Source organism: the organism of the source record quoted next, unplaced genomic scaffold (assembly GCF_019419815.1).
Source record: "Pyrus x bretschneideri cultivar Hongxiangsu unplaced genomic scaffold, Pyrus_bretschneideri_v1 Contig16, whole genome shotgun sequence".
In the NCBI taxonomy this organism is placed as follows: Eukaryota; Viridiplantae; Streptophyta; class Magnoliopsida; order Rosales; family Rosaceae; genus Pyrus; species Pyrus x bretschneideri.
The window spans coordinates 5,190,765-5,334,322 of record NW_025999457.1 but is presented as its reverse complement, the minus strand read 5'-3'; the positions used below and the strand labels follow the sequence as shown (position 1 = coordinate 5,334,322).

Here is a 143,558-nt window from a genome sequence, read left to right as displayed (position 1 = left end):
AAATTAAAGTAAGGAAACGTAAGTAATGATAGTTAATTAAACTAGTGTCTAGTTGGGCTTGTCACCGATGATTATCCCCGAAAATAAATAGTTCGGGAGTAGGGCGTTACAGCTTATGCATTTTATGCCATATTATATATATGTATATAATTGAAAATGTTATGACATGGTTGAGTATTAGATTGCATCATGGTATATCCATATGTATATTACCTGCACATAATTATTGTGAATGCTTTGAAGTGCAAAGGTGAACGCAGGACAACCAGGTAAGTTCAGGTGAGTTTATGGTATTAGTTGAATCGATGGAGTTATAGCATGACTACATTTATGTGTTAGGCAACTCTAACACTGTCGTACTGGTTGCCCATGAGTTGTACATGTTATATTGAGATACATTGAGAGCTCATAAACCTGCCCCCCCCAGTGTTAGTGTTCCTGCCAGTGGCCAGGGCACAGTTCTTCACGTGATGTTCACCTCCCACACCTTACGCTTACCTTGGACTCAAGGTAGGTGCACATGCCTGTTGTACAGACTACTATAGGTGGTTTCAACTCGTAGGTAACCCGCTATTATTTGCACAGTCTTCACGTGATTGTAGTACTTGAGCGTACTTATTTACACCTAGTCCTGTCGTACAGACCACTAGAGGTGGTTCCGACTCGTGTGCAAGGATGTTTGATGAGCTATAGATTAAGTCGTACAAGTCACTATAGGTGACTCCCGACTTATATGTTAGCATTGATTGATGAGTTATGGATAAGTCGTATAGGTCACTATAGGTGACTCCCGACTTATATGCTAGCATTGATTGATGAGATATGGATAAGTCGTATATGTCACTAAAGGTGACTCTCGACTTATATGCTAGTATTGATTGATGAGATATGGGTGCAGTCGTACAAGGCACCATAGATGTTTCAGATTTGCGTGCTAGTATGGGTTATTAAGCACCTGATTAACTATATTGCTAATGAGATGATAAGTAGTGGTATATTTCTGGATTTACTGTGTGTATACATTTGATTTCATACTTCTACGTAGTATGATTTTTTGGAAATTATACAGGTATTATGGCGAGGGGTTACTGCATTTGGTAATTGAAATTAGTTTGAAAAGTTTTGTTTCACTCACTCCAGATTCTAGTAGCAGAGTTTCGAATCGACGAGGATTCGTGGCACTTTTCAGTACATATGTCTTCTTATGATGGTATTACCTTATTGTACTATACCTATGCTCTGTATCATGCATGAAATGGGTCCAGACCCGCTCACCGCGCACTCGTGTTCTTAGGCACTTTAGATTTTAATTTATTCACATTTTCTACATTATCACACTTTATGGCTTCGTCACCTTTCAGGTGTCGGCTAACACGGCTTGATTCGGGGTCCTAGTGGACATTCCGGGTCGGGGTGTGTCAACCCACATCATGCCACAGTCCTCATAACTTATAATAATTACTAAATTATCAAACCACATTTACTATTGGTTAGATAGATACTAACATAATAATTACAATCATTGGTAAACCATCCACCATCATTGGCTATACATAGCCGTAACTACGATTCTTTCTCAAAATTTCTAGCCACATTCATTGGCAAAATAATATCAACCTTAAGTCATAAGTCTTGTTGGCTAAATAAATATTAAAATTTCAACCAACCATTAAAATTGACAAATCAAATTCCAAAATTCCAACCAAAATTATTGGAATTTCCAATCACATCACTAGGTAATGGAAAGAAGAATACCAAGTGATCACAAATGAACCGAATTATGAGTCATTGATCAAATTTGACTCAAATTATTTTCATATCAACTCTTATATGCTTACTTTTGCTCAAAAAAAAAAAAAAAAAAAATTTGGCATTCCTTTAGTTTTGTTTTTAGAGCATACCTATGTCATATTTTACTACACAAGGAACGAGATCATAGGTATCAATGTGAACGTTGTGAAAACAATTTTTGAATCAAGAATAGCTATCATGGTAGCAGTTATTCTCTTTCTTACAAAAACTTTAGTCAACATGCCACATTCAACCAATTATTTTTGAATCGCCGTTTTGATGGTAAGACGAGCATCGATATTAAGATCATTTATTGGCTGAGTTGTGCAACAACAATTTTTATAAACTTTCACATACTCCAACACAATGAATAAGATGGTAATAATTCAACCAATTTGTTTCCAATTTCTCACCAAAACAGATTATGCAATCAGTTCATTATCAATTTAAAGGTAGTCTCAGTCATAGAACTAACTTGTCTCACACTGACAAAGTCACATGCCAAATTTCTAGCCATGACTAACGTGGCTAACAAAATATCAGAATTTCACACCATAATATGTTAATGGCAAACCAAACCAATCAAGTTTATAATTATCAACTTTTCCCGTCAATTCTTTTCATCAGACGAAGAAACTCAGTTTGGCAAGCATTTATATTAAACGAACTCAAAAATTTCATTCCATAATTTCATTCATATCCACCCACCATTCTCATTATAATGGCAAACCATAATCACAATTTATAATTTCATTCCCCTTCAACAAATCACCATATCTTCCATAAATATTAACATTTCCAACCACATTTATCGTTGGCCATAACATTTTAAAATTTCGATCCACACTTTTCATTGATAGAACAATGATTTCACCATCATTTTCTTTTATTTCAATCAGTAACTAATAGGTTGGAAAAGATTGTAATATACCTGGCCAATACACATCACACTTTCTTTTTCTTCTTCTTCTTCCTTTTTATTTTATTTTTATTTTTATTTTTTTCACATCTACGGGCCTTTTCCACCCAATTTCACATTCACGGGCCTTTTTCGCCCAATCTCACATATCCACCCTTATATTCACGGGCATTTTTGCCCAATTCACATATCCACCCTTATATCCACGGGCCCTTTTGCCCAATTCAATTTCTCAAGTGCCAGGTATAATACAAATTCTCCATCTACTTATCACCACCTCACAATCACCTTAACATTCAACATTTTCATAATGCATAGCCTAATATCGATTCAATTCAAGATTAATCCAAAACTTTAATCAAATGCTCATCTTCGAAGCTATAAAATGAATACAATTTTAAAAATTTCCTATTCCCATTCAATTCAATTCAAAGCATCGTAATTCACAATATATGCATTCCACATAATTTTCATCATACTCGTAGAACTTATGAAATAATGCAATATAAATGCAAGTCACAATTCCCATTAACGAAACTTTCATATTTACCAAGGAAATTGCACCACAATCATAATACAATTTATATATGTATTTCACATATAAAACATGAATGCCACTCTATTCCTAAAAATATGAATTAATGCAACCACAATGCATGTCATAATTCACACCAATAAGACTCAAGAATAGTGCATCTCGTAGAATATGATCATTTACTCTGATACCATTTTGTCACGCCCTGGGCTCGAAGATATTAATTTCAGGAAATGATATTGGTGACGGCCCAAAAACTTTGTTTTATTTCGCAGAATTTTAAATCATGATTTTTTATTTAAATTCCATAACTCCCTCTCAATAAACATAAACATAATTAATTTAATCTTACTTGTTTTATGCTGCATCTAACATCTCGTTAGACTACCTACGTATCCTAAATAGGGATCAAGCCATTCGTAGTTCACATTTCCAAAATTCAAACCAAATCCGAATATATTCATTTAATCCAACATATACCACAATCGTATTAATATTTAAACCTCAACAGTTAGGTCTCAAAAGCATATATAGAATAACGAAATTCGCATAAAAACACAATGTCGGCTCCCTGGCCGTGCGCTGCCGCAGGTAGCGGTCCGCCGCCCCGGCTCACCGGAAAATTCAATTATTTCTAAAAATTCTCAAAAATTACAAAAATAAAGATCTCAAAGAGTAGAGCAAACTTTATACCTGAGGCCAAGTCCAATTTAGCCTGTAAAGGCTCCAATTTGTCTCGAACCCGCCATAAACCTTATAAACGGGTGGCCTCAAAACGTCACCTCCGGTGCTCCGCCGCCACTACCATTGTTTGGGCTTTGTTTCAGACCTCAAGGGGAGTCTAATGGTGGTGGAGATGGATGTAGTTTGCTTCAGATTTAGTTGATTCGAACACACACCCGCCATACCCCACCGTGCGGTTTCTCCTAATTTAAAGTCCAAATCCCTATATTTTTGGGATGTAATAGGAAAAGGGAAGGGCGTGGAGGGGTTTCCAAGTGGTTGTTTGATGTAATTCACCCAAAAAAGGGGTGAAAACCAGTCGGAAACATGTATAGGCGCTGATCGGGTCGGGTCACCAATACCCGGGTCCCAATCCTCCGTTTCTCTTTTCTCTCTTTTCTCCTCCCGATTCTCTCTCCCCATTGGTCACCCTCCTTGGTCCGTCCTCCTCTTTCCATTTTCCCCCCTTTTCTTTTCCAACCGACTTCCTCTCTTCCCTTGTCAGCCACTCCCATGGCATATTTCCACCACAACACCCCAAAATCTAGAATTTTCCAAATCATGGTTAAATGACTATTTTGCCCTTACTTTTGTTCGCTTCTATTTTATTCATTATAATTTCGTTTGATGAACGGTTTTCGACTGCACACTTATAGAATCTAATTCTATCAACTTATGCTAAGAAATACGACAAGATATATGAGAATAAAATACGTCCTCCTATATCTACGTTATACCACTAGGGCATTTTTTTCCTTTTCCCACGTATCGATAAAATTTACGATGTAAATTATAATAATTTACAAAAATAAAACTTTAAAATTCCCAATTCTATTTTCATAACCATAAATCGATTTATTTTCGATTTTCTCCACATATTCATAATTATATTATCTAATTCATATCTTTAAATTTTTCAGGATATTACAGCTAACGTGGCTGCTAAATTTGTCCTACGTGGTAAATTTTTTTTTAATGAATTTAAAATATTAAAATATTAATCCTATTTATAAAATTAAAATTAAAAAAAAAAACCCCATCAAACCCATAAACCTATCCCCCCCCCCCCCCGACCCACTCCCTCTCCTCCACCCCACCCCATCCCACCTTTTCCCTCTCCTCCACTCTCTTCACCTCTCTTCCCTTCTCTCTCCCCAGAGACCCACCAACCCATCCATACCTGTTCGTCTGTCACCTTCCTGAAGGAAGATTTGTGAAAAACATGTTCATTTAAGCAACATCAATAGCATGCAATTAACAATTAAAGGCGGAATCATGCTTGTATGCACTTAAAACAAAACATTTACCCATGAAATTCAAAGCCTAGTAGATAGGTGAACCAAGACTCAACTCAAAACAAAGTGAGTTGAGAAATCAATACCTTTGTAGATTCCTCTTTGCATAAGCAAAGGCTAATCACCCAAAGAGAGGGCCTTCATTCCTTGCATCTTAGATCCATGGATTTGGATGGATGAAAAAGTTTCTCCAAGTTCCCAAAATTGAGAACCTCTAATGATTCATCACCAAGGCATAATGAAGAAGAAATGAGTGACCTTGGAGGAGTTTGATTGCTAGATGATCCCTCCAAGGTGGCCTAAATTTTAGAGAGAAAGGAGAGCTTGTGTTCTCATCCTTTCCCCAAAAATTACCATATGTAAATTTTAGGCTATAAAGTCCTTTATATAGTCCCTTCAAATAAGTGACCTAATGGACCAAAAGCCCTATTCTTCTAACATGGCAAGCCTATAGGGTTTATTGGGCTTTCAAGCCCTTTGTTTATTCAAGTTGTCATACAACTTGAGTTAATGGGCTTGACATTCAAATCTCATTGGGCCTTGCGGCCCAAAACTAACCCGAGGTCTTTAACGAACTTATTCGTTTGATTAATTAACAAATTAATTAATCCTAGCCTTAGATAAATAATTAAACCATTTAATTATTCTTACTCATCTCCGTTGTTTCTTCAAACTCTACCTTACTCGGTGAACGATCCATTAGGTTCCTTTTAGCGAGGCAGTGGGCGATTAAAACTCTTTCTAATCGATTGTGAATTGAAACTTACTTTCAATTCTCCCGTTAGTGATAATACACTTTTAGGGCTTTCACAAACCATGGTTAACGCCTAGCAGCATGTCATGGTTACCCAAGCTAATCAGAAGAGGTGGAGAACCTATTCAGTTTTAGGATTACAAATGCAATACGGTCTTTCTCTAATACAATACTCTTGACCACATTGTTTGGTTTGATAGTTTATTCATGTCTACTATCCAATGTGAGTCTTGTGCTTATATGATTACATTGAATGTGATTTGGAACACATTCCTAAATCTCATTCATACTTTGGCCAAAGATTCAAAATCATATCATAGAGTATTCTCCCTCAAACAGTTTGAAGGTTAGAGATCCCTTGTTGCGCATTCACTTGCCTCCATGGCTAAGTGGCTTAACCCCAACGATGCCATGGACACCCTCATGATGGAGTGACTTTGACATAATCAAAGATTAAGGACCTAACCACAAGACAACTGTGATGCCTCAGGTCAAAAGACTAATTTGCATTATCCCAACCATGAGTTCTCATGTGACATGAATATGAGAACTCTTCGTTGATCGTGTTCAGTGAACTCATTCTCTATTGAGCACCTACGTACTTGTCTTGATGTCACACACACCAATGACTCGAGACTAGTCACTCTTCCTGAGAGAAGACATAGCACGTACTGATCTTAACGGACTGTCAATGCCCAATTGGCAATCCTATGATCAGGAACGTTTAGGATGTGTCTATGAAAGAATGGTCTCATGAATCTAACTTCTTTAGATCGCATTCTCCCAATCACATATTCCTTGGACTTATCGTTTAAGCATATAACATTTATATGAGACGGCTCAAACAATAATGTTTGCCCTTAATATTAAACTAGATTAGTTTAACATGTGAAATGTCCATAAAGTATCATCATATGATTGGTTTTAGGGCACATTTCCAACAATCTCCCACTTGCACTAGAGCCAATCAGCTTAGTCATCAGTGATGATACCTCTTCTATAGTCATTTCATAAATGGCTGAGTAGTAGGCCTAGACAATGGATATCTATATGTTATCCATAGAAGCAACCTTGAGAATAACGACGTCACCATTATACATGATTCTCAATCATGTGGTTCAATCTCTCATTTGAGTTTGGACCTTGATGAGACCTTGATTCCCTGGCTTGAGCTATCGCCCCATTAGTGTCATACACTTTCTGGTTGGAACCGAATGGAGAGTTCATAAATGAACTTTCCCATCCAAACAACAATGTTGTAAGCTTCTATATGGCAATATATTTTGCATACATGATGGAACACATTAAAGTCATTACTTTTAACGTTTCCACCCAAATATCTCTTTAGTCATAATAAAGAGATATCTCATTATCACTTCATTCATAATGAAGAGATATTCTATGATGGATTAGATTCATAATCTAATACATTTACGCTTCCATTACGTTACTCTAATTCTTCCTCATTCTTGAGGAATCCATCCTTAATATTTCTTAAATACCTAAGGATTCACTTGACAGTTGCCATGGTTCTGATCCTGGGCTGGCACTGATATCATCTTGTACCGTTTTAGGTACAACTTATATCAATGTTTTCATACAATATGAAATACATAAATCACCTTTCTGCGTATGCATAAAGGATTCTATTTACGCATTATTTCTTTGGGAGTCAAAGGGTACATTCCCTTTGAGAAGAACAACTTCCTAGTCTCACTAGAATTGTCATTCTAATTGAAGTTTATCATCATATGAGAAACTTCCTAGCATCTCTTGTCTATTTTAGGGATTGATATAATCCAATTATATCTTGAAATCTATCATTATAGATTTCCATCCCATGTATATAGACTATGTCTCCCATATACATTCTATCATTATAGAATGTTTAAAGTCATAACTTTAACGATGAAGAATTCCTTTCATTTTCAAAAGTAATATATATCATGTATATATATTCAAATTTAGGAATATGATCAACTCCCACTAATCTTTTGTAAACCTTGTAAACAAAATATTCATTTACATCTTTATGAGAAATCAAACAATTGATCTTTTCTCATAAGACGCTTATAGCTCCCACTAGCTTGCTAAGATCCATGATGGATGGATCTCTACAACTAACCTGTCTTGTGATTTATAGTTTTAGACATATATTATCAAGACTATCTTAATAATGGTTTCGGAAACCCATATTATGTCCAAACCATTCAACTGAGACGGTTTATAAATCCTTCTGGACTACCTTGGAGCTTGTGGTATAGGAACTAGGTTGTCTTAGAAGTATATATCACATATATATGGGTAATTGATAATGTCCAACGAACTAAATCTTATTTATGTTCATTCTTCTCCTAATGGAGAAATTCATTATATTACGATGCTACTTTCCTTGATATTTTTCAAGGAAATTAATCTAAAGTGTTACTTTTTCCTTGGATCAAATCTAAGGAGGTAAATACTTTAGACGTCTTACTCATCTACTTACATTTCTTGAATTCTTTGAAACCTTTTGCAAAGTATTCGGACTTGTGTTTATTCAAAATAAACTATAGTCCAACCGAGAGTGATCTTCGGTGAATGTCATACAACATGAGTAGTATTATGTTGTGGACAAGTGCCACTAACATCTAAGTGAATTAACCTCAACAACTTTGTGATTCTTTCTTCTTTCCAAAAGAATAAAGATTCGAACATTTCGCCTCTATACAATTTTAACAAGAAGGTATTGGATCTGGATCTAACGATCCAAAGCATCCATCTATGACCAACTCGTAACTTATGTTTTAGAGGTATCACAACTCAGTTGGGATTAGTCACTACCTTGCAACCTTTTGGGTTTTAAGCATCGTCGTATTCTAAACAGTTAAACTACCACATCATCTCTACTATATAGACAACCAATTAAATTACAATAATCTAATTATTGATTAATAAAGAACAATGTTTTGTCAAACAAAACATTTATCCATCTCTACTATGGTGACGGATTTAAGTTCCTTAAAATTGGAATGTAAAGACAATCTTTAGTATTTTCCAATTTCTTTGGTAGTTCATATGAGGAAGTAAGTACAATCCGCTTTCGCAGAGATCTATATTTTATTCACTTTCCGAATGTGAAGTACTTTCTCTTCTCTCATTAATCTTCTACTTTTTATTAGCACACTTTTACAACAATTGTAAAACATAGTTACTAATACGGAATCAAGCATTCAAGTAGAAGAACCAACTGTTTTGAACTATTTCAAGAACATATTACAACACCTTCGAGAGGTGTGTTCTTGACACTTGCAAGACATTTCTTGCAAATACCCCTTCCAATGTCCATCCTTTCATAAAGGAAGTTTGTTCCCTTGGAGTTATTTTGCCTTCTTCATTTGACTTCCCTTTTGACTACAATAGTCATGGTCCCTAAACTCCCACTATCTCTCTTGAAACTTATTTCAAATGTGTTATACACATCAAACGATTTGGAGAGCGTGCGGTTATTGTTCACTATATAGTTTACAATAAACTTAGTGAACCATTAGGATAGGGACACAAAGGTGAAGTCCTTGCCTAGTTTCCGTCTCGTTAAGTGGTTTAACACTTCAACACTCAATGATTCAAAATCATCATAAGTCCATATAAATGGACTATTTTTGTCAACCAACCATTATGTTCTAAACATAATAACAAACTTTCAAGAGTTGTTCAAGGCAACTCTCATTTCTTCATACAACAATTTGTAAGTGAAGAATCATGGCACATAAAGTGTCCATGCCCTTGTGCTTACTTCTCAAGTTCCTTGTTCGTGTAACAAAGAAACAAGCACTAAAGTTTGTGTTGATTAAGGGTTGTTCAAAGCAACTCTTATTTCTTCATACAACAATTTGTATTTGAAGAATTATGACATTAAAAGTGTTGTCCTTCTCATGTTAGACTTATCTAACATATTCTTCCAATGATAATTATCAATAGGAAGATTGTGAGGATGAGACTACTTAGTTACATCTACAAGCCATTAAAGACAATCTATGGGATTGTAGAACTAAGTCCGGAAATTAAAGCATTCGGTTTTTCTTTGTCAAGTTTTGGATAGCGTTTGCAAATATATTGGTAAACAAATACATAACGTATATAAATTGATTGATTTTAAGCCATTTGATTCGGGTCTTTAAATCAAATAGCACCACCCACTATTTTTGGCAAATTCCATATCCCTCATCGGAATTCGAGAGTTTTATTGAACTCTTAGCGGGGTATGGGAGACTCACCATTACCAAGCCCACCTCACGATGATACGATGTTGGTTAGCAAAAATAATGATGAGAGAGTAACGCTTTACTCATTTACAACGTTTGTAATTACCCATCTTGTTTGGCCTCTAGAGAATGTTGCCTCACGATGATACGATGTTGGCACTATTGCACTTAGTTAAGTTATTCCCACCATGCTTAGTTCATGAAGGGGTTCAAGAATAGCCTCACAATGATATGATGTTGACCATCCTCGTTGCCTACACTCACCTCATCATATGCGTATAGACTCCTCCTGAATGTAAGCATGCACTTTGTACTCCCCCATGATAGGGTGAAGCCGGTGTACAAGTCACAAACGATTGGAGCCTACCACGGTGGAAGGCCACGAAGAGATATTCAAAGCATCTCTCGCTTATCAACTTAATATTGATTTGGTTGAGGGTTTTTAGGTCTCATCACATATAAACATACATTTTAATCCAATTAAAACATTTTGGTCCTATTACAACTATTGGTCCATTTGATTGATTTAGTTGTATATAATACTCCCACTAAGCTTTTAAAATGGTTTTTAAAGCAAGAGTATATGATACTACTAACATAAGGTTTGCATTCATTGATGGACTATATAGTTGCCTTAGGGCCTTAGGATGACTATGAACCTTTGATTCGATTCAACACGAGCCTAGTGTTGAATCTCGGTCTAGGGATGGAGATTGATTTTAGTTACGCGTTTAATCACATTAAGGCGTGTTGTCTTAGGGCGTTGGACCCAACTACTCCAATTTCATGCATATCGAATAAAACAAGAAAGGAGTACTTCAAAGTAAATAAGAGCTTATGCTCTTTTACAACAATTGATCAAATCAAATTACTTTAAAGTAAAGAAGAGCTTATGCTCTTTTACAACAATTGATCATATCAAATTACAACCAAAATTTAATCTACACATTCCCATGGTTCAAACAAATTTGAAACGGCCTTTCACATAGCTCAATTATAGTAGGCTTAGGTTCATAATCACCCTTTCTTTAATTAATTAACGCTTTAACTAATTAAACTTGAATGCAACATTTTCATTTGGTTTTTGTATCCATAGAATTGATTTAAATGGAGCTAAATGAAATGAAAATCCAATTCTCATTTAAAGAGACAAAACAATTTTGTTCTCTACCTAATTTGGGCTAAAATGCTATGACCTCAACTTTTGGGCCATTTTGCAAAACTTAAACTTTTGGGGTCACTTTGTAAAAACACAAAAGTCCACTACTTCATGTAATTACAACTAGAACCCAAAAAATTTCCACAAAAGCTAAAACTTCATTAAAGGAGCAAAACAATTTGTCCTTTTAGTGATTTTGGACCTGTACGTAAAAACGTAAACTTTTGGGTCAAAGTACAAATACACAAAAGTATCAAAACTTTATGTAATTGCATAAAAGCCCCACAAAGACCCTAATTGAGTAGGGTGGCCGGCCACTTGAAACAAAGTGTATAAAAATTTCAAAGTTTTTTGTAAGTGGGGTGTGTGTAATGGAATAAATCATTACACACCAACCCACTAAAATTTCTTTAATTTTTCAAAATAAATATCTAATATATTTAAACATAAGAAATATTTCAAAACAAAAACTTTATGAAATAAATCAAAACTTTGAATCAAAACACCAAACCTTTTGTTCTTGGCAAGAACATATCAAGAACAATGAAGAACATCCATGAAAACCCATAAGAGCTCCATGAACATTCTTCACCCAAAAACATACCAAAACCACTCAAACTTAAGGGAAATAACATACAACCATACTAGGGTACATAGAGGTTCCAAAAGTCACTTTAAAACACTTTTAACAAGTCAAACAAGAACCCAAAAATCCACCCTTTGGATTTGGCCGAATTTCCCCAAAAACATGGCACCAAATTTTAGCTCCAAAATTCATGCTCATATGAACTACATCTACAACATTTGAGATGGCAAATTTTCTAACAAAATTTACATTCAAAGAAGCAAGAATAAAGCTTGTAACAATTACAACATTCAAATCACAAACTATGAACTACAAAACCCAAAAGGATTCACCAACTACTAGACTTAGGCTCTGATACCACTTGAAGGAAGATTTGTGAAAAACATGTTCATTTAAGCAACATCAATAGCATGCAATTAACAATTAAAGGCGGAATCATGCTTGTATGCACTTAAAACAAAACATTTACCCATGAAATTCAAAGCCTAGTAGATAGGTGAACCAAGACTCAACTCAAAACAAAGTGAGTTGAGAAATCAATACCTTTGTAGATTCCTCTTTGCATAAGCAAAGGCTAATCACCCAAAGAGAGGGCCTTCATTCCTTGCATCTTAGATCCATGGATTTGGATGGATGAAAAAGTTTCTCCAAGTTCCCAAAATTGAGAACCTCTAATGATTCATCACCAAGGCATAATGAAGAAGAAATGAGTGACCTTGGAGGAGTTTGATTGCTAGATGATCCCTCCAAGGTGGCCTAAATTTTAGAGAGAAAGGAGAGCTTGTGTTCTCATCCTTTCCCCAAAAATTACCATATGTAAATTTTAGGCTATAAAGTCCTTTATATAGTCCCTTCAAATAAGTGACCTAATGGACCAAAAGCCCTATTCTTCTAACATGGCAAGCCTATAGGGTTTATTGGGCTTTCAAGCCCTTTGTTTATTCAAGTTGTCATACAACTTGAGTTAATGGGCTTGACATTCAAATCCCATTGGGCCTTGCGACCCAAAACTAACCCGAGGTCTTTAACGAACTTATTCGTTTGATTAATTAACATATTAATTAATCCTAGCCTTAGATAAATAATTAAACCATTTAATTATTCTTACTCATCTCCGTTGTTTCTTCAAACTCTACCTTACTCGTTGAACGATCCATTAGGTTCCTTTTAGCGAGGCAGTGGGCGATTAAAACTCTTTCTAATCGATTGTGAATTGAAACTTACTTTCAATTCTCCCGTTAGTGATAATACACTTTTAGGGCTTCCACAAACCATGGTTGATGCCTAGCAGCATGTCATGGTTACCTAAGCTAATCAGAAGAGGTGGAGAACCTATTCAGTTTTAGGATTACAAATGCAATACGGTCTTTCTCTAATACAATACTCTTGACCACATTGTTTGGTTTGATAGTTTATTCATGTCTACTATCCAATGTGAGTCTTGTGATTATATGATTACATTGAATGTGATTTGGAACACATTCCTAAATCTCATTCATACTTTGGCCAAAGATTCAAAATCATATCATAGAGTATTCTCCCTCAAACAGTTTGAAGGTTAGAGATCCCTTGTTGCGCATTCACTTGCCTCCATGGCTAAGTGGCTTAACCCCAACGATGCCATGGACACCCTCATGATGGAGTGACTTTGACATAATCAAAGATTAAGGACCTAACCACAAGACAACTGTGATGCCTCAGGTCAAAAGACTAATTTGCATTATCCCAACCATGAGTTCTCATGTGACATGAATATGAGAACTCTTCGTTGATCGTGTTCAGTGAACTCATTCTCTATTGAGCACCTACGTACTTGTCTTGATGTCACACACACCAATGACTCGAGACTAGTCACTCTCCCTGAGAGAAGACATAGCACGTACTGATCTTAACGGACTGTCAATGCCCAATTGGCAATCCTATGATCAGGAACGTTTAGGATGTGTCTATGAAAGAATGGTCTCATGAATCTAACTTCTTTAGATCGCATTCTCCCAATCACATATTCCTTGGACTTATCGTTTAAGCATATAACATTTATATGAAACGGCTCAAACAATAATGTTTGCCCTTAATATTAAACTAGATTAGTTTAACATGTGAAATGTCCATAAAGTATCATCATATGATTGGTTTTAGGGCACATTTCCAACACTTCCTTCCCCCAATAACCCAGAAACCATCCTCGTTTGTCGAAGTTCGATGTTGAACAAGAACAATAGGAGGAGACAATGCGATTGAGGGACTCGTAGAAGCACTCGTTGTCTTAGTCTTCTTCCTCTCCGGCTCTGCTCATTGTTTACGGGTGTGGAAGTGTGCGAGTTTCGGGTTGTGAATTAGATCCGATTATGGAATGAGAGAATGAGAGAATGAGAGAGTGTGGGGGAACGAAGCCCCATTGGGTTGAGGTGAAAGATAAGAGGTCGGGGGGGGGGGGGGGGGAGGTTGTGGGGGAGGTGGGGGTGGGGCGAGATGGGGTGGGGTGGGGTGGAGGAGAGGGAGTGGGTCGGGAGGGGGGGAGGGGGGGAATGGTTTCTGGGTTTGATTGGGGGTTTTTTTATTTTTTTAATTTATTTTATAAATAGGCTAAATATTTTAATATTTTAAATGCATAAAAAAATATTTTTGCAACGTGGCATAAATTTGGTAGCCACATCAGCATAAATATGGATCCCATATTTGCCGTCACATTATCACTTAACGATTTATTTAACAGATTTTCTAACGGATGTATGAAATTGAAATAAAATGATAAGTAAATGTATGAAATTGAAATGTTTTAAAGATGTTGTAAGGAATTGAAATCGACTCCAAACCTGAGGAGGTAAAATGTAATTTACCCAATAATTTATTTCAACTAAGGGTATTTTAGTAATTATATTAATTACCACTATGATTTAAGTGAATTAGTAAATAGTTTATATGGAATCCATTCCGATTCCGAAAGGTTTTAATAAACAACTCTAACACGAATCCGATTCTGACTCTTCTCCATTCAAGTACTCCTCAACAATTCAATCCCCCTCAAATCAATTCCTCCCACTTTGATCATTGATTAGTAAATGAGCCAACTTCTGATGAGATGCAACAGAAATGAAATTCTGCAAGGGCCTGAGGAAGATCATTAAACTGTAAGTATGTAACGATAATGGCTAAAAAACATTAGGTTTATTAATTAATTTTCCCCTGAAATTATTATTTAGTCTCATTTTAGCCATAACTGTAAGATCCCACATCGCCTAGGGGAGTGATCCTTATATGTATATTCCCATCCCTACCTAGCACGAGGCCTTTTGGGATCTCACTGGCTTCGGGTTCTGTAGGAACTTCGAAGTTAAGCGAGAAGGGGGCTAGAGCAATCCCATGATGGGTGACCCACTGGGAAGTTGCTCGTGAGTTCCCAAAAACAAAACCCTGAGGGAATGGTAAGCCCAAAGCGGACAATATCGTGCTACGATGGTAGAGCGGGCCCTGGATGTGATCCGCCCCGGGTCGGGATGTGACAATAACCCTGGTTTTAACTCACTTTGCCCCCTAAACTGACATTTTCACCTCATTTAGTCATAGTCACCCTTTTCGTTCATTTCGTCATATAGACACTAAAGTAAAGGGTAATATGGACGTTTCATTTTTACCACAACTCTTTGCCTCCAATCTTGCCAGCTAAAACGATCCTAATTCTATTTTTGACAACTCAAACTAAAATTTTGACTTTAAGTTACAATAAACTTTTTACAAGAAGAGTAATTGTTGATTGAACTCAAGGACTAGATTCGCAAGCCTAAATTCATTTCTCCTCTTTCACTTAACCCTAATTTGTTTCCCCAATGTTTTTCGCTACAATTCACGCGCAGCCTAGTAAATATAGGGTGATCACCCAAAATTTCCATGTAAGTACCGCATTGCTAGGCATGGGGTTTATCTTCGCCCATGTAAGAAACGAAATGTCCATATTACCTTTTAATTTAACGTCTATTAGAAGGAGTGGAGGAAAATGGGTGAATTGGGACTAAATGAGATGAAAATGGCAATTTTAGCAGGTAAATATATCAGTGTTCTAAAAATCGGCCTAGGCACTGGGCGTCGTTGTGCTGATGCGATTCGGTCCAAATCGTTAGGCAAAATCGAGGACCTGTAAGTCACTCGCCTAGGTGCTCCTAGACGGCCTAAGCGGTCTAGGCGGCGGTTTAGGCGGAGGAGTGAAAGGATTTTGGGAAGAAAGTTGAAATAAAACCTAGAATTGAAAACACTATCGCCGCTTCAACTCCCTCTCTTTGCACCATGACCTCCTTTCTCTCGCCGTCGTGACTCCCTTTCTCTCTACACTCCATCGAAGAAAGGGAATTACAAAGCAAAAGAGAAGAAGAGGAAATGGAAAAGAAAAAGAAGATGAGTAATCGGAGGAGAAGAAGAATAGAAAAAGGAAAAAAAATCCAAAGTCATAATGCTTTCCGCTTTCCAAGGAAGAAGAGGAAGGGAAAAACCAAAAAAATAATGTTGTGTGCTCTCCAAGGTGTAAAATGGCACACCGTTTTGAGAATCCTGCCTGACGTGAGAAGGTGGGGTGAAAGGGAGGGGTCACACCTGACACGTGTCAATTTTTATAAAGTAGGGACACACCTTATCAAGCTGATTTTTGTTTTTTTTGTTTGTTTGTTTTTTTTTTTTTTTGTTTTTTTTTTTTTTTTTTCACAAAACAAGCCTTTGATTTTAAAATTTTAAACAACCACAACCCACTACGTGGGGTTTTTATTTTTTATTTTTTTAAATTAAATACTAATCATTTAAAATGTCTTGACTTATTATTTTATGCCTATGAATTAAATTAATTTAAATTACTAATCATTCAAAACGTATAAAGTTATTATTTTATTGTTATGATTTAAGTTAATTTATATAATATATAATAAATATACTTAAAACCACTTAGTCCACCTAGGCGCCCGTCCAGCCGCCTAGGCGCTAGGCCTCAATCCGCCGCCCGACTAACGCCTAGCGTTTTTTAGAACCTTGAAAAATATATTAATAAGCCTAAAAGAATGACCAAAATCATCGTGCAAATATAATGTTTGTAATTTCCAACTCTCACAAGTGAGATAGAATTTTCTACACGAGGATGTGTTACAGAGAGATTTTATTTCTATTAAACTACATGAAGAAGAGAAAGAGAGTTTGAACTTGAAATGTATTGATTTGAAGTAAATTAGATATTATTTTACAATGTCAATGTGAAGGGGATATAAAAAAGAAGCAACAGAAAAAGAAAAAAAAAAGTTGTGTGGTAGCTTCCAGTATCTCTGTTCACCAAGTAGGTCATTCCCAAAATTCTTGTGAGCTTTTCGGAGCAGCTTCCAATATCTCAATGCACCAAGTGGTCCTTCTCATAATATTCTTGTGAGCTTAATACATAAGCTTTTCCGATAATCTCTCATCTCATGCACACAACTCGATCAACTCCCATGTCTCAAGAAAAAAGCAGCTTCCCTAAAAATAAAATTAATATTCCCTCTTCATCATTCCACACACACACACACACACACATATAGGTCATCGAAAAGAAAATAGATCATGTAAAAGAAAGTTCAAACTTTAAATTGATATGCCTGTAAACCAACCAATCAAAACACCCCAATTAAATTAATAAAAATTGAAAAGAGGATGTTTAGTCATCGTCAAGTTTCAAAGCCATTTTCTGGAGCCTTCCTTCTTAGTTCTTAAGCAGTACCTTTCACTCTTATTACAACAAATATATTCTCGATCCTTCTTTTCATCATGCAAATATTATATATATGAGTGCCAGAACCATATATAAATCCCATATCTATATAAACTTGTGAAATATATGCAGTTGTGTTTCTCTCTGGTGTTTCACTGATCGATCATTGTCTTGTGTTGGAGATGAATGAGCCTAAGTATGGTTACCCGTATCAACCTCCTCAAGGTACGTATGAACGTATTCTACTTGTTATTTTATTCTTATCTGATTACCAAACAATATATCATATGTGCAGTGCAGGGCTTCTTTTAATCTTTTGCTTAATTCATAATTCTGATCTATTCTTTAATCTATATGGATAATGATTACTGGTTTTGTCGTTCGTTGATCGATCCTTCTTTGCTGGTCATGATCATATTATTTGCTCTGTGTTTGTTTACAATCTAAAGCATATATTTAGGTTTCGATCTGATCTGTATTTTATATCAAATAATTTGCTGCATCCCCATGGATTAACCATCTCTAAATTATTTTCATCTTTTTGATATTGTGCTAGGAATGCTTGGACTTCTTCTAATTATATATGATTTGATGATAAAATAATTAATTAGGAGATCGAGATCATGATGTAGTTTATTGGGAATTGATAGCATTTAGGAGCTAGATTATTGATTAACATAGTTTTTACTTGTAAATCGATGTCAGGGCCTTATCAAGGACCTCCTGTGATGGCTCCTCCACAATATAATGCTGCTCCACCACCAAAAAGAGAACCAGGTTTCCTTGAAGGATGGTATTAACTTTATTCTTGATTTATTCCATATTTTTTCTGCCACGCTAACTTTTATTTCTTTCCTTTTCTCCTTGTTACTTTTAGCAAAATTTATTTTAATTCAACAACGTCCTTTATGGACTCGTTTGAAAATATTTATAAAATAGTTTAAAGCATATTTTTAGAGTTAATTCTTAATAAAAATGCAAGTGCTTTTGAAATTAAAATATTTTTTTTTTTTAAAGCACTTTCAGCTATTCCAAAAGCACTCTGAACAAGTCATATGTTTATATAAATGTATGTATTATGTAATCACATGAGGATGCATGTATGAATAAGGGATGTGGTAGTTTCTCTCTAATATACTTCTTATGCAGTTAATAATTAATTTGTTCTTGCACTAATTATGCAGCCTTGCAGCGTTGTGTTGCTGTTGTCTCTTGGATGAGTGTTGCTGCGACCCCTCCATTATATTTGTTACCTGATAATGTTATCATCTTTTGGAACAAATTGAAAGGACAGTTTGTGTTTCATGTATTTAAATACACACAAATTTGTACTGACCATCAAAACATATACCTGTATCTTTATAAATATATGTTTCAGTACCACTACATATATTTATGTTTGTATGAATAGAGTAAGTTGAGGTTTTATCATAACATCAATTGGTGATAAAAGGAGTACCTCTTCTCCTTATAAGCATCAGGAGCCTTCCCAAACAGGAAAGCCCCTATCAGAACTGAGGGTCACTCTGGACCCTGTAACCCACAAACTTGACCCGATCGATTCTCCCTCATCCGTCCTCTATTTGGGGTGATCTTGGTTTCTATGGCAAGCCTCGACGAGTGCATCATTCTAGTAGTGTCAATTTCGTTGAGGAGCCACCGGATTTTAAGAAAATACGTTGAGAAGGCAACAACACATTTTGACTTTCTTCGTCGTTTTTTCTAGTGTTTCCGGCAACTATTTCCATCGAGTGAGGTATGAAACTTTATCTACTCTTCATTATATACATGTTGGTATTCTTTGGGTTGGTCTTGTGTCCATAGTATTGGGTTCTAAACCCTTGAAATTCCAGTTTTGGCAACTGCGCTTGGTCAGTTTCCGGCCACAATTAGTTGTGGGCCCAATTATGAAATTTGATTCCCTTGTCGAGCTTTAGCTACCCCATAAGTTGTACCATTTTCGTTAAGGTCGAAAAATTAAGTTTACAAAACCTTCCACCATGGTTACCAACATATATGGCAGTGCATGGGGACCGTTCACGAGTGTTATCTAAATGCTAAAGACCTTCTAGTGACCTGTGAACTTGTGTTTAGCTTGATTTTCCAAGACAAACTTTTGGTGAGTTCACAAGATAACTAACAATCAAGAAATCAATATTCATACAATCATCATCATCATAAGTCATAAGACTTTGTAGTAAATCTAAAAGGTTGTTTAACTCATAAAATGTAACTAAAATTCATATTTATGTAGGTATGTTTAATATTTGCTAAAGAAAACATTTCTGAAAATATTCATACATGTAAAGTCCGTACCTAGACCGAAACACACCTCCAGCTAGCTTTCCCTTAAGGAGTTTTGTCTTTGTCAATCTAGTAAAGTTCGTACCTAGACCGAAACACAATAATGTCATGTCCCGAACTCCATACACTACACAACATTTAATTTTATTTAACATTATGGCTGCATCTACTTTTGAGTTAGACTGCTTACATACTATGTGAATGGATCAAGCTAATCGTAGTTCACTATCATAACAGAAATTCAATGTATGCTACATTTTTGAATATCCATACTTAGTAGAAATGAAGGTTTCACCGAAATAAGAAATACAGTGACGATGGGCAAAATCTGACTGCTAGGCTCTATTGGGTTTCTAGTGATGCTAATATTGATATTCGAGAATGATTCGCAGCATGTTGACCAAAAGTCAACAATCAGTCAAAGCAGTCAACGCTACGATCAACAACTATATGTATTCTAATCGAGAAGATCTGCACGTCGTTTTTTTATCTGTAAATTCTCAAAGGCATTGTGTTACATACACAACCACATACTATAATTCCATAACGATCTAATGGTCAGATCTTCGCCTATCCCACAATCGAGTGGCGGTCCAAAACGCATACACTTACATATATTTAGTGTAACGACTCGTCCTGAATTTTACAAATCGAAATGGCAATTTTATAATTTCACTTTGGTTAGGAGATATTTTGAAATGGTTGCTTTTTAGATCTTGTTTGGTGTGCCATGTGAGGCACACTTTCCTTTTTGGTCCCCCGGCCCCACTTTCTCTCATTCTCTCCATTCTCACCTTCCCCTGTACAACTCTCAAACCTCTCCCTCTCACTTTTCTCTCTCATTTCCTTCACCCCAAGCTCTCTCATCTACAAACTTTCCCTCTCCTCTCTGAGCCTCACTCACATGACAACAAACCTAATCAATGGATGAGGAAACCTCAAAAACCCCAAAATAGTCATTGTGGAACCCCTCCAGTGACGGAGTCACTGTTCATTATCTTCCCCTGACGAACTCCGACGTGTTTTGTGGTTTTTCCGACATGGTAAGCTTCTAGAACCTTCGCAATGTGTTTTAAGGTTAGCTCGAAGCTTGTATTAATGTTGTACATACTTGTTAAATGCAGAAATAACTTGAAGTGAGCTTTTCCTAGATTCCGGCAAGATCCTAAAACTTCCATGCCATTTTCCAGCCAACTTTGGCCACCATACGGCTCCAAATTGGTACGAATCTTTTCTTTTCATCCTAAGCTTCTTTTTGGCTTTTGAATCATTGCAAATGGTGTAGACATGTGCTCGAATGGAACTCAGAAGTGTTGCCCAGTTTCCGGCCGAACCCACGGCCTGAAATCGGGTTAACTGACCCGTTACCCTTAAACCCAGATCCAAACCCAAGTTACTACACGGCCACCCTAGGCCTTCAGCCTACTAAACCAAGCCCAAACCCAAACCTTTAAACTAAGCCTATACACAAAACCCAGATTCGACCCGACCCGACCAGTTCCTAGGTTCCAGGTCAGTGCGTCGCGCGTGGGTACCTATCATGGCACGCGAATGGAGCATACGCGCTTCCGTTGGAAGGTACTATGCTTCACCATCGTGGACGGCGGCGCCGGCGACTTTCTGGCTACCTTTCTGGCGACTTAACTTAGAGCGTGGTGTCGTGTGTGTGGGGGTACCCGAGGTCCCTCTTAAGGTTTTTCGATGTCCTGAATCCATTTACGACGTCCGTTTTCTCAAATTCAATTGTTATAGTACAATTTTATTAATTGGTCCCTTTATGTGCTTAGGTGCATTTGTTAGTGGCATTTTTGTCTTCTCTAGTTTGCACGGCTCTTCGACAACAGAGTAAAGTAAGTGGACCCCTTCCAAAATGCATGATTTTATTACTAGAAATACATACATGAAAAACATGATTTTTTTACTAAGTTTTATGAAATGTTTATGAAGAAATTGGATTTACACTTTATGAAATATCATGCTTTATCGGATTTACGTCCTTTGAAAGATTTATGATTATATACTTATGACCATGGTTTATGATGATGATTTTGCTCCTATAATTTATAATATGATGTTTGAGCTATTGAGCTCTGATGAGATATATTTTGGAAATATAATGTTTATGATTTTCTGTGCTTATATATGCATATGGGCAAATGATACATGGCTTCAATCAGGTGATGTAAGGCCTACGGGTGAATGGTACTTATATATGGCTTCGGTCGGATGATGTAGGGCATTCGAGCAAATGAAGATTTATATATGCCTACAGGCAGAAGATGAAGAGCCTTCGGGCGAATGAAGTTATATATATATATATGCCTTTGTGATACTACTACTAAGCACTATATATATGATATATGATATATGTTTTATGAAGGTTTTATGGCATGCTGGGGTTTTCAGAAAACCTATTACTTATTAAGTTATATGAGTTTTCTAAACTGGTTAATACGTTGAAGAATAACTATTTTAGTATTCCATATATATATATATATATATATAACTTGGTCCACTCATGTTTTGTTTTGCGCCCCCTCAAGACTTAGAATCGAGGCGTATAATCCTAGCATCAAGGCACTCTCGCATCAGTATCTTTGAGTCATCTCGGTGTAAGATCATTTCCTTTGTTCGTATATTTGTATAATATTCCTTCTTAAATGTTCTAGATTAGTTGTATACTCTGAACACGTTCCATAATTGCATTCTCATTATAGTTAAATTTACAAGTTTTATTTATGTTCGTTCTTTCTTCATAGTTCTCATGCATGTTAGTATGCCTTCGTCACCTTCGAATGTCGGTCAGCACATGCCTACCCTGATATTTGGTAGATATTGGGGTCGGGCATGTCATTTAGAGTATTGTACCAGTATACGGCCGTATGACGTAACTCACACGTGTATGATGATATTATTCAACTTGTCCATATTACGAACATGTCATTCTACTTACACAAGTATGATAATGATGATGATGATTGTATGAATATTGATTTATCGATTGTTATTTATGTTGAGATATGCATACACTTACACATATTTAGAGTATTGTACCAGTATATGGCCGTAAGACGCAACTCACACGTATATGATGATATTATTCAGCTTGTCCATATTACAAACATGTCATTCTACTTACACGAGTATGATAATACTATTGAACTTGTCCATACTACAGACATAACATTCAGCTTACATATGTATGATCCATAGCACGGACATGACATTCAACTTGCACATATATGATTCATATTTAGCTTGTCCGTACCACGAACATGACATTCAACTTACACATGCATGATTTATATTTAGCTTGACCATACTACAAATATGACATTCAGCTTATTGTTGTGTTCCTTTCAAGTGCAAATATAAGGATAGTATAATGGCACAAGTAAGGGTGTCAAACCACAGGGACTGATTAGAACTATACGAATTACTAGCTTTATGTGAACCCTCACTAACAATGAAAATGAAAACTGCATTTAGATTTTTGTTTTGGAATCTAAAGTAACTTACAATGCAATAAAAGATAAAGATGAATGATAGATTGATTCAGAAACGATGAGAACGGAACTAGGGATACTGATTTCACCATTACAAGCCAATTCCATGAAATTTAAGTCAAAACGCATTGAACTCTCCAATTTGCAACTAGGGTTCGTTTTACTTATTTATGATCATCTATTTGATGTGTGGTTGTGATCAAGTACTCCTAATCTGCAACCTAGTTGTGATGTTCAACTTAGATTACCAAATAAGAATCCATTAAGAACAATCAAAGAACCAAAGAAATCACATGGCAGGATGGATGCATAGCAGTTTCTTCATTCATTCACATTTCCACCAAGATTAAGCATAATGCGTACTATAACCTTGATCAAATAATTCATAAGCAGTCCTAATGGTGATCAAACATTAAGATTAACAAACAAATTATACTATAAAATCAGTGAATGAAACATGAAAACAGATTGATGAATTTGAATACTTTAACTTAAGAACATAGAATAGGCTTGCAAAGCTACATCAAATTCCCCAGCTATGAACTTAATTACACAACATGAATACATAATATATAAATATCAAGAACAACATGAGTGAAATTAAAGTTCATAGAAGAAACCCCCTTGAAGCAATTCTGATGTTAAACTTTTCCAAGAATAGTGCAGCTACGTGGTTTCTTTGGTGGCTGCAGATGGTGAATGGAGAAAGGATTTTGTTTCTGGAAGAAAGGCCAAAGAAAGAGAAGAGGGAGAGAGCTATAGGCGTCCCCAAAGGGAAACTTTTGTAAAAGTGGCTGAAACTCTCAGTTTTATAAGGTTAAAGAGGCTGTTACAGATTGACAACACATCCCAATAATTGGGCATTTAATTCCCATGTTTTTTTTTTTTTTTTGCTAATGGTCTTATAAAGAGCCATATTCATCACCATATTCAGTTTCCACTTTTAATTCTTTGTCTACATTAGCATCCTTATTCAATTCTCCACTTTTAGCACCATTTTGTTGTCCTCAACTGTGCTCCAAAATACAATTAGCTACACACCAACACAAAAGAGGGTAAAATGCAACTAGTTTAACTCAAAAATATCACAAAGGGACTAGACATGGATGGTATAAATGTATGAAATATATGAGCTATTACTTATGTGTATAATTCATGTTCAGCTTGTCCATACTACCAACATGTCATTCGTGTTACACGTATATGATTCATATTCATCTTGTCTATAATACAAACATGATATTCAGCTTACACGTGTATGCGTTATATTACAGTATATTCAACTTGTCCCTACCGTGGGCATGTCCATTCAACTTCCACTAGCTACGGCTAGTGTATGGCTACATTTTCAACTCACACTAGTTGCCGCTTGTATATGGAATTGTATGCTATACTACTAGACTTAGTGGCATAGATCTTCTTGACGTCGAGGTAATTTGTTACAGCCTTGATCAGTTCCTACTCAGTAGAACTAGTCCCTTATGTCATTTTTGTATGAACGTGTATTCCTTAATGGATGAGAAATTAAGATTCCCTAGCACCTTCATGTCTTCCCTTTTTTTTGTTGTAACCTTATGTCGTGCTTTGAACAACTTATCATGCATGTAATGGATGACATAAAATCGATTAGGTGTGGCCCTTGGGGGATGTTGTGTTGAAATAATTATAAAGTTTTCAACAAGATTTTGAATTTGGGCCTAAACCTATTTTCAAAGGAAATTTTGCCAAATTTTTAGTAGATTATTCGAAGCTATTTATTATACGTATTTGCATGCACGTTATTGTTTCAACCCCCTTCGAGTGTCGACCAACCCACTTCGATTCGGGTTTTCATCTAGTTATTTGAATCTGGTGTGTTATAAGAAATCATATTTAATGCTTAACCATGGCAAGTTGTAAGTGTTGTGTACTACCACTTAGCATTATCAAGTGGCCCCCTTACATTGGATGATGAGTGTGTAATTAAGATCTAGAAGGTTTGCAGTTTCTTGTAGGTCATAAGGGGCAACATGGGAAACCAAATAAAAACCAAAGGAAAAGTTAGTGACATACGATTTAAACGCACTCAATCAAGGCTTTGACCATGGTTTTAGACATGTTAAGTATTCAAACTCAAACAATACCCAAGTTGCATTAATTTGGTATGATTGTAAAATGGAAAATGCATTATTTGATTAGTTTTTCCATCAATTCAACTCACAAATCCAATTTCCCTACACAGACCACTTTCTTTTTGTCCAAATGCTTTTGGTACTTGCATTTTAAATTTCCAATGCAATGCAAAAATTATTCCTTTTATTTTTAGTTTTATGAATAAATACAAACATATCAATACAACCATCTTACCATAATTAACCACCAAACACATCTTTCAATTACAATTATCAAAATTAATTAATTTCACTCATTTCTCTAAACATGCAAAACATTATAATTCAACCTTACGATGATGCTTGCAAAATCATCAGAGAGTGTATTTTTGAATATTTTTTTTTGGGTAAATTACATAATATCTTCTTAGGTTTAAGGTCTATTACAACCCCATACAATATCTTTAAAACATTTCACTTTCATACCTCACGTCCTATTTTATTTCAAAGTAATACCTCCGTTAGATTTCCATCCATTGGTTTGTTAAATGCTGACGTGGCTGCCACATTTGTGCTGATGTGGCTGCCATGTGGCAAAAAAATATTTTTTTATACATTTAAAAATAATCAATTAAAGAAAAATTATTGTAAAAATTAAAGAAAAAACAAATCCCCAGAACCCATCTTCCGCCTTCCCCTCCCCCTTCCCCCCGACTCACCTTCTTCTCCTGCACCCCACCCACCTTCCCTCCCTCCCTTCTCTCTCCACAACCGATGCCCAGAAGAACTCAAACCCATAAAAATGGCGCCCTCCTCCTCAAATCCCACAAAGCCGTCAGTGCCTCACCTCCATTGGCTCCACCCCTCCATGTGTTCCCTTAATCCATCAGCAAAACCTCATCTTCCCCCTCTGTCCGTCCCCCCTCCCTTCACCACCAAAACCACATATGCACCCTAATTCCTTCACCCTTCATCCGTCCGACTTGCCTTCACCACCAAAACCACATCCACACCCTCGAAACCCTCGAAATCACACCTCGATTCTCTGCAATTCAATCTTCTCTCTATGATTCAAGCTCGTAAAAATCCTAATTTCAACTTCCCCAACTCGAAGCTTTGCTCTCTTTGCGATTCAAGCTCATAAAAACCATAATCTTCTCTCTTTGCAATTTAAGCTTGTAAAAACTCAAATTGTAGTAAACCCTCATCCGTTCTCGTACGAAGCAACTAGGGAAGCTCGGTCATCGAGCTCGAGTGCTCTGCATTGCTCAAGGCACTTAGAGGTCTATGAGTAGATTGGAGCCTTGTCGCAATAGGGTTTCGTGGGTTGGGTCGAACTCGAGCGCAACCAGCTTTAAAGGGTGGTTAAGTTCGGATAATGAAAAAGAGTCATCGAACTCGAGAAACATGGCAGGAGGTTGGGGGAGGTGAGGCAGGAGAGGTCGAGGTTGGAAGGGTTGAAAAGGAGGAGGTCGTCGAAGTTGGGATGGACGGACATGAAGGAAGAGATGGGTTAGGGGTGGGGGTGGGATGTGGGGTTACGGGAAGGATTTCTGGGAGAGAGAGTGAGTGAGAGAGAGAGAGAGAGATCGAGGTGAGACCCGCGCTGAGGGGTGCTCGGGTGGATGGGATGGATGAAGGGGTGGAGGAGATGGACGGACAGGAATGAAGATGTCACGCCTCGATCCCGACATACGTCAAGATCAATACGTGACGCCACCAAATACTCGTATATCTAACATACCCACCCTGCCTCCGGGATATGAATAAATCACCACTCAAGGTCCAAATTGCATAGTAATTTCCAAATATTTTATGGTTGCATCTAACCTCCTCGTTAGACTGCCTACGTACCCTCAATAAGGATCAAACCCTTCATAGTTCACCATTTCACTATACTCAAACATTCATCACAGAAGTTGTTATGTCCCAACAAAATATCACAATGTATATCATGCAATCCTTCAAACAAACAAACGATGAAGCACAATCATATTCTTTCGCCATACTTATCAACAAGTCTAGTCATAACCATAACAATGATATCCAACATAATAATCCCACAAGACGAATAACATTTCCACTTCATCCATCACATAAATCATCACGTTCCCACATAAAATCACAATTCATAGCGTGTAACATATTAAGGAATTAACAAGGCACAATATTATTCTCTAGAAATATTAATCAACTAAAATAATCATAATAACAATACTCATATCCAATGTCATTCCACAATCCCGTCAATTAATCAATTCGTGAATCAAGATGCACAATCTTAGCATTTAATTACGTTAATCAAGCAATGCGATAACAAAACATTTCACAAATTAACCAAGAAACTCTATATAATTCCCCACTTGAATTATGAGTAATAAACATGGTAATTCGAATTTATATTCACAATATCTATTGTGGGTAATTCCCATCCACTCGAATTTAGAATTCTAAGATCACCTTAAGGAAATGAACAAGAGCAAGGATTCCGGACCACTCAACGAAATTCAACAACATCGGGTTCCAAACCATTCAACGGAACCAAAATATCAAGCGGTTTCTCGTAATCTACCCAAACCTGTCATATGTAAAGTCAATGCCTACATTATGGGATTGGTGCATTGGCAAATCAGGCACTCATATAAGCTGCGAGACTCGGAAGAGTGACAATAATATAAGCATGTGATACAATAATAAAACCAGCCATCAATCATAATTTATAAACCTTGAATATAAATCATTCATAAGAAATCAATAACAAACTTAATGAAATCCAAGGGGGATGCAATCCCGGACCATCACTCGACGGAATTGTGGAGTAAGAGGGATTCCGGACCATCACTCAACGGAATCCAAATCAGGATACAATTCCGAACCATCGCTCAACAGAATCACGGAGTGGAGTAGAAAGGATCCCGGACCATCACTCAACGGAATCCAAACCAGGACACGATTCCGGACCATCACTCAACGGAATCATGGAGCACAATGCATAATAACCAATCAATGAAACAACACATGAATCAAGTTACTCAAGTTACAAAGACTCAACGAACGAGAATGAAATAATGACACGAGTGTTGACACATGTTTCTACACAACAAACCCCATGACAATGAGTTAACGGTCCACTACTAGCCCTCACCTTTCATTAAATCAAGCCAATCATACAAAACAAACCATATTCCCAATATGCACGTCAAATCCCACTTCATCTAACTATATCGATGGCTAAATGTAAAAATTAACAATTTATAGGAAACATTATTATAAAACCATTTCATATTCACATATATTAAAGTCACTCGCATTTCATCATATCATACCATCTATGCAAATCAACCACCTTTCGAATATGCACGTCAATCACATATCACGATCATCATCAGTACACAAGCCAAATCATGTTTAATAACATAGGTCTATGGCTAAATATATATATAATCACATTTTAATAGAAATCACATTATAAAACCAAGTCATATTCACAAATGATACTAATATAAGAAATCAAGGTAATAACCATATTACATACTCAAAAACTCTCATATGTTTCCCACAACAACATTTAATGAGGGATCGAACCGTCATTCTGAGGTAGGGTCCATGATCTTACGTCACTTGCTCCATAAGATCCAATCACTAGATTTTCACTAGTAAGTTCCTAAGGTCTTTAAACAATATCTACCATAGCATACTAAAATTTGGTGTCAATTCAATGGTAAGATCGTCAATTGTTAGAATAATCAAGTGGTAAACCTTAACGATAATATATTCAACCAACAGAATTTTCATAAATCAAATGTCACACAACGGGAAATTTGACTTTTTTCAAAAATTCTCAAATTTTACAAGAATGAAGATCTCAACAAGTAGAGTAAACTTTATACCTGCGGCCAAGGCCAATTTGGCCGGAAAACACCTTAAAATGGCCACGAATCGTCGGAACCCTAAGATGGGTGTTCTTCAATTCGACTTCCTCGGTGTTCCAACGCCCCTACAACCTGATGGCTCTTGTTCCTGGGTCCAAGGGGAGTTGACTAAGGGTGGTGGTGCATGGTGAAACTCACCAGAACAGTGGAATCACCGTCGAGCACCTCCGGTACTCCGGTGGAGTTCCCCATGATTTTGGGCCTAAAAACCCTCAAATTTGGGTAGAGGTGGTAGAGGGAGGTTATGGAGTAGTTTTTAGGTGTTGGATAGGTGAATTTCCCCTGAAAAATGGCAGAAATTGGCCGGAATTATAACCAGGTTGAAACCTGTTTTGTCGTGGGTATGGTCAACGGGAAGAGGGAGGTCCCTCCCCACCCCCCCCAACCCCCTTCTCCTCTTTTTTTTTTTTTTTTTTATTCCCCCTTTCTATTGGCTGCTGCCTATCCATTTCCCACCCCCCAAAATCTGATTTGTCCCCTCCCTCTTTTAACTAATTGGCGCCTTAACCCAAATATCTGATTGGCCTCCTTCCCACAAAGTGGGAATTAATTAATTCCTAAAATCTATAGTATCACAACTTCAAACGTCTGTAACTATACTGTTATAATCCAGACTCGTAAATAGCTTTCGCTTATGCGTTTGTGGGATCGAGCTCTATTCAGAAACGTTACTTGTAACCTCAAAAGGTCAACTAGTAAATAATAATTTTCCAAACTTCACTCTATAACTAGTTTAATTAAAATCTAAATTCAAACAATTTAAAATAAATTCTCGAGAAATAATATAAAATCTCAATAATACAAATACGTAGATTATAACAATGAAATACAGGAACGGGATTTCATAGAAGAGATGGGTCAGGGGGTTGGGGTGGGATGTGGGGTTGCAGGGAAGGATTTATGGGGTTGAGTTTTTCTGGGTTTTTTTTTTCTTTTTTTTTTTAATAGGGTTAATATTATAATATTTTTAATGTATAAAAAAATTATTATTTTTGCCACGTGGCAACCACATCAGCATTTAACAGATCAATGGATGGAAAATCTAACGGATGTATTATTTTGAAATAAAATAGTACGTGAGGTATGAAAGTGAATTGTTTTAAGGATATTGTATGAAGTCTCACCTGAAGGAATATTATGTAATTTACCCTTTATATATATATATATATATATATATATATATATATATAAGTTTACGCGCATGTTTTTAATTTTATTGTCTATTTTTCTTTTTTGGGGTGAAACACTGAAACTCTTATTGTTTTAGGTCTCGTGCTGGGATATATACCCATTTGGTAGAGTTTAAATCTTCTGTACGTATTTTGTTTGTGGCTTATGTCATTGATTAATACGTATTAAGTTTATTACAACAGAGTTAAGAAATGTTAAGAAATGTTAAATTTATGGATATGTATCAATTAATGGTAGATGCCACACAAAAAATGGGTGCGGGAGATATGAACACCTTTTCATAAACCCGTATTGTTTTCATTTACCAAAATGCCCTTGAAGAAACTAAAGGAACCTCACAAGAGATCATTGCCCCCTCATCGCATGAAGAAATTTTTATTGTGATCGGAATACGAATAATACATTATGTATTTTTATATAAGTGATGAAAAATTTTATTTTTTAAGTTATTAACTTTTTAACACACATATTATACCATTTATATAATGATATGTGATGTACTGCCTCATGTGCGGATCACACTAAAAAAATCTTTCCATTGCGTGGGTGCTTAACTTCTCGTTTACGGCAGGAACGCACAGTCACACATGACCGAGCCCAGTCCACGTCATCGGCGGTGGATCCCACGCTTCAAACTTTTCGGAAAACCCTAAATGCGCGACACATTCACGCCAAATTCACGCCAAAATCAAACTCCAAATTACAGATCCCGCCTCGAGGAAACCCTCGCCGGAAATCGACGGTCCACATTCCGCCACGTGCACTCATCTTTTCCATCCTTACCGTCCCTGCCAGTTCACAAGGTCAGTTCCGCGGGCAGCAAGGAAATCATGTTGTACCGTCGGATCAACGATCCAAGCCCAACTGACGGTCATGAAAGTGCCCTAAACGTCCTCGGGTAGATCTGGCCGCCTTTAAGAAGCGGCCCTCGTCCTCCTCTCGTTCCTCGCTCAGATTAGGGTGAAGTCCCACAACCCTAACCTCTCTCTACGCAAACCTTCATCGTCCCCCTCTCTATATCCCAATTAGTGGCGGCGCGTGTAGGTTACGTCGGGGCCGATTCATGGTGCCTGGTTCTTCATCTGCATTGAGAATCCCTAACCGGAGCCCAACTGGAACCCTACCCGAAGCTTCGAACACCGTACAGCTATGGCGTCCGCCGTCTTAGCGAACCGGAACGAACCCAATTGGCCGCAGCAACCCAGAGGTGGAGGAGCCGGAGCCGGAGGGGGATTCATGGGGAAAGTCCCCTTTTCTTCTTCAAACACTAACCGTAACCCTAACCCTAAAAAGCGACAATTCCAAGTTCATCATCCCGATTTCAACGATGAGTCACCGGCCGTCACTCAGACTGCATCAGATGACGCTTCGTCGATCAACCACCATCGGCGATCGAACACGAACGACGTAAATCTCGTTCACTCCCAATACGTCAGCTTCAACATCGCGAGCTATTCGGGAAAAGAGCTGGTTGAGCTCAAGAACCGCCTCCTCTTTGAGCTCGACCAGATTCGCGTTCTCAAGAACCGAATTGAAGCCGGCGACTTCAACCCTAAGTCGGCTCATAAGAAGCCGATCGGCAACAAGAAGGTGGCCGGGTCGAAACGGCCCTTGCCGGTCGCTCACGGCAAGGAATCGAGTTCCAATTCCAAGAGGTCGCATTTGGAAAATGGGGATTTGATGAAGAATTGCGGGCAGGTATTATTCAAGCTGATGAAGCAGAAGTATGCCTGGATCTTCAACAAACCAGTTGATGTAGTTGCGTTGGGCCTTCACGATTACTACGACATCATCAAGAAACCGATGGATCTCGGCACCGTCAAAACATATCTCGCCAAGGGTCTCTATCTAACGCCTTCTGATTTTGCAGCTGATGTGAGATTGACTTTCGAGAATGCCATGCGGTACAATCCCCAAGGCCACGAGGTCTACAATTTTGCCAATCAGCTTCGTTCGAGGTTCGAGGAGTTGTTTCAGCCTCTGATTGACAAACACGGAGATGAGTTCCGGTCCGAAAAGGGTTCTGATGAGGAATTGCAGGCGAGTTCCTGGAACCATGTTGAGCCCGAGAGGGTTTCAAGGAGGGAGACGCCTGTTCGGATAGAGAAGAAACCTGAGCCGGTTCGGCCTCCGGCAGTTCGATCGTCTCCCGTTCCAGCTCCTGTGAGCTCATCAAACCCGTCGTCAAATCCAGCATTGGCGCATTCTTCTCCTGTGAGGACGAATTCACAGTTGAAGGGGTCGGGAGTGAAGCCATTGAAGCAGCCAAAGCCAAAGGCGAAGGACCCAAACAAGAGGAATATGAGTATGGAGGAGAAGCAAAAGTTGGGAATTGGGTTGCAGAGTTTGCCTCAGGAGAAGATGGAGCAGGTTGTGCAGATTATAAGGAAGAGGAATGGGCATTTGAAGCAGGATGGGGATGAGATTGAGCTTGACATTGAGGCCGTTGATACGGAGACCCTTTGGGAGCTTGATCGGCTTGTGACGAATTGGAAGAAGATGGTTAGCAAGATTAAGCGGCAAGCATTGATGGGTAACGCCAACAGCAACAGCAATAGCAACATTGCTTCAAACAGAGGGCACCGGGTAAGGGCCTGATTGAATTTTGAAGTCGCTTTACAATGGCATTGTGTTCATACTATGATTTTTCTTGCACATTGTTTTCTTATTGAAATCGTAATCTTTGTTTTTACTGTTCTAGGAACAACCTTCTTGTGAGAAGGTTGAAGTTGCATCAACTGCAGAGCATAAGAGGTCGAAAAAGGGTGAAGCGGGAGATGAAGATGTGGACATTGGGGATGACATGCCAATGAGCAGCTTCCCACCTGTGGAGATTGAGAAAGATGTTGGTGGCCATGCTAGTAGTGATAGTTCAAGCAGCTCTGGTAGTTCGAGCAGTGGCTCCTCCTCATCAAGCGGTATAACCCAAAACTGAAATGGATTTAGATTTGGTGTAAATGAAGTTTTATTGTTTCTGAATTAGAATGAAAAAAACAAAACAAAGAGAGAATGCTTAAACGTCTTGTGGGGTGGGATGTTTGCAGATTCAGATTCTGGAAGTTCTTCAGGGAGTGACTCAGATGACGATAACGCTCAATCCTAGTCTGTGCATTCAATTGCATTGGATTGAAAGACAGACATTGAAGAGCATGCTTTCCAAGTGGGAAGGAAGCTAAGGAGCATGCTTTCCATGTGGGGAGGAGTGCTTTAACTGTTTGGGTGGATCGCTTTACTGAGGTACGGTTTGCTGAAATTGGTTGTGTGAAATTATGATATTGTTGCTGCTGCTGATGATGGTTTGTGAAACGTGAGCTGAATGAATTGTATTGTTGGCTGTGTTGATGCAAGCAGCATTGGGAGTTGACAGAATCGGAACTACTGAGCAGAAGTGAAATGTGTGAGCTACTTGTGGCGTGATGATCGGGTGGTGGTGGTTGTTGCTTGCATTGCAATTGTGGGGGATTTGGAAGTAGAAGCAGCGGGAATTGGTAGTTTTGCTTGGAGGTGTAAAAACAAAGAAATGTGTGAAGAAACATTTGTAGGTGAGAGAGAGAGGGAGAGAGAGAGAGAGGTGGTAAAAATTGTAGTGTAACAGGACTAGTAGTGGAAAGAAGAAGGAATGATGGGGGTTAGTAGTGAGAAAAGAGAGATTAGGGAGAGATTTGAAACACTTTTTGTACACAATATTTTACAGAAAGAGAGTTAGTACATAATTTTCCCCATTTACATTCTGCTCTTATTTGTTGTGCTTACTGTTTTTTCCTCCTCTCCAAACAAAGAGATTCTACCATGTAGAAGAGAGAGATTGCAACTCAAAAGTTGTTTAGAGTGCTTTATCTTATTTGAACAAGACTGAGGGTTTGACCCTTTAATCCTTCCAAATCAGATTTTTTGCAAATTGGAAAGTATATTTTAGAGTAAACAACCTGTGATGGGGGTGGTGGTGGTGAGGTAATTAAATACCAATTTAGGGGTTGCTTTGAATATAATAATATGATATGATGGAGTAAAAAGAAGTATTAATATTTGCATTTGCAGTCGAGGAGGCATGATAAGTTGCCAGACTTTCCATCTCTTTAAGCATGTGCTGCTCTTCCGTAGCCGCGCTAAATTAATAGACTAGCCGACTGTCACAAGGAATCTGGCGTTTGAAAATTTTGAGTTTTAACAATAAGGACAAAATAAGATCTAAAATGAATAGTATCAAGATTGATTTTTTTGTTAAAATGAGCAGTATCAAGAGTTTTTCTTTAAAATTCCTATATCAAAACTGAACCAAACAACATAATTAAATTACGAAATTGTTATTGACGCTTCAAAATTTTAATTTTGTCTTTTAAGCCTTTTTTTTTTTTTAATACACAGAATGAGATTTTTAAAGTATCAATAACAGTTCTAAAATGTAAGGGAGGGTAAGGTGAGTGACTTTTTGAAAACAGATTGATGTGCTTGTTGTGTAGTGCATCTGCCGCCTGCCAAAAATCAAAAGGAAAATGCCTGGCAGCTTCTACCAAAGTTGATATTCCAAATACCATATTCCCCAACAAAGTAAAATTAAAAACGGAAAAGTCGGCATGATATGATCATATGACTAGTCTACCTGTGGCTGTAAAGGCTTTGGCTTTGTTTGATACCTTAATAGTAAATATCCACGTGTCACTTGGTAGTTAACCTCAACCGCAAGAGCAACTGATCCTAGCATATCTCGAAATGAACTTTACCAAACCCAGGCAGATGAACTTGTCGGGATGATAAGATTCCCAACACATGAGAAACTCACAACACTCGTTCCACCAAGTCTTGTTGGTTCACTTTTATGCTGCTGTTGACCTCAATTTCAGGTCATTTTTTGGACTTGGGAAAACGTGTCTTCATCTGGTGTTGTATGGAATAGAGGCAAATGAATTCTAAACTTTGCGAAATGTCAAAATCATGTTTGCTTTTCAAATGGTCCCAATCTGTTTATTTCAGTCTTCAAATTCAAAAATGCAGCCCCCAAAACAGAAAATGTCATGACTCGAAACGTGACGTGCACAAAATAGACCAATCAGCTCAGCACTTCATGCAGCATACACTTGAAAACAAGATACGTTGGGGAATTCAAGTACCGCAAGGTTCTTCGGTACAAAAATAAGTGAAATCTGAGTATTCCAAGTACATAATTCTCTGCTATCGCCTAAACTCTTCCTCTCCGAAAAATCTACTCGTAAAAAGAAGTAAAAGAACTCCTAAACGAAATCACACTAAAACTTAATAAATGTTTGAACAACGGAAAGTTCTTTCAAGTTATAGTACGTACCTACCTCAAGAAAGTGATGTCGAAGAGCATCAGCTCAACCTTGTTTAAAAAGTCAAAAATAGTGACTGATGTTTCCATAGACTGCTTCCGAGTATTGTTGTTTGGGGACTGAAAGAAGCTTCCCTTAACATAAATATGAAACATAATTCGTTCATGAGCTCAGCAAGTTTCACTCATGTGCTACTGTCTTCATTTTAATAAATTGGGCACCGAGTTGCGATTCACACTTGGCATGAGCATCTGGGGATAAATTTTTAAAGAAAGACTTGGTCAGCTTAAGGGTTGTTATCATCTGAAGAATCCTGCTACAAAACTTCCGCGCTTCAGCCTGCCTCGACTGTTTTTCTGATATATTTGTCAGCAATTGTTCTATCAGACGACAGAGTTTCTCCAGATGGCTTTTCATAATATTCTTCAGCGCTTCCTGGCTACTTCCATCAGTAGAGCCCAGGGACTTCAATATTTCACTCACCAAATCAAGTGCTTCTACTCGCCGAAAATCTGACTTTGAAGTGCCACATTTCTCCAGAAGGAAGCCAAAGAGATGGTGCCCTACCCATGGCCTTCTTCTAAATATTTCTTTCAAAAATCCAGATTTGATTTGAGACTTTTTACTATTGAAATACTCTACTAGAACTCCCTGGAAAATATCAAAAACCCTCTGCAGCTCATACTCTGGAAAATTTCTTGCTTCAACGATCTTCAGAATCCAGAAAGTGGAGCTCTGTGCAAGGCTAGTCATCATTTTGTGTCGGTTCCACGAGGCTGACTGTTTCTTCTTGGACAGGTTGGTTGCGGATTTCTTTCTCTTAATTGGTTTTGAGGCCAACTTCAAATTCTTTTGCAGCAAAGATTCTAAAGTAGATAATTGCACATCTTCACCCTTCGGATAGTCCTTTGCTTTAAATATTTTCTTTTGCAGTATCCCCCATACACGCTGTCCTAGCTGTTCGCTACTTTCTGCACTGGGTGGTTCAATAAATGCCCGAGCTAAGTTTGAGTACACCAACAAAACCTGCGGCTTGCCTGTTTAATTGAGTCAACCATGCCCACAAACACAAAAGGGAAAAGTTAGAATAAAAAATGAAAAAAGTTCCAAGGGATAAATTTTTAAATGGAAGAAATATATTTTTAAATTCGTGCTTGCAAAACATGTTGTACGCCATTTTGTATCTCAGCTAATTTGAATACAACACACTTGCCTGGATTTTCATGTAGGTAAATTTCTAGCAATGAAAGAACACGAAGCTTAAACAGCATGAGTTGGTGATGGGCAGTGTCACCCCCAGCTAGATTCTTTCGCTCTTTGAAGATCTGGGTAAGGTAAGTATCCATTCGAAACATTGCATCATCATCCATTCCTCCATCGGAATCATCAGAAGCTTCAGGACTTTCTTTGCCAACTGCCTCAAAAGCATCAACAGCCTCAGAGTCAGCCTCAGAGTCATCTGGCTGCTCATCACTGTCACCGGTTTCACCTGTCTCAGCTTTATCAATTCCCTCATCTTCTTCAATGTTAAGAAAATCTTCATCATCTTCTTCATCGTCAAAAATGTCGTCACTATCAGCATCTTGATGTCTAGCAGGTTTCAAATTCTTCCTAATGACCCTCAACATCCGCAACAGACCATCATCCGTGATATCACCACAGAAGTATTTAAATACCTACAAGACAAGGACTCCAGATAATTAGTCACATAAATTTTAACTTCATTTAGGTTTTGCTTTAAACGTCCACATGTGCGCGCACAGACACATGTACATCAATCTGGTATTCTAGTTCATCAATCTGGCATGCAATAATGTAACTCCAGCATGAAATATATTACTCTAGCATCAGAAGAGATAATTCAACACCCCAACTAATCAAATTACAGAATTAGAAAGAATAATTCCAGTAAAGTATCAGTGAAGGCATATGATATCATTCAGAGATAAATTGTCCGACTGCCTAAATAAAATTCAAAACATTGTAATATCAAACAAATTCCTAACATTCCAACATAGCATATCTGTACAATCATTCAAGTATGCACAAGAGCATCCACCGCACCTGCTCAATTGCAGTTCGCATGGGAGCTGATGACTGTGGCAGCAAAGAAAGCAATGTATCCACAAGAACATCCATCACGGCAGGTGCACCATCATCATCCAAGTCCTCTTCTCCAGGGGAATCAAGAAGATCAGCAACAGGAAAAGCTTTCTTACAACATATAATAAGTTCGGAGACTGCTTCTAAGTATTCCTTTGGTCGAAGGAGCATTTGCAAAAGCAGCTGGATGAGCAAGTATCTTAGTGCATGCAACCTATTTGCATCACCACTAAGCCCACAATTCCTTTCCTGCAATTGAAGCATTCAAGAAGCTTCATGTCATGCCAAAGAACATGGAAAGGACAGTACAACCAAGAAACTGAAAGAATAAAAGAGAAATAATTAAGAAGCTTGCATCTTAAACTTGAGTTCAAAGTAGTTCTACTGAAGATGGCCTAGAAGGCAAGACTACACCATTTATAAGACCCCTGAATAAGGCATCAGTAAAATCAAACCTATCTTGAGTTGGATGAAAACAACGAGAAAAATGGCCTTTACTAGGAAATAACGCATCAGAAACACCATCCCCTAATTTTAAACCTCACTGATTTCATGTTTTATGACATATTGTAGTCATATCCAAGTTCCAACTTATTACAATCTAAAATTTGAAACCCACGTTGAGATCAAAAGTAAATCAAGTTGATCAGATGCATAATTACGTGGAGTGAGCCTCTTTCGAGAAAGTACCTCACCAATAATTACGTGGAACTGAAAACGGTAAAAGAAAGTACCTCTTTTGCGAGTGAAGTTTCCATTGCTTGCAATTTTTTCAAAGTGTTTTCTTCCCCGGTTTCCAAAGGCCGAAAATAAGAGACGGAAGGAATACTGCACAAAGTGCTAAGAAAGCGCATAAAGTATGAGCCAAGGTCAATTTGCTCTACGCAATTTGGCAAAGGGCGTGGCCCCTCTCCTTTCTGAGAGTTTGCGAACAGTAACTGAAGCTGCTCGATACATATCCTGCAAAGGGCACTTGAGGTGGCAGCTTTTGGCCACCTAAACGTCTCTTGTAATTCAAGGGATGTTACTTCAGACCCAAGGGATGCGGTGAACAATCCCTGAACTGCTAGAAACTTCAAAATTCCTTTTTGGACCCTAAACTTTGCTTCGGGATCCAGTTTCAAATTTTTCAATATACTAGGGAGGGATTCCACAATCCATGTTTTCAAAAAATCAGAATTTCCCATGGTTCCAACGGAATCCTTGTCTTCAACAGAACCTATCTCTGAATTGTCATCTGTCGTTTGACTCTGATCCGAAGGTTCCTCGGTAGCATGTTTTTCATCCAGAAACATGTTCAACAGGTTCTGAATGAACAGCATACAACCAGATTCTGTTCTGAAATCTGACATCAAATCCTTAACTGTCTTTGTTCGTGTAATGCAATCAAATTTTCCATTGCTATGTTTCTGTAAAGCCACAATGACAGAAACCCTTCTCACATCATCATCCCCAACCCAATCAGTTAAAGTTTTAAGAAAATGTTGCAGAACTTTATAGAGCCAAGAATCCTTTGTAGAAAGTACATCAATCATGCACTGAACAATTTTGTAAGACAGACTAATCGGAATAAAAGATGCAGGCAACTTTGGTAGAAGAAGAAGCAGAACATCGAAGGCCAAGTGTTTGCGGTCATGAGATGATGGTAGAAGTGATCCCTCAATGATCACCTCGCAGAAGCACTGGAAATTCTTTGCAATTTCTTCATCAGAAGAGCTAGACTTGCGATTCTTTTTAGGCCTCTTCAAGGAATTTGAAACAGAAATTGCATCTTCAGCCTGCAAAACTCTATCAGGTAAAAGCATGTTCACCAGAACAGGCCACACATTGTGAACACGAGGCTGACAAAAGGTGGATTCCTGTCATATTCCCCACAAACAAAAAAGTTCAGGAATGGTTTTGTGAAGAGTTATAGTTTCCACCATAGTGAAGTGTACATCACCCAGAAAAATATGCACACCCATACACAAATGGAACACAGCAACACAAACCCACACGCTTGGCGCACAGAAACACAAACCCACATTACCTTCAAGCAGTTAGCAAGAGAAGACAGATGGTCAGCAGAAAACAGTTTGTTGGGGCTGAATGGGACTGGTAAAAGGTTCCCAAAACTTGAACTTTCAATAAGTGTTTTTTCTCTCATTTTCAGAGCCAGAAGCAATGCATCAGGATTTCCAACTTGAATAGCTCCTTCAAACCACTCATTAAGTCCTGGGGCCTCCAGCATGTGGTTCAGCAAGGCCTCCGAGTGCAACTGCAAACAACGAATAGACAGAAGTAAATGTATTACGACATGATGATGACAAGGAAGTATGTATTCACATCCAAAAAAATCCGGTTAAAAAAAGAAAGAACATGGAGCTAAAACAAAGCAGTGGAAACAGAAGCAAGAACCCCCTATCTCTACTCATAGACAGGTTCCAGAAGCGGAAACGCACAACCCCTCAAAATGATAGCATAATGTAAGTACGAGAACCATTCACCAAAGTGTTGCATACAAAGACATATTTTCTCACTATTTCCCCACCCCTTCAACTTCGGGCTGGATTCTTTCCAAGGAACCGTGGGACTAACCATTATAGACTGCTCTTATAATATATTTGAATGAAAAATGCTTTTCTTTTCCTTCTAGTTCTATATCTTTTAACGACTTGAGCTTGACTAGAACTACAAGCATAAAAGTCCTATTAGAGGACAAAGAAAAGAGATCCACAATCAAGCTGTAAAACGTAGACTTCAAAGCATAGAACCACACCAGTTGAAACCAGCGCTGCAGCCTACTGATGTTGTCTAAAAGCTACAAAGTTAACCTTATACGCCAATGCATGATTTATAGTCAAGTACCAAAATTTAGGTACGAAATTGTCTTACAAAATTTGTACAAAGGAAGGCTGTATTTAGAACACATAATCACAGTTAATCTATCTATTGTGGATTCAGTGAAACACTGTAGAATACATTATTGAATAATGCAACTAACATATAAAATCTACAATGTGAGTGAAATAAATTTATCAGGATAGCCTTCACTAAATGAAAGCAATGATGAAAAGAAATAAAAAGACACAAGTTTACTTGCTGTTTCTGTCTTCTAAAATAATTGGATATGGACTATGACGAAACAGGACAACAATCTATAAACAGTCGCCTGTACCATAAACGACATGGCACTTGGCGAAATGCCCAAGTCCTAGAGAAATTAATCGACATGGAAAGCTTCTGCAACTCATGACCAAATCAAGGACCATTTGAATTTAATGTACATTTAACATCTAGAATAAGACAATTTAACAAAAACCCAGCCTACTGTAATACAGAGGCATAAACAATTGGAAAGCTAAGACAAGGTCGAGAATTTTGGCAAATTTTAACGCCACCTAGCCTCTGCTGATAAATAAAATTCGAATAATTGATGAAAAGTTATATGCAGATACTATATTCATGGATAGGAGCTGACAAATACTAACACAGTCCAATGACATAACATGCTAAGTTTATACAACCAGTCTTATATATTACAGCTTATTCAATGAGTTGAAAAAATACTTAATAATTAGTAAATTTCAGAACAATCATGTAGCCACCTTATATTGATTGGAACTTAATTTAGCGGCATAGATCGCTGAAATCATAATCGTTACCTGACTAGGCATAAAGATAATAAATTTTCCACATGCAAACCAATATTTCGTTTATCAGGAAACTTTACCTTCTCAATCAAGTCTACAATAACCGAAACAACAGGCTCCTGCAAGTATCGCTTTTTTGATGCAAGGGCAATGAGAAGACTAGTGAATTCCTTTATGAGAGGAGTATTTCTATCAGAAACCCACTCCTCAGCTAGTCTTCCTGATCGGGCAATAGCTCCATAGGCAAATAAGCGACCCAAAAGATGATCCCTTTGTTCCTGCAATGCAACGAGGAAGCAACTAACTAAACGTTCTAGGGAAAATACAGAAAAACTGAATCGAAGAACTCTTTGAAATATAAAGCAAGGGTTTTGCCTACCTGACCCTTCATTGATGAAGAAACCTCTAAGAAATCAACAATGAGTTTCAACAATGACTTCACCTTGATGCTGGGGATCGTACTTACTAAAATAGTTAAACCTAATGCAAACCCTTGTCTTGCACACTGGAAAAGAAATACAGTACATATAACAAAAGTTAGCCAAACAAGTTGCACTACATTAGCTTCTCAAGTTTATTTTGGCAAGATCAAACTGTTTATAAACCCAAAATACATGCATTAGTGTAAGCACAGGATATTCGAAGGTTTTCAAGTTAAAATCAGAACACACTAACTCATGCCAAATTCTCGATAAATTATATTCAACAAAATTTATTAATGTAAGTAGAATTTCAGTAAGATGTCGCGCAGAGTCTAAATTTCCATACCACAACTGACATAATCAAAATTTTCAGACTCTCAAATATAGTCTCTAACCATGAAACAGGTCAAACTGATAACTATATTATAATAATCTGCACAACTGACAGATTGAAAAGCAAATTACCCTGTATAGATTTTAACAAAAAAGCACTACAACAACCCACAAAATTGAACTCAACACATTAACATATGCTTCTCCAAAACTTTATTGCACATTGTACAGGTCAAGAAATGAATTACAAAACATCCTTTATGTACCCCAAAACCAAGCCTCTTGTATGCAATTGCAAGCTTTCAATAATGAACTTGGATGAGATTCACAATAGAAAAACAAAGATGCTTCTGGTTGCTTGTAGCGAGACATATAATGAACCTATTACCACAAAATCTAAGTTGAAGAACGACGTCTTCAAAAGAAAGAAACAGTTTACATTCGAGAGAGTATTAAATCAGATAATAAACCACAAAGGTCAAACAATGACTAATGTAAGTATACCAAAGCTCCAAAAGCTTAGATTCCTGCAAGACTAAATACTTCCAAGACTTGCGTACAAATATGTCCCACATTACACTCTTAAAAGCAACAACATTAAATCAAGGAGCATTCAATTCAGGATAGCCTAAACTTAAAACCATAATCATGACACACAAAAATTCAAAAACACGAACACCATGCAACAATCACATAACAAACAAGACAAATTAATGGGGTAAAATGAAAACCTCTCTTGATGAAGAAACACCGCGAATGAGTCTCCGCACAGCATATCTCAAGGAAGGCGCACAATCATTCAACCCATCATCCTTCTCGGCTTCCATCTTCACTCCACCTTCAACCAACTCCTTATTCTCAAGCCCATCATAAGCTCTCTGCACCGCCACCAACTCCATAGCCAAAGCCTCCGCCGCAGCTTCTCTAACAGACCCATCACCCGAAGCCAAGTCCTTAAACACAGCCACATGGAACTCCGGAAGAATCCCGCTCGTCGAAGACGAAGCGGGCACCTCAGTTGTCAATTGAACCTCCATTGTTTTAGGTTCTTTGGGTTTGGTCTCCTCAGTGTGGAGGCGCCTCACTTTGTCCAAAGCTTTTCTTTTCTTTTGTCTCTCCATGGGTTTGACGGCGGTGGTAGCGGTAGAAGAAGAAGGGGCAGAAGCTTCTGCTGTCTCCTGCTTTATTTTGCCCTTCTTCGATTTCTTCAGATTACTGAAGCCGCCGTCGTCAAAGACGGCATCAGCCGCAGCTTCCATGGAAGTGGAGCTTCTCTTTTTACTGCCCATCTGAATCAAAATTCAATCGGAGCTTAGGGTTGTGGAAATTTGGGAGGCAATGGGAGAATGAATGAAAGAGGCTGCTGAGAAGGGAAGAGCCGAAGAGAAAGAACGGTTTAGGTTTGGGGGTTTAGGTTGGACAGAAGAGGCACTGCTTCTCTAGTACGGAGGTCATTTTGTGGGGGATTAAGTGCGTGTTTAAGAAGAGCCACACGATGGATCTTGACGGCTGACGTGTTATGTTGGCTTATTTTAGATATTTTGACATAAGCGCTATTCTAAAATTTCTCACCTAAACGTTAAGCGGCTGTCCATTATTTCGATTAATTTTTAAATGTTGTTGAGAAGAATCTTACATTGATGGAATGAGAGACTTTGCATGAGCTTATAAATAAGTTGGGCTACTCCCCATATTGTCAATTAGTTTTATGGTGGAACCTCAACTTTTTTTTTCCAGATGTTTGAAAATTAAGAAAGAGCGTCTAGACCAGCCTAGGTCACGTCTTTCACTTAAACAGAAAATATATAACTTTTATTTTATATTTTATGTTTTCAATAAATTATAAGATATTTGTTCAATACTTGAATGAACACTCATTATATGCTTGTTTGTAATGTTTTCATGTTTTAATATTTTCTAATTTATATATCATTCTATTTTGTAATTTATATATTTCAATACAATTATGTCTATTTTAAGTATGGATAGACATTTATTTATATGTTATATAATAAATTTAATTAAAATAAAAAAAAATAAAAACCTGTAGAGGCCTCGCCTAGACACCTATACAAGACCGCTATCCGCCTGTTGCCGCCGACTAGCGTCTAACACCTTTTAGAACCTTGAAAATGACGGCCTAAATAGAAACAACTCAACCTAAGCCAAACTAATTCAAGACGACCCATATAATTAGTTCAACTCAAGTCAATCTTGTGTATCAAACATGGGTTTACCCATGTTAGCTGTAGTGGAAGTACTCTCTTTATGACCCAAATTTGAGTTAGAGTTCAAATCACCCTACATGTACTTTAGAGTTGTCTGAAGAACAATATCCTGAAGAAAATGTTCAAAAGTTTTCCCCAAAGGATAGATGTTTTGCAGGCCTACACGTATCTGAGTTTTCTTAAAATTTTCGTATGTATTTAAATTCGAATTTTGCATTTTGCTCGCCAGTGTCATCACTCATTGGATGCTTGTTTGTACTAGTGGACAATGTCTGCCCAAGACCGACATTTCAAGTCTTGTATCCTACCATGGAAACTCAGCTATCAATGTCATCTGGCCCAGTTGCCCCAACTGGATTTCACCACGGCAAGAAGAGGAAGAGAACTCAAAACTATCTACTAGGATAGGAACAGACGAGAGAGAGAAAAATATGAAAAGGCATGGTCAGACGCTGATGAGCACATTGAACTATCTATGTGGCTGAGAGCCTCATAGCCCAAGTACAACGATGCAATTATCAGGGGCGTGCTCTACCTCGACAAGTCAAAGATACTAGAACAGACAATAGTTCATGTTCACGACATTCGTCACTATAAACAATCATCAGTGAAGATGAACACTCAAGAATAGGGATTGATAAAAGGAAAGCCCTTTTTTCTTTGAGATAAGGTTAGTGTTCCGTGTGTATACGATAACTTTTCTATAAAAGAGAACTACATGACTCGTTTTAATAGTGGAAGGGCCTTAACCTTAACAACTACAAGAATAGAGAGCCGCTTAGGAAAGGATCATGGATTTGGGAACTCAAGCATGAATGTGCGTGTATCATGGAATATGAGCTATCTTGGAAGCCCCATTACATCGACATCAGACCACGGATACAATCCAGTCCTTTTTTGAAGATAAGAGGGAGGGGATTGAGCTAGAACTGTCTTCCAGACTAATTTTTGGTGGTCTGTATTGTATAAATTGTAATGCTAGTGAACCCTAAGCATATTTTGATCTGAAAATGGAAAAAAAAGGTGGCTTGCTCCTATTACAGAAGAAAGTCTTTCTCTAAAGTTGCAACCTAGGATCCAGCTATAACAGAAGCCAGCTTTACAAGCTACAAGTAAGCTCGAGTTGGGTTAAAGCATGGAATGTATTTGCACCATCACCATCTTCAAATAAAGTATCTTCTACGGTAGCACAATGAATAGCGCATAAGAGAGCAGCACCAACACTCCAACAACTCCCATCATATGAAATGATTTCAATGTTCAATTATGAAACCCTTGGAAAAAGAGGATGAATCAAAATATAGCTGCTACACCAAAATTGGGCGCAAAGAACCAACTAGACTGACGCTTTAGTAGCTATAGTTTCACTAGCTCTAAACAACCATGCAACACCCGGTCTCCAAGAATGGCTATATAGGTAAGGTAATCAATGCTATGATCGCTTTGAGTTTTACCATTCGAGGTGGCCCAACCCAGCATTCATTCGCAAATCCTGTGCTCAACCTTAGAAGCTAATTGGCATGTAAGCAGTGCTGTTTGTCGTACCGTTGACTTTATCTATTACTTGATTTATCTATTTTTAATTATTTGATTTATCTATCATTATGAAAAAATAAAAAACACGTCAAAACAAGGGTTTTCTTCAGGGTAATGTAGTCATTGTACACCATTTCTTTGTTGCATATGTTTCAAATTGTACTAACATGAAAAATGGTCCAGTAGCTAGCACATCCTGCTAATCATTTTGCTTCAATTTTGTCTCTTCATGAATTGCTGATTAAACTTACCCTGAAGATATTTTATCTCAAGTGAGTCTAGGCAAGTTAGGCAGGCGTCCAAGCAAATTTAGGCGCCCTTTATTATTTCTTAAACGTCTAGAAATTAATTATGGCGGTATAATGCTGGTGGGTGACACCATTAACACATCTAAAAAATCAAGTTAGGATTGTCAGTGTGAACGAAAACCAATGTCCTTTAAAATACGAGCTATTATTGACAAAAAACACATCCTATGCAAATGACCATTTACCATAGTGCAAAAAACAATAAGCCGATACACTTTGGTGTGAGATTGATCTATCATAATTCTGACTTTCTGGATCTTGCTCTTTAATCTATCCGACAATACACTAAAACTTGGCAAAATAGAGAAAACTAGAAACACACAAGATTTATATTTGTTCGGCAGAACTTTAGAAACCGTCCAATTGTGATTTCCCTAGGAAGAGAAATCATAGATCCTTTAATTAATAATAGAGTAACAATACTTTTGCAAATCCTAAAACTAATCCCTCTCTTTCTGGCAACTGTCTCTCTCTTTCCGGCGGCTATCATTGGTTTTTCTCACTTGTGTTGTTTCTGGCTTTCCAACTACTATCCTATTCTCTGATTAAGTATAGGATGCGATTTACATGCCTATTTTCCGATTAAGTTTTTTATTCTAATTGGAACAGGAAAGTACGAATTCCCAATCTAATTGTAAGGAAATTTTGGCTCTTTCCAAGTTTCATTTAGGAGAAGAATTAGTGCACCTTTAATTTCCCTAAAACAATCAATCCTATACAAAATAAGAAACTAACTTTGACGAGCCAAAATCCTAACATGATATGCACCAGCGCTCTTCTCCTAACTACTAATTGTCCAACCCACTGGCGTTATCGCATCCCTAACTCCCTCCCCTGACAACCAATTACAAAGTGCGTGAATGATCCCAACCAACTCCCCTAACAACTAATTGTTCAACCCACTAACGCTATCCTTTATTACAATCACAATCATCCTATCCACGGTCATAAAAATAAGGATAGCACGACAGACTCATTTGAATATTTTATGACAATTTCCTTTGAAGCAAGCAAAAGCGATTTTGATCCTCAAGATTTTTTTCACTAGGGCATCTGCACTGAAGCAAAACACAATGCACATTTAAACAGATTGAGCGAGCAATCTGAACCTATTTCTTTATTCAAAAAATGATGAACAGTATTTTCCCCCAAAAAAATGAAGAACAGTAATAAGCCTGGTCAAAACCAGGCATAACTAACCACCGCAGAAGAAAAATCCTCTCAATTAATAATGTACTTGCTGGAAAAGACAGGAAGTAGGCAAAATAGATTATGGCTATCCTAATACATTTTAAAACTCCCAACACTTAGATACAAAAGCCGACATAAATGAGGTTTTACGAGCACAGAAAAATTCAGGGGTGAATCAGAAATCACTTGTAAGTAAAAAGCTGAGTTACCAGCTTCAGCCACCTCACTTCTTCACTTCTTCGTAATCTGCTTCGGGAGCTTGGTCTCCTCCACCCTGTGATCCACCGGAAGATGAGTCGCCACCAGAACCCTTTGACATGTGTTCCCCAATCTTAGAAACAGCTTTGTTTGCAGCATCAAGCTTGGCCTTGATTTCGTCAGCATTGTCCTCTCCCATTGCCTTCCTCAAATCTGCTACCGCATCCTCAATTTCTTTGGCAACTTCACTTGGAACCTTGTCACGATACTCGTTCAAGCTCTTCTCAATACTGTAGATCGTTGTATCTGCACTATTTCTGAGGTCAATCAATGCTTTCCTCTCCTGATCTCTCTGAGCATGCAGCTCTGCTTCCCTGACCATCTTTTCTATCTCCTCGTCAGTAAGACCTCCAGATGAGCGGATAGTAATCTGCTGCTCTTTGTTGGTGGCCTTGTCCTTGGCAGAAACAGTGACAATACCATTGGCATCAATATCAAAGGTCACTTCGATTTGAGGCAGGCCCCTTGGTGCTGGAGGAATGCCTACAAGTTCAAACTCTCCCAACATCTTGTTGTCAGAAGCCATCTCACGCTCTCCTTGTAGCACCTTGATACCCACTTGGGTTTGGTTGTCAGCTGCAGTCGAAAACACCTGCAATAATAAAAATCAAAATTAGGAACACAAGATCCACAACAAAAGGAAAGAGTCTGATACTTTGGCAAAATGTTTAGTCAGATCAAACTCTAAGGCTAACAGAGGCAAGGTTACGATCAAGTCATATTAATTCCAATTAGAAAAGATGCAATTAACTCTAGCTAGAAGATAAAAACAAACAAAATGCTTCCCTCAAAAATTGCCCTTTGACACAACACACCTTGTCAATGTAATCTGAGATATGTTTGGCTTTAATGACTGACCTGACTCTTCTTGGTTGGAATTGTCGTGTTGCGACTAATCAGCCTGGTGAAGATTCCACCCAATGTTTCAATACCTAGTGACAGAGGAGTAACATCCAAAAGAAGCAACTCCTTCACATCCCCACGAAGGATACCACCTTGGATGGCAGCTCCCATAGCAACAGCCTCATCAGGATTCACTCCTTTGCTTGGGCTCTTTCCAAATATTTCTGTAACGACCTCTTGCACTTTGGGAACACGTGTCATCCCTCCAACAAGAAGAACCTCATCCACGTCCTTAATGGATGTATTAGCATCCTTCAAACAGTTCTTACACGGGGACTTTGTCCTCTCAATCAAGTGATTCACCAGACTTTCAAATTTGGATCTAGTTAATGTGATGTTCAGATGTTTAGCACCTGAAGAATCAGCTGTGATGAAGGGAAGGTTTATCTCGGTTTGAGATGTTGATGAAAGTTCAATCTTAGCCTTCTCAGCTGCCTCCCTAAGCCTCTGCAAGGCGAGCCTATCCTTTGCCAAATCAATACCCTCCGTCCTCTTGAATTCACTCACCAAGAAGTCCAACAAAGCATTGTCAAAGTCCTCTCCTCCCAAGAATGTGTCGCCGTTTGTTGCTTTCACCTAGATAAGAAAAAGTTGTTGACAATATTGTCCAAAATGAAGAAATATTAAAAGACATAGCTTACTAGGAAAGTAGCAAACCTCAAAAACGCCATTGGATATCTCGAGAATGGATACATCAAACGTTCCACCACCAAGATCAAACACTGCTATTAGCCCTTCCTTGTTGTTCATACCATAGGAAAGTGCAGCAGCTGTTGGCTCATTGATGATTCTCTGAACATCTAGACCTGCAATTCTGCCAGCATCCTTGGTTGCTTGTCTCTGTGCATCATTGAAATAAGCTGGAACTGTAATCACAGCTTTTGAGACACTCTTTCCAAGGTAAGCCTCCGCCGTCTCTTTCATCTTTGTTAGAACAAAGGCTCCAATTTGGCTTGGGGAGTACTGCTGTCCGTTGACTTCAACCCAAGCATCTCCATTTGGAGCCTTTACTATCTTGTATGGAACCATCTTCATTTCTTTTTGCGTTTGGGGATCATCAAAGCGTCTACCAATCAGACGCTTGGTTCCAAAAACAGTGTTTGTGGGGTTGGTAACAGCTTGACGCTTTGCTGGAGTACCAACCAATAGTTCTCCTTTCTGGTTGAAAGCAACTACTGATGGTGTGGTTCGAGCTCCTTCAGAATTCTCGATCACTTTGGGGTTCTATAACAATTTCACACTTAATGAGACATAAACCACATGCGCATAAAGCTTAAACGATAATTTGAGTCAGAACATGAACAAGAACTTCTAAACGGCCCTTACCTTTCCTTCCATCACTGCCACACATGAGTTGGTTGTACCCAAGTCAATGCCAATAACATCATTTCCAGCAGGTTTGGAACTATTCATATTACAGGATACAATTAGAAACAAAATCCAAAATACAAAAAGAATGACATAGTATCGTAATGTACAAGGGAATGCCCAAAATACCTGAAAGGTCTTGCCAAGCTTGCCCATTTTTGAGCGAGATGCGACGGCTTAGACGCGCTGTTCAACTGCAAAAACATAAATCACGTAAATAATCACCACGATTCATATCGAGCTATTATACCAAGCCTCAATTCATCTATATTAATACCCAAGCTTCCTGCTCCAACCCATTTCATCAATTAGCTCCAATTAATCAGAACAAAAAGCAAACTGCAACAAGGGAATTGCAGTGATATATGAAAGATAAAAGAAAAATAAAAAAATAAAGCTCTATCAAACGATTGTAATCTGAATTGACATAAAAAACAACAATACGCCAGCGGCGTAAATAACAGATCAGGAAAAGGTATCTATCATTACCCAATCGAACCGACAAAATAACACATCAGAAGCCCCAAAAAATTCAAATATTGAATTATAAATCTTTTACTTGTTCAATTCTATGGGATCACAACAAACAAATACTCCATAAAATCAAGAAATTCTACAACAAGCTGAAAATCTCATAACTTTCAGCCAAAAACAGATGAAACAGAGAAATGATCGCGTGGCGAGAGTGACAGGTTGGGAACTCAAAAACAAATCTCAGAAAAAGCAAAGAGACGTACGGATCGGTAGGCGCAGAGAGGAGCCGATGCGAAATCACGGCGTCGTAGCGAGCGGAGCAAGGCGGCGGTGGCCATGGCTGACTAGAGCAAAGTGAGAGAGAGAGAGACGAGGATGTCGAGAAAAGACGATAGAGGGTTTTGAGTTAGGGTTTAGGGTTTTTGTTGGGGAAAGGGTGTTGCTTTATGAGGCGGAAAAATGAGCGGAGGATGCGTATGGAAGGTTCTGGATCTATCTACTTACACGAAACGGCGCCGTCAGGGCTTTTGCCATTTGTGGTTTGTATTGGCGAGACGACGTCGGGTAAGCTGTTTGCTACGTGGCCAAGGGAGGAAGTCTGATCTGACCTTTCCTTTGATCAAGTGCCTGCCTACTTTAGTGGGAACGGGATGAAGAAGCTTTCTTGAGCTGCACGGTGCACCCCGAACTGTCCAACTAGACGTGTTTAGATTTAGTTCATTGAACTTGGTTAAAGCAGCGTGTTTTACTAATGGCTTCTAAGTTCGAATCTAATTAAATAAATTTTGTGTAATTTCTTTGAAAAATTAGAGTTCAATTATTAAATCAATCACATAAATCATGCAGATAAATATACAATTTAATACATGCACATGATAGGATCAACCAATATTAAATAAACACGATAAATGGAAACTTTGAAATACAGTTGAGACAAGAACTTGATTCCTTTCATTAAGACAATTTGTGTCCCATTACGATATTTATGCCTGTTTGCGTGAAGTCACTTAGTACTACGGTCTAGTAATATTCCTCTTCAGTTGTAAGTCAGAGATCTTAGGTTCGATTCTCGTTAAAGGCGAATTTGAACCTCATTATTGCTAGTCGTTATAATGCTAAACTCACCCTCTCCCCTTTAGTGTAGATAATATGTTTGTTAAAAAAAAAAAAAAATTGTCAATGAGAGGTCTTAGATTCGTTACGAGTTTGAACGGCATTATTATTAGGGAATCTTAATGAAACACTACTGGTATTGTTCACTTGTAGCGAAAATGACATTTTTACCTTGAAAAATCACTCATGATACTATTCACTTACACCTTTATTTTGTCATTTTTTATTAAAACTAAAGTTTTTTATGACTTTTCGTTAGTTTTTCTTTATTAAGTAATCCATTATGAGGCTAAATCAACATTTTCTTTTAATGTAGATAATATCGCTTGTTCAAAAAAAAAAAAATCCTTACCTTTCACAAGACGACATGTTCTTCTGATGGTAGCACTCTAAATCGTAAAGCTCTAGTGAATCATTTTTTTTTTCAAAGCAACGATAGTAGATTCATACATTGATTGAGAAAGAGACAATACAAGCTAAACATCTAGGGAGACAAAACATAATCCATAAGAACACCTAGAGCCATTAGTCAGAGCCTTCGTAAGAGAAAATCGAGAATGAGGTTCGTGGCTCTTCAAACCAAGACGTGAAGGAGAGACCAAAGAGAGCCTGGCTTGCTAGTTGATGAGCAACTTCATTTTTCATACCCCTCTCAAGTCTCAACTGCCAAAGCAGCCCCTTCACTAGTGGCCAAAGCTTCCATCTAAATTGGGGAAAAGACATTCTCAAAACCTGGAGATTTTGCTGCAACAAAATTGCCATCAGCATCTTGAATGGGGAAGTAGCGTTGCTTTGAGCTTTTTTGGATCCATGGACGCTCAAGAAATGAGAACTTCTATAGCTTGGAAAGGTATTCTCAGTTTCAGAAATCTTGTTCTTCAAGGTATGCATTGGATTGTGGGTAATGGTAATGGTCAATTACTATATATATAGTTTTCTTTTTCTTTTTTTTTTTTTTTTTTTTTTTTTTTTTAACAAAATACAAGTCCATAGTAAATTTTCATTTGCAAAACTTAGAGACAACTGTTATTATCACTCGGCAAAAGGTTATCATACACTCCAAACACGAAGAAAAAAAATGTAAAACATCTAAAATTTGTTGAAATTTCAGCAAGCATCATTCGAAATGAAACTGATAGCAGCTAGTTAAGTCACCAACATTCTCATCATTTGAAACTGCTAAATTCTCATTCTCATCTTTTGAAACTGCTGATTCTTTCTTTCATTTTTCCGTCGAAAAAGAGCAATTCGTAATCGAAATGAAACTGGTAAACAGCTTATTCCCCATGTCCCAAATCCTCACAACAGTTGAACGAATGTTTTGCTTATGATCATGAAGCTGTTAATCTTTTGAGTGGAAATTGTACAACACCATCTGCAGCAGTATTAAACATATGATACAAGAGACTGTACATTTACAAGCTGACCTCCAAGGTGAAAAAATGGAGGAACTGTAAATCAAGTAAAGAAACAAAACCATCCAAAGAACAGGCCGTCTCCAACGAGAAATCTCTAACTTTTCCTCTTGGTTGTCCAGATAACAGTAAGTGCACAGGCGAAATCTCCGATCTAGGGCAAAGTAAAATGATATTATTGCCCATGAACTTAGAAAGCAACACAAGATTACTAGAGCAGAATTAAGGCAATGATGACGATATGAATGTTAAAACGAAACAAGAAAGAATGCGAAACCAAGTATGAAGAAATAAAAGGACATACTGCAAATCTAGATGCTTTTCTCAAATGCGGAGGTAGCCCCTTCTTTCTTGAGCTTCAATTCCATGGGTTCTCTTTAGGTATGATTTCCTGTTGAGGGACCAGCTCCTCTTCATGGCTCTTCTCCTGTGCCAAGCAGCTATTCGGGTATACAAAACAGGAAAGCTGAAGCAGAGAAGTGCCAGAAGAAGCATAGCTACACAGAGTAACATGACATTACGGAAACCATTTTTCACCGTTGGGTCTTTTTGTTCCGTCCACGGAACTCCCCCCACATTCATGCCAAACACTGCAAGAGACACAAGGGTTTGTTGTCAAAAGCTTCTTGCTCACAATGGAACATATAAGAATGCCTCATAAAAACCTGCAAATGAAAATTTATGCTAACAAACAACTGTACCTCCAGTCACGATGGATAAAGGAAGGAATATTATAGATAGGAATGAGAGATAATACAGTTTCCTGTTTATCTGCTCAGCTTGCCAACTGTCTAGACCAGCCTGTATTGCCGTGACACGATTTGCTATAAAGCCTACATTCTCCTTTAGCCTCCTCAATCGTCCTATCAGCTCTTCAAGAGAGGTAATATCTTCACTCAAAAACCATTGCTTCGAGGAACATCTTTCTCTGACGCGAGGAAAAACTTGCTCCCCATGAGCAATCACCTGAGGTCATTAATATTAAATGCACAATCAAGAAGGTTTATCCCACATGGTCATTCCTAAAACGAAAATTTAAATCAGTTTGGAGCAACAATTTCTATCCCCCATTCACATTCTTCTGAACAATCAATGAGCATATACACTTGTCTACAAACTAGATGTTTAGGTGCTATTAGGCCCAGCCTCCAAAATGGCTGGTGGAAAAACAATCAAATATTTTAAACTCATGGAATTAGCTTAATTGAAAGAACGGAACAGCAATATACAATTAACCTCGCCCTAGTAAGCAATCCGCCAAAAGCAACCAAAATATTCCTCAGTGAATAGGGAAAAAACTTGAGCTACGCACATACATACTTTTAGAAAAAGGTAAAGCCAACAGACATAAAACAGGTGCTATTGCAGCTACAACTTCCAATTTGTCAGGTATACTACAAAGAATGGCATGGATCGGTAGGAAATACCATTCTGGCACAATATGATGTGGGGTGAGCATTGGATTAGAAGGTATATAATCGTCAGGATGCCCCAAAACAGTAGGAGCATAAAAATCCAAACAGAAGAAATTTTGCAGTGCGCTAGTTTCTTTGTTTGGGTTGTTTGCTATCATAAAGGTTGAGAAATAACCTCTCAAAATAAGCAGTAATGCTTTACTTGGTCCCTCTTTGTTCCATTCCACAAACTAAAGAAAACAATGGACTGATAAACTACCTGTAGGAGCCGCTGCAGATCTAGATGCATTTTAGGAAATCTCCTGTCATCCAGCATTTGTTTCTTTAAAGCAAGCCCACCTGTTACAAATCAGAACACGAATGCATATTATTCGATCAAAGAATGTTCTAAATATTTTAGTACTGAGCTAACTATGTACATTATTTGAAGGACATGCGTATGTACATTGTCCCAGATGCATATTATCAAAGTATACAACACTTTCTTTTGATATGTTAATTTACCAAATCTCTCGATTGAGGAAATGGTTAAGCAAGGAAAACAGAAAGAATATAAAATACATCACAAAACAAAGGATAGGATTGTTAGTCGGTGTATATGGAATTTCACCAATTCCTAATCTGCATTTATCTCTTTTAATCTTTCCGTAGTCGTTTTGTTACACATGAAGGCAAAGTCCTAATTACAAATGGGAGATAATACAATTACTCAAACATCAGCAGTTTAAAATGATGTCTAAGGAAAATATGTCTTCAAGAATTTCATGTCAGATAACTAAAAGAACAACAAAGTACGTCCCACCCGCTACTGAAGGTATACCAAATCAACTGAACTTAGAATTGCTTATGATAGAGAACAGCACTATTGATTAAAAACGCAAGGAATGAAATATGAAACTTGTAAGTTTTATAACATTTTCTGCACACTGGATGAGATATAAGAAATTGACTAGGAATTTGTTAGAAAAAACAACATATGCTGGGATGAACAATTAATAGACGGAAGGTAGCTTAAACGTAGTAGGTGAAACTCACCTTTATCCATCTGAAGCTCAACAGAATCCAACTCTATCTCAAGTTTAGTCACAACATCTTGGAGGTGGTCCACATGCGTGTCAACAATATGAACTACAAGATTTGAGACAGATTTTGGCACGGGATTATCGGCTTCCTCAGAGTGATTCATTGTCAATAAGAACTCAAGAACATGCTCCCCTATGACAATCCCGCTCTTTTCCCTCTGCTCACCTCTATGATACGAGGGACTCTCCACACTAGGAATCTCTGAGAGAAGAGATTGACCCACCGGTGAGAAACCCAATCTGGGAACACGGCCCAAAGACACAGTGATAACTGAATTCTTGGTAATTCTTGCGGCAATTCTAAATGTGAAATCACTGGAGGGAGGGCCAGGAGAGTTGACTCTGAAGACCAGAGCCCCATCAACATACCCACAAAATGGTCCATTGCTGACAAGAGAGAGAATATCCTGAAGTTTCAAAGGCGGGCAAAGAACACCAATGAGGTATTGTGCAGACTGAGAAAGCTTCTGATGTCCTTTTGGAAGTTCAGCATGGTACCAACAGAACTCATTGCCTCTACCTTCTGTAAGATCCCATTCCTTGTTGTAAAAATTTCCAAGACCGTCAAAGATATAAGCTTTCTTCCTCACCATCCCCCCAAAATGACTCTGGTAGGAATGGGGCTCCCGGAGAGGAGCCTCCGCAGAGAGCTCTCTGTTCATTTCCTCCGCCTCTCCGTTGGCGACGGCCTCCTCATCAGGTAGCTCCATAGTTGTATAGCTTTTATAATATAATCAATCTAATACTACCAATACACAGGTCTGCAATTATATCAAAGTCAAATATAAGAAGCAAAATCCTGAATCCACCTACCCACCAATCATATAAAACCTCTAACCAATCATTTTTCGGGTCCAACCAAAAGCTGCAGGCTGCATCCCAACTGCAAATCTGTACGTTGTCAATCAATACGTTTTGGTCCAAATATATTACAAACACCAAAGATGGTGGTAGTCAAATATATACAGGAAAGGAAAGGCTCTTTGGATCCAATGGAAACAGAAATCAATATTACTTATCAACTTGAACAGCCCATGTATTTCAAATCATTCCAAATCATCAGTTCCTGAAAATACACATGAAAACTATATTCAAATCATCCCCAACAATATAAACAAAAAACCCAGATCGAAAATTGGGGAAATGGATAATCTTTTTACCTCATTGGGAAGCTAGAAATCCAGCACTGCACCAAATGAGAGGCAGCAGAATCCATCAAAAAGCGGCGGAAGACAGAAAACCCAGAAAGTTTCAGAGCAGCCACACGCTATTGAACAATTCCAAACGAAGATTATGATGTATCAGCTGCATGTTTATGTACCCTTTTTGTTTTGGTCAAACTCGAGAGATGGTGGGATGGTTTGGGAGACAAAGCGGCGTTGAAAACAAGAAGGATGACACAACACACGTTCTGCACATAACGAATAGCTTTCTGGGAAAGTTCCGCCTCCAACAACTGAAAACTACCTTCAAAAGCGGCTTGAAACTTAAAAAGAAATAATGAAAAATAGTTTAAAATGTTTGAGTTTTAAAGATAAGGGTAAAATAAATGGTAAAGTGAATAGTATCCTGATTGATTTTTTTGAGTAAAAATGTGATTTTTCGTTAAGATGAATAGTACCGCGGCTTTTCGTTAAAACTTCATATATTAAACAAAACAAAAGAAGAAACAAGCCAATTTTGAAATACTGGTACAAATATTGTATTTTTGTTTTATTGTTTAGAGAATAAATTTCACTTGAAAGAGATTTTGCGTGTTCTTATAAATTACTTACTATTTCTTATATTGTCAATTGATCTTGCTGACTCAACTTTCTTTATTTTATCTATCATTTCAGCTATAATATATTGATTTTTCAAAAAAAAAAAATGATCAAATCACTTATTACTATTCTATTTATGTTGCTTAAGTAATATTTAATTATTCAGATAATTGATTACAATTCATTTGTTTGATTCAAGAGATAAACAAGGAAAGATGGATTTGTTGTTAGATTTGTGAGGTGAAAGAGTGAAAGGAGGGATTCACTAAATTACCGCCATTTTTATCTTGTTAATTAATTTCTCTTTATTTGGGTTGCCTTTTTTATCGATTGGCTGTGGACCACGTCCCCCAGTAGAGTGGCAGAGCCATAATTTTCATACGGGGCTATGATTCCGACAAAAAAAAAAAAATTATTGGATCATTTCATTAAGCATTTGGTGGACGTCTGTGTATTACTACTAACATTTGCTGAAACATATGTCGACAAATACTATAATCTGTAAAGGCTTGTCGAGGACAATTGCAGAAATTGTGGAGTAATGGTTAAGACTGCCTAGGGTTGGGCAAAGGCCAGGCCGGGCCAAAATTTGGAGGAACCTGGCCTTACCCATTTTAAAATGTAACAGGCCAGGCCGGGTAGAGGTATTTTGAGTTTAGGAACCGAACCTAACCCGGCCCGTTTCAAACAGACCGGTTCGGGAAGGGTCCACGGGTCCAACTACTCTTTTTTTTTTTTTTTTCTCGGTTTTGGGCATACTGCCACCCAGTGGCGGAGCCAGGATTTTGTAATGATGGGGTCATGATAAAATAAACTTTTCACAAGGAAGAAAACTTAATGAATTAACCTACTTATAAGTATAAATACATGTGTCACTTAATGTCACATCCCGGCCCGGGGCGCACCACTTCCCGAGCCCGCTCCACCACCGTAGTACGATATTGTCCGCTTTGGGCCCCGACCACACCCTCACGGTTTTGTTTCTGGGAACTCACACGAGAACTTCCCGATGGGTCACCCATCCTGGGAATGCTCTCGCGCTAGGTAAGGATGGGAATACACATATAAGGATCAGTCCCCTGGGCGATGTGGGATGTCACAATCCACCCCCCTTAGGGGCCCGACGTCCTCGTCAGCACACACGCGACCAGGGTTAGGCTCTGATACCAAATTGTCACATCCCGGCCCGGGGGGGACCATTCCCCGGGCCCGCTCCACCACCGTAGCACGATATTGTCCGCTTTGGGCCCCGACCACGCCCTCACGGTTTTGTTTCTGGGAACTCACACGAGAACTTCCCGATGGGTCACCCATCCTGGGAATGCTCTCGCGCGCTACTCGCTTAACTTCGGAGTTCCCATGGAACCCGAAGCCAGTGAGCTCCCAAAAGGCCTCGCGCTAGGTAAGGATGGGAATACACATATAAGGATCAGTCCCCTGGGCGATGTGGGATGTCACACTTAATACTACTGTTTAGTGCTATTCCTTTTCACTTGTAAATGAGAGTTCTTAGGTTCGAATCTCGTGAATGATGAGTTGACAACCAATTCATTCCCCCACCCTTTAGTATAAATATTTCATTGTATTAAAAAGATTACAAAATATATATAATCGATTGCCCTGAGACTTAGAAGAATGTCATAAGGCTCACATTATATGTCTTACGTTACAAATGCTCAATCATTAGATCAATTTAATCCATTGAAAAGAAAAATGATACTCCATCATTGATACTGGTATGATAATATAATCAAATTCAAAACTTAATAGAAGATAGTTGTTGAAACAATTAATGAGAGACGTAACTAAGTGAATTATGTAATGTTCTAATTAGCAAGCAAAAGATGAACATATGTAGTGCACAAACTGGTCAAACAAAGACCAGCCCACATGAATAGAAAGTAAAATTCGTATCTCCAGTCCAATGGATGAAGCCAAATTCCAAATGGATGGTATGCAAAATATCTAGCCCTACTCCACTTACAGCAGCAAATTTGGTCTTCTTTGAACAAATTATGTGGTCAAGACAACAAATTACAAGGAGGAGCACTGGGTTATTGGGGTCCTGAGCATACATTGCCCCCAGTGTAGCTTCGTTACTGCTACCACCAGTCTGCGACCCCAGTTTTCCATCGCAAAGTCCGCTGTGTAAAGGCATTAACGTCGTCTGCTTGCCACATCTCAGTGATCAACAAACCACAGATTTCCAAAACATGGGATTCATCTTCTACTTTCTCTCTCTATAAATGCAAGTAAATTATTTAACTCCCAGCTAATTTGATTTGCAACTGCAAGCCTTCTAATCTTCTGAAAAACAAAGTAATTGAATCCCTAGTTCCTAAACCCGAATTCAGTATAAAATTGAAATTAGATGCCGAGAAGAAGAGAAGTAGGAGCCTGAGACAACATCATCTTCCTCACAAATCCAAAACCTCCACCTCGCCATTACAAATTACACAAAATCAAAACAAAATCAGAAACCTAAATCAATCAAAAAGCTTATGCAAAAACCCTAAATTCCTAAATCAGAAACCCTAATTCATAAATTACCTAGGGATGCCATGATGGAGAGTTAGGAGAAGATGCCACGGTGGTGATGGTGGCTGGCTGCTGTGATGTTGACACAGTCAAGGTCAACTCAGTCACTACGGGTGGGGGTGGGGGAGAACGAACAAGTGTGGAAAGTCGATGTACTGAGATGGGAGCCTGGGCTCGAGATTGAGGTCTGAGACAAGAGAGGAAAGAAGACTCAAGGAGGAGAGATTGAGGGAAGAGACTTGGAGTGGTGTTGTCGAAGACTCGAAGTCAGGATAGAGAGAGAGGGTGAAGGGAGAGTTTGAGTGAATTGCTGTCTGGGTGATAGATAGCTAGACTGGTAAAGATTTAATTAGGCAATGAACGGTCAGGGCCAGGGACCCGTTTTCTCCAATTTTTAGAACCGGCCCACCTCATTATTTACTAGGACTCGGCCTGACCCTTCCCATTTTGTATTTATAATTTTTGGACCCACCCTGTATCCACCTCGAACTGCATGGAACCACCCCGACCTGCGGGTCCATGACCCATTTGCCCACCCCCTGACTGCCACTGCCCATGTACCTTTACAAGTGTCATTCCAAAAAAGGTCATTATACATTCATTTTGTTTTAAATATAAAAGAAATTGACAATTCCTAATAAAATACATCAATTTGTAATTTTAGACTAGCACATATTTTTAATATAATCGTTGGAGTCTTAAGTTTGTTTCACGTGCTTCTGATCGAGTGTCAAGTAAAATCGGAGACATCCGCTAAGATAAGTACCTCATATCATACACATGCATTGATATAGTTTAAGTTGTGATTTAGAATTATTTGTTTTTAATGATGCTTCAATAGGTTGCTTTGGTTATTTAAGTTTATTAAGATTCGATTTCTTCTTGGTTGTCGCAATTGCTTGGTAGATATGGTTAGTTAATTAGGCTCTATCTAATTAAAGCTTGGAGCTCATCTGGTGTGGTGTCTACCAACAAAACCTAGCACTTTCGAAATTTGAAGTAAATTTGAAGACTTTTAGTTGTTGTATATATAATATAAGAAGTAATGTTAGGGAGATCAAATTTGTAACCACATGATATGTTATCAACGTGAAATAAACACGTTAATCAACATTTAAGTAACAATCCAATCATCAACAACCACGTGTTTATAAAATTTAATTTAAAATTTTGATCTACCTATAATATAAGTGCATTTAATTGGATTTTGCAAGCGCTGCCGTATGGGTTTTGGGTCAGGTCTGTTGTCCCCAAATTAGTGTCTCCCATGTGTCTACTTTCCAACTTTTTGACATGCGTGCAACCCTACCTACAAATTATACTAAACCAAACAGCAAACCAACCTCAACTTCACACTCTTAATTTTCCTCTCTATTTCTCTGAACTTCTCAACCATCCTCAATGAGCACTCTAGAAATAGAGCAGCCCTATCCCAACACCTCCTTTGCCACCACCCCCAAGTCAACTCACTCCCTCGAACTGGACACCGAAGACGACGATGTTTCTCCGATAGAACAAGTCCGTCTTACGGTGACCAACACCGACGACCCGACCCTGCCCGTATGGACATTCCGGATGTGGTTCTTGGGCCTTGTCTCATGTGCCCTCCTCTCATTTCTCAACCAATTCTTCTCCTACAGAACTGAGCCCCTCATCATCACCCAAATCACTGTCCAAGTATCAACACTCCCTATTGGTTATTTCATGGCCAAAGTCCTCCCAACGAAAACGTTCCACGTACCCGGGTTCGGGTCCCGGACGTTTTCGTTGAATCCGGGTCCTTTTAACATAAAAGAGCACGTCCTGATTACTATTTTTGCTAATGCCGGAAGTGCTTTTGGAGCTGGCTCAGCTTATGCTGTTGGGATTGTTAACATAATCAAAGCATTTTATCACCGGAAAATCTCTCTTCTGGCTAGTTGGCTGCTTATCATCACTACCCAGGTATGATGCTTTTTTTTAATTTGATTTTTTAGGAGTACAAGTTATTTAAGTTTAGTCCCATAAAAAGTGGGTTTCGAAAGTGGTTGGCCAATAAAAAATGAGATAGTTAAATGTGCTGATCTGTCTTATTAACTGCTAGTTGGCCTGCTTGCCGTATATTTTGGTTTTGTTTATTGGTTTTTTTTATCTTTGGACCGTTTGACTGACTATCATTTTTTTTTTTTGAAGAAAAATTAATGAAAATAGTTTGAAAATTTGAGTTTTAATAATAAGAACAAAATAAAGGGTAAAATGAATAGTACTAAGATTGACTTTTTAGTGTAAAAATATAGTTTTTGGTTGAAGTAAACAGTACCAGGAGCTTTTTGTTAAAGTTTTCTTTTTTTTACTAGCGATAGTGCTAGTGAGTTAAATTGTTAGTTGTTAGAGGTGAAGAGAAATTATGAGGATCGAACCTTCACCAGGATACATATGCATGATGTTTCCGCCACTGAAGTAGAGCGTCATTTGCAATAAACATTTTGTTTTCAACTTTCGTTTTCACATATTTGAAATCTGAAAACTGAGATCTTGGTTGAAAATTATTTTCTTGAATTTTTAAAATTTGGCCTTCACATTTTGGTTTCTAGTTTACATTTTTATGAAAAGTGAAAACTGACGGTAAATTAAATAATCCGACGACTTAAGTTACTATGTGCAACTTTTGATGTCTACTAGAAAAAAAACCTATTTTAATTGGTAAGGGTGACAACAATGGCTTGCAGGTATTGGGATACGGCTGGGCTGGGCTTTTAAGGAAGTATGTTGTGGAGCCTGCCCATATGTGGTGGCCCAATACACTTGTACAGGTTTCACTTTTCCGGTATGTCCTTTTACTTACTTAAAAAAAAAAAAAAAAAAAAAAAACCGTATAGAGATCCTCTCCGGATCCCTTCTTCTAATTCATCAAATCAGGTAATCCGTGCTATTAAAATTTGATCCAATAACTGAAGCTATTATAACTTTTAAAGTAAACCCTTGTTTGTAACCTGTTGGATTAAATTTCAATAATACCATGTTACCTGATTTGGTGGATTAGAAGGAAGGGATCCGGAGAGGATCCCTTTCAAAAAAAAAAAAAAAAAAAAAAAACTTGGAGAAGTTGATTTTTTTACATATCTTTTCTTTCTTACAAAACCACCTTCTTCTTCTTATTATTTTTAATTTCGGGTTATACTGATTAAATAAATCAAACATAAACAACATAAAAGATTAAACAAAGATATGCAAACAGAATAAAAGCGTGTGTTCCCATGTTATAAAGATAAACCCAGGAGGTTTGAAGTCACTGAAGTGTTAAATTGTTAAACCATTTTGAAATTGAAACAGGACAAGTTTTTCCATTTTCCTAAATACTATAGTCTGGAGATGAAATAGTACCTTTGATTTAAAGTATTAAGGGCTCGTTTAGCAGTCTAAAATGTACAACTCGTTAATTTCAAAATATATCGTAGGAAGAAATGAAAATATTGTGTCCAAGTTGACGGTGGAAGATGAATTACTCATCAATAACACTCGCCACTTCTAATTCGTACAAAACGAAAGGATCTCAACACCTCTAACTTAGCCTCTAATTCCTACAAACTAATAAATCCCTCCCATCTACTTTCCATTCTTACTTGAACATACATACCCTTGAACCTTAAGAATTATCCAATCCAATTTAGGGATCATGTGACCCTAACCCTAAGTTTGGATGGGTGATTTCTCAAATACCAAGGGATTTAGGATAGAGAGATTTGAAACGCATTACATGATCATTACAAAGACAAACAAAGAATTTACAAATAACTTCTATCAAGTCGACACAATTATTCGCATCACTGAATAAGTATGAAAAATATGGGTATGGGTACCATTCTCAATTCTAACATCAAATATCCGCTTTCGTATATTTTCTCAAGACCTTAACAAAAATACTCATAGCCTTCACATTTCTCACATGCTTGCAATCTCAACAGACATTACTAACTAACTTCATGTACATTCGCTATCTACTTAGTAATCCACAGAACCTACACTATCTTTCTATTGAACGTCATCCATCTAAACATCCCATTGCGACATGCTAAATTCATGACAATGTAGTTTCAAAATCTTCAGTGCATAGCATCCTATGTTAGATAATCAGTTATTACTGTCAACCTCTCGGCTGATGGCTAACTACGTTTTTATATTTAACGTGCAGGGCACTGCACGAGAAAGATGAGCAACGTATGTCGCGGGCAAAGTTCTTCCTAATTACTCTAGTTTGCAGTTTTACATGGTATGCTTTCCCAGGGTATCTCTTCACAACACTCACTAACATCTCATGGGTTTGCTGGCTATTCTCAAAGTCAGTTACAGCTCAGCAGATTGGCTCGGGCATGAGAGGCCTTGGAGTAGGAGCCCTGACACTTGACTGGTCGGCAGTGGCATCCTTCTTGTTCAGCCCCCTCATCTGCCCTTTCTTTGTCATCGTTAATGTTTTTGCGGGGTATGCATTGATACTCTATTTAGTTATCCCTATGGCATACTGGGGACTGGACTCATACAGTGCACAAAAGTTCCCCATTTTTTCCTCGCACTTGTTTACGGCAGAAGGTCAAGATTACAACATAACAGCTATAGTCAATGACAAATTTCAGTTAGATATTTCAAAGTATGAGGAGCAAGGGCGGATTCACTTAAGCATGTTTTTCGCTCTCACTTATGGCTTTGGTTTTGCAACCATTGCATCCACCCTCACACATGTAGCCTTATTCTATGGAAGGTAACATAGCTCTCACAACTTTCACATGTCAAACCTTCTATATATAAGCTCTCAAATGTAAAATTTTCACATAAACTTTGCAAAAAACAAGAGAGAATATTAGCGTTTACTTAATTCGTTTTATGTTTATTGCATATTGATAGTAAGAGCGTTGTTTCTTCTGTTTGAAATGTGTTTGTAACAACGTAACACATTGTTTGATGATGTTACTTCACTTGTTTTCCTCTAGTTTTCCTAAATGTTTTATCACACACATACATATGAAAAGAAATAACATATACGACCTTTTAAATCAACTAACAAAAGCACAATTCTCCCCTATAAGATTATCATTCTGAAAGATTTAAAGTCAGTTACATTTTGATGTACCTAAATGGCAGAGAGATCCTTGATCGCTATCGTGCTTCTTACAAAGGAAAGGAAGATATCCATACAAGATTGATGAGAAGATACAAGGACATACCTAGCTGGTGGTTTTACATGTTGCTCATCATTACAGTAGCAGTTTCTCTTGTACTCTGCATCGTCTTGAATGATGAGGTTCAGATGCCATGGTGGGGACTCCTATTTGCTGGTGCCATGGCCTTTACATTCACCCTTCCTATCAGCATCATAACAGCAACAACAAACCAGGTGACTCAGACGTCTTCACTTTTTCATTTAACTTGCAGCAAAAGGATAACTTGATAGAAAGTCAAACCTATCAAGTCATCATTACAACAGCTTATCTAGAGTAGTCATGTGGGTTTTTCCATGCAAGGTGGCCTATACCGGACTTCCATGTCACATGCTCAGTAAACAAATGCATGACACAACACTTGAGTTTAGCTATATACAACTTTAAACGGCTGGTTATAAATTTATCCAGCTCAAATTAATTGGACGCATAAGTTCACACCATCACACGCCTGCATTATAATTGACAACAATTGGTACTTTTATTTTATATAAATATAACACAGGACATCATTTCAGTCCCTTTACTCTGCTGCACTCACCAATGTTCCCATCTCCATGTACAGACACCAGGGCTAAACATAATAACAGAGTACGTCATGGGAATCATATTACCGGGAAGACCAATAGCCAATGTATGCTTCAAAACCTATGGCTATATGAGCATGGCTCAGGCAGTCTCCTTCCTGAACGATTTCAAGCTTGGGCATTACATGAAGATCCCTCCAAGATCAATGTTTTTAGTTCAGGTATATTAAATTTAATGTAACAGAAACATACAAATGAAAAATCTAATGGCATAGTTGAAAACATTCTTAAAATTCTTGTGAAAAACTTGAGATTTTTTTCTAAAAGTAGTACCTCTTAACAAATACCAGGAGAGCTGAAGTAAAGAACTAAAATCTGAAATAATCTACAGGTGACATATTCCAGTTTATATTTTTACTTTGCTTTTCAGAATATATTCTGATGCATTCTTACATGTATGCCTAGTTCATAGGAACAATTCTAGCAGGAACCGTCAACCTTGCAGTAGCACATTGGTTGCTAAACTCTATCAAGAATATGTGCGTCGATGATCCTCATTCGGATAGCCCTTGGACATGCCCAAATGACCGAGTTTTCTTTGATGCATCCGTGATATGGGGTTTGGCAGGACCTAAACGTATATTTGGATCTCTTGGAAACTATGGTGCCATGAACTGGTTCTTCCTTGGAGGTGCAGTAGGACCAGTCATTGTTTGGGTACTGCACAAGGCATACCCAAAGCAACATTGGATAAGGCTGATTAATCTTCCAGTCCTTCTGGGAGCAACAGGCTTGATGCCACCAGCAACAGCATTGAACTACAATTCCTGGATCATAGTCGGAACAATTTTCAATTTTTTTGTCTTCCGTTACAGGAAGAACTGGTGGCAGAGGTACAACTATATTCTTTCAGCAGCGATGGATGCTGGGGTGGCATTCATGGCAGTTCTATTGTACCTTTCAGTAGGCATGGAGAATAAAAGTTTGACCTGGTGGGGTACAAATGGTGAACACTGTGACCTGGCTACTTGTCCAACCGCCAAGGGCATAGCAGTAGACAGTTGTCCGGTGAACTAAAGCCCATTTTCGTCACCAGTTACAAATGATTTTATTTTTAAAATTGCAGAGACAGAACGAGAAGCTATTAGAATATAATTGAATGTACAATGGATTTGTCTCCTAAGGCGATAAAGATAAATCACTGGCTTGCTATCTCTTATATGAAAGCAAAAACAATAGACATAAACAAGCTAAATTTATCCAACTCTTCTGTTGATTGGAAATCAAACTGAAAATGGCTACTTGGGAGGATTTGTAGACCCATATCTCGTTACAAGGGAAGCACCATTACTTAGAGCCCTCATAGCCATATAGAACAATCTTAATCTAAACTTAGTGTTTGAATAATTTGCAACCAATCTTTCTCATCCTCCACAATATTTGACATAGGCCACATCCAAATGCACAAGGCATTCACCACACCCCATTGGAAATAATCAACAACGGCTTGGAACATTGAACTTCAAACAGTTTACCGAAATCTATTATTTGGCTCACTGAACTGGTGAAAACTAACTACTATATAGCGAGATACATTAAAAAAAATATAATTGAACCCTGTCATCCTTATAATGGTAATGCTTGTTTGCACGGATCAAAGTTCACTTGTGCGAGTAAATTCAAAAGTGGTTGCAGGAAAATATTAAATTTCCAAGATGAAATTAAGACAGGTAGAACACCTGATTAAAATTTCTGTATTTATAGCTTAAATAGAAAGGTTAGCAAGAAGAGGTGGTCAGTAATTCAAAGAATTTTGAGGATTACCTTAACGATAGTGTTTCACATCTTGACATGTTCATCTTGAATATCCTGAAACCCACTGATTGTACTCATCCATTCTTATGATAAAAGAACTAGAACTTGGGGAGCCTCCTCCTCCAAATGCCTTCACATATCAAGTTGCATTATCAGAAATAACAACAACAACAACAATAATTAATAGTGATGATGATGACAACACTAAAACTGAATAGTTATGCAAAAAAATAAAAAATGAAAAGAAATACTGATATGTGCTCACATAAGTACTGAAGCCACACCTTTGCAACTTCAGAGGTATCCGTAGCAGTATCAGTACTCCTTAAACACATTTTCAGGTTTCTCCGTTGCATGAATATAACTGCTCCTATAGGCCTGCATCATGAATGGAAATGCTTTTGAGATATTCTGAAACTTAATCCAACGAACACTACACGGTGCAAATTCCTCCACCAAAGTTTGATTACTTATGAACTATAAATGCAGAAATGCAAACAGCAAGCAATCAGACTCAAAACCATAAATCCTATGCTACACAAAGCCTAGGCACTGAAAACCCTAAGAATACAAGTACATTGTGAGTTATACATTCACAAACACTCTTAAACCAGAAAAACAGACAAATACAAAAAAAATATCAAGGGAGCATCTTAAACTGTTTAGGCAAAGAAGTCCATAGAGAAGTGTGAATCCTACCCTACAAAAATCCACCTGTTCTTCTTGATCGTAAAAAATTCTTCGATTCCTTCCTCTCCTCACCATCCAAAAAAGAGCCGACATGAGCTCTAATACCAATATGATGTAGAACAGGACAAACTGGTTTGCTATATAGTAAATAGAATAGCTATTAGCTATACATGGCCATTTTTATAGAAATTGGTGAAACATAGAAGAATGGGAGACAAAAGGTAGAGGAGAAAAGTAAAGGACATATCAAGGCGCCAGGGCTTTCAAAATCTATCCTTTAAATTACAGAGAAAAATCAAGAGACTCGTTAAACAATAAGAGACCCTTATAAAACTTAAAAACAGATTGTCTCAAAATTAGGCTCAAATAGGCATTCACTCTTATTGGCGCTTGACATTAACTCTTTGATTGACCTTTTAACTTATTCTGTTGTTACTAATAGGCTTAGTCTTGGCATCCAAAGTGGATATTTCTTTTCTAATAAAATTGTAGCCACAACACCTATAAATGTCTTGCTTGACATTCATACTTCTCCAAACAAGATTTTGCTGGCTCATCAATTTTACAAGATTTAGGGAATCCTAAACTAAATGAACCACATTCTGACTCTGTGAAAGCCTGAACAAAAAATAGAAGCATCTTACTGAAAACCTTTATGGAATCGTTTTGGCATGAATGCAAAGATCAAGCCAGTTGTATATCCCCAGGAACCTTGCATGATTGAGGGTCACGCAATTACAAAAATAAAGGAATCTAGTAATGTGCACAGTTTGGGGGCAGATCATAAATCCAAGTCCATACAAAAACCCATAAACCAATTCCATACTTAACTGTTGACTGTAGTCACTGTACAGATAGGCATCTGCGTTAAAGTGCAGAAATAATCTTATATTAAGAGAGCAGATCCTTTAAGAAATAGAAACTGTAAAAAATTTTACCAGTTAAATTACCTAAGACCTGCAGCGGCACTTTGTACACTAAGCTGCTTGGCAATTTCATCACTTAACTCAGAATTCCCGTCAGCTCTAACTCCCTACAATAAAAATGTAGGAATAAACATCTGGTTATATACTTCCAAAGGATCAAACTAGGAAATAGAAATGGTGAGAAGAAACCATTGAGGAAGCAATAGAATAACTGCTTTTAATCCTATCATATAATATGGCATTACATAATTTCATGCCAATCATGCAAATCCTACTAAACCATTGTCGTCAATGTAAACTAATCGCGACTAAGTAGCACATAGGCAAACAGTTTGAAAGGGAGAAATCAATAGTTTACCAGACACTCCCCATAAAACCCTCTGCCCAGCCTTATTTTAAAAACCTTATCCAGTAACTTGTTTGCAGCTTTCTGGCGAGCGGAAATATAAGACATCCCCTTGGTAATTACATCCACAGCATTTATTTCCAGTAACTGCAACAAGGATGATGTTAAGAAAGTCAATAGTGACTTCAGAACTAGGCATGGTGAACTGAAAATGAAGGGAAAAGTATTCCTGGGATGGGTAGGTGCCTTGTTCAAATTTAGATTCCAAACCTGTTCATACATGTACGGATTAGTAACACAATTTAACTTGGAGCGCCATTCACCGAGTCCAATGTTAAATGCCTTAATGTCAGGCAAAGCTCCACCGACGGAGATCTCCATCCTCAATGTACTTCAGCACCATTTCTACACGATCTCTGTCCTCGGGTTCTAATAAACTTGCATCCATTCCCTAATTTCAAGAAAAGCAAAATAAAATTGAAGAATCTCAATAGACCATTTCTCGATACCAAAACTGCAAATGAAAAAGATTTACAATCCAACTTACATTAGCATATTTAATACCGGCCAGTTGAGCTGAAAAGTAGTCATACGCAGCGCTAGAGCTACTCTTTTCAAGATTCACATGAAATGTGAGGTTCTTTGGACAATCTTCCTTAGAGGGTATCTGTGGAAGTACCCTTTTTCGATGATCAAAAGCAATTACCCTAATTGAAATTTGAGAGCAACAGGTCGACAATCATAAGCAAAACAACTTGGCAACAACTACATCTCAATCATTCACACAAATGTACATGCATTTCAAAACAAATTCATCACTGGAGAATGCACAAATGGAAACCTACTCGCACGAAGCTCTCTGCGCAAGCTCGACCGCAAATCCCTCGCGGCCAAGAAAATCAACAAGATAGCACCTTTCCAGCCCTTCAGTCCGCAACTCATCAACTCTGTAAAACCAAAATTAAAAAATTAAGAACAAAAAGTTAAGGGAATGTTTGGATGCTAAGAAATATAAGAGAGAGAGAGAGAGAGAGAGAGAGAGAGAGAGATTGAACCTGAAGGGTTCGACGGAAGAGAAAGGAAGAGAGAGAAAGGGGAGGTTGAGGCGAGAGTGAAAGAGATAAGCGAATAGAGCGGAGAAAGCTCCAGAGAAAGAAGGGTAGTTGTAGAGAAGCAAGTTGGGAACTTTGTCTTGAGAGGCTTTGGCCAGGGCTTCTAACGCTGCGTCTGAACGGAAGCTCCGGGCTTGTGACAGCGGAGAAGCCGAGGCAAAGATGGTGGTTCTCCATTTTCCGACAAGGGAATGAGGCATTGACGACGCCGTTCAGGAGAGGGTCGACTTCACTTCAGCGAGAGATTGCCATGGCGGGGCCAGGCAAAGGAGGCAAAGGTATTTCCTTTATTTTCGGTCGAAACCAGGCAATTATAAATGTTTTCAAAAAGGGAGTATGCACAAAAACTTTGTTATCCTGTTTATTTTAATTAAAAATTATATTTTTATAAAAAAAAAATTAAATATAGTATTATTTATTTTATTTTTATCGTTAAAATTCAAAACTTTCAAGCTCTTTTCATTAGTTTTTCTTTTCAAGAATAACTTTTGAGCCAAAATCATCATCGTATGTCATAATTTTGACTTTGATTCACATTAAAAATATATTAATGTAAATTCTAATTATCAATCGTGAATCATTTTGATCAGTAAAATAATATATTAATATTCTCAAATATGTTTTGATCGGCGGGTAGCCGAAAACTAACTATATCTAATCATAAGCAAAACGACTTTTTATGGTAGCGGAAAAATTTGATCAATCTTCATTATGTTTTGCACAAATTGTCACCGGCCACTGTCAATTTTCAATTATGTTTTCTTGCGTGAGTTAATTATTTTTACATGTATCTACATGTATACACAACAAAATTAAAAAATTTATAATTGTTCGATAGTCGAAAAATTTAATCAACTGGTCTAAAATGTGGTAGATTGAGCGTTAATCATGTAATTATATTTTATTATAGTATTTATAGAGTTGTTTTAGTTAACGTTTCATTACACCTAAACTAAAAAAAAATGATAGTTTAGCTAAAAGTTCGTTAAAAATCAGTATTTACACTAAAAGATTCCTAATTTTATTTGCTTAAATAGCAATATCTCTTTTGTTATCATTTACACTAGTATATGCTCACACATAAAGCGTGTGAAATTTTTTACTTTTGTTTTTAAAATTAAAGAAGAGAGGAAGAGGGTGAGAGAGAACGTTGGAGTAGAGAGGGAGAGATGTTTATTTTTTTTTATTTTTAATTAGAGATGATAAAATCATTTGTAGGTGAGGTTTAAACAAGAAACAACAAAATTTTGCTTTGTGAAATTACGTTATTATCCTTAATTTTTTTGTTGTGATAGAAGACAAAAATGTCTTTTTATCATCTTTTGGTTGACAAAAAAGATTTCATTAATATGTAGTTTAAATGACACTAAATCATTGGTTGTTTTGGCCACAAGTGTGCTACGTGAAAAACTTGACGAAAATAAACGGCAATGATCAACTTAATGTGCAATAGTCAAGTTTAAAGACGATTTTAATTAATTTTCAAGGTTAAAAACTATATGATAAGTTAGTTCAGTTTAAAGATTATGGATAATGCTAGAGTGATCAAAATTTTAAACTAAATTTGCAGATCAAAATATAAACCAAATTTGTAAACTAAATAATGTGTCACAAATAGTAAATAAACACGTTAATCAATGCTTAAAAAAATATATCTCCTAACATATCCAAAGACTATTTATGATGTTAGTATAGAATAAGGATCATCTTTGGATTCTTTTTGTGAGGATTATTTGCATCCGTGTATTGTATCCGTTCATCGTACATCGTGCAATTAAAAATTATTTTAAATTAAACACATATAATATCTGATGAAAAATAATTACACAATACACAATGAACATATACGATTTACATATTTCCGAATCCTCACAGGAGGATCCGGATTCATTAGTATATGCCACATTGGCAGCCAATGCGACACTTGTACACTCAACTCGTATCCGTTAATGGGGCCCAAGTTACGTGGGCTCATGTAGTCAAATGTAATCAACAGCTCCTGAGATATTTTCTTCTCTCTCTACGCACAAGCAACGCTCCTTCTGGTTTCGTCGGAATTCGGACTCTTCGTTGCTTGTTGAACCAGATTTCATCTCCTCTCCTTAATCCGAGTTAAGCTTCTTGCTGATCACACTTTGTTTCCTGTAATCGAGGACTTCAGATCCGCAGATGTATTTTTCATGGCTTCCTTTTCACGCACAGGTGAAGACGATAAACATATGTGTGTACATGTATGTCTAATGTATATATATATATATATATAGTTATAGTTATTTATGGCGTGATGTGTATCTGAAGATGCATATCTGTGCGGCGACTGTATATCTGTAACGTGTATATACTGAAAGTATTTCCTCTGTTTGTGATGGTTTTTGATATTTATGTATCTTCTTGCATTTTCTTCCGTATATTGACAGTAGACTTTGTGGCTGGGATGATTCGGCGTAGCGGTTTTTGTTCGATCAAAGTGAGGTGGATGCATTGCATTGGATTGGATTGGATTGAAATTGGTGCAACAGGTACTGAAATTCTATTTTCTACAAAGAAATAGCACTTTTAATTGGATGCAAGTTAGTTATTTATTATATTGCCCACAGGGATTGGGGTTTAGGGTTTAGGGTTTTGGGTTTGGGCTAGTACTGAATATTAGAGTTTCTAAAGCTTTTGGTAGATATTTACTTGAACGATTGCAAAGTTTTGGGTTTGTAGGTTTTTCTGCTGTGTATTAGGAATATATGTGTGTGTGTGTGTAGGGTAATGTTTTCTTATCATATTCATGTTATGGTGCTAGAGACTAGAGTAATACGGTGACCAGCCCATTCAGATTGTAATATATGATAATGTAGTAAGGAGTTAGTACTAACATGTATAGTTTGGGACTGCTTCTGGAACGGCTAAAGGTGCTTTCTGCTAAGGACAAGCCCGTACCATTACCAACATCATTTGGCAGAAAAACTTGATAATGATTTTGGGTCATTTGAACTTGTCTTCTAGAAAAAAGTGTTTATGAGCATAAGTTCTTCCTACAAAAGCAGTCCCAAAATGACCCTTGAATGCATCCACAAGCTTGATTGGATGTACCCTTTGAGTTTCATTTTCAACTAGGCTAGTTTAATTAATTTATTTTTTTCAAAAAAAAAAAATGTTATTAATTAATCCATCTTTTGGTATAAATCAATTCTGTTCATATCGCGTAAAGCAATTGAGGGTTTTGTTTTTGAATATAAATTGGTCTGGGATTTCAGTAATCTCTATGAAGCCTTATGGATCATGGGTATCTGTTGAATCTACCCATTGAAAATTTTGTTTGTGGATCAATAGATGATTGGATGCCAAATTATCGATGCTTTGGTATGAAAGTAACTCACCAACTTCTGCACTTGGTTCAAGCAATAAGTTACAATTATGTATCTAGTCTAGTGTATTAAAAAGTAAAAGTAAGAATATGATAATTCACTTTTTATTAAAGTTTAAGATAATAGGTGTAGGTTTACATTAGACTTGGGCAAAGAAAACGAAAACCTGAAAAACCAACCAAACCAAGCCATTTTGGTTGGTTGGTTTGGTTGGTTAGCCAACCCCATCTAGGGGGAAAATGCTATGTTGTTGTTGTTGGTTTATAAAACCAAACCAGACAGAAAGAATCAGTTTAGTGTGCGGTTTTGATTTTTACAAACGTGGGTTAACCAAACCAAACCAAACCACTTATAATAAAATATAAAATAGTACATAATACATAATACATAATACATATAATATTGTATGAAGAACACACATAAATATTATATATATTAATATTTTATCAAACATCTTGGAGTTATGAGATTAGAAGTTTGAGACTTTTAGTTGAGTTATGAGATTAAGTATTTTCACGTTATGAGCTTGTAAATTTAAGTTCCAATGTTGACTATGACTTTTTTTTTTAATTGATAAGTGGACTAATTTTTTCTATTATTTACTTTGTCAATAGCTCTGAATTTTCCATTGCGTAAACATGCATGTTAAACCGCAAACTGAACCAAACCAAACCACAACATTGGTGACCTGATTACATTGGTTTTAGGCAATTGTGGTTCATTTGTGGTGAAATATAGGCAAGCTGAAGTATACAGATGTAAAGTTTACATCTGTATAAATACAATAACAGTATAAGTAAAGCACAGTATGATCATTAATATCTTATTTTCCCATATGTATGTGTGTATGTGTGCGCGCGCGCATGTGCATGTAGGTTTATCTATGGGTCTGCATACCTGATTAGCATATTAGTTAAGAAACTCAAGTTCTTAAGTACAGATTAAGTTTGGAAGAAGAGGTGTTTAGAAATAAAAACTCTTCTAAGTACTTGATTGTTTTAATATTAGGCATCTTTTCCCGTCGAAAAGCTACACCCAGTACCTCAAGTTAAGTGAAGTACTTCGCACACAAAGCAAGGAAAATGTGCTAGAACTTCCCCATCCAGACCTACCCCCCAACCTGATAAACTCTGCAATCAGTTTTTAGAATCAACAGGTCTTCAAATCGTTCATTTGAATGCTGCCGATATCCCTTCCTTTTCCAACCACCGGATAATTCAAATTGATGAAGCAACTGGATGTATAAAAGAATCTAGAACATTTAATGAATAAAATATCTCCCAGATGACTCAATTTTCTCCCAAGAACTATTTGTGTCACCTTTCTATTCTATATTGGTATTCAAAAATATCGAAACTGATCACTAATCCAACAACATAATATTCGGAGGACTTATAGCTCTAAGGTCTAAGTTTTCTTTTGTTTATCTTTTTCTTGCGTTTTTTTGCCCAGTTTGTTAACCCAAAAATAAAAAAATATTCAAAGGACTCTTCAGACCGAGCAAGGTAGCATATGTACATTTACAGCATGCAAAGTGAATTAAAAAAAGGAATGCAACATCTCATCTAAGAGACTTTGATAGAAATATTTACTCAGTTTTCAGGAAAAAATGGAGGTAGTGAAAATTGGATTGCATCCCTTCTTATCTGGAAACTCCTAGGCCACCTTTTAGAAGATTAAATAGAGAGTTTTTTTAGCACCTGTTGAATCCCAAATGTAAATAAAGATCGTTCCACACTTGTTTAGCAAATGGTGATTAAGTAAATGGGTGATTAATTTATCTTCATTACCTTTTTATACATTTAACATCAATTGGCACAAAAATTCCTCCAATATTGGGTCACCAACAACAAAGGATTATTTTGCAACTAAAGAGCTAAAATATTGATCATTGTTTCCACACAGGCAAGAATCTTGGGTTAGCTTATAGTAGATTTGCTTTTTGATTGCTGCGCACTGTTTGTTTGGTATTCAAAATTTAAATCAGTGGTTGAGCTTTATGTAATAGATTTTATAGAAGACCAGAAAATCGATTATTTTTAAGACTTGCATTTTGTGAAATCATGGTAGTGCAGGCAGCCCCCTCTTTGATTTTAGGATAACAATAAATACCAACCATGAAGCATTTTTTCTTCAAATCAGAAGTGTTAGTAGCTTGTTTGTTTTTATGCTTGCTGCTGTTCTTGTTCATTTTATCTTTTAGTCTTACCATAGAATGACAGCAGTGAGTAGTATTCCTTCTTGAAATCCTGGGCCTCTAAAAAGTGTATTGGAAGCAGGAGTAAATCTTGAGAAGAGTGTTAATACTTTTAAAGTATTGGCATGATGACCTTCTAGTTTATTAAATATGTATTGATTGCCTTCGAAGTTATTAAATATGCACTGGTTATGTTTTTTTTATCATGATTACAAATAAACCAGAAAGTTACTACTTACCACATATCAACCACAAATTGGTTTTAGAAACAGAGGATATAGTTGAAGATTTTGTAGTAAAATATCTTATTCAATCATTCAGGAGGCCTGTTTTAGACTAGCACAGTGGCTAATAATAGGAACAGTTTCAATTTGGCAAAAATTATTGAGCCAGCAATCTACTATTTGGAAGTTTCCTTTCTGGATTAAAATCACGTTGAGCAGCTTTAATGACAGTAGTGAATTGTCCTATCTGTTAGCTGTGATAGCTGAGATTGAAAAGATTGCTGCGGGAGATTTGGATCTTCCATGATTTTCAGAATTTCAGTGTAAAGGTCTTTCCTCTTATCAATTTTCACTGCAGATGCACATAATGCGCTATACGTTTTAATTTCTCTGAGTTCATCATAGAAGCCTGCAAGCACTACTAATGCAGTTAAGCCCTTACATTACGAAGATTCTAGTGGTTTGTCTCTTATTATGTGCCAAATTAATAAATCAAAGTAAATGGGTCTGCTAATGCGCTGGACATTGTGCGGACTAAATATATTAACCCATGCCTACTTGTGTTTTCTGTATCATCTGTGTGGTAGTGATATAAAATGTGAACATAGTGCACACATTCTCATTGTTGTATCTCAGATCTCCTTTAATGTGTAGAGCAATGTTATGTGGTTTTGGGTAATCTACTTCTAGTTCTGGGGAGTCCAATGTCTGAAATTCTGGCTTTCTGTCACTGCACTTTCTAATGTACTACCTTTAAGTGACAAGGGAATTTATGAATGGAACTCAGGGAAATCTTTCTTTTTCACCTTCAGAATTATAACAAACTTCATATGAGTGATCTCATGTACTGCTAATCTTTAACTCAACTACAAATTGATAAACTCTTAGAAATTATAGTTAAAATTTTTTTGTTGGTTTATAAATGTTTACTAGTTATAAAAATACTTTCATCCTGTTTATAGGACATGCCTTTTTTTCTTTCTCATCTATTCTATGTGTTACTCTGTTAGTCTGCGTATGTTGCTGACTCATAGTTTCAGCAGGTTGTTTATCTACAGTTATCAATACTTTGTTCTTAGAGGTACAAGATTTATCTGAAATAATAATTGGATTGTTAAGTACTAATTGTTCATGCAAAAGATGTTTTTCTCAATATACCTGTGAATCCTCAACAACAAGAAAAACAAAAATAAAACAATACGATAGAAGCCATATACTGGTACAAGCAGGGTAAATACAGGTTTACTCTCTAAAGGATAATAACTCGTTATCTTCTTAAATGTATCTTCCATGATATTGTTCCGTGTCTCCATATTTCTTATTTAACTATTTTTCCATCAGAATTTTGCTGCTAGAATTAATAAAAACATAATGGTCAGTTTGAAAGTCATCTAGGCATAACAATTGACAATTGTTATCTGATTGGTCACAACACATATTTAATGCAGATAAAAGTTGGTCCTGACACAATTCTCTCCCATATTGTATAAACTTACACACTGGTTGTCTAATTTTTTTACAGAAATGCGAAGTTTGTTTGACAGAACATTTCGTACCAAAGCTTTTGGTCCTTCGGTTGGATACATTTACTGTAGTATGACATTTCGCTCCTAAAAGATTGGCTTTCACTGCGGTGCAAGTTGTCTGCATTCTGCATTATGACATGGCCATCCACAACTGTGAAACAGCTTTGCTAATGCAGTTGTAATCTGTTGCACAATTTGAAGAGATGTTAATAACATAATCAAAATAGTGAGCTTTGCTTATTTTTTCTTTTTGGGGTTGGTCCATTGGAATCAATATGGTATGCTATATTACTCTTTAGTGGGGTTATATATTGCTTTTGCTGGTACTTCATTGTTCTTAGGACCAGGCCCAGGCTGAGTTTGATTCTGTGGCTGGCTTAGCTGCAGATGGATGGGTGCATGCAAATCATAATCATTACTGATGCTATATGGAGGCTGGGAACTTTTGTTTCCTCGATTCACATCCCTTGCTTCATAAACCTGAGATTAAAATATTCTGTGTTAGTGTTTGCTGGAGAGAACATCTTTGCGTTCGCATGATAAGTATAATTAACATAATGGCTTTGTGTTTTAAGCTCATTTGGTACCTATTACTTTCCCTACCCATTGCCTATCTCTATCCTTTAGATGAATTATATTATGTGTTAAATAGTAAAGTAGAGCTTAATGTGTAAATAATACCTTCTTTTGTAGTTCCTCATTCTCTTTACTTATGAGGTTTAGCTTCTTATACAGTTCTATATTTTCTTGATGTATGAAAATTTCCTGAAAATAAAGTAGAAAAACAACGGTAATATGCATCAATTTACCCCCAATAAAATGAATTAATATTAATCAACTGGGGGAAATTGAGCTAGCTCTTGGGCAACCTTCTGGTTCAGTTCTTTTATTTCATCATTAAATATCTGGTTCTGCAGAATAGAAAAAAAAAAAAAAAATGAGTGCCATGCATGTGCTATATAAAGAATGGAACATGGAATTATTAAGTGAGACTAGAATCAGGGCTTAGGCTTTTGATACCTTTTTCGTCCGGACACCTTTCAAACTCATCTCCAGCTGGCTTTCCAAATTCTGTAGATCTTTGACACTCAAACCAGAAAGTTCTTCCCCCATTAACTGCCTGCATAATTTACAGAAGGTGTGTGGGTGCACTCTAAACATTCTCACAAACTAATTCATATACACTGAATGTTACCTTGTGAAATGTTTTGTACAAAGTTGCATTTCAGTTGATTTAAAGCTTCGTCTCTTTTAAAAACCGCTTAAGGAGGAAGCATAGGGAACACCCAGATCATTTAGGTTTAGGTCAATGTGTTGTTGGGCTCCATTGTGGTCCTCAGTTTTTAAGAGTTCAGAGACATTTCCTGTTTCCTTTTGTGAAGATCTCTTGAGATTGCATCTATATTTTCTATGTTAGGGCTGAGCAGCTAGATACTAATTATTTATTAATTTATTTATTTTTTCTGGTAGATTCAGTGGACTTCTTGTCCACTGCTACTGTATTTCCTCAATTGGTGCTAATTATTTGTTCTGTTTCTTATCAATAATCAAGAAACCTCGTTTCATTAGTCTTCCTCCACATCGAAAAGGTTTTCTGGGCTGGTAGTTAGATGAACCTTAATTAGTATGATATCCTTTTGAATAAGCAACATGAAATATGCATTGTTATGTTTTGGTACTTGAATCAAATTGCTAGGCTATGTTGAAGATTCAATATAAAGCAATGGTTGTACCTGTGGCATTCTTCCAAGTACTGCAATTGTTGCCTCAAGCTTGCTGCCTCCCTTTGCCAAAACTATTTGGTATAAATTCAATAAATGTTGTCATGCATGAAATAAGAACTAACTAGATGAGCATTTATAGGAGCACTAGAAAATGTTAGCAAATGTAAAATCACACATCAGGAGTCTGAAGCATGCGTATTTTATTTTATTTTTTAATTGTATTTTATTTGTTTTGAAAATACATATCTTGGGCCTCTCCACGTATCACCAATTGGTTTTGGTTGCATGTGCTCACAATTTAAAGATTATAGGAACATTGGTGAACTACAAATTTCATCATAGTTTAGGGCACAATTTGGTGGCTTCTTTGCTGTTCTGTCTAACTCTTCCAAGAATCCGTTTCAAGGAAGTCTTGCTACCATATGGTAGTAACTCGCTTTGTTCCATTTCTATTCTTATCATAGCCAATCTGAATAAAGCAAAGGCCAATGCCCGTTGACTGGGGTTTACATGAATACATCTATACCACACGTGGTCAACTAGCCCGATGGACCATGCCAACTGAGAACATCATGGATGGTCCACTCAGATGGCGTATGGTTTGAGGTTTGTCACAAACGTGCATCTTATGCTGGTGAATATTATTATTCCTTGTTTGATCCCAAACGTGCATCATATGTCTGCTCTAAAGGTTGCATTTTCACTTATTTACTAAGCTAGTCGATGACTACTAATGGTACAAACTTGTTGAGAGCAGGTGTCTAGATCATTCTACTGATGGAACAAACAATAACATTACCGATGACTTACCTTTATTGAAATTGAAGGATGTTACTGTTGGAAATGTGCCCTAAAACCAATCATATGATGATACTTTACGGACATTTCAAACTAATGTAGTTTAAAGGGCAAAGATTATTGTTTGAGCCGTCTAATATAAATGTTATATGCTTAAACGATAAGTCCAAGGAATATGTGATTGGAAGAATGCGATCTAAAGAAGTTAGATTCATGAGACCATTCTTTCGTTGACACATCCTAAACGTTCCTGATCATAGGATTGTCAATTGGGCATTGACAGTCCGTTAAGATCAGTACGTGCTATGTCTTCTCTCAGGGAGAGTGACTAGTCTCGAGTCATTGGTGTGTGTGACATCAAGACAAGTACGTAGGTGCTCAATAGAGAATGAGTTCACTGAACACGATCAACGAAGAGTTCTCATATTCATGTCACATGAGAACTCATGGTTAGGATAATGCAAATTAGTCTTTTGACCTGAGGCATCACAGTTGTCTTGTGGTTAGGTCCTTAATCTTTGATTATGTCAACGTCACTCTATCAGGGTGTCCACGGCATCGTTGGGGTTAAGCCACTTAGCCATGGAGGCAAGTGAATGCGCAACAAGGGATCTCTAACCTTCAAACTATTTGAGGGAGAATACTCTATGATATGATTTAGAATCTCTGGCCAGAGTATGAATGAGATGTTGGAATGCGTTCCAGATCACATTCAAGGTAATCATATAAGTACAAGATTCACATTGGATAGTAGACATGAATAAACTATCAAACCAAACAATGTGGTCAAGAGTATTGTATTAGAGAAAGACCGTATTGCATTTGTAATCCTAAACTGAATAGGTTCTCCACCTCTTCTGATTAGCTTGGGTAACCATGACATGCTGCTAGGCGTCAACCATGGTTTGTGGAAGCCCTAAAAGTGTATTATCACTAACGGGAGAATTGAAAGTAAGTTTCAATTCACAATCGATTTGAAAGAGTTTGAATCGCCCACTGCCTCGCTAAAAGGAACCTAATGGATCGTACACCGTGTAAGGTAGAGATTGAAGATTCAACGGAGATGAGTAAGAATAATTAAATGGTTTAATTATTTATGGCAAGGATTAATTAATATGTTAATTAATCAAACGAATAAGTTCGTTAAAGACCTCGGGATAGTTTTGGACCTTAAGGCCCAATGGGCTTCGAACGTCAAGTCCATTGACTTAAGTTGTATGACAACTTAATGAATAATGATTCACAAAGGCCCAAATAGCCCAATAAATCCCCTTAAATTCGGCCATATAGAGGAGGGTAGTGAACTTGGCTTAATTGCAAGTTTGCCACTCCATTGTGAGGTGGTATAAAGACATCTTTATAGCCATTTCATCCTTAGGGTTTTCTAAGGGTTATTTTGGGGGAAAGGATGAGAACACAAGCTCTCTTTTCTCTCTAAAATTTCAGCCACCCTTGAGGAAAACATCTAGCAATCTTACTTCCTCAAGGTCACTCATTTCTTCTCCAATCTTACCTTGGTGTGGAGACTTAGAGGTTCTCAATTTTGGGAACTTGGAGAATCCTTTTCATCCATTCAAATCCATGGATCTAAGATGCAAGGAATGAAGGCCCTCTCTTTGGGTGATTAGCCTTTGCTTATGCAAAGAGGAATCTACAAAGGTATTGATTTCTCAACTCACTTTGTTTTGAGTTGAGTCTTGGTTCACCTATCTACTAGGCTTTGAATTTCATGGGTAAATGTTTTGTTTTAAGTGCATACAAGCATGATTCCGCCTTTAATTGTTAATTGCATGCTATTGATGTTGCTTAAATGAACATGTTTTTCACAAATTTTCCTTCAAGTGGTATCAGAGCCTAAGTCTAGTAGTTGGTGAATCCTTTTGGGTTTTGTAGTTCATAGTTTATGATTTGAATGTTGTAATTGTTACAAGCTTTATTCTTGCTTCTTTGAATGTAAATTTTGTTAGAAAATTTGCCATCTCAAATGTTGTAGATGTAGTTCATATGAGCATGAAATTGGAGCTAAAATTTGGTGCCATGTTTTTGGGGAAATTCGGCCAAATCCAAAGGGTGGAATTTTGGGTTCTTGTTTGACTTGTTAAAAGTGTTTTAAAGTGACTTTTGGAACCCCTATGTACCCTAGTATGGTTGTATGTTATTTCCCTTAAGTTTGAGTGGTTTTGGTATGTTTTTGGGTGAAGAATGTTCATGGAGCTCTTATGGGTTTTCATGAATGTTCTTCATTGTTCTTGATATGTTCTTGCCAAGAACAAAAGGTTTGGTGTTTTGATTCAAAGTTTTGATTTATTTCATAAAGTTTTTGTTTTGAAATATTTCTTATGTTTAAATATATTAGATATTTATTTTGAAAAATTAAAGAAATTTTAGTGGGTTTGGTGTGTAATGATTTATTCCATTACACACACCCCACTTACAAAAACTTTGAAATTTTTTTTTATTACTTTGCTTCAAAATCAGCCACCCTACTCAATTAGGGTCCTTGTGGGGCTTTCATGCAATTATATAAAGTTTTGATACTTTTGTGTATTTGCATTTTGACCCAAAAGTTTACGTTTTTACGTAAAGGTCCAAAATCACTAAAAGGACAAATTGTTTTGCTCCTTTAATGAAGTTTTATTTTTTGTGGAAAATTTTGGGTTCTAGTTGTAATTACATGAAGTAGTGGACTTTTGTGTTTTTACAAAGTGACCCCAAAAGTTTAAGTTTTTGCAAAATAGCCCAAAAGTTGAGGTTAATTGCACTATGGCCCAAACAAGTTGAGGTCATAGAATTTTGGCCCAAATTAGGTAGAGAACAAAATTGTTTTGTTTCTTTAAATGAGAATTGGATTTTCATTTCATTTAGCTCCATTTAAATCAATTCTATGGATACAAAAACCAAATGAAAAATGTTGCATTCTAGTTTAATTAGTTAAAGCGTTAATTAATTAAAGAAAGGGTGATTATGAACCTTAGCCTACGATAATTGAGCTATGTGAAAGGCCGTTTCAAATTTGTTTGAACCATGGGAATGTGTAGATTAAATTTTGGTTGTAATTTGATATGATCAATTGTTGTAAAAGAGCATAAGCTCTTCTTTACTTTAAAGTAATTTGATTTGATCAATTGTTGTAAAAGAGCATAAGCTCTTATTTACTTTGAAGTACTCATTTCTTGTTTTATTCGATATGCATGAAATTGGAGTAGTTGGGTCCAACGCCCAATAAGACAACACGCCTTAATGTGATTAAACGCGTAACTAAAATCAATCTCCATCCCTAGACCGAGATTCAACACTAGGCTCGTGTTGAATCGAATCAAAGGTTCATAGTCATCCTAAGGCCCTAAGGCAACTATATAGTCCATCAATGAATGCAAACCTTATGTTAGTAGTATCATATACTCTTGCTTTAAAAACCGTTTTAAAAGCTTAGTGGGAGTATTATATACAACTAAATCAATCAAATGGACCAATAGTTGTAATAGGATCAAAATGTTTTAATTAGATTAAAATGTATGTTTATATGTGATGAGACCTAAAACCCTCAACCAAATCAATATTAAGTTGATAAGCGAGAGATGCTTTGAATATCTCTTCGTGGCCTTCCACCGTGGTAGGCTTCAATCGTTTGTGACTTGTACACCGGCTTCACCCTATCATGGGGGAGTACAAAGTGCATGCTTACACTCAGGAGGAGTCTATACGCATATGATGAGGTGAGTGTAGGCAACGAGGATGGCCAATATCATATCATTGTGAGGTTATTCTTGAACCCCTTCATGAACTAAGCATGGTGGGAATAACTTAACTAAGTGCAATGGCGCCGATATCATATCATTGTGAGGCAACATTCTCTAGAGGCCAAATAAGATGGGTACTTGCATAAGATGCAAATGAGTAAGCGTACTCTCTCATTATTATTAATGCTAGCCAATATCGTATCATCGTGAGGTGGGCTTGGTAATAGTGAGCCTCCCATACCCTACTAAGAGTTTCCTCCAAAACTCTCGAATTCCGATGAGGGATATGGAATTTGCCAAAAATAGTGGGTGGTGCTATTTGATTTAAAGACCCGAATCAAATGGCTTAAAATCAATCAATTTATATTCGTTATGTATTTGTTTACCAATATATTTGCAAACGCTATCCAAAACTTGAAAAAAAAAAAATCGAACGCTTTAATTTCCGGACTTAGTTCTACAATCCCATAGATTGTCTTTAATGGCTTGTAGATGTAACTAAGTAGTCTCATCCTCACAATCTTCCTATTGATAATGTATCATTGGAAGAATATGTTAGATAAGTCTAACATGAGAAGGACAACACTTTTAATGTCATAATTCTTCAAATACAAATGTTGTATGAAGAAATAAGAGTTGCTTTGAACAACCCTTAATCAACACAAATTTTAGTGCTTGTCTCTTTGTTACACGAATAAAGAACTTGAGAAGTAAGCACAAGGGCATGGACACTTTATGTGCCATGATTCTTCACTTACAAAATGTTGTATGAAGAAATGAGAGTTGCCTTGAACAACTCTTGAGAGTTTGTTGTTATGTTTAGAACATAATGGTTGGTTGACAAAAATAGTCCATTTATATGGACTTATGATGATTTTGAATCATTGAGTGATTGAAGTGTTAAACCACTTAACGAGACGGAAACTAGGCAAGGACTTCACCTTTGTGTCCCTATCCTAATGGTTCACTAAGTTTATTGTAAACTATATAGTGAACAATAACCGCACGCTCTCCAAATCGTTTGATGTGTATAACACATTTGAAATGAGTTTCAAGAGAGATAGTGGGAGTTTAGGGACCATGACTATTGTAATCAAAAGGGAAGTCAAATGAAGAAGGCAAAATAACTCCAAGGGAACAAACTTTCTTTATGAAAGGATGGACATTGGAAGGGGTATTTGCAAGAAATGTCTTGCAAGTGTCAAGAACACACCTTTTGAAGGTGTTGTAAAATGTTCTTGAAAAGTTCACAACAGTTGGTTCTTCTACTTGAATGCATGATTCCGTATTAGTAACTATGTTTTACAATTGTTGTAAAAGTGTGCTAATAAAAAGTAGAAGATTAAATGAGAGAAGAGAAAGTACTTCACATTCCAAACGTGAATCGAATATAGATCTCTGCGAAAGCGGATTGTACTTACTTCCTCATATGAACTACCAAAGAAATTGGAAAATACTAAAAGATTGTCTTTACATTCCAATTTTAAGGAACTTAAATCCGTCACTATAGTAGAGGTGGATAAATGTTTTGTTTAACAAAACATTGTTCTTTATTAATCAATAATTAGATTATTGTAATCTAATTGGTTGTCTCTATAGTAGAGATGATGTGGTAGTTTAACTGTTTAGAATACGATGATGCTTAAAACCCAAAAGGTTACAAGGTAGTGACTAATCCCAACTGAGTTGTGATACCTCTAAAAACATAAGTTACGAGTTGGTCATAGATGGATGCTTTGGATCGTTAGATCCGGATCCAATACCTTCTTGTTAAAATTGTATAGAGGCGAAATGTTCGAATCTTTATTCTTTTGGAAAGAAGAAAGAATCACAAAGTTGTTGAGGTTAATTCACTTAGATGTTAGTGGCACTTGTCCACAACATAATACTACTCATGTTGTATGACATTCACCGAAGATCACTCTCGGTTGGACTATAGTTTATTTTGAATAAACACAAGTCCGAATACTTTGCAAAAGGTTTCAAAGAATTCAAGAAATGTAAGTAGATGAGTAAGACATCTAAAGTATTTACCTCCTTAGATTTGATCCAAGGAAAAAGTAACACTTTAGATTAATTTCCTTGAAAAATATCAAGGAAAGTAGCATCATAAGATAATGAATTTCTCCATTAGGAAGAGAATGAACATAAATAAGATTTAGTTCGTTGGACATTATCAATTACCCATATATATATGATATATACTTCTAAGACATGTTAGTTGTAAGAAGATCCATCCATCATGGATCTTAGCAAGCTAGTGGGAGCTATAAGCGTCTTATGAGAAAAGATCAATTGTTTGATTTCTCATAAAGATGTAAATGAATCTTTTGTTTACTAGGTTTACAAAAGATTAGTGGGAGTTGATCATATTCCTAAATTAGAATATATATATATACATGATATATATTAATTTTGAAAATGAAAGGAATTCTTCATCGTTAAAGTTATGACTTTAAACATTCTATAATGATAGAATGTATATGGGAGACATAGTCTATATACATGGGATGGAAATCTATAATGATAGATTTCAAGATATAATTGGATTATATCAATCCCTAAAATAGACAAGAGATGCTAGGAAGTTTCTCATATGATGATAAACTTCAATTAGAATGACAATTCTAGTGAGACTAGGAAGTTGTTCTTCTCAAAGGGAATGTACCCTTTGACTCCCAAAGAAATAAATGCGTAAATAGAATCCTTTATGCATATGCAGAAAGGTGATTTATGTATTTCATATTGTATGAAAACATTGATATAAGTCGTACCTAGAACGGTACAAGATGATATCAGTGCAAGCCCAGGATCAGAACCATGGCAACTGTCAAGTGAATCCTTAGGTATTTAAGAAATACTAAGGATGGATTCCTCAAGAATGAGGAAGAATTAGAGTAACGTAATGGAAGCGTAAATGTATTAGATTATGAATCTAATCCATCATAGAATATCTCTTCATTATGAATGAAGTGATAATGAGATATCTCTTTATTATGACTAAAGAGATATTTGGGTAGAAACGTTAAAAGTAAATGACTTTAATGTGTTCCATCATGTATGCAAAATATATTGCCATATAGAAGCTTACAACATTGTTGTTTGGATGGGAAAGTTCATTCATGAACTCTTCATTCGGTTCCAACCAGAAAGTGTATGACACTAATGGGGCGATAGCTCAAGCCAGGGAATCAAGGTCTCATCAAGGTCCGAACTCAAATGAGAGACTGAACCACATGATTGAGAATCATGTATAATGGTGACGTCGTTATTCTCAAGGTTGCTTCTATGGATAACATATAGATATCCATTGTTTAGGCCTACTACTCAGCCATTTATGAAATGAATTACAGAAGAGGTATCATCAATGATGACTAAGCTGATTGGCTCTAGTGCAAGTGGGAGATTGTTGGAAATGTGCCCTAAAACCAATCATATGATGATACTTTACGGACATTTCAAACTAATGTAGTTTAAAGGGCAAAGATTATTGTTTGAGCCGTCTAATATAAATGTTATATGCTTAAACGATAAGTCCAAGGAATATGTGATTGGAAGAATGCGATCTAAAGAAGTTAGATTCATGAGACCATTCTTTCGTTGACACATCCTAAACGTTCCTGATCATAGGATTGTCAATTGGGCATTGACAGTCCGTTAAGATCAGTACGTGCTATGTCTTCTCTCAGGGAGAGTGACTAGTCTCGAGTCATTGGTGTGTGTGACATCAAGACAAGTACGTAGGTGCTCAATAGAGAATGAGTTCACTGAACACGATCAACGAAGAGTTCTCATATTCATGTCACATGAGAACTCATGGTTAGGATAATGCAAATTAGTCTTTTGACCTGAGGCATCACAGTTGTCTTGTGGTTAGGTCCTTAATCTTTGATTATGTCAACGTCACTCTATCAGGGTGTCCACGGCATCGTTGGGGTTAAGCCACTTAGCCATGGAGGCAAGTGAATGCGCAACAAGGGATCTCTAACCTTCAAACTATTTGAGGGAGAATACTCTATGATATGATTTAGAATCTCTGGCCAGAGTATGAATGAGATGTTGGAATGCGTTCCAGATCACATTCAAGGTAATCATATAAGTACAAGATTCACATTGGATAGTAGACATGAATAAACTATCAAACCAAACAATGTGGTCAAGAGTATTGTATTAGAGAAAGACCGTATTGCATTTGTAATCCTAAACTGAATAGGTTCTCCACCTCTTCTGATTAGCTTGGGTAACCATGACATGCTGCTAGGCGTCAACCATGGTTTGTGGAAGCCCTAAAAGTGTATTATCACTAACGGGAGAATTGAAAGTAAGTTTCAATTCACAATCGATTTGAAAGAGTTTGAATCGCCCACTGCCTCGCTAAAAGGAACCTAATGGATCGTACACCGTGTAAGGTAGAGATTGAAGATTCAACGGAGATGAGTAAGAATAATTAAATGGTTTAATTATTTATGGCAAGGATTAATTAATATGTTAATTAATCAAACGAATAAGTTCGTTAAAGACCTCGGGATAGTTTTGGACCTTAAGGCCCAATGGGCTTCGAACGTCAAGTCCATTGACTTAAGTTGTATGACAACTTAATGAATAATGATTCACAAAGGCCCAAATAGCCCAATAAATCCCCTTAAATTCGGCCATATAGAGGAGGGTAGTGAACTTGGCTTAATTGCAAGTTTGCCACTCCATTGTGAGGTGGTATAAAGACATCTTTATAGCCATTTCATCCTTAGGGTTTTCTAAGGGTTATTTTGGGGGAAAGGATGAGAACACAAGCTCTCTTTTCTCTCTAAAATTTCAGCCACCCTTGAGGAAAACATCTAGCAATCTTACTTCCTCAAGGTCACTCATTTCTTCTCCAATCTTACCTTGGTGTGGAGACTTAGAGGTTCTCAATTTTGGGAACTTGGAGAATCCTTTTCATCCATTCAAATCCATGGATCTAAGATGCAAGGAATGAAGGCCCTCTCTTTGGGTGATTAGCCTTTGCTTATGCAAAGAGGAATCTACAAAGGTATTGATTTCTCAACTCACTTTGTTTTGAGTTGAGTCTTGGTTCACCTATCTACTAGGCTTTGAATTTCATGGGTAAATGTTTTGTTTTAAGTGCATACAAGCATGATTCCGCCTTTAATTGTTAATTGCATGCTATTGATGTTGCTTAAATGAACATGTTTTTCACAAATTTTCCTTCAGTTACCTGCCATGCATAGTATCCTCCGCACTAAAGAGCAAATTACGACAACATTCACCTGTTGTGAGCTGTTCAGAAGTGCTGCAATCTTGTTTGGTAAACTCTAATAGCTCCCATGTTTTACTGAAACCCTAGGATACAACCATGTCACCTTTTTCTCTTCATCGTTATTGCTGGTTTTCAAAAGATATGGAAGTTGTTCACCCACACTATTTATATCACCATTTGTGTCCATCAACACAAAGATTTTCATTCTGCACTTGTTTCTTCAATTTTTCTTCCCATCAATCAAGGAATTCTTGTGGGAGGCCTTGATTTACATTTCCAGAAACTATATGTTACCAATAACTATGGAAATGGAAATATTCCCTTCCACCGTACTGCAATAGAAGTTTTTTTGTTACGTGGGGCAGGTCGAATTTCTCATTGGATCAATATATTAACTTCTTTGTTGTTTCTTCAGAATTCTGATGCCCGAAACCTTTGTTTATTGAAATTTTAGCCTGGGCAGGATTACCAGGCTGTCTGTCTTTTTGTAAATATAAAGCCTTCAAATTGAATATGAGTTGGAATAGTCTGAAACTGCTGGTTCAAGACAAACGAACTATTATTCAATGGATTTTTTCTTAAGGTTGGATCCTTAAACTGTTGGTGCCATCAAAGCTTCAGCACCAACATACTTTCTTTTGGACTATTGTTATTTTCTTCTGCAAATGCAAACGAATATGCATTAGCTTAAGGCATTGCCTCATTGAAGTGGACTATTGTACATAAGATAAGTGTAGGTTGCCCTGACATTGCATCTTTGTTTTCCCTTTATCTACAACCCCTCAGAGACAGGCTTCATTGTTAACTCCACATGTTCACGTTTGTATTCTTCCCACCACAATTTCAGGCTGGTTTGGCGTTCCAAGGATGTTAAATGGTTCTTTTGAGTACCGTGGCTATTTTAGATAGCTACATTCTTTTGAAGAGTGGTTGAGATACGGGTAGTTCTCTTCTCATAAGAAACAATATAATCCAGGCTTTACTCAGGTATTTTCTTAAGTAGCATCCCTGAAAGGAAAGTGCTATCCTTGTCTAAGTAATATAGAAGAAAGCCCCTTGAAGAGAATTCGAATTGTAATATCAACTTGTAGACTTGTGTTTCTATTTGCTAGAACTTCAGTTAATCTTTAACAAGTTATTTAAACTTAACTAATGTCAGCTATATCATATATGAGAAAGAAGCTTTCCCAGAGCAGTCTATTGATCGTGAAAATCATTAGTGAAACTCATATCCCTTTCCCTCATTGCGTCGTAGTATTAGTATTTTAAATTAAAACCCTCAACCAGGAAGAATGACTAGTTTGCATGGCATACCTTATAACTTCATTAAACTCCGCGTTTCACCTGAGTCCGTTGAAGGACAAGGTCATTAACACAAATCCCTTCGCTTACGTGTGTCTTTTCCTATCTGGACTCAGTTGATTATTGTGAGCGTCGCAAGAACATGTACCTGTATTTCCTGAATGATCTTGTATTTCCATGCATCGGATTGTTTTTCCTTTTGCAATCCACTACTCTTCCGACCTAAGTGTTCTCACTTTTGATAATTTATTTGAGACTTTCATTCTCATGTGTTTTAGGCCTTTGGAAAATGGTGCAATTGTATGATTTCTCCTGCCACTTAGTTTGTCAATGTACTTAGCCTGTTTTCCTTATAATGCTTTATGCGTCTCTTAATGAGTTAGGTGCCAAGAATGCATTGAAGAGGATAGAGCTCTACAATTGTCTCAGAAGTTTTGTAGTGAAAACTGGTAGTAATATCCGAGTCGTAATTTCTACTACTTTCTCGCTATATCTATGTTTGCTTTTCTATAATCTCTCCTAAAGATGTAATGCAACATTGCTCAGGAGGGATTATGTTTGCTAATGCTTGTTACTATGCATAGGCAAAACCATAGAGCTACGGAATTGAAGAAGTGGTATGCATGCATAGGCATTAAGTAGAGCATAGAAAACTTTATGAAAGCAATTCTGGCTAGCATGTACTCATTGTAGACGAAGTTTATTGCTTAATGTTTGCCAGTATTAGATATGGATATAATGCTTCTATACAGTATAATTGCAGGTATTCAGCAGAAAGAAAATTGGAGTGGTTACCTTGACTTCTGCAGCAGGATTCAGCAGTCGATGATGCTCAGCTTTCAGCTTGTTGAAGCGATCGATAACTGATTTCATGCTGGTAAGAAATTCATAGCGTTATGGTCGTTAGATGCAAAAATCATGTACGTTCTGAACATTCTATAGGTTTTGGTTTCTGGACCAAAGTGATTGCTTTAGTGTTGATGCAAGTAAAATTCCTACAATTTTGTGCATAAAAAGACAGAAGGCAAATGTAAGAAAGAAAGTGCAATTGATTTGTACCGTATGTGTTCAAGTGACTAAAGTAAAGTCAAAATCCGTATAATCTTTTAATTATTGTTTTAAACAAGTTTATCAAGCATTTAGGGGATACTTGTAATCTTTGTTAACATTTGTTTTAAACGGGTTTACGGAGATCTGTAAACCCGTTTTTTCTATGCAGACAATGCTGCAGGAGGGGCAAATGTTTAGCAACTTGAGCTATAAGTTCCTTTATGTATTAAGGAATCTGGCAATACTTTTTCAGTGTTACATATTTTGGTTCGTTTCAATTGCTGAAATGATAATATTTGTTTAGTGATATTTTTCTTCCCGCCAATAAAAGAGGCCCTACGTTAGAATCCCCCTCCATTATTTGATTAAAAAGAAAGAGAAGTCATCCTATGTCAAATCTGAGGTGATTGCCAAATCCAGTAACTAGATCACTGATCTACTAGCGTATTACTCAAGTGAGAATCTGGTTTCTTAGTTTTTGAGCAAACAATATTATTTAAACTAAGGGATGGGGGTGGGCTTAACCTTCCAATAGGCTAGCAATAATGTGGTTTAAATTCACTTTTGGTAAGAATCGAATCGAACCTATGACCTATCACTTACAAGTGAAGAGGAATGTTATTAGACCGTAATATAAGTGGTCCGGTTTCATAGTTTGTAGCCTTGAAATGAGCTAGTTGAAACCCTATCTTAATTGCCGAAATTCATTTCTCCTCTTATTTTTGTACCCTTAAAATCCGAACACTAATCCTAACCTTATCATGAAATCTCCCGCAGACACTCATTTGTACTCAATCATCATCTTTGGTAACTCTATGGAGCCTTAAAACCCTAGCCCCAACTTAACGAAGAGATCTGATGAAAACTTCAGTAACCGTTGCAAGAGTGGACTCAAACCCTCCTCAATAATGGCTTCGTCTAACTCTATTCAAGTAGACTTTAACGTACAAGAAAGTGTTGGATGGCCTATATATATATAGGAAGTGCTATCCATACACTTCTTTTACTTCTTACACACTCCTCTCAATTTTCGACTATTGAACCAGATGAATTGAAGAAGATCAATTGCTAAAAATTAACAAAAGTGTGCGAGAAGTAAAAATTAGTGTGTGAATAGTTGAATCCCCTATAAGCTGATGTGGGGCTGTCATACAAAGCAAGAGGACTAGGGAACAAAATGCCTACCTTTCAAGAATTAAGTTTCCCTCTTGGCAAAGAACAATACTTATCCTAGTAGATATAAGATAAACAAACATAAAACTACCGAGAGAGAGATTTGAACTCGCATGCATAATTCTCTCTAGTCAATATGGGTACACCCACGTATGCATCATAATCCTTATGTTAAGGTAGAAAATCCTAAGACGTTACTAAGAAGAAACAACTAGTTTTGATGTTGATGCTGATACCAATGCCAATGCCAATGCAAATTCCAATATCGATTCCAAAGAAAATGCGAACCGATGAAACAAAACAAAAATGAAAACAGCCCAAAACTAGAGAAGGAGAAATAGCAAAAAACCAAGAAAAGTTGAGGCCAACCAATGTGTATTTCTTATTCCATTCAGGAAAGGCTTAATTGGATAAATAGTCTCCGTGGTGATAGGATAGTTGGAAGATAACTCATGTGGTTAAAAAAATTAATGGGGGTGTATTCAATTGGGAATTTGAGAGATTTTAATGGATTTATAAATCTATGGATTTTTATGTAGTTTAACTGATTTGTAGAGATTCTATATAAAATTTTGATTCAATTCCCTCGAAATCTCATAGGGAGAGGTGAGATTTGTTTATGCTTAAAATACATTACAAAATCTCTCCAAATCTCAACTTTTCCAAATTCTTTAAATTCAAATTTTAATTGAATACACTTGTAATGTTATAAACTTCTTTAAAATTCTAATTGAATACACCCGAATTTCTAAAGATTTTAATAAAATATCTTAAAATCCTAATTGAATACACATTAAATTTCAGAGAATCACTTAAAATCCTAATTGAATACTCCTAGATTTATTAAAAGAATTAAAATCTCTCAAAATCTCAATTGAATACACCTTCATAAGATTTAAGCCCATGTAGTGAAGTCTGCTAGGATTTAGGCCTAAAATTTGAAATTTCATCAACTATCTTTTAATTGTTAGCACATGAGCCTCACATGTGAGGCTATAAAAGGATAAAGTTAGTCTCACATGTAAACCTCACGTACTAACAATTAACGGAAAGTTTTGTTCTAGCCTCATATGTATGGCTCAAGTACTAATAATTAACAGAGAGTTGACAGAATTTTCAATTTTGGACCTAAATTGTAAATCCTAATAGACTCTGCCACAAAAGCTTAAATCCTAATTTTCTTTCTACCACAAGAACTATCTTCTGAAGAAAATTGAGTGCAACTTCCGTACATTATTCTGATGCTTTCCTTAATTCCACCATCTCTTGGAATTTTGAATCCTCCGTTTCTTTCAAGATTATTATTTTTTGTTTGACTCATTTGAGGCTCTACTAGCAAATTAACCAAGATACCATTTCGTTGCACCCCTCAAATCAAATATTCTATCATTTCAATAAGTTTTAACAAATGAATGCCAAGTTTCGCTTCTGGCACATTGATTTGGTGTCCGTGGCTTATTTGGCTTTGACCATGGCTGGAAAGTTCAAGCACTTTTTAGGTGATTGAGGACTTATAGTTTCTGTATTATTCATTTCATTTGTTGAATCATTTGAGATGGAAAATGATTTTAAGGCTTGCAATATTTTACAGAAGCTACAATATTTCATGAGGCTTTGTCCCTCTTAAATGAATCAACAATTTTCACGAAAACAACTAGCTCCTGCAGATGAATTATTTAGCTAGTAATGTTGGAGATACGTTCATACTAAACTGACTAGTTATAATAGATTTTGAATCATTTTCACTCTAACTATCAAATTATAGCTAGTAATGTTAGAGATTCTCTAAGCATTATTGATATAGCCTATAGCCTGCTGGGCAACTCTCAAAATTTTGTTTAACGCTTACAAAATTGCACGATCCAATATAGATAAAACTTAAGAGTAACAAAATATAACCTAATATAACCACAATATCATGTTTCAACTAAATCTTTGTTCTGATTAGTACAAACACTCTTCCTTCACTTGATTAAGGCACTGAACGAAGATAAAACAATGGTGAAGAAATCATTCACGTCAAATTGCTAAAGGTTCTCTTCACAAGCGAGCATTCAAAGGCTACAACAACCAAGTGCCACTGAACATTATGAAGTCATCGTGGACGGAGATCAGAAAAGAAATCGGTTTTTAACATGGAGATTAGGTATATATAGAGAAGTAAACTATCTTCCCACATCATCGCTGTTGATCAAGTTGTCAAAATGTCACAAATGAGTCTGCGAACGATGAGGGCACTTATAAAGTAAGTTTGTCCATGGTTATGGTATTAAAGTGTATTTGTCGACGATATAAACGTAGCTACGATTTAATAGCATGAATTAACATGGTTGTGCTATTCCAGTTGGAGGAGGTATGACCAAGTACACTTCATCTAAGAACTTTGTCATTGTAAGAACTACTGACAAATCAATGAGGAGACAACACATCTGATGCAACACAATTAATCTTAAGGACGAAAAAGTAAGGAGAAGCATGCATGGGGTTGCTGAATGTCCTCCTCGTGCATGCTTTAGACCTTAAAGTGTCATAAACTCTATCTCTCGGAAAAAAAAAAAAAAAAAAAAGCAACTGCGAAAGAGAAAACGGACTAATTACTGAGAGAGACATACACACCCAAACGCACACACCTCAAAATCCCCTCTTCGTTGAACATTACTAAATAACTAAATTTAATGTAATTTTGTATCATGCATTCACTCCATCCTGTCTCTATTTATCATTATACGTAAATAGTCAGTTGTTGCCTATATATGATAATTGAATCCTTTATATAGCACACTGTGAGAAGCATTCATATGTAAATACTTTTATCTGTAACCTTTTTTGCGTTGGAAGTTTTTAAAGGCAATTTCGTATCAGAGATAATATAACTTTCTGAGTTCCTATGCAAAAAGACAAGGGAAAGTTATACACAGTCATGACATAAGATAGGAAGCAACCACATGGCCAAATAACATCTTCGGGTAAGTAATTCCACATGCTTTATACAGATCATAAAAAACGGACGCTACAGCTGATATATGTTGTCTGAACTAGTCCAATAACAAGTCCACCTCAAATCCTATGCTAGAACATACAGCATAATCAACATCGATACATAAATTCTACTTAGTCAGCTTGGAAAATTGAAGACAAAATATAGAACAAGTAGTTCTAGTTCCAGTTCAAACTCAGTCCAACAAAATAGTTCACAGGCAATATATATATATATATATATATAGAGAGAGAGAGAGAGAGAGAGAGAGAGAGAGAGAGAGATCTAACCTAGTGCTAGCATAATCGTAAAGCCTGCCGGTGCTAGAGAAGATAATCAGTCCAACCTCAGCATCACAAAGGATTGATAGCTCCTTAGCCTTCTTAAGCAACCCATTTCTTCTCTTCGAAAAGGTCACTTGCCTGCTCGTCGAATTGTCAATCCTTCGAATCACAATTTTTCCTCTCCCCATACCTTCTCTATTAGATCGGTAGATACATAGAGAAATTACATCAGTTACTCATATTCAGTAGATTTTTTCTATTCAAGAGAATTGATTATCAAAGCCTAAAGCAAATGAGACCAAAAGCATGTCAGAAATAACAGTAATATGAAGCAAAACGAGATCATCAACAAGAACCAAGAAAACCCAAAAGAACAAAGATCATCCATCGTACTTATCCCCAAAAAGAAGTCTTTTTTCCTAAAAAATAAAGGTACAGAGAGCTTACTTAGAAGATTAAACAAGCTATGGAGAAAACAGTTGCAACCTCCTCCGCTCTTTCCTTAATTTTTTCAGATGTAACCTCTAACTAAAATTTATAAATACTTTATATGGAATGCCACAAAAGTAGAAACGCTGTTTTTTTGTGGAAACATGGTATGGACCATGGAGGGAAACCGCCTAGAGGTAATGGTCTGGACCGGAAAGCCCACTCGGTAGAGTAGACGAAGTCCACTCTACTCGCTTTTTGAGGCCGACATTTTGTCGGGTGAATCAAACAAAGCTTGTTGACCAGCAGGAGGGAATCAGAATGGGCACGCGTAAGACGAAGGGAGCGAGTGTTGGCGAGTGTAAATGAAAAGCGTGGGGAATTGGGAATCCTCGGACTCCCAGATAGGCCCGGGATTCGTGGTGTGTGTGTGTGCACAAATGATGGGAGAGGGTGACGTATAGGTGATTGACACGTGTTGTTTGCGAAACCAAGGGCGCTCTCTTCCTTTTTGGGAGGGCGTTTTGGCTTTCTCAATTCTCATTGGTCTTGCCTGCCTGCTATTAATATATACAGTCTGTGCCCACCACCTGTTCTTGTCTCATTAAATATATTTAGGGACTTATGTTTATTTGAAGTATTTAAATTGAGTAAAATAAAACAAAATTAAGATACAGAAATAAATAAATATGAGAGGAAACTATTTTCTCAAAATTAATATGTAATTTTTATTATTGTGATTGAATTTTTTATTATTTTTTAATTGGTAATTAAATACACTCTCAAATTGCTATGTGTGTCTGTTGGTCAATTGCTGATTTATGTGGATTCTATGTAGGTGAACTATTGACAACCATTTAGCGTGTGAAGGAGGATTTGAAATAAAGATGCCAGAAAAAGTTTATTTTGTTCTCTATGTTTATTATATATGTACCAACTTAAAGAAAGTTTGCACACTTAATTAGCTTATATGTATATGTTTGGGTTTCTTATGTTTAACATTTTTTTTCTTCTTCTAAATAATAGTTCAAGCAAAGGCTAGAGTTGATAATCAACTAATTTTTTCTGAACAAACGATATTATCTACACTAATTAAGGGGTGAGGGAGTAGGTTAAGCCTCACAATGGGTTAGCAATAATGTGGCTCAAAATCTCCTTTGACGAGAATCGGACCTAAGACTTCTTACTCACAAGTGAAGAGGAATATCACTAAATCGTAGTACTAACTATTCTTAAGTGACGATGAGAGAACACCACCCTCTCATCCCTATTAAGTTGACAATTCAGATCAGAAGCCCCCTCTCCTTGACAATTGAGTCTATGCCACCACTTGAGAAGTTCACTCAGCCTCGGTTCAAGACTTTCCGCGAAGATTCGGTTCCGGATTACCACATTATGCATTACCAAAATGCCATGGTGTTAATGATGCCTGGCTGTGTAAGATGTTCCCATCCACACTAGAAAGACCTACCATGAGATGGTTCCCGGTGTTGCTAGCCAGATCCGTCGATTGCTTCGAGAGCCTAGCTGACCTTTTGACCAACACTTTCTCAGTGTACTATGATGTCCACAAACGTCATGAGGCCATGTTCAGAATGACTTCTTAGTGCAAGGATGAAAGTCTTAAGGCTTACCTAAAGCATTTCTGTGCTAAATTAGTAGAGTAGATAAGCCAAACAATAGGCTGGCCCCCATGTTATTTAAACAAGACCTCTATGTCCATTCATTTCTCTCCCAGAAGCTGAATAAAAGAAAATACGACTATGTTACTCTAGCGGAGTGCATCGAAGTGGAAGATGACCTCACAAACTAGGACAATAAAACCCTGAAGATAGTCACTGATTAGGACTATACCAAAAAGATGGACTAAAGGATGAACGACATGACACTCTTCCACCTTCTCTACGTTAGACAAACAAAAGAGGCGTAGGGACATGCAAGCTCTACCAAGCCAAAGTTATACACCGCTTTGAACACTAATGTCAACAACATTCTCCACAACATCAAGGACAAACCTACCTCCAATGTCCAAAGTCACTTCCTAAGCACCTAGCAAACAAAAATCCAAACGAATATTGCTCTTTCCACTAAAGTACCAGCCATGCAACTTGAAATTTCTGAGAGACCACATTGAAGAATTGTTGGATCAGGGACATTGCTGGGAACACATTATGGGCAAGGCAAGAAAGGAGGATTCAGTTGAACCAAATGATAGGGACAGGTCTGATAAGTGCAATGATGATGATGATTGGTGCCCAGTGAAGAAACCTACTCTCAACATCAATTGTATTTATAGAGGGCAGCGGACTAACGCCAAGAAGAAGAATCCCCATCACTCTAAGATGGACCTCCCTCAGACACCTCTAGATCAATTAGAGGAGCAAAATTTGAACTACACACGATTTGATTCCCCTCCTAAAGATATGTAGGCTTTCTATTCCTAACTCAATCGCAACGCCGCCATCTGCACAAAGACAAGTCCATGGAGAACTCATCTCCTTAACGGCCCACCATAGGCCACTCATAAAAAAATGATCCATGCATGATGTTATACTTAATTACTTATGTTATATCATCTTTTCTTATAACTATACCAATGATTTAATTCTCTTTCCCAGATATATGTAGGCAATCCTCCAACTTGATAAACTCTGCAATCAGTTGTTAAAGTCAACAGGTCTTCAAATTGTTCATTTGAATGTTGCTTGATATCTCTTCCTTTTCCAACCACCAGATAATTCAAACTGAAGCAATTGTAAGTATGAAAGAATCTAGAATATTTAATGAATAAAATATCTCCCAGATGAGTCAATTTTCTCCCATGAACTATTTCTGTCACCTTTTCCATATTGGTATTCAAAAATATCGAAACAGATCACTAATCCAAAAACATAATCTTCGGAACACTCATAGTTCTATGGTCTAAGTTTTCTTTACTTAGCTTTCTTGGGTTTTTACCCAGTTTGTTAAACGAAAAATAATAAATAATCGAATGACTCTTCAAACCAAGCAAGATAACAAATATTCATTTGTAGCATGCAAAGTGAATTAAAAAAAAGGAATGCAAATATCTCATCTGGGAGACTTTGATAGAAATATTTACTTAGTTTTCAAGAGAAATGGAGGTAGTGAAAATTGGATTGCATCCCTTCTTATCTGGAAACTCCTAGGCCACCTTTTAGAAGATTAAGCAGAGTTTTGTTAACATCTGTTGAACCCCAAATGTAAATAAAGATCATTCTGCATCTGTTTAGAAAATGGCGATTAATGAAATGGGTGATTAATTTATTTTCATTACCTTTATTTTATGCATTTAACATCAATTGCCACAAAAATTTGCTCCAATATTGGGCCACCAGCAACAAAGGATTATTTAGCAACTAAGAGCTGCAATACTGGTCATAGTTTCCACAAAGGTAAGAATCTTGTGTTATCTTATAGTAGATTCACTTATTGATTGCTGCACACATTGTTTGTTTGGTATTCAAAACTAAAATCAGTGGTTGAGATTGATCTAATAGATTTCATAGAAAAGCAGAAAATCGATTGTTAAATAAGACATGTATTTCTTGAAATGATATTAATGTAGGCACATAGACCCCTCTTTGATTTTAGGATAACAATAAATACCAATCATGAAACATTTTCTCTTCAAATCAGAAGTGTTAGTAGCTTGGTGTTATATATATATATTATGTTTGCAACTGTTTTTGTTCATTTTATCTTTTAGGCATACCATAGACTGGCTGTAGTGAGTGGTAAAATGAAATCTTGGGTCTCTAAAAAGTGTCTTGGAAGTAGGAGTCAATCTTGACATTTGTTCTTTGGTTGGTCACAACACATTTTTAATATGGATAAAGTTGGTCCTAACACAATTCTTTGCCATTATTGCATAAATTCACACCTAACTGGTTGTCTAATTCTCTTACAAGAATGCTAAAGTTTGTTTGACAGAACATTTCATACCAAAGATGTTGGTCCTTCCGTTGGATCCATTTACTGTATGACATTTCACTCCTTGAAGGTTGACTTTCATTGCGGTGCAAGTTGCCTGCGTTCTGCATTATGACATAGCTATCTACAACTTGTAATATGTTTGCACACTTTCAAGAGATGTCAATCAAAGCAGTGAGCTTTGCTTATTCTCTCTTTTTGGGGTTGGTCCATTGGATCAATATGGTATGATATATTACACGTTAATAGGATTATATATAGCTTTTGCTGGTACTTCATTGTTCGAAGGCCCATGCCTAGGCTAAGTTTGAATCTGTGGCTGGCTTAGCTGCAAACGGATGGGTGCATGCAAATCATATTCATTATTGATGCTATATGGAGGCTGAGAGCCTTTGTTTCCTCAATTCACATCCCTTGCTTTATAAACCTGGTGTCAAAATATTTTATTTTGTGTTAGTGTTTGCTAGAGAAGACATCTTCACATTTGCTTGATAAGTAAAATAACATAATGGTTTTAAGGTTTATGCTCATTTGATTCCTCTCACTTTCCCTCTACCCATTGCCTTTCTCTATCCTTTTGATGAATTATAATATGTGATAAATATAAAAGTAGAACTTAATGTATAGACAATACCTTCTTTTGCAGTTCCTCATTCTCTTTACTTACGAGGTCTAGGTTCTTATGCAGTTTTATATTCTCTTGATGTATGAAAGATCCCTGAAAATAAAGTAAAAACAACGATAATAAGCATCAATTTACCCCCAATAAAATGAATTAATATTAATCAACTGGGAGAAATTGAGCCAGCTCTTGGGCAACCTTCTGGTTTAGTTCTTTTATTTCATCATTAAATATCTGGCTCTGCAGAATAGAAAAAATAAAACAATGAGTGCCATGCATGTGTTAAATAAATAAGGCAGCATGAAATTATTAAGTGTGACTATATTCAGGGCTAAGGCTTTTGATACCTTTTTCATTCGAACACCTTTCAAACTCATCTCAAGTTGGCTTTCCAAATTTTGTAGATCTTTGGCGCTCAAACTAGAAAGTTCTTCCCCCATTAACTGCCTGCATAATTTACAGAAGGTGTAAGGGTATACTCTAAACGTTCTCACAAACTAATTCATATATACTAAATGTTACTTTGTGTGTGTGTGTGTGTGATACCATTTTTTTTTCCAATAAATCATTATCTCACATTTCATGGGAAAACCTTAAGTGTTTTAGCAATATTTAAGTAACGGTATCAGGATATTGTGAAGCGATTTTTACAAAGTTGCATTTCAGTTGGTTTAAAAGGAGAATTTATCATAAATAGCCAAAACTTAACTTCCAATTTTAGAAATGCCATTTTTTATTTAAAAAAACTATTAACTATGGCAAAAAAACACACCTAAATAGACCTAAATGCCCTAAAAGTTAAAACCCAACACTAGTAGAAAACACAGCTTGCGCGACGAAGAGTATTTTGTTGCGCAAGATGTACTTGAGCAACGAAAAATATACTTTGTCGCACAAAATAGAAAAGATAGGAACAAAAAAAAAAAGAAAAAAAAAATCCGCAATGAAGATATTCGTTGCGCAAGAACACTTTGTATGACGAATAATTGTTGGCGTTGCGTATAGTCAGCAAGAAAACGTGGGGTAATTTTGTTTGGCACGAAAAACTTACACGACGAAAGAGGGGCACTTGGGCGACCAATGATTCGTCACGCAAGTTCCTGTTAGTTTTGACCATTTACTATAGGTGAATCCTAGAAATCAATACCACATTTAATATAGGTGTTTGCGCGACAAAGGCTTCGTTGCGCAAAGGTCTTAACCTTCCTATAAATATGCGCTTTTGTTGTCCTGATTCTTCATAATTCTATTATCTTTATTCTTCAAAATTCTATTCGTGCTGGGATGGCGGATAAAAACAAGGATAAGAGTGTACGCGACACCAACTCGCATAATTTGAGGGAACATTTTGAGTTTGCGCATGTGATCGCTGTAGCCATGGGGAATAATTGTCCCACTGCTGAGTGACGTTCTTGGGAAGATGTGCCAGGGAATGTGAACAAGGCTATGATGGATGAACTATTAGTAAGTATATTGTTGATGGATTAATAATTAAGTTTGTGAAATTTTTAGTTATATGTTGGAATTAATTATTTGCATATATGTGTAACAGTGTAAGTATACTCTTGATGATGATACAAACGAACATTTGATGAAGTTGATGGATAATGCGTTGGAGGGATGTTACAATCGATGGTGTTATGAAGTCTTGTGGAATGGACCAAGACCATCGAAATAGTAGTTTTAAATTTATGTTTTGTATGACAATATTTAAATTTAAGGTTTTTTTTTGTTTTTATAAGTTATGTATTTGGACTTAATTAGGTTTCAATTCCTGTTGGGTTTTTTTTTATTGAAACCTAATGTAAACACTCTATCCTCGGTTTATATGTGTTTTTAATCTTCAATGAATATCGTACTTATGCTGAAAATAATTGCATGGATTAAGGCTTTAATTGTCACAGCCCGTCCCGAAATATTAGTATCGATGGCATGAAATGTCGAAATTACCCTTGGATGTTAAAGTGTGTTGTGTGTAATATGTACTTAAGTTGGACAATTTTAACATTTCCTAAGTTTTTTTTTTTTTTGGAAAAAAAGACTTGGGTTTTATTTTCTTTTGTTTTGGTTGGTTGGGGTGGACAACTTTGGACCACACAAACACATACACACACACACACACACACCTGTGTGCTCTCTCTCTCCTTCCTCTTTCGATTTTCTGCATTTTTTTGTACAAACCGTACGGACAACCTTTGAACACCATAAACCACTCATGGATTGAGGCTTTAATTGGTGTCTTTGAGTTCTTGGCAAGCTCCTGAGTACATCCATACCATTTTTAGAACTTGAAACGCTCGAAAACCCGAGAACCTGAGATCCCAGTTCGAGGTAATGTTCATGCATACGTAAATGCGATGGTTTCAGAGGATTCTAAGGTTATAGTGAGCTTTAAGACACTCTCACAAAGCTCAGAGAAGCATTTTGGAAGAAATTGGACGTCAGGAAACTCGAGAATAGTGAGTTGCAGAGGTGATCAGAATATCACGATTTTTCCAGCGATATTCCATCGTTTTTGGGGCTTTAAGCAGGTAAGGGAATGTTTTACAAGTTATGAGCTTCAATTTGGTACCGATTTCATGAAATTTGATGAAAAACGACTGAGATATAAAGGTTTAAAGTTTTTTTTCCAGTTTTCTAACAACGGCGATGGTCCGGCGAACCAAGGAAGAAGACGACAGAATATTCCGTCAAGTTTGACGGAATATTCTAACGGCGTCAAGTTAGTTCTAACGGTCTATGCTTGTTTTAATAGAATATTCCCTAACAACGTTAACTCTTACTGTCAGTGTGCTTGGCACGCACTCGCGCGTGGGCGGCGCATCTGGCCGTGCCTTGGCCAGAAAGCGTGACTGCGCGTGGGTTGTCAGAAAATTATTTTAAAAATATGGGGATGTTCGTGAGGTTGAGTAGATCACGTTGGTATATTCAAACACCCCATTTGAGCATTGTATGAGAAGTTGTTACCTAGTTTTGGTTATGTGCTTTAAATTGATGTTTTTATAGTTGTTTCGCATATAGGTGAGACCTATCCTAAGGACGAGCGCAGTCACTCGAGGCTCGGGGGTGACGACCCTTCCATATATACCAGTGAATGGGCTTTTGATTTTTCGTATATACCTATATACTTGAGAATTTTCCTAGAAAATGAAATTGAATGCTAATATGTTTTAAAATGCCATGCAAAATGTCTGCCTATTTATTTATGCATTAGTAGTTGCATGTATGTATGTTTGGTGCAGCGGACACACAGGTAAGTGCCAGGTAAGTTTATAAATTATGGTTGTGAATTAGTGGTTATGTGAGATGCATTGAGAGCTCATAAACCTGCACCCCAGTGTTAGTGTTCCCGCCCAGAGTAGGGCACAGTCCTTCACGTGATGTTCACCTCCCGCATTGTACGCTCACCTTGGATCCAAGTTAGGTGCATAGTCCTGTCGTTCAGACCACGTTAAGTGGTTCCGACTCGTAGGTGACCTGCGATTATTCGCACAGTCTTCACGTAATCATAGCACTTGAGCGTATTTATTTACACTCAATCCTGTCGTACAGACCACTTTAGGTGGTTCCGACTCGTGTGCATGTATAGTTGTTGAGATGTGGATTTGAGCTCTAGATTTAGCCAGTACAGGTCACGTTAGGTAACTCCGGCTGACACATCATTTGCATTGATTGATATCACCTGGTTTACTTATACTTTATGCTGAGATATTCGATATAGCATATTTGTGAATGTTGTTATTTTGAGCATGGTTGTGGTGTGTGTATATATATTCTATTTTCTGGGAAATTATACAGGTTTTACGGAGATGAGTTAGAACTTTTGAGAATGAAATGATTTTGAAAAGCTTTGTTTTTGCCCACTCACACTTTCTGTTTTGCGCCCTTCCAGATTCTAGTTTGAAGCGCTTTGGTGGCTCACGAGGACTTTAACGATGGTTCTGACAGAACAATGCAAATGTAGGATCACCTTTAGGTGTTGTATAATTAGTATTCGTTCTTCTGGATTGCACTTATGTTTTTTGTGCTCTGATTATGTTTATCATAGTTAGTCTTACACTAGCGTATTACTTTAACCAGTTTATCTAGTAGTTTGGTTTTTATTTATTTGTAATTGTTTTATTATTATTGCTTCTACACTGTGCACATGGCTACGTCATCCTCATGTGATGGCCAACACGTCTTGATTTCGGTCGGGGTGTGTCATTAATTATATATAGAATGAATATTTAAGGTATTAATTATTTATAGAATAGTATTTCAGGTATTAATTATTTATAGAATAAATATTTAAAGTATTAATTATTTTTAGAATAAATATTTAAGGTATTAAATATTTTATAATTACAATTATTTTATAGGAAAACTAATAAAAAGGGGCTTGAAAACTTTGAATTTTAACGATAAGAACAAAATAAAGGGTAAAGTGAATAGTACCAGGATTGACTTTTTAATGTAAAAATGTGGTTTTTCGTTAAAGTGAACTGTGAGCTTTTCGTTAAAGTTCCCTTATTTTAAACGTTGCGCAATATATTTCGCAACACTACCTTCGTTGCGTCAAACATCTTTGCGCGATAAATCCATGTGTTTGTCGCGCAAAGCATAGTTAGATTGCGTTCAAACCTTCCAATTTATTGTGCATTTATGACGCATTTTGCACAATGAACTTGGAGATTTGTGTGATGAATATGTTCGTCACGCAAAGGTGTCCTAGTACTATATAAACACAGTTTCAAAGCCCTAGTTTTTGAAATTTTTTTGTTTTAAAAAAATGGCCGATTCTGGAGAAGGTTTTGGCAAAAAGAAACTTGTAGTGCGATTAGAGAGGTATCGACGAAAGCAAGTGCCGTACTTTGAAGGCAAAAATTTGGCTGAGGCGTACACTGAATTTAAGTATGACATTGGGAATTTGGTATGGAGAGATTGTTCTGCTGAGTTTGAGTCTTGAAAAAAAGTCCCTGAGGAGTTGAAGAAGTCAATGCTGGGAGACTTATTGGTAAGTATGTGGTAAATAAAGAACAATTATTTTTGTTAAAACGTAATATTTTTTAAATTACTAATTTATTGTTATTGGCATTAATGTAGGTTCATTAGGATGTTGATGAAACTGATGAGAAGCAACGAATTTAATGGATGGGCTTTTCAAGCAGAGTTTCCAGAGACGTTGGACCAAACTTTCGGTCAGAGGCCAGGGACATATTGTCGGGGGATGGGAAGTGCCAGGCGGCGGGAGAGTGGAGCCTCATCATCCCCGTAGTCAAAGAGCCAGGTTACGGCTTTAAAGCAGGAAGTCGCTGGCCTGAGGAGTGAGCTGGCATCGTACAAGTCTTAAATGTCAATGCTTGTATAAGCCCTCAGTTCCTACAGAATACGTCTCCCTGGTTTTTCTGCACCATTGTGATAGGAGCATATTTATACGACTTAGTTAGCTTGTTTTCTTGCATTTAATTAGCTAAACTATGTTAATTATAGTGTTTAAAGTTATTTTCGTGCAATTTCAGGTTTTAGTGTCAAAGTATGCAAAACGAAGCAATTTGGAGCATTCTAGAGCATTTTTGGGCCAAGATTGGATAGTGCAAGCATGGAGGCATGAGGATGGACGAATTTGAAAGGCTTGAATTCAGTTAGGGAGTTGCAAGGGGGCTTAAAAACCTGATTTCTAGAAGGCTACCTTAGAGCCACATGCACTTCCATCCTTTAAGCCATTCCACATGCAATTCCAACATATTCCACATGCATTCATCATCATAAACAAACAGCCATTCCACATGCATTTCCACCCACATGCTTCATAATCATTCAACCAACTTTGCACATGCATTCATCATTTAACCTAGCTGTCATTCCACTTTAATCCACATGCATTCCCTTCATAAATCAGCCACATGCTTCATAATCATTTCAGCCACACTCCCACATGCATTCATCATCACAACCTAGCTGTCATATTCCCTCTTTTCTTCCTTCATTCACCTATAAATAAGCATCCATTGCATTCATTCTCATTCATTCACTCTTCCATTTTCAGATTTTCATACACAACACCACACCACAAACACATCCACTTCTTCCTAGCCGTGAGTCCCCATTCCCTTATAATCCAAACACCAATCATCTTCCATTTTCACCACTCCCCAAACCATTCACACCATCAAACTATCCTTAGACCTTGTGCTACGACGAAGAGGAAGATAAGAGGGCCTAAACGTTCATACAATTCAAGTTTGAGTTGTTGGAATGTTTAGGTGTTTCTTTGATTTCAATGTTTAATTTCAATACTCTTTGTTTTGTACGAATGAGGAATGGAAGAGAAGAGGGCCTAAACGTTCATACAATTCAAGTTTGAGTTGTTGGAATGTTTAGGTGTTTCTTTGATTCTCTTTGTTTTGTATCATGAGGAACTAAACCCCCCCTTGGCTAGGGGGGGATTCGAAATATATGTTTATGCTTGCGTTTTGATTTGATTACTTCTAATTGCATTTCATAAGTCGTGGATTCAATTTGTTTAACTGTTTGATTGATAACTTATTTATGTATGTTTATTGAGAGTGCACGCTTAATTTTCATGCATGAATATGACGCTAGAATATAAGTGAGTTTCACCTAATAGTTACGAACTTATATTCACAAGTAGTGGAGGTTGCTTATAAACAATCGCGTTAAACGAATTCTTGGCATAAGTTTCATGCAATCATAGTAACGAATGCCTCGTCAACACTTATAATTTTCATAGAGCGTAATGATTCTTGCTTGTATCTCTATTATGCAATCATGTAGGGGACTTGTGGGAAATGTTTTGGGTTGTCGTATGCAATCATCCAATTCAATAACGTTAGGAAGATTTGAAGGTTAATTTAAGCGGACCTAATTAACCCGGGGTGATGAGTTTCATAATTTATTGAAATGCAATTGGAAATCTTTTTATTATGCAAGTGTAACATGTGTGGAGATGAACCCCTTGGCTAGCATCCATTCATTCCATTTCATCAATTTCATATTTACATTCTGTCTAGTTTATTAACTTGTTTCGTTATTTCAATTTTCCTCCAAAACAAATCCCCCTTTAATTTGAAGTCTTAGATTAGTTAGAAAGTGTTTTGATTTGTGTTTCTAAATATTTTGATTCAAGTTTTCATCCAATTTCGTCCAAATTAGTGTAGGTGCTCAAAACTGCCCAGAAAGTGGTTTTTAGGCAGTTTTGAGTCTTCTAGTTGCTGTTTTGGGTTTTAGGGTTGTTTAAGTGTTTTAACTTTTAGTTTTGCATTCTTTGAGTCTAGTTTAGTGTTAAAGTGTCTTAATTTGTGTTTTAAAGTGTTTTGAATCAACCTTTAATCTTAAATTCGTCCAAATTTGTGTTTAAGGTCAGAAACTGCCTAGTTAGTGTTTTTAGGCAGTTTTGAGTCTTTTGAACCTGTTTTGAGTCCTTTGAGTCTTTGTGAACGTTTTTAACTTTGTTTTTATGTTTTTGAGTCAATTTAGAGGTTTTAGCAAGCCCTCCTAATCCCCGGTCTAGAACGATCCCTACTTGCATCCTTACTACAATTTGACAACAAGAGGGTTAATTTGTGTGCGTATAATTCACGCATCACATTGCCCTCAGAGCTCTTCCACATTGAGCAAGCACAGTAATCAAGCTCGTCGACCTCCGACCCCGTCCCCAACCAGCAGCAAGATTACCAAGCACCTCCAAAGGACATGTCTATAGATTTTTTCGCTTTTTTTTCGTAGTTTTGTTCCCGCTTTCTTTTAAAACTTTATATTTGTACGTACATTTTTATTTATATTATAAATAAAATTTGTTTTTTTTATTCATTAATTTGCTTTTTTTTTTCTTTTGCCATTAGTATGAAATCTTTTTTTTTTTTTTTAATTTTCCTTGTAATCTATTTTATTTATTTATTTATTAATATTAGACTTGCGCGACTCCGACCGGTCATCGCGCAAAATTAAGCGCATCTTACTACTTCGTCGTGCATTACCACGCGCCTCTTACATTTTTCATTGCGCAAACTTTTTGAGACAAACTAGTCACAAAGTGCATTTGTACCCATTCATATCGTACGATGGACACCTTTGTCCGTATAACTTTAGCGCGACGAGTAATAAAGCGTCGCACAATTGTTTGGATGCGCGACGAATTTGAAATTGTTCATCGCGCAATGTCTTTTTCCACGACCTTTGCGCGACAAAATTTGCACGACGATTTTTTGGTCGCCATAGTTTTTGTGCAACCTAAGAATGCTTTGCGCGACAAAATCTCCCTTGTCACGCAAACTATTTAAGTTAGTAGAGCAATTACACTAGACCTAAAATCCTTGGCGTTCCCTTCGATTCCAACTCATGTAATACATACAAAAGGATTACTGGCTTATGTCCCCAAAAAACTAGTTTTGACTGCCGAAAAGTAGACTTCACCGGGATCGTTTCATCACCATATAAATAAGAACACTAACAATAACAGTCACTACCTCAAGTTCCTAAATAGATGATTGAAGGGATTGAGTACTCTGGCTCAAATCTCTGTAATATAAAGAAATTAGCAGAACCTTTCTTATATAATTAATATCTTTATATGTTAGATCAATACATGTTTGGCAACATGTGAAACTATTTTGCTATCAATACATTTTTATTATATAATTAATATTTTTATATGTTAGATCAATACATTAGACAAGATGTGAAACTTTTTTCGGGAGCTCAGTTTTTAGGAGTTCAGAGACGTTTCGTTTTTTCTTTTGTGAAGATTTCTTGATTTTGCGTCTGTATATTCAATGTTAGGGCTGAGCAGCTGGATACTAATTATTTATTTATTTATTTATTTTTTTTCGGTAGCTTCTTGCCCACTGATACCGCATTTAATTAATTGTTACTAATTATTTGTTCGGTTTCTTATGAATAATCAAGAAACATCTTTTCATTACTCATCCTCCATGTCGAAAAGGTTTTCTGGTTTGGTAGTTAGATGAACCGTAGTTAGTATGATATCCTTTTCCAGTAAGCATCATGAAATATGCATTGTTAGGTTTTGGTACTTGAATCAAATTGCTAGGTTATGTTGAAGATTCAATAAAAAGCAGTGATTGTACCTGTGACATTCTTCGAAGTACCGCAATTGTTGCCTCAAGCTTGCTGCTTCCCTTCGCCAAAACTATTAAATACAAATACAGTAAATATTGTTATACATGAAATATGAACTCACTAAATGAGCACATTTATAAGAGCACTAGAAAATGTTAGCCAATGTAAAATCACGCATATTTTATTTTATTTTATATTTGTCCTGAAAATACATATATTGGGTGTCTCCACTCATCACCAATTGGTTTTGGTTGCATGTGCTCACAAATTAAAGATTATAGGAACATTGGTAAACTATATTTCATCATAGCTTAGGGCACAAATTGTTGGTTAATTTCTTCGGCTGTTTCTGTCTACCTCTTCCAAGAATCCGTTTCAAGGAAGTCTTGCTACCATATGAATGAAGCAAAGCCCAACGCACGTTGTGAAACTACCCGTTTTTCAAACTCTGTACAAATTTACGGAAATACCCCTGCGTGGGTTCGTAGGATCATCCCATGGTTTTCTTTTCACTCCCCTGACAGTGCTGACACTTATCTCTCTCTTTCTCGAACCTGTCCCTCACCTCTCTTTTCTGTATTCTCTCTCTCTCTCTCTCTCTCTCTCTCTCTTCCCGAGAACCACCGAGGGAACCACTCACACCAACACACTTTCCCAGTGAAATCTAGAACAATCTTACCAAATTAGAGTGTAACTCGACCACATGAGTCAATTTTTGGGCTTGCATGGACGATCAGATGATGGGAAGACACTGGACTTAATGAAACCGTGAGCTCCAAATCCCTTTGTCCAGCTCTGGCGTGATTCGTGTTTAAATTTCTGTAATTTTGGAAGGAGGTAAGTTCTATTAGATATTTTTGATGAATTGGGGTTGAGTTTGGGATTATACATACACACATATACACACATATATATATATATATATATATATTCATGCATGCTTGTTCTTTGAATCTCCATTTTCGGTGAGAAACCCAACGGCTTGCGAGCAAATTTCTGGTCAACTTCGGCCACGGCTGACTCGGAGAAAGGTATAATCCTAATCTACACTTGGTTATCTTCATTTTGGTAGGTAGAACATGTGAAATGGCTGAGATTGACCCCAAATCGAAGTCAGAGAAATTTTTCGGCCAAAATCCCCAAATTCCGGATTTTCTTCTTCATTGGGGCCTACGACCTGTGAGTTCAACTGGGTCGACCCTACCCACAACCCAAACTAAGTCCAACCTATTATCTAGCTCAAATCTTTTAACTCATTTTTCATGACCCAAAACCCTTGGCCCATTAGCCCTAAATCAGGTTCAATCCATCAGGCCTAGAACTCGGATCCAAACCAGATCCAACTCAGGCCCAACTCAATAACTCCGGTCCAACCCAACAACCCAAGCCCAAATCTGACCCGTTGACCTGACCCATTGACTTTTCGATCACCGTTGACCAGTTGACTGTCAACGTACTTTTAAGTGACTTTTTTAGGTTTTGGTCAGACTTCTCTTAGACTAATTTTGACATCCTGATTCCAAATCCGCATTTTGTTTTCACAAATTCTATCGTTCTAGTAACGTTTTATTAATTGGTCTCTAATTATGGTTTGACCTCGTCCTCCCTCGTTCAAGCGGCATCTCAAGTAGTGGAATAACTGTGAGTGGACTTCTTCTCAAATGAATATTTTATAAATCTTAGGATTGCATGCATATCTTATTTCATAATTTGAGCATATTTTAAAGTATGTTTTACAGATTTCCATATTTTTGGTTTATGGAGAATTTGTGATTTATTTAAATTGCTTTATGAAATATTTATGATTTATCTAATTTACATTCTATTAAAGGTTATGAACTATTTGTTTTATAGGTAAAAAATTCAGTGGATTTACGACATGGCTTTATTCGACAAGGTTTTGAGCTTTTGAGCTCTGATGTTTTGGCATGAGTTTTTGAGATATGTTTTCGGTAAATATCTAGTGGGTTATCGTACAACGCATCCACACAACACGGATATGTAGACATCTATGGCTATAGGACACAGTTGAGGATACTTATGTTATACCCCCCAGCTTTACTGGTGAAACCAATGTCGAACAACTTCATTAGCCACGACTAGTATTGGTGTGTGATGTTATATGTATATGTTTCTTCTCTAGTGTAACCTAGAGGTGTACAGCTTCACCTTCGGGTGATGGGGCCTACCATGTTTCTTCACTGGCGTAACCCAGTGTCGTATAGCTTCACCTTCAGATGATGGACAGGTACTGTCTTCGGGCGATTATAATACCCCTAGAAAGTACAAGCATTGATGAGATTTATGGATTTGCCTTTGGGCGACGATAACACCATTATTAAGCATTGTTTTACTTGTACTTGTTTGGTAATTACTCTTCTGTGCTTGGTAATTACCAGACTGAGTATTGCTTTTATTCTATCCATTGTTACTCACAGATAAAGAGGCTAAAGCCTTCTCAGTTGCATCGGAGGAGTGTAAATCAAAACGCTGCTATTGGCTTTTCAAAATTACAATCACTTCTTGTAGCTCAACAGTTTCAAGACATTTAGTATTTTCAATCACAAGACATATAGGGTCATAAGCCTTACTCAGACTAATCAACACTTTCTGTACTAATCTCTCATTCAAAAGTGTCCCTCCAAATGTTTTCATTTGATTAATCATCTTATTTAAACGAGTAGATAACTAGATAAAGATTCACCATCTCTCATTCTAGCATATCCAAACTCATGTATGAGATTTTGAAGTTTCACCGATCGTACCTGATCACCACCATGGTATTCACCATACAACATATCCCAAGCCATTTTAGATGAATCTGTGTTGGCGAATTGAGGAAAAATCTGATCGGAAACTGCATTTTGAATAATCCCGAGTGCTTTAGCATCCTTCATGAACATTGCAATAGTTTGTTCATCATCATCATCCATTGCTTCAGCTTCATCAACCCTTCTTTTTCTTCTTCGAGTCTTCAAGGAGTGCAATCCTTTTCTCTACCCATTTCCACGGTCCATGAAACTTGAAAATCGTTGTCGTTTTGATCTTCCAGAACTCGTAGTTCTCACCGAAGAAGATCGAAGTTCTTACTTCTGAACTTCCGGATCAAGCCATCGTGAGCTCCGATGTATCGAAAACGCGTGGTTTTAGATCACACAAGGAACTCCGGTGAACTTCACCAGACTAAGATGAGCTCAGTTGAAACTTGATTTTTCCAGTTTCGGCGACGTCCCAATCTCATAGTTTACATCCAGCTACAAATGATCGAACCTGGCTCTAAGGCCATGTTAGAGTAAGTTGAAAAATAGCTTAGTAAATTGATAATTTTGGAAGAAGAGAACCGAAGGGAAGATGCAGGCACACAAAGAGAAGGAATAGTTGTTTCTTTTTCTCTCTACAAATCACAAAAATAATTCTTCACATTAATTGCTTCTCTTACTCTCACACAAGTCGTGCAAAAGAGAATAAAACAATTAGAGACTCTTAGCTCGATCACTCTCTCTCTAGAAGATGATCTCAGCTATTCATCTAGCTAAACAACTAGGATCATTACACATGGCACTTTTGACCTTACATATTTGAGCCTTACACTTGGCAATCTTAACCATAAGTGATACACAATTAAACACATAGCTTATTCACTAGTGTTAATCAGCTCATAGCTTATAATTCAACATTGATTTACATTTCAAGAAACTATATGTTACCAATAACTATGGAAATGAAAATTATCCCTTCCACCGTACTGCAATCCTAGGCTGAAGTTTTTCGTTACATGGGGCAAGTTGAATTTCTCAGTGGGGCCATCAACCTAAAGCTTCACGGGGCACGCAGGAACATGGACTTCAACACTCTTCCAGACTTTTTGAAGCTTATTTTAACTTTGGGCTCAAGCAACCATACTTCCCTAGACATTTCTCGCAAACAAATATGCATTAGCTCACGGCGTTGCCTTGCCTTGCGTCTTAATTTTCCTTTTTTTTCTACAATCCATCAAAGACTGGCTTCATTGTCAACTCCGCATGTTCATGTATTGTATTCATTCCACAACAATTTCTGGCTAGTGGGGTGTTGCAAGGATGTTAAATGGTTCCTTTGAGTACCATGGCTATTTTAGATTGCTACATTCTTTTGAAGAGTGGTTGAGATATGGTTAGTTCTCTCCTCATAAAAGAAAAATTATAATCTAGGTCTCATGTATATTCTGAAGTAGCAATAGCATCCCTAAAAGGAAAGTGCTACCCTTCCCTAAGTAACGCTGGGCTTTTGTCCAGATATATAGAAGAAAACCCCTTGACGAGAACTCCTTGAATTATTACTACTACCAGATTTTGCTTCTGACAAAAATTCGAATTATAATATCAACTTGTAAACTTTGTGTTTCTATTTGCTAGAACTTCATTTAGACTTTAACAAGTTGTTTGAACTTAAGTTATGTCAGCTAGATGAGAAAGAAGCTGTCCCAGAGCATCATTAGTGAAACTCATCTCCCTTTCCCTCGTCGCATTGTAGTAACAAGTATTTTGTCAATAATATAAATCTCTTCTCTTCCATGTTTCTTTTCCAATTTGGACTTCATAGTTACTATTGTCAGTGTCGCAAGAGCATGTATCTGTCTTTCCTGAATGTCCTATCAGGCTTTCAATCTTATGCATTTTAGACCTTTGGAAAATGGTGCAATTGTTTGACGGTTTGTTAATGTATTGAGCTTCTCTTCCCTATAATCCTTTATACACCTCTTCATGAGTCAAGTGCCAAGAATGCGTTGAAGAGGATAGAGCTCTATGATTGTCTCAGAACTTTCAAGGCATACATGTTCTTTCATAATGCTATTTCAGACTATCTAGACTAATCCCATCATGTACTTTCCCATACAGTTAAATTTGTGACTAAGAAAGACCACTGGCGCTTGGATAGCTAGCTCTCGCTATTTCTATGTTTGCTTGTCTATAATCTCTCCGAAAGGATATAATCCAACATTGTTCATAAGGGATTATATATGTTTGCTAATGTTTGTTATTATACATAGGCAAAACCATAGAGCTACGTAATTAAAGAAGTGGTATGCATGCGTAGACATTAAGTATAGCATAAAAAATTATATGAAAGCAACTCTGGCTAGTATGTACTCGTTGTCGACGAAGCTTAGTGACAGTGTCAGATAGATATAATACCTCTATTCAGTATAATTGCAGGTATTCAGCACAAAGAAAATTGGAGCTTTTTTTGTTGAGTGGTTACCTTGACTTCCGAAACAGGATTCAGCAGTTGATGCTCCCCTTTCAGTTTGTTGAAACGATCGATAACTGATTTCATGCTGATAAGAAAGTCAAAGCGTTATGGTCGTTAGATGCAACAATCATGTACCTTGTAAATATTATTTAGGTTTTGATTGTAATGAGATATTTTCTGTCCTTTCCTTTTTCAATGGATATATACACTTCGTATGTTTCTCGACCAATGTGATTGCTATATAGTGTTAATACTGTTTATGTTATGAATAATATCTATGTATATGTATGGTACGTAAGTTGAATTGCTTCCACTACTTTATTCAAGTGACTAAACTAAAGCAAAAATCCCTACAATCTTTTTTAACTATTGTTTAAACAATCTTATGAAGCATATAGGGGAAATACTAGTAATATTTGTTAACATTTGTTTTAAATGGATTTGTGGAAATCTGTAACCCGGTTTTTTGTATGCAGACAAACTGCGGGAGGGCCAAATGCCATTGGCAACTTAAGCTAGAGTCCCTTTGAGTACTAAGGAATCTAGCAATACTTTTTCATGCTGTTACATATTTTGGTCATTTGGTCATTTCAATTGCTTAAATGATGATATTTGTTGGCCATGATTCGCATTATGCATAGCCACTGTTGAGTGATATTTTTCTTCCCAACAATAAAAGAAGCCACACATGATTAAAATGAAAAAGAAGCCATCCTATATCAAATCTAAGTTGATAGCCAAATCCGGTAACTAGGTCACTGATCTAGCTGCTTGCTAGCGTACTGCTGAAGTGAGAATCCGGTTCCTTAGTTTGTAGGCTTAAAAAAAGTTGATTGAAATCCTACCTTAGTTACCGAGACTCATTTCTCCTCTTATTTTGTACCCTTAAAACCCTAACCCTAGCCTTACCAAGAAATCTCCCACACTCATTTCTACTCAACCATCACCTATGGTAGCTCTTTGGAGTCTTAAAACACTAACCCTAACCCTAACCTGACGTTGGGCATATATGTCAAATGTTTGGAAACATCTATGCGGAGAGATCTTCTGAAAACTTTAGTAACCATTGCAAGCGTACTCAAACCCTCCTCAATAATGGCTCCGTCTAACTCCATTCAAATAGACTTTTACCTACAAGAAAGTGTTGGTGGCCATAGATATCAAGAACATTGGTGACCGGCCGTCGAAGAGCCAATACTCTCTTAAGCTGATACCCTTTTGGTCTAACAACCAATGCAACTGCAACAACAAATTTGGGGTGTAATACGCCTATTTCATATGTAACTGAAGCAAACAAGTATAAAGAGTTACATTTTGGCTTTATTTGCCAAGGGGACTAGGGAACAAAATGGTTACATTTCAAGAATTAATTTTCCCAGTTAGCAAAGAACTATACTTATCCTAGTAGATAAAAAGTAAACAAACATAAAACTATAGGGAGGGAGATTTGGACTCACATGCATGATCCCTTTTTGCAAATGTGGCTACACCCACGTATGCATCATAGTCCTTGTATATTTTAACATAAGGTAGGAAATCCTAAGACATAAAATACTAAAAATAGCCTAGCATAAAGAAACCAAATTGCAAAACTTTTCCAAGACCTCACATCAAACTCATGAAGGTACACTAGATCATGAGTTTACTGAGAAAACAGCTAGTTTTGATGTTGATGTTGATGTTGTTACCAATGCCAATGCAAATTCCAATATCAATACCAAATAATGTGACAAATGCCAACCGATGAAAGAAAACAAAAATGAAAGAGTAATACTAGGGAAACTAAATTTGTAGACAAAATTTACAATTAAGAAAGAAAAATATTGAGTTTCAACATTATTATTTTTTTCTGTCTCAATTGAGGCTCTACTAGCTAGAAAATTAACCAAAATATACCGCTTTATTGCACCCTCAAATCATCATTTCAAGAAGTTTTGACTGATGAATGACGAGTTTCACTTTGCACATTGATTTGGTGTCTGGCTTATTTGGCTTTGACCATGGCTGGATATTTCAAGCACTTATTAGGTGAGTATCCAAGGCAAAGGAAGGGAGCTGGGTTGTGATTGAGGACGTATAGTTTCTGTACTATTCATTTCATTTGTTGATCCTTTAACCACTTGAGATGAAAAATGATTTAAATGGTTTTAAGGCTTGCAATATTTCATGAGGCTTTGTCCATCTTAAATGAATCAACATTTTTTACAAAAACAACTAGCTCTTGCAAATGAATTATTTAGCTAGTAATGTAGGAGGTGCTCATAATAAACTGACTAGCTATAATAGATTTTGAATCATTTTCATGCTAACTAACAAATTTGTAGCTACCAGTGTTGGAGATTCTCTAAGCATTATTGATGTAGCCAATTGGGCAACTCTCGATTTTTTTTCATGCTTATAAAATTGCACGATTTGATATAGATAAAACTTAAAAGTAAAGTATAACCCAATATAACTATAATATCATGTTTCAAAAACATATTTGTTCTGATAAGTATAAAGACTCTTCCTTCACTTGACTGAGACCTTGAACGAAGATAAAACAATCGTGAACAAATCATTCACATCAAATTGCTAAAGGTTCTCTTCACAAGTGAGCATTCAAAATGCTACAACAACCAAGTGTTGCTGAACATTATGAAATCATCATGGAGGGAGATCAGAAGAGAAATCGGTTTTTTAACATGGAGAGTAGAGGTATATATCAGTAAATCTCCCCACATCATTGCTGTTGATCAAGTTGTCAAAATGTCACAAAGAGTCTGTGAATGATGAGGTCACTTATAAAGTAAGTGTGTGGTATGCTATTACAGTGTATTTGTCAACTACATATATATATATATATATGTAGTTACGATTTAATAGCACTGATTAACTGTGCTCCATTGAACCATTGTCATCCCTATCAAACTTTATCTCTTATGTTTTTTTTTTTTTCTCTTGAATACTAAAAACGATAATTAAAATTCATTAATTTTTAGGAAATTGTTATTAGCACTCCAAATCTCATTTGGCACTCTAAACTTTTCATAATTAAAAAGAAAAAAACACTTGTGATGAGTGTAAATAAAATTTTTGGAGTCCTAATAATAATTCCCTAATTTTTAACTTGATATATATTGGTGCACATGAGTGGGAAATTGTAACTTCAGTGGTAGAGAAGTCTTTTCAGAAAACACTGCCTTTCCCATCATCCTCCTTTGTACCAAGAAATGACACCGATGAATTGCGACCTACACTATTCCTCAATTTAGTCCCTAAAGAAATGTGATATTCTTAGATGATATTACAGTTGCTAACATGTATATACTTGAATCTGTACACCTCATAATCCTTGTTTTTCGCGAGAATTGACAAACTACCTACAAACTTCTCCTTTAAGACAACACATCTCATGCAACACATTCTTAAGGACGTCAAAGTATGGAGGGGTTGCCTGAATAGTACTTCTGTAGAAGTTCTCCTCGTGCATGCTTTAGACCTTTGAAGTATCATAAACTCTCTCTCTCTCTCTCTCTCTCTCTCTCTCTCTCCCCCTCCCCAACCAAAACTGCTAAAGAGAAAACGGTCTAATAACTGAGAGGGACACATGCGTGCATGCACGCACACACATACACCTCAGAAACCCCTCTTCGTTGAACATTACTAAATAACTAGATTTAATGTAATTTTATATCATCCATTAACTCCATCGTGTCTTTATTTATCATTATATGTAAATAGTCAGCTCTTGCATATATATTATAATTGAATCCTACATATAGCACACTGTGAGAAGCATTCATATGTAAATACTTATATCTGTAACCTTTTTTTCGTTGGAAGTTTTTAAAAGCAGTTTCTTATCAGAGATAATATAGCTTTCTGAATTCCTATGCAAAATAGACAAGGGAAAGCTCGATCTACACAATCCATGACCTAAGACAGGAAGCAACATAGCCAAATAACATCTTCGGGTAAGTAATTCGACATGCAATATATATATATAGATTCATAAAAAAAGGACGCTACGGCTGATATATGTCGTCTGAACTAGTCCAATAACAAGTCCACCTCAAATCCTATGCTAGAACATACAGCATATTATCAACATGGATACATAAATTCTCCTAAGTCAGCTAGGAAAATTAAAATTCGATAGACCATTAAAGACATATATAAAGAACAAGTAGCTCTAGTTCCAGTGCAAACTCAATCCAACAAAAAGGTTCACTGGCAATATATATATATATATATATATATAGAGAGAGAGAGAGAGAGAGAGAGAGAGAGAGAGAGAGAGAGAGATATCTAACCTAGTGCTAGCATAATCGTAAAGCTTGCCGGTGCTAGAGAAGATAATCAATCCAACCTCAGCATCACAAAGGATTGATAGCTCCTTAGCCTTCTTAATCAACCCATTTCTTCTCTTGGAAAAGGTCACTTGCCTGCTCGTTAAATTGTCAATTCTTCGAATCACAATCTTTCCTCTCCCCATACCTTCTTCTATATCAGATCGGTAGATATATACATAGAGAAATTAATTAGTTATTCATATTCAAGAAAATTTTCCTATTTTCCTGAGTTGGTTATCAAAACCTGAAGCAAACAAGATCAAAAGCATGCTAGAGATGACAGTAATACGAAGCAAAACGAGATTACCAACAAGAACCAAGAAAACCCAAAGAACAAAAATCATCATATTTATCTAAAAAAAGAAATAGTCGTTTTTCCTTTTTGATTTTTTCCTCAAAAAATAATGTAGTAGTTTCTTACTTGGAAGAAACAAGCTCTGATAAAAAAACAGTAGCAGCCTCCTTCTTTCCTTAATTTCCTCAGATATACCTACCTATAAATGCTTTCTACGCAAAGCCACAAAGTAGAAACCCTGTTTATTTGAGGAAACGCGGTATGGAGTGTTCTGGAGGGAAACCGCTTAGTGGTAATGGTCTGGACCGCATCCCCCACTCACTAGAGTAGAGAAGGACAATTCTACTCGCTTTCTGGGGCCATATTTTGCCAGGTGAATCAAATAAAGTTACAGAGGCCTGTTGACCAGCGGGAGGTAATCGGAGGAGGTGCTCACGTTACAAAAGGCAGATCAGAATGGGCACGCGTAAGAGGAAGAGAGCGAGTGTTGGCGAGTGTAAATGAGAAGCGTGGGGAATTGGGAAACCTCGGACTCTCAGAGAGGCCCGGCATTCGTTGTTTGTATGAGTGCAGAGTGCACAAATGATGGGTGAGGGTGACGTATAGATGATTGACACGTTGTGTTTGGAAACCAAGGGCGCTCTCATGCTTTTTGGGACTGGGGGGTTTTGGCTTTCTCAGTCAATTCTCATTAGTCTGCCTACTAGCGATTAGCTATAGTATATGCCCAGCTGTTCTTCTCTTATAAAATTAAGGCACTTATGTTTATTTTTTTATTTGAATTGTGTAAATTAAAAGAGAGTTAAGAGACTCAAAGAAAATTAGTATTTTTCTTATATTTTCATTGGTAATGATAAGTATGCTTAGATTGTCCAGTGTGTCTGTTAGTTATGTATGAGGATTTTATGTAGGTGAACGATTGACAATCATTTAGCGTGTGAAGAAAGCAGGTTTGAAATAGAGATGCAAACACAAGTTTATTTTGTTCTCTATGTTTATTATATATGTACCAACTTAAAGAAAGTTTGCAGAGTACTTAGGTTATATATGTATATGTTTGAGTTTCTTATGTTTAACCTTTTTTCTTCCTTCTTTTGAATTGAATAATAGTTCAAGCAAAGGCTAGCGTTGGTAATCAACTAATTTTAAACGTGAAATACTTTCTAACTATTCTTAATAAATGATGCATATATAAGTAAGTTTTGTTATTTGATTTTAACTAAGTGCTTATTGTTGCTGACGTTGATATTTTAGATTATATATATGATAGAGTTTGATTTGTCTAGCTTATCATCGATTCAAATTGAATGATGGTTTTAATCGAGTCTATTATTTTACTTATTTAGATTCTCATGAATATGAAGACACAGGCTGTCTGTAAATTAATCTAATTATTATTAAAGAAAAGAATATAAAGTTGGGATCTTAAGAGATAAGTTTAAAATATAATAACACTATACGTATACGAGCATGTATGAGTTTGAATGTTTGTCACTGTTGATTAGTTTGTTTCTCTTTAATTCATATATATTACAAACATTTACTGCTGACAGCTACCACATATTAGAACATGGATACCACTAACTTGTGTACGATCCAAACTTGAGCATGCTTTGATTTGATTTATTTAATGAAATACTCACTAATAAATTTGAACATAAATGTTTACATAAGCTAGTTAATTTATAATACAAGAATGATAGGAGGGGGAAGATAAAACCTAATTAAGAATCGTACCCTCAGTGTTCACACTTTGTCTGTACTGTTCAAATACATTGATAAAACTATTTGTTCCATGCATGTGAAATTGATATATGTGCAGTGAAGACATTTCATAACTACTTTTCCGTTCACACAACCTTTTGTTTAAGTACGTTTGAAGAATGATTCGTTTTACAAACCTAGGATTTGACTTCTACAAATCATGCATGCGACCCATATTCTAATGTATTGTTACAGTCTTAGGATTTTTTATTTATTATTTCTTAACATCATTTTCTAGATTATTTGTATTCCTCTTACAGAAAAAAAAAATATATATATATATATATATATCTCTCTCTCTCTCTCTCTCTGTGAAAAAAAAAAAAAACCCTCTTGAATTGAATTGATAGCAGACCTTTTCACCAATCATATACAACTCTGAAATATGGCCAAGTTAAAATATGGTTTCGTTTGTTTGTTTGTTTGTTTGTATTTTGTCCTCTTACTCCGTCTTAATTTTCTATAGCACTTGAGCTCGAATCCGATTACCAAGGATCGACAGAAGGAGGACCGCACACTTGCTTTGGCAACTTGTAATGCCAGGATTTGCATGTGATTCCGTACAATTTGTCAAATTCCATGGAGATACTTTCAGTAAAAAAAAGGATACAAAAATAAAGAAATGCAGCTCGACCGTAAACAAAGTTATAAAAATCAATTATATATATATATAATGCAATGTGGTAATGTTATAGACATAATTGTTAAAATTTTGAAAGGGTTGGCGAATAATAGTTCAACGCTTACCTTCTAAACTTGTGGAGTTATATGAGGAAAAGCGTGATATAGAGATTCGATTGTAATTAATAAGAATATATTACAGTATCGAAATAAAATACCCAGAATGATGTTTGGAGGTTCTTCAAACATTTAAAGTATCATCATACTAAAAAACTAAAGGAAGCTTCGCTAGACCATAGGCAACCATATTGACAGTGGGAAATGTGTGTAGAGATGAGAGTCTGAAAGAAATTTGCATAAAGTAAATGAAGCGGGAATCGAATTTATTCCAGTGCTTCTTAATAAAAATAAATTATTGTGCGTGACAGTTAGATATTGTGTGACAGGTTGATTGTCTAGATATATAATGATTACCACGAAACCACTTTAACCAAATTATAATACATGTATTTAAAATGAAGTACGATGTTTATTATCTAAATAGAAATTTTTGTGCACAATCTTACAGTGAGTTAACGATAACAATTTAGTTCGAATTTGCTTGACGAAAATTGAACATAAAAACTCTTAATGATAAGTGATGAGAAATAAAATATTACTCAAATCACAAACCCAGGATTGAGGTTCAATTCTGTGGGAGGTCGCCGACCAAGTTGGATAGGGATCAGTTGTAGCTACTAGCTGAACGATGAGGGTTTGAAATGGGTGACCATGTGGCTATATTATTATATTATTATGCTTTGTAACGACCAAGTTCCAATTAGTTGATGTGGAGGAGTGCATGAAAAAGAATCCTAGGAAATAAAGTAGTAAGGTTTCCCAAATAGGCAGGCATACGAGGATTCGGCCCACAGACCCTCGAGCCATGGAATGATTATCTTACCTCCTAATATCTCTTTCATTTGCTTACTTCCTATACGAATGGTTCAGTTAAACTACGTCAATATTTTATACTAATTTTTTATAGAGATAATAAGATAAAAAACCAAAGTGTGAGAGGAAAAAGAGAAAGAGATGAGAATAGGAGAGAGAATTCTACTCATGAGTCGTCAATCATAAGTTTGACAGCTGTCTGTCTTTACAGGTGAAATTATATTTAATAGCTGTCCTATTTTATATTCCAATCTATCCTCTTACAAATTTTTTCATTCTTTTTTTGAATTTCTGCTCTCTTGTCTGAGATTTGAGCATTACTGTCACAGTGGGAATCTATTATTTAACAAAGGACACACTTGTTTCTGTTTTATATTAAATTGTTAATTAACGACTATGTTCCATTAGTTGATGTGGAGTGCGTGAAAAAGAATCCTAGGAAATAAAGTAGTAAGGTTTCCCAAATAGGCAGGCATACGAGGATTCGGCACAGACCCTCGAGCCATGGAATGATTATTTCATCTCCTAATCTCTTTTTCTTTTGCTTCTTTTCTATTTAAATAGCTACAATAAAGTCACGTCAATATTTTATATTGATTTTTTATAAAGATAATAAGATAAAAAACAAAGTATGAGAGAGAGGAGGGAATGAGATAGAGATAAGAGGAGAGAGAATTCTACTCCTGAGTCGTCGATCATATGTTTGACAGCTATCTGTCTATACAGGTGGAATTATATTTGAAAGCTGTCCTATTTTATATTCCGATCTATCCACTCACAATTTTTTTTCTCTCTTTTTTTGAATTTCTACTCTCTCATCTGTCACAGTGGGAATCTATTATTTAACAAAGGACACACTTATTTCTCTTTTATATTCAATTGTTAATTATTAATAAGGCCTACCAATTGAAATGTTTATTATAACTGTCATTTAGTCTCAATTTATTCCTAAAATTGATTTTGTATCACTTTGTTCTCTAACATTTTCAACTGTTTTGGACTCACTTCACTCCATTCCGTTAAACAACTGTTAAATTCAAAAGTATTTTTGACAAATTATCTTTATCTGTTTATTTCTTACCTACACATTAAACCAACTCAATTCCTTTTTTGACAAATTCTAATTAAAGACAATTGGACTTGCCCCGCCCTGCGCTGCCAATTAGTTGAACCCACCATGGCACGGCCATTTTGTATTTAGAATATCTGGACACGCCCCAACTTACAGATGCTAGACCCGTTTGCCCACCCCATCTCGTGAAACGAGTTAACTGAATATACAACTACGAAACAAATTAGCATCCAATATCACTGACTTGCACCTAAACAAAAAAAAAACACACACACACAACTAAAGATGACGAGAATGAGTCATAACAGGACGGCTGTGATAACATTCCCATAGATCTTAGGATCCATGGCAAATAAAACATAAGAAATCCAGTCTTGCAATAAAGAAATGAAACATATGAAAATTCCTTACCGAAAAAATAAAATAAAAACACATAAGAAAATTAAAAGAAATTTCCCCGCACTTGGATAATTGACAAATGGTTGTTGCGGTACGCATAATTTCGAAACAGATATCAAATGAAAAAAACAAAAACGAAAAATATAGGTAACATAATATGCATATCTGAGAGTGCGGACTTGAGAGAACCATCTGACTCTGTCAAAAATAGGTAAGAGTGAGTCCCTGTTATTCTTGGGGCCTAGTTAAGAACAATAAAACAATACAATCATCAGCTTCCTATACGATTATGTAAAATAAACGGGTCGAGAAATACGCAGACGTAAAGGCAATGCCGGATACTAACTCCCCAGCAATCTGCCTACTGAAGGTGTACTTCCAATCACCTCCAATCGGATAGAGCAATCAAATGAATAAATACTTTTGACACTGTTTTGAAAGACTTGCAGTGCTACTCGAACCGCTTATTGATCAACAGTTGGATATTGACCAGGCATGTACGTGCGTCCACTTCCGTTTGAATCCGCATTAGAATAAAATGGCGAGTGAAGCTCCCCCGAGTGAGACGACTTTCTAGACTTCGTATTCTTAGGTGATGCTGAGTAGGAATCATGTGAACTACTTGTATTATACATTGATGATGTTGGCAATCCATGGATCTTTGGCAACCCTGTTGGATCAGCACCCAAACTGTAACCTTTTTCAACTGTGTCGGCTTCCAAAGGCAGTTCATCCAATGTCTACAACAAAGAAAAACAGTGAGTACCAGGTACTAAACTGAGCACTTCGCACGGTATGATCTAAAAGCAGTAATTTCGTTTTCCTTTCTGAAAAGAATCATCAATTAATTAATGACACAATAGAGTACATTGTCGACAAGTTGTTCATTAAAAACATACAATCTCAAACATAACTACCAGAAATGAAGCATATTAACCTCCAAGTAGAACAAGACCCAAACTGCCCAGCCATCTACCAAACATAGCGTTCCGATTTAGTAAAGTAGCACAGATTAGTGACCACATTTTTATAAATGTTTAGTTTTGAATTTAAAATATACTCAGCGACTGACACTTTTTGCAAAGCAGAAGTCGAATCTAAGGGGGTGATTTGTTTGAGATCACAAAATATAAATTATTAGGATTCGGTCAATCAACATTTTGTGTTTTTAAGGGGAGGTTGATGAGAAGTTTTAACAAGTATTGGCCTTAATTGAAGAGAAAATTTGTTTTCATTAACCTGTATTAGAAAATGAAATGTCCATTAACCTATGTCAAAATATGTAATATTTGTTTAAGTAAATCAAAATTTCCTAAAATCCCATACTGCTTTGCCCAGATTGAAGTTCAATTTGCCATTGGCATTTAATTGGGATGATATACGCACACCAATGTACGGAATGCGCACAGATAATGCAGAGACTCTATTTCCACGGAGTTCTAGATGGAGTTGTTTATAAGCAAAGAAAAAACTTGAGCCCTTCAACCTCTGGAGCTCAATTAGGAAAAACATACCCGAAAAGCCTGTTGCAGAACTCGGAGGGTTTCCCTGGTGCGCTTTCTCTTCATTGCTACTTCATCTGGCTCCTGCAGCATCTCTTCAAATAGGTTCTCACTGTTTGACATCGTAAAAACCAAACCGATCAATCAACAGTCAATACAGGAAACTAGTAAATGGCATAAAACATATACAGTGTCATGTAAAATAGGCAGATGCTTTTTCTGTTACCGGTAAAGCTTCTTAATGAAGACGTTGTGCAGCTCACGCTTTGTATGATTTACCTGAGTACATATTGATGACAAAAATAGTAATTAGAATATATGAAATGCTCATAAATCAGTTTAGATCATGCAATATCAATCTTGGGAAAGTACACATAAATTTATGGCTTAAAAAAACACTAACTACATATACTTTCGTACAATAAAATAGTACAAGAATATATGCAAGGCGGATGAGCAAACAAATACATATATATGGTAAAAAAAACCTTTGTTTACTCACAAGACTCCAAAAATTTGTGGGTATAATAAGGAAGCATTTAGATTTAAGAGGTTGCAAGAAAATTGTTGAAGTTTCATCATTGTATAAATTTGACATCCCACGTTAGATGAAAATCATTTCTACCACTTGTACCGCATAGGTAATTGTATAACACAAAACTATAATATCATACCATTCTAGAATATGAAAAAGAAAACATTGGAAAAAAGAAAAGGAAAAGGAAAAAACACGCAAAATAAAAAGTAAATAGCTGGGCACATCCATGAAAGTCAATATTACCAGGAAGTGCATTATTGCTTTTGGTACAGAATCCTCTATATTTTTCCTAACAATGTCATAGTATGATCTTAATAGGAGTTTTGTGACTGCAATTTCAATTGTCTCCTGCTCTGAGTGGCTCTCTGTGGGCCTCAATACAGTTGGCGGCTGAAAGAAGGGTAAACAAGTTAGGAAAACACAGAAAAATAAAATAATGTCGGATATTTAAAAATGAATTACAAGATAAAGGCCCACAGGCAAAGTCAATATTGAAAATGACAAAATACCTCTCTTAAATGGATCATTGAGACTGCTTGTTCAATGTTGTGGATAGGTTCGTTATATGACTTGTTTATTGAGCTCTCTTTAGCAGGTGTGCGGTTGTTATCATTCCCACCAAAAATTGAAGAAATCCCCCAACTTGAACCAGTTGAACCTCCTAAATAATTGCAAAGATGACATTCCATCATTTCATGTGAATTCCAACATGTAACGCATTGATACACTATCATCCCACCAAGAGGACGACATAGATATTATACAGGTATTGTTGAATTCATTGTTTAGTGTTCAACATGTTACCATAATCACCAAAAATATTAAAAACGAAATTGTGTTACCTAATATATTCCCAGAAGATGCTACTTTTTCATTGTCTGCCACAGGTCGTGCACCCTGTCAGTCATCCATACAAATCACAAATACAATTACAAGCTGAAATAGAGACCAGTGTTTTCAATGGTGAAGGCATAAGACATGGCGTTTGGTTCTTGCAAGGTGGTGGAAGCCTCGATATATCAATATGATAGTATAAAATAACCCCCTACAATTTTTATGACACTCCCACTAGAATAGGAAAGTAACCAAATCCTTTTAGAAACGGGAAACTTTAAATAAATCTAGGAACTAATCATAAAACCCAGCCCAAAAGTTTTAATCCAGTCCTAAAAGGAATTGGATTGTCTTCTTTCTCTTTTTAACTCTTCCAGCAATGAACCATAAAAACTTCTTGTTAATGTCCTCATCACGAAAGTCAAAAGGACAAAACCAGTTCCTAGATTCTGAAGTTTTATTGAAAGCTTAAAACCAGAAAAACAAAGGGAAAGAAACAAAACACACCCTGACAACTATAAGTTTCATAATAAAACACTTCCTGAGATAAATTGGAGAAGAAGAAAAAACCTCAACTATCCACTTGTCATGTTCTAATTTATTATTAGTTGCAAAATTCAATTGTTTCCCTTCTCTCATGGGGTTTGAAGTGTTTTTCTCTAAAAGTGTAATCTTATCAAGGTCTTATATGTTAAAAACCCAAAATGGGTTATCAAGGACACTAGCACAAGCAGCACAAACAGAAACTACCAGAATTTCTGCAGAGATAGGGATTATTTCCTAATTCACCTCCAAGATAGTCGGGTTTTATGGATTAAAGCTGAGAGCTGCTGTAATTCAGTTTAGAGTTCAATCTTAGGGTTTCCAAGTCAACTGCTAATGAGAGGGAGAAAGGGATATTTTGGGTTGTTTTAACTTTCACTCTTATCTGTTGGCACGGGTAAATTTAAAGGAATGACGAGTACGCCTCATGAAAAAGGCTTACAAATTTCAGGAGTTCACTTTCCAGAGGACTACCTGAACCGTTTTGGTTGCGCCTCAACTTGAATAGAACCTTAAGAAGCGCTTGGCTAATGCCATTGAAAACACTGATTGTGATTAATGGTAGTAAATGTAGCATCTCTCTACACATGTAACTGTGGTAACTATAGAAAAATTGCTTAGCAACTCAAGTTGAGTTGCCATATAATGAACCTCAGAAAAGGGGCAACTTTCCCATACCTGGTCAGGCACGATTCCATTTACTGGTCTGGCAAGAATTGCTCTAGATTTCAAACTTCTTTCAGATGTTGGTGCCTTATCAGAATCTACACCATCCTAATTCACATAACAGAAATAAAAGACATTAAAGAATTAAAAAAAAAAAAAAAAAAAAAAAGGGGGGACCGACTGATTGCAGTGAAAAAATTATACAACTAATGCATATACCTTTTGCCTTGAAAGGGGCAGTGGTATCCGAGAGGATTTCACCTGTTGCAATGCAAGCTCCACAGCCTTACTCCCACCAACAAAATTTGTGTGTGAAGTATTGATGTAGTCCATCTGCAAAATGAATTACAATAAGACCCAAATATGCTCGCAAAAATACATTAGACAAAGAAAAAAACAATTACAGATGCTCTGAAAGGTTCTAAAGTTGCTATTCCAAAATCTGTATTAAAGCATGGGATCCTTATTGGGACCCAACATGCTCATTTCAAATTTTTTTATGAGAAACTAAATTTTACCAAAGAGTTAAAAACCCATACAAAACATAGTGGTAGAACTTGAAAAGCTACCCTCTCAAAGAAGACTAAAATACTCTCTTACAATGTAGTACAACTCGAACAGCTATCCTACACAAGCTCCCCAATCTAATAAAATTACAGACAATGACAGATCCCTAGATGGTGGAGAAAGTGAAGCTTATTATGATTCCCAAAACCTGACTTTTTGCCAATAGTTCTATATGCCCAAGAAACTATTTCAGAAGGCTAGTTTACCCAACAAAACCGTGACCTGGTAGTTTTCAATTCATGGAAAGGTTGCTAAAAAGAACTCAAACAAGTTGGTCAATACCTCATTTGGAGGCTTTCAAACAACAATTTGACCCTCCATCCATCAAGAACAGCTAATTTGCATCAATGTGAGCAGTCTAAACCTTGTTAGGCCTTACTTAGATGTTTGACCTTGTGAGAATACTAGAGTCAGTGAGGGTTTGATGAAGATGTGGGTTGTAGGTATGTGTTTCAGTTTTTGGGTCTAGTGAAATTTCTTTTAAATGCTTTGTCCGTAATGGTAATTTCATATCGGGTAAAATGGAAGATTCACATTTAAAATAAGTATTGGGTCCCAATAGAATTCCGCGTTACGAAAATGGCATCACTGAGCCATTATGCAGTAGGGAATTTGTTGAATCCAGTTTAGACAAATGTACATTATTACAAAATCAAGTTATAAGTAAAAACACTAATGCCAACCAATTCCATGACTGTATATGTTGATGCTTAACCCTTTCTCCAGATTTCTTAGAGCCAAAGTTACATTTGAAGTTCATTTTATAATGTTTTCATTTGGATGTAATGAGAGCCGTTGGATCATAGTCCAAGCGGCTTCTTTAGCTAGCCTAAGATTTAAGCAATGAATTATGACATGTGTAATCATCTCATAGGGTGATAAGATTGAAGGCTAGGATTTGATCTTGATGTAAGTTAGAGAAGAATCTCTCCTCTCTCCTTAACGGTAATATTACACTATATGTGTGAAAATACAATCAATAGAATCATCATCTTTCACATCACCATCGCTGCACATTCTCTGCAGTTCTACCCAGAAATTCAAATAAATAATCCTTCATAAAAACTCAGAATCAATAGCCATAAACACTAACAGTATATGCACCAAATGACAATAATACAGCAGGCAGGGCCAGATACAGCAGAAAACATAAGGAAACTAAATACCAAAGACCCAACATCATTTCCAACTCAGGCAGAACAGGGGCATAGATTAAGAAATATATGATACCAGCAAAGATAAAAGGCAGTTATTAAAAAAAAAAATTATGGTTCACAGAGGTCAAAAAGAATTAGCATTACCAATTAATTCAAATAATGCACCAGCACTATAGTGCAAAGTATCTTAACCACCATACCTCCATCTCAATAATATGCCCAATCATTGTCTCAGAGGGTTCAAGACCTTCCCGCAGGAAGTTCCCTATGACTTCATCCATACGCTTTCTTAGAATAGGGAATCGCTGCAATTCACTTACTAGGCAGCGATGACTAATCTGAACAGATAACAATATTATTTGAAAACCGAATTAGGAATGTGTATAACCGAGAAAACAAATGAAAATACAAGTACCACTTTTTCTACCTTCATCAACTCGTCATATATGAACCTAGCGCACTGAAGGCTTGGATCTAACAAGCGAGCTATTTGCCTCCGGACAAGATTTTCAAAAGGTACCTATATGCATGAAAGTTAAAATGACACTCTAGATTAATGGAGAGAGTCCAAGTAAAGAAAAGAAAAGACATAAAGAAAGAATGGACAATGCTAATGTAAAATTAAACAATCTGCATCTAAATCACAAGTAAACAAATTTAAAAAACAGAAAAAAAGAAAGCAGAAAGTGAGAAAGTAATAAAACCTACTTCAGGTACAAATAATGCAGATTTAGGACCGGTGGCATTTTGAATGGCAGTTCGAATGTCATCATCTGTAAGATCCTCACATGGATCCACCTCCTACAGACTGAAACCAAATCATATCATTTAATGATGGCAAAGCTTATAAAGGTGGCCCCTATACCAACGACAAAACACCTTAGGAAGAGGGAAAGACTGAATAACAGTCATTTAGCTTTTAAACCTCATCATACCATACTTCTCTATAAGCAAGATCTGACACTTTTAAACTCTATAAAGTTGCACAGAGAAATATAATTCAAAATGTGTTAAGGACAAAGGTCATATTGTTTTCATCACAAAGAAACTTAAATTGAAACATTTAACAGTTGAGTTACCCTTTATACATGTAGAAAGACTTAAACAGCTAAAAACGAAAAAAAGTAAAAAGGACAAACTTGCATTAATTTAAATTTTAAGCACCCATATATCCATATAACATCGAACAGTCACACCAGTGTCCACATTGAAAAAAAGCATACGCTTTTAAAGATTTTAAAAGTTATCATTCCTACAAAAACAAATAAGAAAATTACTCCATTTAATTGGTGAAGTGAAAAATAGTATAATTTTTAAATTGCAATCTGTTGTGCTCTCAACCGTCCAAATGGACCAATAACCTAAATTGGCATACAAATTAAAATATAGAACAGATTCTTGAAAGTAATATTATTGAAACTGTAATACAGTATGCTGTCATCATACTGAAGATGAAGGAAAATAAATCATGCTTAGGATAGAGCAAAACAATTGTATTTTAAGTAACATGCAAAATTAAAGCATAAATGTTATTTGTATGCTGCTCCACTAATTAAAGAATATCAGAGAGATTCGGCCATATAAGATCTCAGCCAGATATGTAACACAAAGTTCAAACCTCCAAACTCTTCACAAAGATATTTTGAAAAATATAATGAATTCGCGCTCCACCAGAAAGCTCAGTTGTTGACATTTCTTCATTTTTTCCCTCAACCATTGTAGAAAATGCTGTTTTCAACAAGAAATTTCAGATACCGTAGATCAGTTTACACATTCTACACAAAACAGATGCATACACAGGTAAAATATACAAACTAAACAACATGATCTGTAGCATTTATTAGGAAAGACAAAAGGATAAATAGCACGTAAAACCATATTTACCTTCAGAGTACTTTGAAAGAATATTAAGAAGAAGAGCTCCCTGACCAGCCTATTGGCAACAAAAGATAAGAAAGATAGTTATATAAACATAAAGAAATCATATTCAGGACAAAGACCACCAGAACTTAAAGTAGGGAATCTATGCATAGAATTCAAGTGTCAAAATAGTCAAGTTTACAACTCTTTGGCATCGCAACGGTCGTTGAAGTTGCATCACATTTATAACTGCCTATTATCACATCAAAATATAGCACAGAAGATTGCATGACAGAGATTATAAGTTACAAACAAGTCCTGTATTGTGGTTAGGACAGAAACCCAATAACCTCAAGATATTACAGCATAAAACTCAATCATCCAATAATATAATCCATATAGATCACTATGGTATCGTTTGGTATGCAGACGGGACGGGACGGAACGGGATGGGACGGGACGGGACAGGACGGAACGGAACAGAGCGGGAGTAAAGATGCCATCGGATGGAAATAAGGAGGAAGAAGAAGGAGACGGAGAGGTTATAACTTTGTGTTCCACGGATGTGGAACGAGTCATTCCAGGGGGGTGAGGTGGAACGAAAATTCACCCAAAACTCGTCTCGTGGAACAGCTCGTTCCACCCGTTTTAGGCGCACCAAACATGGGACGGAACGCCTTGTCCCACTCTGTTCCGTCCCGTCCCACGTACCAAACGGTACCTATAGTTTTAACTAACAATAAGTGCACCTTTGATTCTGTGATTTCCCCATAACTGGCATGCTCCTTGGCAACAGCAACTAGTGTAGAGCTTATGCGTGATTTGAGCCCCGGAAGTACTGCCTTAATATGTTGTACCAGAATCTGTAAATAATTATAAAGGTTAAGTTCATAATCTATCTGCATTAATATAGCAACCTTCATAAGGGACGGCCCAAATTACAGTAGTATAACAGTTGCAAACACAAGACAACTTTATAAGAGTTCAAAAAATGTTATACCTGGTTCAACTTCTTTGCCAACTGAGGGACGCCACAGCGATCAGCTAGACCATTATATACCTATACCATCATATGAAAAATTTCTATTTAGAAGAGTTTCTAAATCCATGCCAACAGATAAATAATAATTCAAGGAAGAGTAAGCATACTGGGCGGCTGCGGAAAAAATTCTCCTCAGCCACAAGAGCATCCTTAATACTTCGGTTCATCATAATATCCTGTTTGAAGTACAACAATAAACAGCCTTATTAGAAACAATTCAAATTAATTTCCTAATCTGATAATCCATATTTGCATATACGCAAGAAAGCCAACATCAAATTAAAATAACTATTAGGTATGAGTCGTATGACTTTCAAAGGAACAAAAAGGGAGTAGTAAAAAAAAGTCTAAATCTTTAACAAGATTTATATATTCATGTTCCACAGCAATAAAGTATCTTTAAAACTTACCACCATCATCTCACATACAGCAGAGAATAAACAATCTTTTATGAAGTTTAAGATAAAGTACCTCCTGACTACGATTCACAACACCTACATAACCAAGTCTCAGGGGAATCACTTTTCCAAGCAACAGATTACGGGCATCAGTACCTCTATCCATTATATCCAACTGAAGTCATTAAAACATGAGTCAAAACCATATCAGCACAAAATAAACATCTTGCAAATGTGTCAATGTATTAACCCTGTAAAAGAAATCTAGTTTAAAAAATAAATCTCACCTTTGTGATTACTCCTATGGTTCGTAGACCTGTCAATAGGAAATTGCACATACTACTGCTAGTCAGATACAATTTAACCAGGAATGCTAAATGCAGAAGAGCAGAAATTACCATCAGGATCTGCATTTCCCGCAATCTGAAGAGCATCTGAGTTTGCTAGATCAGAATTTGCTGCTGTAACAGCAAGAATTAAACAACTTGGAATTTTGATATATGACATGATCATTGTCCGAATTCTTGCTTCGATATCAGAGGGTTGATCACCAACAGGAACCTTCGTTATACCAGGTAGATCTACTAGAGTGATATCAAGAACATTTGGTGAAAATATCTTCAAGCGTATCTGCTTGTCTGTGACACCTTTATTCACCCCTGCTTCTCTCTCTGTCACAGCCTACATCAATAGAAATTTATTTAGAAGTGGAAGACCGCATATGTGTGTGTACATAACTTAATACATCAATTTCTATAAGAATACATAACGAAAACTAAATAATATAAATGAAAGTATAAGTCAATTATGATCTCCACACTAGGGTGAGTAGAAGCAAATGTGAGAAAGTTCAAAAGTGAAGCAGAATCTTACCATAACAATTTTAGTTTCTCACCACCTTAATTTCAAAAGTAGGAAGCATTGGAACAAAAAATTGTTGGCAGAATGAAAGTAAGGGTTAGAGTCAGACAGGAAGCAAACTTTCTGGTAAATATTTTATTTAAAGGGGCTACATTTAAGTACAAAAATTCCATTTCTATGGTGGCATTTTAACACTGAACTGCTGAATAGTAATCGCTTAAACTACTGACCCGGAAGACGGGCTAAACCGATTATGTTCAGAAAAGAAAATTGCACTTACTTTGCAACCCAATGAAGTCACTTCTTACAATATTCAAATTCAGATCATATTTGCATAACATGCCCGAGGAGTCAAACAACAAAATTAAAATACCCAGACAAGTGATCCAATAGAAAGCACCTGAATTTCCCTCCGAATCTCAGAGAAATCGTAGAAGCGCTTCCCAGGGACGTGCAGGAACTCCCCATATTCCTCATCGGTGCCGTCAGCGTTGCGCTTAGTCTGCAAGAGCTGGAGCACGAGGGGGCGGCGCGTGCAAATTTCAGAACCACGCGGCAAGAAGTCACGGCCAACGAGGGCCTCGAGAACGCTGGACTTGCCACTACTTTGGCTGCCAACGACGGCCACCTGAGGGAGCTCGATGGTGGATTGGGAACCGAGCTGCGCGAAGATGTCTTGGAGCTTGTTCACTATGGGGATCACAGAGTTGCCGAGAGGGGAAGCTGAGGGTGAAGGAGAAGAACCGGATTGGGGGGGTGCCACTGAGGGCTCGTCGGCCATGGTTGGATTGGATCTTGCAGGAAGGAACTGGAAGGTGATGCCCTAGGGTTTTGGAAATTTCTTGGAGAGAGAGAGAGAGAGAGACTAGAGAGAGAGAGAGTTTGATTTGATTATCGTGTGACTGGAGCCTTTTGAGTTTTAGCCGTTTAAGTCCGTTCTTTACGAGAAAGGGGTACGAGAGGAGGAGGATTAATTTACTTTTGGATCGACGACGTTCTACACACCAAAGGTACAGTTTCAAAAATCAAATTTTGTATCAAGTTTTTTTTTTTTTTAAACGATATTATTTATATTAAATAATAATGTGGTTAAAATTTATTTTCAACGAACTTTAAGTGAGAGGCATGTATAAGTTTTAAAATGTATATGTTTATTTTTTTTATTTTTTTTAAATAATATATTAAAGCAAGAAACCTATTACACAACCAATTTCCTTAAGGGATGTGCTATCAACACATCCCATTTTACTTCTCACACATCCTTGATAATTTCTGTCCGTTGATCTTTTTTAATTCATCCGATCCGACGGCTGAAAATTAAAAAAGTGTGTGAGAAGTAAAATGGGGTGTATGAATATCACATCCCTTTTCCTAATATCAAAACATGCAAATTTTGAACATTCCTAACAATAGATGTAAGAACATCAGCAACAAATTTTGTCTCTTTGAAAAGTATGGGACCCTTGGACCTCCCGGAAGTAATCAAGCATCCCAACGGCATCCTCAAGAATGCTTTTCACCCTCCAAGGCGTTTTCACAGCGCGCCTGAACCGCCTCGACAATCAGCTTGGAATCTCCTTGGACAATAATGTGAGATGGCCTCCCTCGGAGCCATATCCTCCACTACCATAATCGTATTATCTCCTAAATTAAAAGCTCCGGCAATCTTAGGCTTCCCATCCTCTTCCCTGATGACGAAACCCGCCGAAGCCACATTATTGGCCACCGATCTAATGTGACACCATCATTTGTACCAAAAACATCCTCACAAAAGATCAATCTTGAGGAGATCCCTGATGCACAATCAATTCGATCAGTTTGTGGTATATTTGTGATGTGACAAACCCATTTTGTGCTAATGTGTGGTATAAAAACGTAATTGGATTAAATATTATAAAATAAAATAAAAATCATTTTACCGCTAGTCAAGCATATTCAAAGCACATGTGGTTTATCGTCTATCATTGACGCCCCAACAACAATATTTGAGGACAATTTGCATGCATAGCTGTTTTGAAAAGCATACATCAAGAGAGACCATACCAATCACATTGCACCGAAGTTATTATTCTCTCATCAATAGCAACAGCATCAAAAAGATCGAAGCAAAAGAAGACAATCCCGTCAATCTCTTCACCAAGTCATTACTAAAGTCCACTTTTCATAATTTGTCCAAGAAAATAGAATGCGTAAACTGTCCAAATTATACTGCTCGAAGTCTAATTAAGGAGTTTTGTTGAACTTAGAAGGAGTATTTGGTAGATACCAAGTGACCTTAATGTACTATTTTCCTTAGTTCATGAGCATTTGTCCCACTAAGTTTTACTATCCTAACAAAGTTTTAACGAGTCACTTATCTTAGGTTGGTCATATCCTGATGTGCACACTCATCACCATTTGTGTAATTGCCTATGCCGTTTGAAGACTTCAACAATCATCTGATTCTAATCGGATTTGAGATATGTAATTTTTTTTTTTTTTAGATATATAATTCTTTTCGACTTGTATTGCTTTAGAGACAAAAAAAAAAAAATAAAATCCTTCTACAGCAGATACACCACGAGAAAAGAAACCATGCTGTAATTTTAAAGGGTAAATCTCAGTTTACTACCCTTAAGTTTCGTGGTTTTCAACATTTAGTACATCAATTTTTTTTTCTTCCCAAAGTCATACTTAAAGTGTTAATTTTGGGACAGTCTCATACATCCGTTAGTTAAACTGTTAAGTCTACCGTTAACTGATGACGTGGCTCCTGTATGGACAATGACTGGGCGCGATGGTAAAATAAAAAAAACAAAACCCTCTTTTTCCTTCCCCCTTCATCTTCCCCACTAGAAAAAGGGCCAGATTCCTTCCCCCTTTTTTACTTCCCCCTTTGTCTTCCCCACTGGTGCGACGAATAAGCCCCTTGCCTCCCTCGCCTGCGCCAGCTTCCATCTCCACCGTTCGCTCCCCTCTCTCCTCTTCTCTTTCCTCTTTTCTCTCTTTATCACATAAGTTTTTTTCTCTCTTTCTCTCGCCAGAAGGGGAAAACCCTAAAGAGCCGTTTACACCCACCTGAGTAAGTTTTGTCTCTCCTTTCTCCTCTCTCTCTCTCTCTCACTGTCTCTCTTTCTCTATCTAAAATTTGAATATATGGATCCTTGTACTATTAACCTGCCATTTACATTCTTGTGCATATTTGTATTTTTAAAAACTTCAAACTTTATTATGAATTTGTTATTTTTCTCCTTGTTATACCCAAATCTCACATCCCAATTTCTCAGATTACAAAACCCTAATTTGTTGTATTTGATTTTGGATGGAAATTCAGATATGGGTGTTGTTTGTTTACTTGGTTAGGAGATATTGACCGGGAAACTTATAGAGCTTGACGGAGTGGTCGACAAAGTCGAAGGCGAGGCAGGTGGAGTTGGGGTTGAGAGCAATAGCCATGATGCTATTGCGATGGGGGCAAAGGAGCTTTTGAGGGTTGGACAGGATAAGAGAGTTGTGGATGGCGATTGTGGGCTCGAGGAGAAGGCCGTCACAACGTGGTAAGCTTTCTGGTCCCACAGCACTGATCGGTACGACGGCCCCCCCCCCGCCACTGCTCGTGGGCCTCTTGGAGCTTCAAAGTTCGGATCTTCATGGCTCTGCGTGTAGATCGACGGAAACTTGGATTTGGGTTTTGTTGGATTTTCCAAATTTTTTTTGTTGTTTGATTTTTTTTTCATGGTTTAGGGGGTATTTGGGGCTGAGCTTTTATTTGGGTTTTGAAAGTTTTAGCTCAATTTTTGTAGGGTTGTTGATTTTTCTGGATTTTGGAGATGAAGATTGAGATAGGTTTAGGATGATGAAGATAAAGCCATGGTTCCTGCAGTTTTAGGAACCACTAATTTTTTTTTTGAACCCTTCTCAAAAAAAAAAAAAAATTCACGTGGACCCTTAATGACACGTGGCGCTTAGTCATTGTCAACATGGGCACCACATTATCAGTTAATGACAGATTTAACAGTTTGACTAATAGATGTATGAGACTGTTCTAAAATTAACATTTTAAGTATGACTCTGGGATGAAAAAACATGATGTACTAAATATTGAAAACTATGAAACATGAGGATAGTAGACTGAGATTTACTCAATTTTAAATTTACCAATACGTCCCTCCTTATTTTTACTTGTTTCTAGATAATTCCAACTTTTAACTGTGACCTTAACAACCACGGCCCGGATCCGGTCGTCATTCAAAACAAGTTTAGCGGCGATCCTCATCCAAAAGTCAAAGTACCAATGAAGACCATGAGATAATCAAATAGGTTTGTGCCACGTATCCGAGTACGCGATTTCATTGGCGTAGCAGATTTGCACTCTTTTGCATATAAAAGAAGCCTGTGAGGGCCACCGGGGGCCAGATAGCTTTTTGCAGACTCGTTCTTCCTCAAATTGTCTCTCTCCTGATATTCGCAGACTTAAATCCCTAGGTTTTTCTCGCTGCCATGGCTCGCCGAAGCTCAGGAGGTACACGCCGCCGTCTCTTCTCTTCCTCGATATCTGTTTCTGCCTTCTTATTCTGTAGATCAGAACCCTCCGTTTGTGTGATTTGATTTCCATTTGTTTCCGTTTATTCTAGGGTTTTGGGTTTGCTGAGAAAACCATTGAATCTTTATGAAGTTTCTCTTTCTTTGTACAATAACATTTGTGTATGCGGCTTTTTAATTAGCGTTAGGTTTCTAGGGTTTCCAATTTCAAAGGAAATGGAGGTTCTTGGGTTTGTCTTACTTTATGAAGATTTTTTTTTTCTAATCGTTTTCATTTTATTTTCCGAATTAGGTTTATTGTTTGATTAGGCTAATTAGTACATCAAGAGACATAAGCAGTTTATAGTGCGCTGCGCTTTACATGTTTTTACAATTTCCATAACTTTAGGGCTTGTATGTCGCCGTGTCTGGGGTAAACACTGTATTATTTTTGTCGTAGTAAGCTTTTGGAGGGAGCTTGAGTTTGGGTTGGATGTCTTCATGCCATGATGAATTTATATGTGTATTCATTTTCTTCTATTATGGGTTGTATATGTTTTGTTTAATGTGCTTTAAAATCCTTTTACAGGTCGATCTGCTCGCCCAGCTCCTCGTCATGCACCTGCACGCAACCCGCCTCAGCCTGGTAACTATTCTAAACTTTTTTGATAAGTTAGCACTATTGCTACGTTAGCATTTATTGCTGTCATGTTTATTTTGTTTGTTAATATAATATTGTCCTTTCACCTCTAATTGAATTATCTGTGTGACAATGCAGTTCGCCAAGCTCCTCCTCCAGCTCCAGCTCAGCCTGGAAGTGGTGGATCTATGCTTTCGGGAATTGGATCAACCATAGCCCAGGGTAATATGTTTGTCTGGTTGCTTATAACCGTGCATGCACTATCATTACAATTGGTGTTGTATGTCTGATTTTACCCTTCTGTTGCAGGTATGGCTTTTGGTACTGGAAGTGCCGTGGCACACAGAGCTGTGGATGCTGTGATGGGTCCTCGCACTATTCAACATGAAGCTGTAGTCTCTGAGGCCACTGCTGCTGCTCCAGTCCCCATGGTTAGCAGCATGGGTGGCTCAGATGCATGCAGTAATCACTCTAAGGCATTCCAAGATGTATGCAAAACTCTACAACATTTTCCTTTTATTTTCCTGAAAATTTAGTGTCTCAAATAAAATGCTATTGTGTTTCTTTGTTATACTTGTGGATGAGTAAGGGGAAGAAATAGCAATATACCATTCTAGTTTTTAATTTTTTGACCTTCTCTTGCCCATACATAAGGCATTTCTTTGTTGTGAAGTTCGGTAGTTTCTTGCTAAAAATTGTTTTATACCCATTCCTAAGATCCCTTTTAGTTTGTAATTGTGATCGTAACTCATCTTTTCTAGGATTCATACGGCCGACCCTGCTTAGTGGGACAAGGCTGTGTTGTTGGTGTTGTTGTATGTGCATTAACAATATGATGATATGTATCTTGAGATCTGTGTAATGAGGTTTCCTCATGCATCTGCGGAAGAGTTTTCTGGCTAATTGAGACATGAATATCTTTTAATGGTTTTCATTTTGGTTTACCTGACCATCAAAATGTTCATGTTTCAAACAATTCTCTCGTAATAAATTTAACTGATCCTTATTAAATGAAATGAAATGGGAAATTTGAAATTGTTTGAGAACTAAGTCCGGTCTATTTGTTGACATTGCAGTGCGTCAACCACTTTGGAAGTGATATCAGCAAGTGCCAGTTCTACATGGATATGCTATCCGAGTGCAAGAGGAACTCCGGCGTGTTGAATGCCTAAGCACGACTTCCTCTGCCATACAATGAATTATTACCTGCTTTAAAGTCTGAACGTTTTATTCATTCCTGTGCCTGTCATGATGGTGAAATTAGTGATCTATTGTGGGGGAAAGGTTTATATAAATCTTTGTATGCATGGGGAAACATGCTGCATTAAGTAGTGCCTTTTATTTGAACTTGGTTCTTGTTTTGAGTATTCATGGTGGTAAAATAATGATCTTTGGAGCTTATGCTGGTTAGTGTGTTTTGAGCCTTATATCTTCTGTTCTGGTCCTTTCTTTACTGGAGCTGATGTGGGAGGTGGACTGGGACATAAATTATCTTCTGGCCTTGGGTTTAATCATGTCTCTCTTGTTTAAGTGTAAGGTAGTCATCAAACAACCAAGACTTTGTAGATCTATAGCGGTAGAGTTGCTGTTTACGCTGCCTATGTATACAACCCAAATGCAGAGTTTAAGTTACAATAGGGTTGGACAAACCCTATAAGCTCGTAGACTAATAGGGGTGTGAGATACAGTCACTTTAGGGTTAAGACCGCACACAGATTGGTGTCTCTATGGCCTATTTTATTGTGATCGGAATATAGTTGGTACATCATGTGTTTTCGTACATGGGGTGAAAAATTTTATTTATTAAGTTATTAACTTTTTAACATAGATATTCAATCATTTGTATACTGACACGTAATGTATCATTCCGTGTTTTGGTCACTGAAAAATCTCTCCTCGACTGAGTGATACACTATCCATCTGAAAAATCTCTCCTCGACTGAGTAATACACTATCCATTTATTGATTAAAATGCCAGGTGGAACAAAATGATTGGACAACAATTAAAAAAAGAAAAAGATGGAGAGTCGGTCTCGTGAAAAATGGGGAGAGTTTCTTCTTCCGTCTTCTTTGCTGAAACCAAGGTTCAAGAACAGTAGAGTAAGTGGTTTTCTCTGTGTAGCTCTTTGCCTAAAATTAGATCTTTCTTCTTCATACAAAGCTTATGTTGCACCGTATTTGCGCATACGCACTCCTTCAAACTGTCTAGATCGTTGGATGGTCCTTTGAGGGCCTCACAGGCACTTATTCAAACTTTTGGTTGGATCTGGGACCATCTGGGTTCGTGAATGGATTTGCCATTATTCGTTATCTCCTAATGCGTGAAAAGATTTGAAAATTCTAAAAACTTTACTTCTAAGACCTACGATATAGACAACTAGAAAACAAAGCGTTCTAACTCTTAAACAACAAGAAAAAGGCACTTTTTTTTTTGTTTGAGTTCACAAGGAAAGGCACTTAAAAGGGATTTTCAACTCATATTTTAATATCACAATTTAAAGTAGGGATAGGCGCGGGTCGATCGGGTCCTTTTTTGGTAGATTCGAACTCGACTTTGTTTTTCATAAACGAGTTGTTCAGATTTTTGTAATTTTATTAGTGGTTGCGGCTCATTTGGATCTATTTGATACAGTCGGGTACCTATGGATTGCACATTCATTTTCAATCAGGTGCCATATAAAAAAATAATAATAAACAATCTCTACATGTTTTTTTCTTTTTGTTTTTTGATATATAAAATATATCGATGAGAAAAATAGAATACTAGCAGCATTCATTTTCAATCAGGTGCCATATAAAAAAATAATAATATAAACAATCTCTACATGTTTTTTTCTTTTTTTTTTTGATATAAAAAATATATTGATGAGAAAAAGAGAATACTAGCAGCAAAGAGTAGTTGAAAAAACAAACACGCAACAAAGAGCTGCAGTTACAAGGAAAACAGACAGCAAAACCAACAACACTGCATCAAAGCAACAAAAATAAGCACTAACTATTCATAGTTATATTCCATTCCCGTAAAGTAGAGTCATTAGCAGCAAAATAGGTGATTTTCAAAGAACTCAATTGAAATCTAATGGTGGACTTAATTGAGTTGAGAACCACCGCAACGGGTTGACATGAGTTACTGAATTTACGGTTGTTCCACTCTCTCCAAACATAATACATTGTAGCAGCAAAACTTCACTTTAAAACTATCAACGATAGAGATTTTCCCTTGTAACGGCTAGTAGCCCGCATGACAAAAGAGGCCAAGGGAGCCTTAGCCAAGGGACACCGCAATTGAATAGCACTGAAGACCAAATACCATTGGTAAAAGGACACTCAAAGAAGAGGTGGCAATGGAACTCGTAGCAATAGAGCAGAGTACGCAAGTGACA

The 143,558-nt window shown here is 36.8% G+C and overlaps 9 protein-coding genes and 5 long non-coding RNA genes across 20 annotated transcripts; 8 read left to right on the top strand and 6 right to left on the bottom strand.

Annotated features, from left to right (window-relative positions):
- Positions 1 to 17,513: 17,513 nt before the first annotated feature.
- Positions 17,514 to 19,110, top strand: LOC103957830. Its single transcript, XR_668778.3, has 3 exons — positions 17,514 to 17,947; positions 18,428 to 18,515; positions 18,907 to 19,110. It is a non-coding gene; the product is annotated as an uncharacterized LOC103957830 (long non-coding RNA).
- A 12,580-nt stretch (positions 19,111 to 31,690) lies between these two features.
- Positions 31,691 to 34,471, top strand: LOC103957829 (transcription factor GTE7). 2 transcript variants are annotated; one of them, XR_001954021.2, is made up of 4 exons: positions 31,691 to 33,331; positions 33,447 to 33,663; positions 33,790 to 33,982; positions 34,097 to 34,471. XR_001954021.2 is itself a non-coding variant. In XM_018650012.2 (3 exons), exons 1-3 carry the CDS (start codon positions 31,895 to 31,897, stop codon positions 33,846 to 33,848), a joined length of 1,713 nt encoding a protein of 570 aa, XP_018505528.2. In that variant the 5' UTR covers positions 31,691 to 31,894; the 3' UTR covers positions 33,849 to 34,471. The 2 variants fall into 2 exon arrangements, 1 of the variants encoding a protein (XP_018505528.2); XM_018650012.2 differs by having other exon boundaries at positions 33,790 to 34,471.
- A 1,365-nt stretch (positions 34,472 to 35,836) lies between these two features.
- LOC103957828 (rDNA transcriptional regulator pol5) lies at positions 35,837 to 43,966 on the bottom strand. Its single transcript, XM_009370047.3, has 8 exons — positions 43,255 to 43,966; positions 42,148 to 42,273; positions 41,849 to 42,046; positions 40,166 to 40,393; positions 38,871 to 39,995; positions 38,098 to 38,385; positions 37,247 to 37,709; positions 35,837 to 37,070 (listed from the first exon to the last, which is right to left on the bottom strand). Exons 1-8 carry the CDS (start codon positions 43,810 to 43,812, stop codon positions 36,214 to 36,216), a joined length of 3,843 nt encoding a protein of 1,280 aa, XP_009368322.2. The 5' UTR covers positions 43,813 to 43,966; the 3' UTR covers positions 35,837 to 36,213.
- A 3,836-nt stretch (positions 43,967 to 47,802) lies between these two features.
- LOC103957827 (heat shock 70 kDa protein, mitochondrial) lies at positions 47,803 to 51,241 on the bottom strand. The gene is made up of 6 exons (XM_009370046.3): positions 51,053 to 51,241; positions 50,445 to 50,509; positions 50,274 to 50,352; positions 49,605 to 50,171; positions 48,903 to 49,523; positions 47,803 to 48,636 (listed from the first exon to the last, which is right to left on the bottom strand). The coding sequence occupies exons 1-6, from the start codon at positions 51,125 to 51,127 to the stop codon at positions 48,010 to 48,012; spliced, it is 2,034 nt and encodes a 677-aa protein (XP_009368321.2). The 5' UTR covers positions 51,128 to 51,241; the 3' UTR covers positions 47,803 to 48,009.
- A 1,969-nt stretch (positions 51,242 to 53,210) lies between these two features.
- LOC103957826 lies at positions 53,211 to 57,284 on the bottom strand. The gene is made up of 7 exons (XM_048581047.1): positions 56,975 to 57,284; positions 56,830 to 56,880; positions 55,768 to 56,705; positions 54,992 to 55,071; positions 54,019 to 54,283; positions 53,622 to 53,907; positions 53,211 to 53,471 (listed from the first exon to the last, which is right to left on the bottom strand). Exons 3-6 carry the CDS (start codon positions 56,522 to 56,524, stop codon positions 53,642 to 53,644), a joined length of 1,368 nt encoding a protein of 455 aa, XP_048437004.1. The 5' UTR covers positions 56,525 to 56,705; positions 56,830 to 56,880; positions 56,975 to 57,284; the 3' UTR covers positions 53,211 to 53,471; positions 53,622 to 53,641.
- A 4,175-nt stretch (positions 57,285 to 61,459) lies between these two features.
- Positions 61,460 to 67,153, top strand: LOC103957824 (oligopeptide transporter 4). Its single transcript, XM_009370043.3, has 6 exons — positions 61,460 to 62,059; positions 62,824 to 62,921; positions 64,287 to 64,850; positions 65,231 to 65,483; positions 65,873 to 66,055; positions 66,300 to 67,153. The coding sequence occupies exons 1-6, from the start codon at positions 61,517 to 61,519 to the stop codon at positions 66,909 to 66,911; spliced, it is 2,253 nt and encodes a 750-aa protein (XP_009368318.2). The 5' UTR covers positions 61,460 to 61,516; the 3' UTR covers positions 66,912 to 67,153.
- Positions 65,153 to 71,030, bottom strand: LOC103957825. Its single transcript, XM_009370044.3, is given in 10 exon segments — positions 65,153 to 65,451; positions 67,659 to 67,779; positions 67,934 to 68,027; positions 69,290 to 69,372; positions 69,624 to 69,758; positions 69,882 to 69,971; positions 69,973 to 70,062; positions 70,159 to 70,318; positions 70,457 to 70,558; positions 70,667 to 71,030. Coding segments are annotated over 9 exon segments (1,101 nt in total). The 5' UTR covers positions 70,924 to 71,030; the 3' UTR covers positions 65,153 to 65,451; positions 67,659 to 67,689.
- Positions 71,031 to 72,714: 1,684 nt separating this feature from the next.
- LOC125475763 lies at positions 72,715 to 78,352 on the top strand. Its single transcript, XR_007257171.1, has 3 exons — positions 72,715 to 72,925; positions 73,141 to 73,242; positions 78,023 to 78,352. It is a non-coding gene; the product is annotated as an uncharacterized LOC125475763 (long non-coding RNA).
- On the bottom strand, positions 77,736 to 120,791 carry LOC103957823 (MADS-box transcription factor 23). 6 transcript variants are annotated; one of them, XM_048581043.1, is made up of 9 exons: positions 120,405 to 120,758; positions 119,945 to 120,134; positions 115,659 to 115,734; positions 110,426 to 110,487; positions 101,684 to 101,783; positions 101,535 to 101,576; positions 101,349 to 101,432; positions 78,319 to 78,506; positions 77,736 to 78,209 (listed from the first exon to the last, which is right to left on the bottom strand). In XM_048581043.1, exons 2-9 carry the CDS (start codon positions 120,124 to 120,126, stop codon positions 78,194 to 78,196), a joined length of 750 nt encoding a protein of 249 aa, XP_048437000.1. In that variant the 5' UTR covers positions 120,127 to 120,134; positions 120,405 to 120,758; the 3' UTR covers positions 77,736 to 78,193. The 6 variants fall into 6 exon arrangements, with proteins under 6 accessions (XP_048437000.1, XP_009368317.2, XP_048436999.1 ...); XM_009370042.3 differs by lacking the exons at positions 101,349 to 101,432; positions 101,535 to 101,576; positions 101,684 to 101,783; ... (2 more) ...; positions 119,945 to 120,134; positions 120,405 to 120,758 and adding exons at positions 78,708 to 78,791; positions 78,896 to 78,937; positions 79,047 to 79,146; ... (2 more) ...; positions 96,338 to 96,526; positions 96,779 to 96,933; XM_048581042.1 differs by lacking the exons at positions 101,349 to 101,432; positions 101,535 to 101,576; positions 101,684 to 101,783; ... (2 more) ...; positions 119,945 to 120,134; positions 120,405 to 120,758 and adding exons at positions 78,708 to 78,791; positions 78,896 to 78,937; positions 79,047 to 79,146; ... (2 more) ...; positions 96,338 to 96,526; positions 96,783 to 96,931.
- On the top strand, positions 89,501 to 92,312 carry LOC125475764. Its single transcript, XR_007257172.1, has 3 exons — positions 89,501 to 89,593; positions 91,600 to 91,724; positions 92,040 to 92,312. It is a non-coding gene; the product is annotated as an uncharacterized LOC125475764 (long non-coding RNA).
- Positions 110,647 to 115,947, top strand: LOC125475765. Its single transcript, XR_007257173.1, has 2 exons — positions 110,647 to 111,254; positions 115,613 to 115,947. It is a non-coding gene; the product is annotated as an uncharacterized LOC125475765 (long non-coding RNA).
- Positions 111,262 to 112,884, top strand: LOC125475766. The gene is made up of 2 exons (XR_007257174.1): positions 111,262 to 111,448; positions 112,046 to 112,884. It is a non-coding gene; the product is annotated as an uncharacterized LOC125475766 (long non-coding RNA).
- Positions 120,792 to 125,209: 4,418 nt separating the features above from the next.
- Positions 125,210 to 135,904, bottom strand: LOC103957820 (dynamin-related protein 3A). Its single transcript, XM_009370040.3, has 20 exons — positions 135,436 to 135,904; positions 134,573 to 134,855; positions 134,462 to 134,490; positions 134,248 to 134,349; positions 133,884 to 133,952; positions 133,735 to 133,794; positions 133,484 to 133,597; positions 132,759 to 132,807; positions 132,493 to 132,602; positions 131,583 to 131,675; positions 131,302 to 131,394; positions 131,075 to 131,212; positions 129,370 to 129,483; positions 129,163 to 129,258; positions 127,950 to 128,004; positions 127,617 to 127,768; positions 127,351 to 127,497; positions 126,796 to 126,848; positions 126,582 to 126,681; positions 125,210 to 125,807 (listed from the first exon to the last, which is right to left on the bottom strand). Exons 1-20 carry the CDS (start codon positions 135,814 to 135,816, stop codon positions 125,532 to 125,534), a joined length of 2,514 nt encoding a protein of 837 aa, XP_009368315.2. The 5' UTR covers positions 135,817 to 135,904; the 3' UTR covers positions 125,210 to 125,531.
- A 3,479-nt stretch (positions 135,905 to 139,383) lies between these two features.
- LOC103957819 (hemiasterlin resistant protein 1) lies at positions 139,384 to 141,576 on the top strand. Its single transcript, XM_009370039.3, has 5 exons — positions 139,384 to 139,536; positions 140,125 to 140,181; positions 140,314 to 140,397; positions 140,485 to 140,663; positions 141,252 to 141,576. The coding sequence occupies exons 1-5, from the start codon at positions 139,515 to 139,517 to the stop codon at positions 141,345 to 141,347; spliced, it is 438 nt and encodes a 145-aa protein (XP_009368314.2). The 5' UTR covers positions 139,384 to 139,514; the 3' UTR covers positions 141,348 to 141,576.
- The last annotated feature ends 1,982 nt before the right edge of the window (positions 141,577 to 143,558 follow it).

What these genes read in the sequence shown, in the direction of transcription:
- LOC103957824 (XM_009370043.3), top strand. Translation starts at nt 61,517, where the DNA reads ATGAGCACTCTAGAAATAGAGCAGCCCTATCCCAACACCTCCTTTGCC. An exon ending in GTACAGGTTTCACTTTTCCG is followed by an intron (nt 62,922 to 64,286) that starts GTATGTCCTTTT and finishes TTTAACGTGCAG; the next exon opens with GGCACTGCACGAGAAAGATG. An exon ending in GATCAATGTTTTTAGTTCAG is followed by an intron (nt 66,056 to 66,299) that starts GTATATTAAATT and finishes ATGTATGCCTAG; the next exon opens with TTCATAGGAACAATTCTAGC.
- LOC103957826 (XM_048581047.1), bottom strand. Translation starts at nt 56,524, where the DNA reads ATGGAGCTACCTGATGAGGAGGCCGTCGCCAACGGAGAGGCGGAGGAA. An exon ending in TGAGCTTCAGATGGATAAAG is followed by an intron (nt 55,072 to 55,767) that starts GTGAGTTTCACC and finishes GATTTGTAACAG; the next exon opens with GTGGGCTTGCTTTAAAGAAA. An exon ending in ATCTGCAGCGGCTCCTACAG is followed by an intron (nt 54,284 to 54,991) that starts GTAGTTTATCAG and finishes TAATGACCTCAG; the next exon opens with GTGATTGCTCATGGGGAGCA.
- LOC103957828 (XM_009370047.3), bottom strand. Translation starts at nt 43,812, where the DNA reads ATGGGCAGTAAAAAGAGAAGCTCCACTTCCATGGAAGCTGCGGCTGAT. An exon ending in GTGTTTCTTCATCAAGAGAG is followed by an intron (nt 42,274 to 43,254) that starts GTTTTCATTTTA and finishes TTTCTTTTCCAG; the next exon opens with TGTGCAAGACAAGGGTTTGC. An exon ending in CTTCATCAATGAAGGGTCAG is followed by an intron (nt 42,047 to 42,147) that starts GTAGGCAAAACC and finishes GTTGCATTGCAG; the next exon opens with GAACAAAGGGATCATCTTTT.
- LOC103957829 (XM_018650012.2), top strand. Translation starts at nt 31,895, where the DNA reads ATGGCGTCCGCCGTCTTAGCGAACCGGAACGAACCCAATTGGCCGCAG. An exon ending in CTTCAAACAGAGGGCACCGG is followed by an intron (nt 33,332 to 33,446) that starts GTAAGGGCCTGA and finishes TTACTGTTCTAG; the next exon opens with GAACAACCTTCTTGTGAGAA. An exon ending in TGGCTCCTCCTCATCAAGCG is followed by an intron (nt 33,664 to 33,789) that starts GTATAACCCAAA and finishes GGATGTTTGCAG; the next exon opens with ATTCAGATTCTGGAAGTTCT.
- LOC103957827 (XM_009370046.3), bottom strand. Translation starts at nt 51,127, where the DNA reads ATGGCCACCGCCGCCTTGCTCCGCTCGCTACGACGCCGTGATTTCGCA. An exon ending in CTCTCTGCGCCTACCGATCC is followed by an intron (nt 50,510 to 51,052) that starts GTACGTCTCTTT and finishes ATGTTTTTGCAG; the next exon opens with TTGAACAGCGCGTCTAAGCC. An exon ending in TGGCAGTGATGGAAGGAAAG is followed by an intron (nt 50,172 to 50,273) that starts GTAAGGGCCGTT and finishes AAATTGTTATAG; the next exon opens with AACCCCAAAGTGATCGAGAA.
- LOC103957820 (XM_009370040.3), bottom strand. Translation starts at nt 135,816, where the DNA reads ATGGCCGACGAGCCCTCAGTGGCACCCCCCCAATCCGGTTCTTCTCCT. An exon ending in TCTTTGTGAAGAGTTTGGAG is followed by an intron (nt 131,676 to 132,492) that starts GTTTGAACTTTG and finishes TTCAGTCTGTAG; the next exon opens with GAGGTGGATCCATGTGAGGA. An exon ending in CAATGATCCATTTAAGAGAG is followed by an intron (nt 127,498 to 127,616) that starts GTATTTTGTCAT and finishes CCCTTCTTTCAG; the next exon opens with CCGCCAACTGTATTGAGGCC.
- LOC103957819 (XM_009370039.3), top strand. Translation starts at nt 139,515, where the DNA reads ATGGCTCGCCGAAGCTCAGGAG. An exon ending in ACGCAACCCGCCTCAGCCTG is followed by an intron (nt 140,182 to 140,313) that starts GTAACTATTCTA and finishes GTGACAATGCAG; the next exon opens with TTCGCCAAGCTCCTCCTCCA. An exon ending in TGGATCAACCATAGCCCAGG is followed by an intron (nt 140,398 to 140,484) that starts GTAATATGTTTG and finishes CTTCTGTTGCAG; the next exon opens with GTATGGCTTTTGGTACTGGA.
- LOC103957823 (XM_009370042.3), bottom strand. Translation starts at nt 96,519, where the DNA reads ATGGGGAGAGGAAAAATTGTGATTCGAAGGATTGACAATTCGACGAGC. An exon ending in AAGGTGTCCGGACGAAAAAG is followed by an intron (nt 78,938 to 79,046) that starts GTATCAAAAGCC and finishes TCTATTCTGCAG; the next exon opens with AACCAGATATTTAATGATGA. An exon ending in ATGAGGAACTACAAAAGAAG is followed by an intron (nt 78,507 to 78,707) that starts GTATTATTTACA and finishes TTTTAATCTCAG; the next exon opens with GTTTATGAAGCAAGGGATGT.